We start from the raw sequence: 106,993 nt of genomic DNA on the forward strand, positions 1-106,993 counted from the left end.
TATTTTTTTAATATTTGCTTTTAAATTACGAAGGAAACAATATAAACTTTTTTACCTATATAAATTATTTTTGTCGCTGATAAACTTTTATGATTTATAGCAGATATACACAATGTTGTTAGGATCCTACGTAAGATTTTTTTCCTCCGAGTAGTATCGGATCATAACATCATGTCTTATCAGAATCGTATGTTCTTTTATCTCTGTAAGTCTAATTCAATATTTATATGAATTTTGTAGAGCCCTCCTATAAAAAATAGCAACAATAATATTAAACATATAATCATAAACAATATAAAGAAATCTGTCAAGAGAAAACGTGCAGAGCATTACTATAACTTCCTTTTGATATTTTCCTTTTATTTTCAAAATTTTATTAGCAATCCCAATACGACGGAGACGTAAATAAGAGAGGAGGAAGAGATTGACATGTGGACTCTATTTTTTTTGTGTGTGAGACCTACGTGTTAGGACCAAGTTTACGGTGATGCACCATGGCATGCTGCTCGGTTCACGTTGATTAGTACTACCAAGTGACGCCGTTGATTTTTTTATAAATGTTTGACTATTTGTTTTATTAAAAAATTTTGTCAAATATATAAAGCTATATATATGCGTAAAAGTATATTTTATAATAAATGAAATGATATAAAAATAATTAATAATTATGTAAATTTTTTGAATAAGACGGATAGTCAAACGTGTATAAAAAAGTTAACGGCGTCAAATATTTAGGGAAGGAGGGAGTAGTAATTAAGTGCATTTCTTTTTCAACACCGTAAAATCTTTAGTTGCACGTAATTAAATTCGATCATAAGATGTATGATCTCTTAGCATACACATTCGTTTCGGGTCGTTTAATTTGCTCCTTAGAGCATTACTTCATCAATCAGCAATTGTCTTCGAAGAACGAGATGATCAAAACTAAGCGATAATATATCAAGTTAAAGAGAAAAACGATAATACTATATCATAGCTGGAGATCAAATGGTCATGCGAATTGCAGCTTCATGTTGGACGGTATTAAGTAGAAATGATCAAAGATGTTGTTTTTAATGGTTGCAAAACTATAACTTGTTTATACGGCCGATAATCACTGGGTACGTGCAGAAATGGTATTTGTTGCTTAATTAAAAATGAAGAAGGCCACAAGATGCGGTGTTGGAAGTAAGGGTCATGCACTTCTATGAAAGGTTCAGCTGTCATTTTAGAAGAAGATTGGAAGGTTAGTGTTATATTAATTTGTCTGTTTATCGATCAGAGACAAAATACAGTATCTTAAGCACTCTGTTACCCAGCTTTTTTTGGCCCGAGAAAGCCAAGGGCTCAGGTCGCACCCAGCTTTTTTTTTTCTTTTTGCAGATTGCTGAGTTGGGGCCTAGGATTGTTTGGCCGAGCTTTTTTTAAGGCCTAGCCCAAAACCCAACTCACCCTGATGTTTGAACATGTCTATTTCATTGTAATTCTCCTAACCATAAGAAGCATGTGCAAAAGATGGACGTGCAACAACTAGAAACAAAGTGATGCGGGCGACAACGGGAGGAGGGAAGGCGTGGAGGTGGCTAGGGACGGGGAGAAAAGGTATGGCAGCAGATGACGGGCTAACCATGCGTGGGAACATGGAAGATTGCTCTTTCATTATTGACTGATGATGTCTATGGGCGTAAATGCAAATTCACCTTATTTTTTTTTGTTCAAAATAAATTGGAAAACTGAAAATAGGTAACAGATTTGAAACCTCTGAATGTCATATAACAAATTTTATTCTAGGGCCAGAGGGCACGAAAAAGCATGTAGAAAGCCTAGACAACAATTCTATTTTAGATTGAGGCCAGCCCAACACCTGTATGAGGAAGAATTAAAATAGAAGAGGAGTGTTTCCAAAAGTGGCAGCTAGCCTGACAAAACTGGCGCTCCCTCACTCACCATGCATTGTTCCATTCCATGCATCCCCGATCGCCGCCCTTTCAACCACACGCGACCAAACCGGCACTCCGTCCATCCTCCTCTCGCCACCGTCCATAAATACCACCCACCATGGCCTCGACCTCACTCATCGATCTCACCAATATACAACAATGGCCTCTTCCTCCCTCCTGCTCGCTTGTGTCGTCGCGGCGGCAATGGTCTCCGCCGTGTCGTGCCACCCGCCCAAGGTGCCACCTGGCCCAAACATCACGGCGACCTACGGTGACAAGTGGCTAGAAGCCAGGGGCACCTGGTACGGCAAGGCCACGGGTGCCGGCCCCGACGACAATGGCGGCGCCTGCGGCTACAAGGACGTTGACAAGGCGCCCTACCTCGGCATGAACTCCTGCGGCAACGACCCCATCTTCAAGGACGGGAGGGGCTGTGGATCCTGCTACGAGGTCAAGTGCTCCAAGCCAGAGGCTTGCTCCGACAAGCCTGTCATCGTCCACATCACCGACATGAACACCGAGCCCATCGCCGCCTACCATTTCGACCTCTCCGGCCATGCATTTGGTGCCATGGCTAAGGAAGGCAAAGAGGAGGAGCTCCGCAAGGCCGGCATCATCGATATGCAGTTCCGCCGCGTCCGGTGCAAGTACCCCGCCGACACAAAGATCACCTTCCATGTCGAGAAGGGCTCCAACCCCAACTACTTCGCGCTGCTCGTCAAGTACGTCGCCGGTGATGGTGACGTCGTGGGGGTGGACCTGAAGGAGAAGGGCTCTGAGGAGTATAAGCCGCTAAAGGAGTCGTGGGGTGCTATCTGGAGGCTAGACACCCCAAAGCCGATAAAGGGCCCCTTCACCATCCGCGTGACCACCGAGTCTGGGGAAAAGCTCGTCGCCGAGGATGTCATCCCCGACGACTGGAAGGCCAACTCCGTCTACAAGTCTAACCTCCAGGCCAAGTAATTAAGCATGTCGGCATGCATATATGGATCGAGAGTCAAATTAACACGTGCACCATCGATCATCTGAGCCGAGCCAACATCTGGAGAAACGCTAATTACATTTTTGTATCCAATAATCAATCAATAATTTGCTGAGCTAGGATCGCAGAGTACATGCCACCAATATATATAATGGTGTCTGCTCGCTCTCCCAGCTTGCTGGACCTATGAAGATTGGGTCTTTTGTTTTCCCCTTGAATTTAATTGATCATAATCATATTTTCTGCTAAATTCATCGTGTCTTTGCAATTTGCATGCGACTACGATAAGAAGTTACTAAATTATTGTATTTGTCTTCATCTTCAAGAGAGCGCTAATACTTAGCTCCTCAGATGTTTGCATTGGGTCCATCTAAAAAAATTGGGCCAAAGAATTACCACCTGCTCCAAAGAAGGCTAAAACTAAATTATACTATCCCCGTTTTATATTATAAGACTTTCTAACATACCCTACATTCATCAATTAATGAATGTATATAATTTATATATATGTCTAGATTCATTAGCATCTATATGAATCTCGGAAAGACTAGAAAGTCTTACATTGTGAAAAGGAGGGAGTACTATATTTGTATCAACACTAAAATTTGGTAAGATTATTTAATGGATTTGGATAAGGAAATAGCACAATTAGCCAATGAAAGTCTTAGCAAGAAGAGTCTGAGTTCAATAAGAAATCATGAAGACCATGAGATGTCACATGTCATTTTCATTGTATCTATTAATTAGACAGGGTTTCGTAATTTTTCTTTAGAAAGTTTTGTCTCGTGTCCGATCAGGACTTGTATGTTTTCTTTTGTCTTTAGGAAACATGTAACATGTTCGATACGGACTAAGTCTAGTGTCTAATTAGGAGTTGTATGTTTTATCCAATAATCAATCAATAATTTGCTGAGCTAGGATCGCAGAGTACATGCCACCAATATATATAATGGTGTCTGCTCGCTCTCCCAGCTTGCTGGACCTATGAAGATTGGGTCTTTTGTTTTCCCCTTGAATTTAATTGATCATAATCATATTTTCTGCTAAATTCATCGTGTCTTTGCAATTTGCATGCGACTACGATAAGAAGTTACTAAATTATTGTATTTGTCTTCATCTTCAAGAGAGCGCTAATACTTAGCTCCTCAGATGTTTGCATTGGGTCCATCTAAAAAAATTGGGCCAAAGAATTACCACCTGCTCCAAAGAAGGCTAAAACTAAATTATACTATCCCCGTTTTATATTATAAGACTTTCTAACATACCCTACATTCATCAATTGATGAATGTATATAATTTATATATATGTCTAGATTCATTAGCATCCATATGAATCTCGGAAAGACTAGAAAGTCTTACATTGTGAAAAGGAGGGAGTACTATATTTGTATCAACACTAAAATTTGGTAAGATTATTTAATGGATTTGGATAAGGAAATAGCACAATTAGCCAATGAAAGTCTTAGCAAGAAGAGTCTGAGTTCAATAAGAAATCATGAAGACCATGAGATGTCACATGTCATTTTCATTGTATCTATTAATTAGACAGGGTTTCGTAATTTTTCTTTAGAAAGTTTTGTCTCGTGTCCGATCAGGACTTGTATGTTTTCTTTTGTCTTTAGGAAACATGTAACATGTTCGATACGGACTAAGTCTAGTGTCTAATTAGGAGTTGTATGTTTTCTTTTATCTGTAGGAAACATGTGTCGTGTCCGATATGGATTAAGTCTAGTGTTTGAACAGCAGTTGTATCTTTCGTTTTGTCTTAAAACATGTGTCGTGTCCAATATGGACTAGTATTTACTCGTGAGTACAAATATATACACCTAGGGTCCCTGTAAAAGAGGACACGAATCAATACAATTGTTCTTGGTGCATCGCCACCCTCTTCTCCAAAGCTTTTTTTTAATCACTTAGAGAACATGGCACCTAGCCTGGGGCTACATTGGCTTCGATATCCGACGAAAGGGTAAGTCCTATGTTCCGCATGCTTTGCTAATTGTATCGACTACATTAGTTCTGTTCAACAATGCAGTGCTTTGATCTCTTGGATTGCTCTGGTTCGATTGGTATATTTTACCAGATATTTCAATTCTCTTTAATAGCATTGTATTTAGAGATGGATCGGTTGGGTCGGAAATGTCTCGGTTAGGCCTAATCTTCTGTCTTAGCCAATATATCTCTACAATCACAATGATTTTTTAGATAGATTGTTACATCCAGCACATTAGGTAGAATTATTGGCTCATTGAGATCAGATTATCATATACAATCCCGTGCTACATCAGTTAGGTCAGACCTACTAGATTGTTGTTAATAATCTAAAACTTTTAAGACAATAGGTCCATGTTAATATTTCATCGGAGGGTTAGCTGATCTTATCTAATGTGTTAAATTTCTCTTTGATAGTTATAATGTATTTGTTAAATTAATTGCATGACCCCTTTCATCGGCGTCATATCGGCTAGCTTAAATCAATAGGACAATTATCAACATCATGCAACATTTGTTAGGTTTGACCTATAAGGTTGTGGTTGTAAGTTAGATTTATTTAAGTCAGTAGGCACCAATCATCGTTTCATCGGGATTTTTGCGGTTTAGTTATGTAAGTGTTACATAAGATTAAAAGGGTTATATACAAATTGGTTTTTGGCTAGTGTAGCAAATGTTTCATTGTTTATCTAACTATTCGAGTCTATTTGTATCAGACTTTCATCCGATCCAAATCTCTGTATCAGACTTTCATCCGATCCAAATCTCCAATGGTCGACTGATCAACCTATTGGCTAATAGCTGCCACATCGTCATCTTGTATGTCGTAGGATCAAACTGAGTGGCACGCACAACTCATCACGATCTAGGACCTACGTTGGAGCTAAGTAGATCTCCCAAGCCTTCACATGTATCTAGTGTACCAGATCAACATATTTGGTGTCAACACTTGGTCCTGCATATGTTTGCCCCGGATTTGAGATACAAGATAACTAATATTGGACATGCGTAAATATTGAAAATAGATTTGAGGACCTGTTGGATGAATGTTTTTTGGCATAATTCCCAAAACTTAATTTTTGGGGATAAATTTTTGACACCTATTCGAGATGCTCTATTCGCGTTAGTATATGGTTTGTGTATGTTTTTTACAAAGCATAATAGGAGAGGCCTCTCTCTAGGTTTTTTATTAATATAATATTTAAATAGAACAAAAAGGAAAAATATAAATTCAAATTCAAGATCCAGTATGTGAATCACTATAAATTTCTCTCTCGTTTAAGATAAATAACAGAAAAATGACATATCCCTTAAAAAGGTTTCTCCAAGAGGTAAACGACACTGGCTTATGGTTATTAGGTCATTTCTGACATTGCAAATGTTCCAAGTAACTAGCGATGACTTTTTTATGAAGCAGCCTCCATGATGTTGTGGCATAATTTGTTTCCATGAACATTATATCGAAACCGCAAGTTGTGTTCCAAGAGACTCTAGCAATAGCCCAACAGATGACCGTAAAAGGGCACTCAAAAATTAGGTGCAACATAATATCCACAGCATTTTGATTGCACTGTTCACATGCTAAACCATAATCTGGCGGGGCACATTTTTTGGATGCAACATATACCGAGTATTCAGCCTTTTACCTCGGGCATACATTCACTTTTTCATAGCCATTTAAATTATCTTCGGGGTTGCAAGACCACATGTGTCATTGTAACAGATATGAGATACCGTGGATGTGAAAAGAAAGCACATACTATTAGTGTTATGGATATAGAATACCATATATACCCGCACTACACCCAACAAGAGCACCACATACCTAATTCTATATGGGAGAGGAAAGAAATTGTACTTGGATAAGTATACGAGCGAGGAAAGAAATTGTACATGGATAAATAAACATAGTTAGTTCGATCCAAGGATGGTTCTACCTACTTGGTTGTTTACCCCTAACGACTCCTCAGAGTCCTACTCAGTTCGTATCAAGATTGTTTGTATAGTATCTATACTTGTCTCTCTAGTTTTACTTAGGCAAAGGGGCAACTGTGGATATAAATTCGTGACCCTCAGAAAGTAGAGAACAAACAAATCCAAGCCAGCATACATGTCACGCCCAGAAATTTACACCAAATTTCTGAACAATAGCATGTATTAAATCTCGGTCCAGGCATCAGCCCGAGTACACACTATGACAAATTAATACACAGTTCCACGTCTTAAAAACAAATAAAAACAATTATCTATCGAAATGCAGCGGAAAAAGAAAACAAACTAAACCATCTAATCTTCAGCTTCAGCTGGCGATGACGGCTCCACACCACAGGCATTCTCGACGGCGGACTGAACCTCACTTCAACCTTTCGGAACAACCTTCTGACTCTGGCTCTGGCACTTGCTCTGGTGGGGGAAAATTAAGCAAGGCTGAGTACAAACCACCGTACTCAACAAGTAACACCCAAGAGAGGGAGAATAATGAATGCAATAGGGTAACAAGGATAGGCTAAGGTTAAATTGCACAAAGCTGCAGTAATTTAGCAAAAAAGTAGATAAAAATAGACTGAAATAAAAGTAAAGTAACATTTAAAATAAACATCCACTGTCCAACGTTACACCACGTTGCAACAGGCCCGAACCGCTGTCGAACGTTACACCACGTTGCAACAGGGTCAACCCTTTGTCCAACTTTAAACCACGTTGCGACAGACCCAAACCACTGCCAACGTTACACCATATTGCGCAGGGTCAAACCAGTTCCAAGATTAATAAAATTATTAAGGAGGTTTAACTAATCCCAGTGAGTCTGTCAGTTCGCCCAATAACCACGGGCACGGCTATTCGAATAGTTTTACTCTGTAGAGGTGTACAACTTTATCCACAAGACATGGCTCCCAAGCATGTTACCATGCCCCAACGTATCACCACGATACCTCAGTACGGAAACCATGATAAGACCTTTCACCTAACCCTCCCTAGACAATCGCACCACACTTCAGGTTTCACCCTCTCCTTTACACCAAGTCGGGCAGTCCCCTCTTGTGCCTTGGTAGATCCGGAAGCAGCAGAGGCTTTCGTTACACCACGATTGCCCGTCCATACTCCATCACGCCTACCCTTGCCTCGGTACGTCGAATAGGGACAAGCTAGATTACGAGTCTCACCGTTGCCCATTCTGGCTTGTGGCTAGTACGTGTAAGACCTTCAGGGTTTCCTGAGAACCGGTCCTTAGTTGCCATGGGCACGACTCTCAAAACCATGCACCCACAGCCCACCATAAGCAATATTTTAGTTGTATTAATCCTCAACGGGATATTAATAATGATTACAACCATTAAAGGTCTATTATAGTGTAACAGTAATTAAATAATAATTGATGAGCTAGTTGAACTAAGCATGGCTAAGCATTGCCTAACCCTAAGTCTAGTCAAATTAACCATGGGATGACAATAATAATAAATGGGGATCAACTGGTATAAAGGTAAATGCCCAATAGATAAATAAAGTAAATACATTTGAATACAATGCATGTTTGAATGTCAAGCGAGAAATTTTATAAACATAGGTTCAATATGATCAAAGAAGGGTGCCACTTGCCTTGCTTAGACCCACGAGGAACTTCGGCGACGACTTCGAGAACAAACGGCGCTACGACGGGGTCAAAACCTACGACAAACAAGGCAAAGCAAACAAAACAGGCTATAAAACTACTGAAACAGAGAAAGAAACTATTTTTAATGGATTCTTGGCATTTTTCTGGATTTAATGAAACTTGAATGGACCTAAACGGAGACTAGATGAATTACTTATGAATTTTAGAAGTTTTCTGGGTTTTTAAACTAAACAGAAAAGTCCTAAATCAATTATTGTGCAATTAATGGGGCTGCTGACGTCAGCGAGGAGAGAGGAGGCTGACGGCTGACAGGTGGGGACCACCTGTCGGTGAGGGAGAGGGGGAGGGAGAGACTGACACGCGGGCCCGGGGAGGAGAGAGAGAAAGGGAGGCGCGGGGCGACTGACGAGTGGGGCCCGCTCGTTAGCGAGAGGGGAACAGAGAGGGAAGCGGGGAACGGCTCGGGCGGACGGCAGCAGCCGGCGGCGGGAGCTACGGGCGGCGCGGCGGCGCACGGCGACGGCGACGACGGCGCGACGGCGACGACCGGCGTCCGGTGACAGCGCGTGGCGCGGGACCTAGCGCGGCGCACGGCGACGACGGCGGGCGGGCGCGGGAAGCGACCACGCACGAGCGCGGTGGCGGCAGCTAGACGACGGCGTCGCGAAGGCGACGACGACCGCAGTGGGCGGCGGGGAGGACGAGCTCCGCACGCGTCCGGCGACGGCGTGCGGCTCGGCGGCGGTCGGCCAGGAAGGGAGAGAGAGAGGGGAGGAGGATGGAGACGCTCACCGGCGGCGGCGAGAGCGCGGACGGGTCGGCGAGATCGAGGCGAAGGTGGCGACGCGGGTAGGAGCGGGGGATCGGCGACGACCGGCGTCCGGTGACAGCGCGCGGCGCGGGACCTAGCGCGGCGCACGGCGACGACGGCACGGCGGCACGGCGACGGCGGGCGGGCGCGGGAAGCGACCACGCACGAGCGCGGTGGCGGCGGCTAGACGACGGCGTCGCGAAGGCGACGACGACCGCAGTGGGCGGCGGGGAGGACGAGCTCCGCACGCGTGCGGCGACGGCGTGCGGCTCGGCGGCGGTCGGCCGGGAAGGGAGAGAGAGAGGGGAGGAGGAATGAGACGCTCACCGGCGGCGGCGAGAGCGTGGACGGGTCGGCGAGATCGAGGCGAAGGTGGCGACGCGGGTAGGAGCGGGGGATCGGCAACGGCGGCGGAGATCGACGAGCGACGGCGAGGCGATGAGGCGCTGCAGCGACCGGGCGGAGAGGGAACACGCGGCGCTGGGGATGTCCACCGGCGACGACGGGGGCGACAATCCGACGGCGACGGCGGCGCGAAGGTGGTGACGCAGCTGGACGACGACGACCGGCGGCTGGCGGCGAGATTGAACGGTGGCGGCGAACGGCGACAGTGCGGCGGCGACGCGAGCGAAGACGGAAAGTGGGCGACGGCGCGCGGCGGCTCGGGATTTAAAGGGCGGCGGCACCGGCTAGGGCGGGCGGAGGATGGAGACCGAGTCGGGCACGACGCGGTCTCGGCGGCGGCAGTTGCGGCGGCGGCGGTTGCAGCGGCGGCGCGGAGGCGGGCGCTGGCGGGGGAACGGTCACTGACAGGTGGGCCCTACCTATCAGTGGCGCGAGGGAGGAGGTAGGCGGCGCGGACTCGCGGGCGCGGGCGACGCGGCGAGCTGGGCCGAGCGGCGGCCCAGGCGGGGGCGCGCGGGGCAAGGGAGCGGCCGGTCGGCTGGGCCGGCCGAGGGGGAGTGGTGGTGGGCCGGCCCGGGAAGGAGGAGAGGAAAAAGAAAAAGGAAAAAGAAAAGGGAGGGAGGAAAATTGGACTTCGGCCCAATTTGAGAAGGAAGGGAAAAAGAAAGGAAAAAGGAGGGAAAAAGGAAAACCCCACTTTGCCGAGTTTTAAATTAATTTGTTTGGCCAAATTTTATACTTCTGCAATTTGAATTTAAATCCAGTTAGTCGATTTGCGAGCCTCGATTTAACTAAATTAAGTTCTTTTAGAGGGATTTTTCCTGAGTTAATTAAGCCAATTGTTTGTATAGTATCTATACTTGGTTGTTTACCCCTAACGACTCCTTAGAGTTCTACTCAGTTCGTATCAAGATTGTTTGTATAGTATCTATACTTGTCTCTCTAGTTTTACTTGGGCAAAGGGACAACTCTGGATATAAATACGTGACCCTCAGAAAGTAGAGAACAAACAAATCCAAGCCAACATACACTAAGGGACAAAAATAGATTCACAAACCACATTACTTCAAGACTCCAAGATTCACAAACCACATTACTTCAGGACTCCAGGAGCGTACTCATTGAGATCAATTCCATACAACTACATTGCTTCATTGATATATAGTCGAGTAAACAGTTCCAAGTTTTGTATTTGTGTACATCTCGCCAACATCATATAAGAGCAAAACATATTTCGACTAACAGGAATAGGGCTATTACCCAATTATGCTTGAACCTGTATACAAATCCATGTGTCTCCTTCTCGTTGCTACAAGTCTCGCATATACCTTTCATCGGCTAAACCCTATTTCATCGGATGTCGTAGTCATATCCCTGTCCAATGACAAATAAGTATGAATATGTCCCGACAGAACAACAAAGGATTTTTCAATAAGGAAACAAATATAGACTTCATTATAAACCTATCCAAACTAGCCCAACTCGACTATGTAGTGAACTAGGCCTGAGCCTAGCCATTGAAGCCCGAAAGCCCAAATAAATATAAAAATGTTTGGCCCGGCCCGAGAAAGCCTAGGATTGTTTGGCCGAGCTTTTTTTAAGGCCTAGCCCAAAACCCAACTCACCCTGATGTTTGAACATGTCTATTTCATTGTAATTATCCTAACCATAAGAAGCATGTGCAAAAGATGGACGTGCAACAACTAGAAACAAAGTGATGCGGGCGACAACGGGAGGAGGGAAGGCGTGGAGGTGGCTAGGGACGGGGAGAAAAGGTATGGCAGCAGATGACGGGCTAACCATGCGTGGGAACATGGAAGATTGCTCTTTCATTATTGACTGATGATGTCTATGGGCGTAAATGCAAATTCACCTTATTTTTTTTGTTCAAAATAAATTGGAAAACTGAAAATAGGTAACAGATTTGAAACCTCTGAATGTCATATAACAAATTTTATTCTAGGGCCAGAGGGCACGAAAAAGCATGTAGAAAGCCTAGACAACAATTCTATTTTAGATTGAGGCCAGCCCAACACCTGTATGAGGAAGAATTAAAATAGAAGAGGAGTGTTTCCAAAAGTGGCAGCTAGCCTGACAAAACTGGCGCTCCCTCACTCACCATGCATTGTTCCATTCCATGCATCCCCGATCGCCGCCCTTTCAACCACACGCGACCAAACCGGCACTCCGTCCATCCTCCTCTCGCCACCGTCCATAAATACCACCCACCATGGCCTCGACCTCACTCATCGATCTCACCAATATACAACAATGGCCTCTTCCTCCCTCCTGCTCGCTTGTGTCGTCGCGGCGGCAATGGTCTCCGCCGTGTCGTGCCACCCGCCCAAGGTGCCACCTGGCCCAAACATCACGGCGACCTACGGTGACAAGTGGCTAGAAGCCAGGGGCACCTGGTACGGCAAGGCCACGGGTGCCGGCCCCGACGACAATGGCGGCGCCTGCGGCTACAAGGACGTTGACAAGGCGCCCTACCTCGGCATGAACTCCTGCGGCAACGACCCCATCTTCAAGGACGGGAGGGGCTGTGGATCCTGCTACGAGGTCAAGTGCTCCAAGCCAGAGGCTTGCTCCGACAAGCCTGTCATCGTCCACATCACCGACATGAACACCGAGCCCATCGCCGCCTACCATTTCGACCTCTCCGGCCATGCATTTGGTGCCATGGCTAAGGAAGGCAAAGAGGAGGAGCTCCGCAAGGCCGGCATCATCGATATGCAGTTCCGCCGCGTCCGGTGCAAGTACCCCGCCGACACAAAGATCACCTTCCATGTCGAGAAGGGCTCCAACCCCAACTACTTCGCGCTGCTCGTCAAGTACGTCGCCGGTGATGGTGACGTCGTGGGGGTGGACCTGAAGGAGAAGGGCTCTGAGGAGTATAAGCCGCTAAAGGAGTCGTGGGGTGCTATCTGGAGGCTAGACACCCCAAAGCCGATAAAGGGCCCCTTCACCATCCGCGTGACCACCGAGTCTGGGGAAAAGCTCGTCGCCGAGGATGTCATCCCCGACGACTGGAAGGCCAACTCCGTCTACAAGTCTAACCTCCAGGCCAAGTAATTAAGCATGTCGGCATGCATATATGGATCGAGAGTCAAATTAACACGTGCACCATCGATCATCTGAGCCGAGCCAACATCTGGAGAAACGCTAATTACATTTTTGTATCCAATAATCAATCAATAATTTGCTGAGCTAGGATCGCAGAGTACATGCCACCAATATATATAATGGTGTCTGCTCGCTCTCCCAGCTTGCTGGACCTATGAAGATTGGGTCTTTTGTTTTCCCCTTGAATTTAATTGATAATAATCATATTTTCTGCTAAATTCATCGTGTCTTTGCAATTTGCATGCGACTACGATAAGAAGTTACTAAATTATTGTATTTGTCTTCATCTTCAAGAGAGCGCTAATACTTAGCTCCTCAGATGTTTGCATTGGGTCCATCTAAAAAAATTGGGCCAAAGAATTACCACCTGCTCCAAAGAAGGCTAAAACTAAATTATACTATCCCCGTTTTATATTATAAGACTTTCTAACATACCCTACATTCATCAATTAATGAATGTATATAATTTATATATATGTCTAGATTCATTAGCATCTATATGAATCTCGGAAAGACTAGAAAGTCTTACATTGTGAAAAGGAGGGAGTACTATATTTGTATCAACACTAAAATTTGGTAAGATTATTTAATGGATTTGGATAAGGAAATAGCACAATTAGCCAATGAAAGTCTTAGCAAGAAGAGTCTGAGTTCAATAAGAAATCATGAAGACCATGAGATGTCACATGTCATTTTCATTGTATCTATTAATTAGACAGGGTTTCGTAATTTTTCTTTAGAAAGTTTTGTCTCGTGTCCGATCAGGACTTGTATGTTTTCTTTTGTCTTTAGGAAACATGTAACATGTTCGATACGGACTAAGTCTAGTGTCTAATTAGGAGTTGTATGTTTTATCCAATAATCAATCAATAATTTGCTGAGCTAGGATCGCAGAGTACATGCCACCAATATATATAATGGTGTCTGCTCGCTCTCCCAGCTTGCTGGACCTATGAAGATTGGGTCTTTTGTTTTCCCCTTGAATTTAATTGATCATAATCATATTTTCTGCTAAATTCATCGTGTCTTTGCAATTTGCATGCGACTACGATAAGAAGTTACTAAATTATTGTATTTGTCTTCATCTTCAAGAGAGCGCTAATACTTAGCTCCTCAGATGTTTGCATTGGGTCCATCTAAAAAAATTGGGCCAAAGAATTACCACCTGCTCCAAAGAAGGCTAAAACTAAATTATACTATCCCCGTTTTATATTATAAGACTTTCTAACATACCCTACATTCATCAATTGATGAATGTATATAATTTATATATATGTCTAGATTCATTAGCATCCATATGAATCTCGGAAAGACTAGAAAGTCTTACATTGTGAAAAGGAGGGAGTACTATATTTGTATCAACACTAAAATTTGGTAAGATTATTTAATGGATTTGGATAAGGAAATAGCACAATTAGCCAATGAAAGTCTTAGCAAGAAGAGTCTGAGTTCAATAAGAAATCATGAAGACCATGAGATGTCACATGTCATTTTCATTGTATCTATTAATTAGACAGGGTTTCGTAATTTTTCTTTAGAAAGTTTTGTCTCGTGTCCGATCAGGACTTGTATGTTTTCTTTTGTCTTTAGGAAACATGTAACATGTTCGATACGGACTAAGTCTAGTGTCTAATTAGGAGTTGTATGTTTTCTTTTATCTGTAGGAAACATGTGTCGTGTCCGATATGGATTAAGTCTAGTGTTTGAACAGCAGTTGTATCTTTCGTTTTGTCTTAAAACATGTGTCGTGTCCAATATGGACTAGTATTTACTCGTGAGTACAAATATATACACCTAGGGTCCCTGTAAAAGAGGACACGAATCAATACAATTGTTCTTGGTGCATCGCCACCCTCTTCTCCAAAGCTTTTTTTTAATCACTTAGAGAACATGGCACCTAGCCTGGGGCTACATTGGCTTCGATATCCGACGAAAGGGTAAGTCCTATGTTCCGCATGCTTTGCTAATTGTATCGACTACATTAGTTCTGTTCAACAATGCAGTGCTTTGATCTCTTGGATTGCTCTGGTTCGATTGGTATATTTTACCAGATATTTCAATTCTCTTTAATAGCATTGTATTTAGAGATGGATCGGTTGGGTCGGAAATGTCTCGGTTAGGCCTAATCTTCTGTCTTAGCCAATATATCTCTACAATCACAATGATTTTTTAGATAGATTGTTACATCCAGCACATTAGGTAGAATTATTGGCTCATTGAGATCAGATTATCATATACAATCCCGTGCTACATCAGTTAGGTCAGACCTACTAGATTGTTGTTAATAATCTAAAACTTTTAAGACAATAGGTCCATGTTAATATTTCATCGGAGGGTTAGCTGATCTTATCTAATGTGTTAAATTTCTCTTTGATAGTTATAATGTATTTGTTAAATTAATTGCATGACCCCTTTCATCGGCGTCATATCGGCTAGCTTAAATCAATAGGACAATTATCAACATCATGCAACATTTGTTAGGTTTGACCTATAAGGTTGTGGTTGTAAGTTAGATTTATTTAAGTCAGTAGGCACCAATCATCGTTTCATCGGGATTTTTGCGGTTTAGTTATGTAAGTGTTACATAAGATTAAAAGGGTTATATACAAATTGGTTTTTGGCTAGTGTAGCAAATGTTTCATTGTTTATCTAACTATTCGAGTCTATTTGTATCAGACTTTCATCCGATCCAAATCTCTGTATCAGACTTTCATCCGATCCAAATCTCCAATGGTCGACTGATCAACCTATTGGCTAATAGCTGCCACATCGTCATCTTGTATGTCGTAGGATCAAACTGGGTGGCACGCACAACTCATCACGATCTAGGACCTACGTTGGAGCTAAGTAGATCTCCCAAGCCTTCACATGTATCTAGTGTACCAGATCAACATATTTGGTGTCAACACTTGGTCCTGCATATGTTTGCCCCGGATTTGAGATACAAGATAACTAATATTGGACATGCGTAAATATTGAAAATAGATTTGAGGACCTGTTGGATGAATGTTTTTTGGCATAATTCCCAAAACTTAATTTTTGGGGATAAATTTTTGACACCTATTCGAGATGCTCTATTCGCGTTAGTATATGGTTTGTGTATGTTTTTTACAAAGCATAATAGGAGAGGCCTCTCTCTAGGTTTTTTATTAATATAATATTTAAATAGAACAAAAAGGAAAAATATAAATTCAAATTCAAGATCCAGTATGTGAATCACTATAAATTTCTCTCTCGTTTAAGATAAATAACAGAAAAATGACATATCCCTTAAAAAGGTTTCTCCAAGAGGTAAACGACACTGGCTTATGGTTATTAGGTCATTTCTGACATTGCAAATGTTCCAAGTAACTAGCGATGACTTTTTTATGAAGCAGCCTCCATGATGTTGTGGCATAATTTGTTTCCATGAACATTATATCGAAACCGCAAGTTGTGTTCCAAGAGACTCTAGCAATAGCCCAACAGATGACCGTAAAAGGGCACTCAAAAATTAGGTGCAACATAATATCCACAGCATTTTGATTGCACTGTTCACATGCTAAACCATAATCTGGCGGGGCACATTTTTTGGATGCAACATATACCGAGTATTCAGCCTTTTACCTCGGGCATACATTCACTTTTTCATAGCCATTTAAATTATCTTCGGGGTTGCAAGACCACATGTGTCATTGTAACAGATATGAGATACCGTGGATGTGAAAAGAAAGCACATACTATTAGTGTTATGGATATAGAATACCATATATACCCGCACTACACCCAACAAGAGCACCACATACCTAATTCTATATGGGAGAGGAAAGAAATTGTACTTGGATAAGTATACGAGCGAGGAAAGAAATTGTACATGGATAAATAAACATAGTTAGTTCGATCCAAGGATGGTTCTACCTACTTGGTTGTTTACCCCTAACGACTCCTCAGAGTCCTACTCAGTTCGTATCAAGATTGTTTGTATAGTATCTATACTTGTCTCTCTAGTTTTACTTAGGCAAAGGGGCAACTGTGGATATAAATTCGTGACCCTCAGAAAGTAGAGAACAAACAAATCCAAGCCAGCATACATGTCACGCCCAGAAATTTACACCAAATTTCTGAACAATAGCATGTATTAAATCTCGGTCCAGGCATCAGCCCGAGTACACACTATGACAAATTAATACACAGTTCCACGTCTTAAAAACAAATAAAAACAATTATCTATCGAAATGCAGCGGAAAAAGAAAACAAACTAAACCATCTAATCTTCAGCTTCAGCTGGCGATGACGGCTCCACACCACAGGCATTCTCGACGGCGGACTGAACCTCACTTCAACCTTCGGAACAACCTTCTGACTCTGGCTCTGGCACTTGCTCTGGTGGGGGAAAATTAAGCAAGGCTGAGTACAAACCACCGTACTCAACAAGTAACACCCAAGAGAGGGAGAATAATGAATGCAATAGGGTAACAAGGATAGGCTAAGGTTAAATTGCACAAAGCTGCAGTAATTTAGCAAAAAAGTAGATAAAAATAGACTGAAATAAAAGTAAAGTAACATTTAAAATAAACATCCACTGTCCAACGTTACACCACGTTGCAACAGGCCCGAACCGCTGTCGAACGTTACACCACGTTGCAACAGGGTCAACCCTTTGTCCAACTTTAAACCACGTTGCGACAGACCCAAACCACTGCCAACGTTACACCATATTGCGCAGGGTCAAACCAGTTCCAAGATTAATAAAATTATTAAGGAGGTTTAACTAATCCCAGTGAGTCTGTCAGTTCGCCCAATAACCACGGGCACGGCTATTCGAATAGTTTTACTCTGTAGAGGTGTACAACTTTATCCACAAGACATGGCTCCCAAGCATGTTACCATGCCCCAACGTATCACCACGATACCTCAGTACGGAAACCATGATAAGACCTTTCACCTAACCCTCCCTAGACAATCGCACCACACTTCAGGTTTCACCCTCTCCTTTACACCAAGTCGGGCAGTCCCCTCTTGTGCCTTGGTAGATCCGGAAGCAGCAGAGGCTTTCGTTACACCACGATTGCCCGTCCATACTCCATCACGCCTACCCTTGCCTCGGTACGTCGAATAGGGACAAGCTAGATTACGAGTCTCACCGTTGCCCATTCTGGCTTGTGGCTAGTACGTGTAAGACCTTCAGGGTTTCCTGAGAACCGGTCCTTAGTTGCCATGGGCACGACTCTCAAAACCATGCACCCACAGCCCACCATAAGCAATATTTTAGTTGTATTAATCCTCAACGGGATATTAATAATGATTACAACCATTAAAGGTCTATTATAGTGTAACAGTAATTAAATAATAATTGATGAGCTAGTTGAACTAAGCATGGCTAAGCATTGCCTAACCCTAAGTCTAGTCAAATTAACCATGGGATGACAATAATAATAAATGGGGATCAACTGGTATAAAGGTAAATGCCCAATAGATAAATAAAGTAAATACATTTGAATACAATGCATGTTTGAATGTCAAGCGAGAAATTTTATAAACATAGGTTCAATATGATCAAAGAAGGGTGCCACTTGCCTTGCTTAGACCCACGAGGAACTTCGGCGACGACTTCGAGAACAAACGGCGCTACGACGGGGTCAAAACCTACGACAAACAAGGCAAAGCAAACAAAACAGGCTATAAAACTACTGAAACAGAGAAAGAAACTATTTTTAATGGATTCTTGGCATTTTTCTGGATTTAATGAAACTTGAATGGACCTAAACGGAGACTAGATGAATTACTTATGAATTTTAGAAGTTTTCTGGGTTTTTAAACTAAACAGAAAAGTCCTAAATCAATTATTGTGCAATTAATGGGGCTGCTGACGTCAGCGAGGAGAGAGGAGGCTGACGGCTGACAGGTGGGGACCACCTGTCGGTGAGGGAGAGGGGGAGGGAGAGACTGACACGCGGGCCCGGGGAGGAGAGAGAGAAAGGGAGGCGCGGGGCGACTGACGAGTGGGGCCCGCTCGTTAGCGAGAGGGGAACAGAGAGGGAAGCGGGGAACGGCTCGGGCGGACGGCAGCAGCCGGCGGCGGGAGCTACGGGCGGCGCGGCGGCGGCGGCGCACGGCGACGGCGACGACGGCGCGACGGCGACGACCGGCGTCCGGTGACAGCGCGTGGCGCGGGACCTAGCGCGGCGCACGGCGACGACGGCGGGCGGGCGCGGGAAGCGACCACGCACGAGCGCGGTGGCGGCAGCTAGACGACGGCGTCGCGAAGGCGACGACGACCGCAGTGGGCGGCGGGGAGGACGAGCTCCGCACGCGTCCGGCGACGGCGTGCGGCTCGGCGGCGGTCGGCCAGGAAGGGAGAGAGAGAGGGGAGGAGGATGGAGACGCTCACCGGCGGCGGCGAGAGCGCGGACGGGTCGGCGAGATCGAGGCGAAGGTGGCGACGCGGGTAGGAGCGGGGGATCGGCGACGACCGGCGTCCGGTGACAGCGCGCGGCGCGGGACCTAGCGCGGCGCACGGCGACGACGGCACGGCGGCACGGCGACGGCGGGCGGGCGCGGGAAGCGACCACGCACGAGCGCGGTGGCGGCGGCTAGACGACGGCGTCGCGAAGGCGACGACGACCGCAGTGGGCGGCGGGGAGGACGAGCTCCGCACGCGTGCGGCGACGGCGTGCGGCTCGGCGGCGGTCGGCCGGGAAGGGAGAGAGAGAGGGGAGGAGGAATGAGACGCTCACCGGCGGCGGCGAGAGCGTGGACGGGTCGGCGAGATCGAGGCGAAGGTGGCGACGCGGGTAGGAGCGGGGGATCGGCAACGGCGGCGGAGATCGACGAGCGACGGCGAGGCGATGAGGCGCTGCAGCGACCGGGCGGAGAGGGAACACGCGGCGCTGGGGATGTCCACCGGCGACGACGGGGGCGACAATCCGACGGCGACGGCGGCGCGAAGGTGGTGACGCAGCTGGACGACGACGACCGGCGGCTGGCGGCGAGATTGAACGGTGGCGGCGAACGGCGACAGTGCGGCGGCGACGCGAGCGAAGACGGAAAGTGGGCGACGGCGCGCGGCGGCTCGGGATTTAAAGGGCGGCGGCACCGGCTAGGGCGGGCGGAGGATGGAGACCGAGTCGGGCACGACGCGGTCTCGGCGGCGGCAGTTGCGGCGGCGGCGGTTGCAGCGGCGGCGCGGAGGCGGGCGCTGGCGGGGGAACGGTCACTGACAGGTGGGCCCTACCTATCAGTGGCGCGAGGGAGGAGGTAGGCGGCGCGGACTCGCGGGCGCGGGCGACGCGGCGAGCTGGGCCGAGCGGCGGCCCAGGCGGGGGCGCGCGGGGCAAGGGAGCGGCCGGTCGGCTGGGCCGGCCGAGGGGGAGTGGTGGTGGGCCGGCCCGGGAAGCTTTTTTTAAGGCCTAGCCCAAAACCCAACTCACCCTGATGTTTGAACATGTCTATTTCATTGTAATTCTCCTAACCATAAGAAGCATGTGCAAAAGATGGACGTGCAACAACTAGAAACAAAGTGATGCGGGCGACAACGGGAGGAGGGAAGGCGTGGAGGTGGCTAGGGACGGGGAGAAAAGGTATGGCAGCAGATGACGGGCTAACCATGCGTGGGAACATGGAAGATTGCTCTTTCATTATTGACTGATGATGTCTATGGGCGTAAATGCAAATTCACCTTATTTTTTTTGTTCAAAATAAATTGGAAAACTGAAAATAGGTAACAGATTTGAAACCTCTGAATGTCATATAACAAATTTTATTCTAGGGCCAGAGGGCACGAAAAAGCATGTAGAAAGCCTAGACAACAATTCTATTTTAGATTGAGGCCAGCCCAACACCTGTATGAGGAAGAATTAAAATAGAAGAGGAGTGTTTCCAAAAGTGGCAGCTAGCCTGACAAAACTGGCGCTCCCTCACTCACCATGCATTGTTCCATTCCATGCATCCCCGATCGCCGCCCTTTCAACCACACGCGACCAAACCGGCACTCCGTCCATCCTCCTCTCGCCACCGTCCATAAATACCACCCACCATGGCCTCGACCTCACTCATCGATCTCACCAATATACAACAATGGCCTCTTCCTCCCTCCTGCTCGCTTGTGTCGTCGCGGCGGCAATGGTCTCCGCCGTGTCGTGCCACCCGCCCAAGGTGCCACCTGGCCCAAACATCACGGCGACCTACGGTGACAGGTGGCTAGAAGCCAGGGGCACCTGGTACGGCAAGGCCACGGGTGCCGGCCCCGACGACAATGGCGGCGCCTGCGGCTACAAGGACGTTGACAAGGCGCCCTACCTCGGCATGAACTCCTGCGGCAACGACCCCATCTTCAAGGACGGGAGGGGCTGTGGATCCTGCTACGAGGTCAAGTGCTCCAAGCCAGAGGCTTGCTCCGACAAGCCTGTCATCGTCCACATCACCGACATGAACACCGAGCCCATCGCCGCCTACCATTTCGACCTCTCCGGCCATGCATTTGGTGCCATGGCTAAGGAAGGCAAAGAGGAGGAGCTCCGCAAGGCCGGCATCATCGATATGCAGTTCCGCCGCGTCCGGTGCAAGTACCCCGCCGACACAAAGATCACCTTCCATGTCGAGAAGGGCTCCAACCCCAACTACTTCGCGCTGCTCGTCAAGTACGTCGCCGGTGATGGTGACGTCGTGGGGGTGGACCTGAAGGAGAAGGGCTCTGAGGAGTATAAGCCGCTAAAGGAGTCGTGGGGTGCTATCTGGAGGCTAGACACCCCAAAGCCGATAAAGGGCCCCTTCACCATCCGCGTGACCACCGAGTCTGGGGAAAAGCTCGTCGCCGAGGATGTCATCCCCGACGACTGGAAGGCCAACTCCGTCTACAAGTCTAACCTCCAGGCCAAGTAATTAAGCATGTCGGCATGCATATATGGATCGAGAGTCAAATTAACACGTGCACCATCGATCATCTGAGCCGAGCCAACATCTGGAGAAACGCTAATTACATTTTTGTATCCAATAATCAATCAATAATTTGCTGAGCTAGGATCGCAGAGTACATGCCACCAATATATATAATGGTGTCTGCTCGCTCTCCCAGCTTGCTGGACCTATGAAGATTGGGTCTTTTGTTTTCCCCTTGAATTTAATTGATCATAATCATATTTTCTGCTAAATTCATCGTGTCTTTGCAATTTGCATGCGACTACGATAAGAAGTTACTAAATTATTGTATTTGTCTTCATCTTCAAGAGAGCGCTAATACTTAGCTCCTCAGATGTTTGCATTGGGTCCATCTAAAAAAATTGGGCCAAAGAATTACCACCTGCTCCAAAGAAGGCTAAAACTAAATTATACTATCCCCGTTTTATATTATAAGACTTTCTAACATACCCTACATTCATCAATTAATGAATGTATATAATTTATATATATGTCTAGATTCATTAGCATCTATATGAATCTCGGAAAGACTAGAAAGTCTTACATTGTGAAAAGGAGGGAGTACTATATTTGTATCAACACTAAAATTTGGTAAGATTATTTAATGGATTTGGATAAGGAAATAGCACAATTAGCCAATGAAAGTCTTAGCAAGAAGAGTCTGAGTTCAATAAGAAATCATGAAGACCATGAGATGTCACATGTCATTTTCATTGTATCTATTAATTAGACAGGGTTTCGTAATTTTTCTTTAGAAAGTTTTGTCTCGTGTCCGATCAGGACTTGTATGTTTTCTTTTGTCTTTAGGAAACATGTAACATGTTCGATACGGACTAAGTCTAGTGTCTAATTAGGAGTTGTATGTTTTATCCAATAATCAATCAATAATTTGCTGAGCTAGGATCGCAGAGTACATGCCACCAATATATATAATGGTGTCTGCTCGCTCTCCCAGCTTGCTGGACCTATGAAGATTGGGTCTTTTGTTTTCCCCTTGAATTTAATTGATCATAATCATATTTTCTGCTAAATTCATCGTGTCTTTGCAATTTGCATGCGACTACGATAAGAAGTTACTAAATTATTGTATTTGTCTTCATCTTCAAGAGAGCGCTAATACTTAGCTCCTCAGATGTTTGCATTGGGTCCATCTAAAAAAATTGGGCCAAAGAATTACCACCTGCTCCAAAGAAGGCTAAAACTAAATTATACTATCCCCGTTTTATATTATAAGACTTTCTAACATACCCTACATTCATCAATTGATGAATGTATATAATTTATATATATGTCTAGATTCATTAGCATCTATATGAATCTCGGAAAGACTAGAAAGTCTTACATTGTGAAAAGGAGGGAGTACTATATTTGTATCAACACTAAAATTTGGTAAGATTATTTAATGGATTTGGATAAGGAAATAGCACAATTAGCCAATGAAAGTCTTAGCAAGAAGAGTCTGAGTTCAATAAGAAATCATGAAGACCATGAGATGTCACATGTCATTTTCATTGTATCTATTAATTAGACAGGGTTTCGTAATTTTTCTTTAGAAAGTTTTGTCTCGTGTCCGATCAGGACTTGTATGTTTTCTTTTGTCTTTAGGAAACATGTAACATGTTCGATACGGACTAAGTCTAGTGTCTAATTAGGAGTTGTATGTTTTATCCAATAATCAATCAATAATTTGCTGAGCTAGGATCGCAGAGTACATGCCACCAATATATATAATGGTGTCTGCTCGCTCTCCCAGCTAGCTGGACCTTTGAAGATCGGGCCTTTTGTTTTTGCCCAGAATTTAATTGATCATAATCATATTTTTGCTAAATTCACTGTGTCTTTGCAATTTGCATGCCACTGCGAGAAGAAGTAAGCTAGATGGAGGCCAACCAGAGGATGACGGTTTTAAAAAGTTTTGGCCAAACCAAGTTTCATATGCAAAAGCGTAAATCAAAACGGATTTACAATCAAGACAAATATCTCGTACACGAATGAAACAAAAATTTCATCAAGTATATATGATACAAAATAGCGAATGGACTCTCCGTTGGAGCGAATTTTCTAGGATTCTAACGGCTTTGTGTTTTCAGTGAGAGACGACGTGCCTGTCGACAACGAGGCGCCCGTGGCGACTTCGGGGTTTCTCTAGATTTGCCGGCCAGTCTTCGGAGGTGCTCATAGGGGAGTTTGTGTGCGTGCGTTCTTAAGGAAGAGTGTGCGTGCGCTGTGAGCATCTGCGTTGTACTGTGTTCTCATCAAAAAAATATTTTGTATCCATAAAAGAGATCAAAATGAGAACAAAATTAAATGATTCTAGTATATTCCTCTCGTTGTTTTCATTTTCATATTTAAATAAGACTAGTCAACGAGAAGCCCATATAGAGCTACTATTAATCACCAAAACAAAATTAATTATACTTGAACTTACGCCTATGTACACAATGACACATGAGGTCTACTCTCGGCCTATGCCCTAGGTGTGTTTTGAACAGATCAAAAATGAAGACTTAGAATATTTGTATTAATAATCTTGTCAAGGGACCAAGATCTGATTACGTTATTTGTTCGGCTTAAAGTTCGTCGTATGCCAAATTATTCGCAAAATCGTAGCAATGATAAATAATATTGTGTGGTATGTTAACTCAGTACTAAAACATTAATTTATGGTCTTCATTGCATTTGTTCTTTGTTCGGTTGTCCTTCTTACTATATTTATAAATAAATATAGCCTTTTTTCTATCCTCGAGGAGGTAGTATGAAGTATCACTGTTTTCTATGTAAAATTTTCTAGTATCTAAGGTAAAAAAGATACCAAATTTTATATAGAAAACAGTGGTATCTCCTGGTACTTCTCAAGGATGATAAAATTGTTCTTATAAATAAAGTAGTTTTTTTTTGAACGTACAGATACTTCACTGATAGTATAAGGTAGAGAGAAGAGATGGAGATTGAATTTCACATGGACAATCCCTTGAAACTGAAAGTGCCAAATATTATTATATCGAAATTTTCTGATCGAGAGAGTTCAAGTCTCTATCGTGGGGTCATTGGAGAGTACTCCACAAACCTAGCTAGCTCTAAACATTATTTATTGTATGTTTAAAAAATGCATAAGAATATATATGCAGCCAGCTGGACGTAGGACGGATTTGATTTGTTGAATGGTTAGTCGACCTGGAGTTGAGACTTGTAGAGGGCATCAGGCTTCCAGTCGTTAGGGATGACATCGTCGGCGACGAGCTTTTCATCACCCTCGGTGATGAGACGGATTGAGAAGGGTCCCTTGAGCGGCTTGGGGGTGTCCATCCTCCAGATAGCACCCCACGACTCCTTAAGCGGCTTCCACTCCTCAGAGCCCTTCTCCTTCAGGTCCACCCCGAAAATGTCACCGTCGCCACCAACATACTTGACGAGCAGCGCGAAATAGTTGGGGTTGGAGCCCTTCTCGATGTGGAAGGTGATCTTGGTGTCATCGGGGTACTTGCATCGGACGCGGCGAAACTGCATGTCGATGATGCCAGCCTTGCGGAGCTCCTCCTCCTTGCCTTCCTTAGCCATGGCGCCGAAGGCATGGCCGGAGAGGTCAAAGTGGTAGGCGGCGATGGGCTCGGTGTTCATGTCGGTGATGTGGACAATGACGGGCTTGTCGGAGCAGGCCTCGGGCTTGGAGCACTTGACCTCAAAGCAGGAGCCGCAGCCCTTGCCGTCCTTGAAGATGGGGTCATTGCCGCAGGAGTTCATGCCGAGGAAGGGCGCCTTGTCGACGTCCTTGTAGCCGCAGGCGCCCCCGTTGTCGTCGGGGCCGGCACCCGTGGCCTTGCCGTACCAGGTGCCTCTCGCTTCCAGCCACTTCTCGCCGTAGCTCGCCGTGATGTTTGGGCCAGGCGGCACCTTGGGCGGGTGGCACGACACGACGGACACCATCGCCGCCACGACGACACAGGCGAGCAGGAGGGAGGAGGAGGCCATATTGCTGCTGATGGGTGATTGATGTCGTGGCTCGGCGGCATGGTGCATGGGTGGTATTTATCGGCGGCGGAGGGACACGACGCAGGGATTGCGGTGACCGCATGCATGTCCGGCCGGCTAGCATGGGGAAGAAGACATCTTCTTTCTTATTATATCAGTGGTTGAGACGCCCTCCGTTGCAAAATCCTACTATGTTAGTAAATCAGTACTATACTACGTACTAACTAACAATAGCATGCACGTTAAGTGTGCTGTGTGCTTGCCAGTATCACGTACTCTCTCGGATTAGTTTCAAAATATAAGTATTTATAGGATTTGAATTTATAGTAAATTATAATTATTTCTGAGAGTACTGCTTCCATCCATCACTTCTTATTTAAAAATTTTCTTATTTTATCCCGTGTACCCTTTCAACCTCACACATTCGCCGTTTATTAAGAGGGGCGTTGTAATATTTTTTGTCAACCTTAATCTTTACTAAACAACTTTAAAATTTTGGCACAGCGAATGTATATTGAAATGATCCATGACTCTATATCAAATTCTAATAATTATATTGAAAAATTGATCTCCAAGAAGCTACTCATATGACTTATCATGCTAACTGAATGGCTAAATTTGTCTCACTAAGTTGGATGACTAACCATAGGTTCTAAGGAAATTTGTACATATTTAATAGAGTACATATGGAGAGTGGACATGGATAGTCTGTTAGAGATGTTAAGAGTTTATAAAATTTGGATAGTCTTAACCAGTTAAAATTTGAAGAGAGGATGGAGTTTGGTAGAGTGTACATCAATTTAAAAAGAGTACTTTTTTCATTCAAAGGGCTAAATTGATATTTAGAGAGGTAAATGGAGATCGGTGATGCTCTTAACAGGCAGAAGTCCATGTTCAACTCCTTTTTTTTAACATGAGTACGCTCGCCTGAGACCTTGGATTTGTGGGTGGCGACCAAATTTTATATTTGATTTGTGTTGCTTCTAGAACAATTAGTGATAATTTTATGTTATTAATTATATTACTCTTATTAAATTACCTACAGTATATGGCTATATCATTCACATGAGACTCTAATAGTGTATACCGTCAGGCAACAGGTTGAGCATTGATTTGCCCTACCCCGTACTCAACCCGGCCTATTGGCATACCTCCTCTTGGAGTAATTTACAGGTAGCTCATGACCACTGCATCGGAAGGAAACGCTACCTGCAAGAAGGCAGCACTCACCGGTCACCGGAGCAAATGGCCCTATGGATTGCCGTATAAAAAAAGAACAGTTAGTTGATCAGCTGCAGATTGAAACATTACGATGGTCCCAAAGAACCAAACGGCAACTCGATATTTAGGCACGCATGCAGTTGATCAACGGAATTTCTTTCACAACAGCTCATATCATCATCGGTTACACAGTTGCAACTATCATCAACACACTCGCTCTATTCAGGAAAATTGGCAACACAGCAGAAAAAACCGAGTCAACAGACCTCCAACGCTCCAATGAAATAACACGACTGAAAACTTCCCTGTTTCTTGATCTAAACCTCGCTATACCTCATCGTCCCAACTAGAGGGGCCCCTGCACCGAAAATGGCCAAGGCTAACAAATCTACATCGTCTGCAAGCTGGGAGCCGAGTTATCAAGCCTTTTCGGCGAGCAGTTACTCCAGTAACAGGTGGCCAGTTCGGTCTCTAGCTCTCTTTGAAGCTGTATGTGCACAAATTTCCTGTGCTTCTGCCTGTTGATCTTGGCTCTTGACATTCTCACCTGTGATTGAACCCTGCACATATGCAGATCAAATTAAACGATGGTGCATGATAAATGCAAATGTCTGAACCAACCATTGTTATCTCTTTAATGCTTGCATAGAGAAAACCATATATTCTTTGGCATTTAGCCTAGCCACCTAGAGAATACAAATCACCATCAAGAAAATTTCCAATGCAGAAATTACCAGAAAATCTTTGCAGAGAACCATTGCCACCAATCATATGTGACTCGATCCTTCTTTCTTGGCCTAGATGCATTCTTTCAGGCCAAACAGAATTCAACCTCCTTGCGAAGTCCTCCACTTCTCTGCATGTTAAAAGTAAAGCTTGTCAGGCATGTCAGTAGTAAATAATGTAGATTGCACTCAGGAACTTTCTTGAACAGACTTAGGAGTAATGAACTTGAACAGAGGAAACTGCAACTATAAGTAGAAATTGAGTTAATGACCAATGTTACAACTGAATTATATCATGCTGTTTTCAGCTGTGAATTTTAAACCAACACACTTATAATGCAGCACAAATGACTAAGAATGTTTTCTAGGGTTTTGATACTTGGAAAGAAGAAAAGAAGGATGCAGAAAAAAGAAAACAAAAACTGCACAAAGAAAATCTCATGTCCTCACCTGTCAAGTTCTTCCTGCATTGCAGGATCAAGTCCATCATCAAGATCAGCATCCTCAAAGGGGTACTCAACATCATCTTGCACGTTTGAGCTTTGGCAAGGTGTTCTAGAAATATTACCACTACCCACAAATGAAACTCCACGAGCAGCTTCCTCCTAAAAGCAATACATAAGAACTTGGACTGTTCACATAATTACACAACAAAAAACAGTGAGGAAACCTAACCTTGTTTACAGGTTCGGGATTAGCTTTCGGGGGATTCTTAGCATGGTCCTTCCTTCTCTTGTTCTTTTTCTTACTCTTAGAAGCTTTCCCACCTCCAGAACCTATCAAATGTATAAACCTTTACTAACTTTTTTTCTATAATACATACTCTTGGAGCAAGCTCATTTGTTACATGTTTCAGTCTTGGCTAAATATTGTATCTGATTAGTGAACATTTAAAATAAAGCAGCTTTGACCCAGGACGACAAGTTTGTAGTTTTCTGATTGCCTAGCTTTATGCAGCAGAACAGTATAATCATTGGTTGATTGAGACAAGGGAAACAACGAAGTTATATAGTCAATATAACTCACTGTAGTTATACCTCCATCCCCATTTATAAAACATAGTATTTCATCAAGTGACCGCTCATCTTTTTGCTCTTCTTGTACTTGAACATCCTGAAACAAAATCATCATGAGATTGTAAAATGCTACATTCAAATTTCAAAATCATTTCACATGATCTACAGACCTAATATCTGAAAGATGATAATACAACAAGCTGAATCAATCATAATCACCTTTAGTTTCTGGCGCTCCTGTAGTTCTTTCCGCTTCTTTGCATATAATCGATTCAACAAACGAATCCTAGGGTCATCATTTATATTTTTCAGGGGTTCCAATTTCTCTTCCTGGACGAATGCAAGTTCATAGTAAGAATCATAAACGCTGATAACAATTAAGCACCCATGAGATTTGTACCTCTGTTAAGTCATCTGGCAAATGGAAAATATCACGAATTTCCTCAGGTGTCTTTCCTTCAATTATTCGAGCAAGTGCTCGACTGGTAAGGTCAACCAATGGCTTTAATTGGAGACTATCAGCTGCAGATGTCAGCTCACACAGTCTTTCTGTATCTATTCTGACAAATTTTTCATCGAATGATTTTCGCTCCTACACAACAAATCTGACCATAATAAGATAACTGGGCAATATAAATTCATCAAATGATAAATGTCTGCTTATAATATTAAGTAAAGGCCTACTCGCTTACAAGAATTAATATCCTATACAGAAGGTTTCCTTTAGCACATAAGCTAAATCATGCCTACGATAAAATAAAACTATTACAGGAAGCAGTTTTGCAATACTATTACTTGTGAAAAAACTAATTGCAGAATAACACGGCTGTTACAGGAAGCAACATGAACGCCTGAAAGAAGCAGAAGAGAGAAAGCAGTAAAAAGGGAGTTGCCACAGAACAAAACTTGAATCACAGAATACCTTGTTTGAGCGCCCTGGGACTTGATGAAACCGACAATAATCAAGAATCAAACTCAAACTTGCGGGGTTAACTCTCTCTGGGAGAGCAATTGCATGATTTTTTGACGATCCTGTTCCATTTTTTACTATTTCTCGACATATCATAGGGCAAAACATGGCAACCTCTTCCTCCACTTGTTGTATGGAACCATCAAAGCACTGAAGCCAAATATAACTCTTCAGCGCCTGTGAATTCACAACAAGATTAAATATTAGGGACAAATGAATAGCTGATAAGACTGGAGGATAATTACCCTCCCCCCCCCCCCCCCCCAAAAAAAAAAAAAGGAAAAAGTAGTTATGATTCAGAAATGGACAGGGGTCATACCTCTGGCTTTATTACTGCCAATTCACTTTCTGACATTATTGCCAATGCCAGGGGAATAACAAAGTCACAAATACAATACACCAGAAAATTTACAAGAAACTCCTTTCGGGGTATAACACCAACTAGTACTCCAATGGGCAGAAACTATCCCAGCAAACCTTTATCCTGTACAACAAATCAGAGTGCCCTGTTTTTGGTCTTCAATTGGAGAGCGACCTTATTTCTCTTTTGATTCAACAATGATCTTGTTTATAACTAATGGAATGAATGAACTTGTTTGACCTACAGTACAGAAAGAGAAATGCAAGATGATGTATAAGTTTTAGCATTTAGAAAACGATAGAATATCCCGCTTAAAATAGAGAAATAATGGTGTTCTACTTAAGGTAGTAGCAATTAAATGACATGGCCAAATGGAGCGAAGTTCATTATCACCCATTATAATGTACTGATAAGTTGCTAGGGTAATACTGTTACCCAGACCCAATTGTTACATATTCATGCTGGGTTCCATATGGCAGTATGCAAAACATAACTAATTCATATTTGAGGTCCACAGGTTGAGTTCATTCAAAGAACTAATCCTCTTTTCATCATAAATGCAGAGAAGTGAAGGCACTAGTCTATACACCTAAGTGTGGCAAAAAATGGTCCCAAACATGCATGGGCAATCCAGTTCAAAAAAACAGACATCCAGCAACCAAATACGGTGATCTCAGAATTAAGTAATGAAATGGATACTAGGTGATCAAACATACAACAATTTGCATCCGACATCATGTTCCCCTGTCTAATCGGCCGGAATTGGTCTGCGAGGAGGCCCCATTTGGCCCTGTAAACCAAACAGCTAAGAAACAAAGAAGGCCGCGGCTTGAGGTACCTATTCACATCCAGCCTCGGCAAGAAACACAAGAAACTTATCTATCCAGTTCCAGCCCCGCCAAGAAACACAAGGAACTAGGTACGAAACACGGGAATCACAGCCCAGAGCAGCGAAATGGGGTTAAACCCTAAACGAGGATTGGCGCCGCGGAGGCAAACGGCAGGCGTATCGCGGAAGCCACCAATCCAAGAACCCCCAGTCGAAGGAGACGGCGCCGGCCGTCGCCCCGGCCAAAACCCTAGCCCCGGACGCCCCACCCGACGCACGAACGCAGAGGAGGAAGGTGAGGGATTGGCCGTGGCGCAGGGGCGGGGCGGGGCGGCACCTCGTTCCGAAGAGAAGGGGAAGGGGCGGAGGGAAGAGACCGGAGAAGAAGGCGGTGGTGGCCGGCGGCGAGGAGAGGTGTGGTTTTTTGGTTGGTGAGGGTGCGCCGCAGCCTGCGGTTTGGGGGAAGGAAGAAATGGGGGCACCCACCCGGCCGGTGGAGTCCTTATCTATCCCGCTACCATTCTTGGGCTTGGGCCCTCCAGCCCACTGGGCCGTGGGCCTCCCTTCGTTTCCTTGTCCCTATTTCTGTTCCTTTTTGTTTTGTTATATTGGTAACAATAACAACAATAATACGGAGTAATAATAATTACCGCTCAAATCTCCAAACGCCTCCATGACGATGTCAACTGCGAATGATGCAGCTGCAATTGCCAATAATATACTGAATTTTCCAGTGATCTCAACTTACAACAAAAGATCACAATTCACAACCGTTGGGGAAAAAATAAAGCTAAGATTAAAACGAAAATTACATCGATCAAGCTCTGAAAGGCTTATTCTACTCATTCGTCGTACCGAGGGTGGCAAGTACAGATCAAAACCGTAGGTTAGTCCACAAGTCATCATCCATGGACCATGCCAGATGGATATGCAATAGCAGCTCAGCGCAAAATGTACAAGATTCTTCCAAAGCCAGTATAGATATCTACAACTCCGTCTTCACATTCTGAGCACTAGCACGGTACCCTTTCCGCGAGAACAAATCTAGGAAGAAATTCAACATCCTCTCTTACCACCGGCCTTTTCTTGAATAGGGCATCGAAGTCGTTCTTCAGGTGGGGTTCAACTATCTTTTCCTGTACATGTAGACTGCGTCGATGAGAGATTTCAACGGACAACGGTCGACGGAAATGCAGTTCGTTTCATGAATACAATGCCCCAACAGTAGCACTAGTTCATTTCATTTACCTTCAATTCCTCGAATGCGCAGAGATCGTTGTTCCTGCAACCCTGGGGGAAAAAAATTAGCCTCATTAGGGATTTGCCTAAATTAGCTCACAAACTCACTCTGGTATCATGCTTATACTAGTTAGGAGTGTATGCAGAAACTGTGCACACTTTTTTTAAAAGTGATTGTTAATGGAAATTATTATGTGATTCCATCAGCTTGTTTTGTGTTGTTATATAGATTGCTACATCAAAATGGACAGTTACATTTGCTGGATTGAAGTTACTAAAGCCTACTGGATGCAAAAGGACAGTACTAGATGTGAATTCTCCTTGAGCCATTTATTCTCACATTCTGCTCCCTGCCATTAACTGGCAAAATACTGAAGCAAAAATTTTGAGCAGACATGAGCTGGCTTGAAAGAGGAAAGTAGCACACAGGAGCATTTTGATAAAAATATGTATCATTAACTACAAGTCTTGTAATTTAGGTCATAATACAAGTCCAACAATTTTAGATTGAAAAAGGGGTATAATAATGTGGTGTACTGGCCAAGTGACCGTCCCCAGAAACTGGGAAAGAACAGATACCAAACAAACCACAAATTAGAAAGCTATAGTCTTACCGGCATTGAAACTGGAACTTCGTTGTGTAGAACCTGCACAAAGTATGAGTGGGCTCTTCTGATCCTGAAAGATCTTAGTGCCATCAGTTTATCCTGGGCGGGTACAAAGCTAACATATTATTACCAGCAAAAGGTGCTACAACAATGCGCTTCCAATGTCTTCTCTGTACGTCCAACAATTCCTCCTGTTGTATCTTCTCAAAATCTATGCATGAAAGAAAAGATATTTCAAGGCAGTTAGTTTGGAGAATAATCATGTGTGAATATCATTCTCAGTAAGTAAGGATACCTGATCCTTCAAGAAAAAGACCAAGAAGACATGAGAAAGGCACAACAGTTTCTGCACGTGCGAATCGGAGCCTTGCCTTCTTATACATACCATCAGGGTGGTTTTTACAATTTCAAGAATTGGAAATTTCAATTTGACAGTTTAGTAGTTTACACCTCAATGTTACTTGTAATATCTTCAGTAATGATTATCATAGAAGATCGCATGTTGTCGTTATACATTCAATAAAACTGCTGTAAAGAACTCATCATCTGATACTATACGAATGCCAAGACCAATGGCAAGATGAAGGCATAAACCATAGAAGGCAGACTTGGAGGCATCAGTACCTTCTTTAGGTATGATTGCTTCTTCCATTGCATGGATAACATCCTTGAGAAAAGGAAGTCCCATCCGATAGTTTATTGACTCACCATAACATTTTAGCACAAAGCTCTCCAGATCATCTGTCAACTCTAGAAAATAAACCTGACCAAATAAATTTGTTAGTCCTCAATAAAAGGAAGTCAAGGGCTCAAGGCCCACCAACATTTTCAAAACTTGCTTTGCAGTTACCAAAAAATATTGTGCATACTACACCCTCTTTTCCATATTATAAAATGTTTTGGCCCTAACTGGACTCAGATCAATGAACTTGTTTTGTATACGTGTCCATATTCATTAGCGTCCATAAAAATCTAGAAAGGGCCATAACATCTTATAATGTGAAACAAAGATAATACATAGCTACATACTTAATTGATTTTAGTTCCAGAAGCATTCATATCCAGTGTACATAATTTCCAGATGTCTATTTTTCTGCACATCTTGAGCTGATATCTTGCTGAATGGAGAACAGTGCATTGTTTTTATAATGGTACTGGCTGGTGGCAGCTGAAAGTTCCACACTCTTAAATTTATGTAGTAGCAAGACCACAATATCCATACAAGAATATAACACCACATCTTCACAACAGATACCAAGAATATTGAGTAGTCTGCAGTCATTGTATGATGTATCAAACTTGACTATCCAAAACTGAGCTCAATGAATATTAAACCCAAAAGCAACCTACATCACCTTTATTAAAAGATTCACAAAGGAACCAGATGCTTCCCGCAAGCTTGGCTATTTATATTCCGTAAAGATGCTTTCTGCAAATGGAACCATTAACTTACTGAATATCCATAGGTATCATTGTATCAAACTCTAGTGTCCTCAGGTAAGTTGTTACCTGCTTACAAAGGAACCTGAGCGAAGAAACATCGTGTGTTGTAAAATTGAGATGATAACAGTTCACTAATGCTGATGTGACATGTTCCAAAATTGGTTTCTTTTGATTTTTCAACATCAGGCTCCTTTTCTTTTTCTGTAGTCCTAAACAAGTAAACAGGGTACAATAATTATAATCCTTTATCAAAACAAACAAGTCAATAGTGATGCCACAGCTCTATGAACAAAGGAAAGTTATCTTCTACAGCATATCAAACTAATAGTAGCAGTTTACTAGCATTGACTGAATAGAGAGTAAAAATCACACACCAAAACAAGAACTCCAAATAGAATTGCCAAAAACACATGCCAATAGGCAGAAGCAAAAGTATGAATGCACCAAGCAAGAAACAGTACATGCAAAACCTGTCAAAATAACATGTACAGACTGATCACACGAATGCATATAGCAGTACTTGGTGAAACGTAAGGACGCCATTATAATCACGTACAACATTGCTTGTTCTTCTGAACAGGCCCTGCTCATTCAACATTTTGCTTGTCTTGCAAATATAAAATGCCAGCACCCAAAGAGAAGAGGATTAATAAGACTCATCCAAGTCAAGATAGACGGCACGGAGGCCACGCTATGGGATCCCCTCGCCACATCGTACCTGCAAAATCACAAGGGATTAAACCCTTCTCCATCCATCACCGCAAAACCCTAGCCCCGGTCTCACACTCTCAGTAGCAGGACGCAAGCACCACCACCATCCAAAAGCAACTAAAATCCCATCCACCCCAGCACCCCACCATAGGACAAATGCTCACATCAGCGATCGTAGCATGGAGCAGCATCTGGTAGTAACGGTGGAGAGGTGGCGGCGAACGCGCCGGTCTCGGCCGCCGCCGAGAGGAGCGCCGCGACGACGAGCCGACGACGACGACGACGAGGGGAAGAGCTGTGTGTTGGGCCTTGCAGCCCAGCCCATTAGGCCGTGGGCCTCGCGTCGTTTTTTTTATTTTTGAGGTATAATAAATAAATTAAGAAGAAGAAAAAAAAAAACTCATGTAGGGAGAAGCGGAGCGTGAGGACGAGAAGGGACGGGGAGGGAGGGATGGCGTCGCCGGAGGACAGCGCAATGGCGGAGCTGGTGAGGGTCGCCGATTTCTTGCCGGCGATTGCCTGGTCCGGTCGGCGATGTGACTGACGATGCTGTGGGGGGGTTAACTTGCAGGAGACGGTGGTGGAGGAGGAGGTGCTGCGGCGGCTCGGCACGGGGGAGGAGGCCGGCCTCACCGACAAGGAGGCGGCGCGGCGCCTCCGCCTCCACGGGCCCAACGTCGTCGTCCGCTCCCACCAAGTGCGTCGGTGCCTCTCTTTCTCCCCCCTACTACTATTGATGATTGAAGATTCTGAATGTTGTTGCCTCAGGCCGCACTATCTATGACAGTAAGGGTTGTTGTGTTAGCATAAGCATTTTTATACTTATTTTGGTATCGAATCGAAATCAGCATTCTAGATGGTCTGTTTATACCTGCATTCAAGAATCAGGATGAGTCAATACACTGTGCATCACAATTCAATGTGTTCAAAAACCTCCAATATTATTAGAGGGACAAATTGCCATTCCCCTGAGACAAACGTTATAATTTCTCTTTGGTGTGATTTGGTTGAAAATCACTTGTGTGCCAACTACCAATAGTGGATGAGTCCTCTTTTGCCAGCTCATATTGCCCAGCAAGCACCATCACTACTCCTGAACAACCTTTTCTGATTGGTACCTCAAGCAAATTGTCTCGCTAACTTGAATCCTCCTTCTGCTTCTTGATTCTTTGTGAACTACACCATTCTCCTTGGTGGACCATGAAATTGTGATTTATTGTAATTGCAACTGTTTGTACTCTCGTGTGTAAAATGGCAAATAGCAATTAGTCATGCTTCTTGAGAACTGAGGGTAGCCAGAGTGCTGAGAAATAACCCACATTGAGGATTAGCCACGTGTGAATATATGTTATAAATTATAATGTGGCTCCCAAAAATTATAGATGCAGCTCAATTTGGGAACAAATATCCTATTTCCGTTCTCAAAGAGTATCTGAGAAATTTCCTATTGGTCAGTACTACAGAGCTCGTGCCTTCCCCCTCATTGTGTTTGTTCTGAACAGGAGATACAATTATAAGCGATACGAAGACAAATTTGGAATTACTAGTTTTTTCAATTTACTATTCATTTATTAAAAAATGCTTCCGAAAATGTGTGTTTACCAATATTTTTAGTTCTACAGTTGGTTTCTAGCTAGAAAAACACCATCTCGATTATCTTTTTTTGTTGGGGTAACACCATCTCGATTATCTAGGTCATATTGCTCATGTACCAGTCACTTTTCTAACTAAAATCGATCTTGATAAGATCATTTTATTTTAAGAAAATAGCTTCATAAGGTCAAATTTATTTATGGTTGCTGCAGGAGGACAGCATCCTTCGAAAATTCCTGATGAATCTCTTCTCACTCTGGGGATGGAATCATGCCTTCCCCAAGTACAGGAACATGGTCCGTGTCATACTTAACTCCATGTCATGGGTTACAGTATTAACTACAATTGTGTCCCTCACCATTGCCTCAGCTAGCCAGAGATCTTACATGTTGTCCATCACTATATATTTACTAGCTACAAGCTTGATAGTATGCTTGACCGTGAGGCTTGTTGAGGAGTATGCGAAAGCTCCATTGGAGGAAAAGGCATATACACCAAGGGCGAAGGTTCTGAGGGATGGGATGTGGATAAATATGCATGCAGCGAATCTGGTACCTGGGGATATCATATTTCTCAAGGTTGGGGACATTGTCCCTGCCAATGCTCGTATCCTCCGGTTTCAAAAAATTGACACAATGACTTGCTGGGCCAAAAGGTCTGTTGATTGTGTGCATGCTTCCTCATATATTATGCTTGGACTGTGTCCTGTGGCCAAGGGACTGCTGTTGTTATTGCAACTGGTCGTGCCATTCCTCGAAGCACACTGCAACTCTACCCACAACGTTACACTTGGCCTGGACAACTTAAAGAGGGAATCATGCTTGCTGGCTGCTTCTGCTTTTCTCTTATGATTTTTGGTACCATTGCGGAGGTAGTCTTAAGATTGTTCTTTCAGAAACCCTCCTCTGGAGCTATCCTGCAGGGTGGCCATTTTATGCCATTAATTGGGGTGGTTCCAATGGCAATGCCTGTTGTCCTATACCTTGCATTGGCATTTGGATCTCTAAGGCTTTGTTTGCTGGGAATTGCTAGCAGAGGGACAGTTGCCCTTGAAGATCTGGCAAGCATGGATATTATGCTCTTTAACATGATGGGTACCATAACATGTAATAAACCCTTTTTTGCCAGGGATAAGATTGAGCTGTTTGCAAACGGTGTTAATAAAGATCAAGCTATTGTTTTAGCATCACGGGCATCAAGATCCCATTACGAATTGTACATGGAACAAATTGATGCAGCTATTCTGAGCCTCTTGGATGATCCAGAACAGGTTCCTTTTATCGTTCTATGTTGCGTTTTAATCCTCCTCTTTGTGTCCATGTGGCTGTTATAAATTAACTTAAAAGGCATACCATATCTGTAGGCAAGGGCTGGTGTTCAGGTCATAGAGCACCATGCACGTTTCTTTGTTGCATTGAAAATGGCTCTAAGTGCTGTGTATTCAAAGGCGATCCTGTAAAGGTAAGTTGCTCATACAATATCCACACAGAGACAGAAGTGCGTGAGTCCTTACGCCGTCACTAAACATACAATTGCATGTATTGTGTTAGTACAGGCATATTTGTCAGTAGTCTTCTGTTTTCATGCTATAGGTTGCTCATCAATGCGGCTGTAGCAAAGCAATCAAGGAGAGAATAAGCATAATAATGGATAAACTTGCTGTCGGTGGGTATCAGGCCTTAGCTGTAGGACATCAGGTAGGCAATTCAACTCCATATTAACACCCTGAAACTTGCAAACTTATGATGAGTACCATAATTGTCATTTAATTTCTGTTATTTTTCGCCAGGTAGACTCATGTTGGGAGTTTGTTGCCCTACTGCCTTTCAAAGATGACCTTAGACATGATAGCGCGGATGCTGTCAATAGCCTCATTGGTCTGGGTTTGTATACAATAGTCCTCACAGGTGATGCAGAAATTCAGCTATCTTCTTGTTTCGATCTCAATCAATTCTTCATCAAATGATATTTCCTTGCCTCTCCTCAGAAAACCCATTGTTAGTTACAAGGCAAATGTGTGGACGTCTTGGAAAACTAGGCATCAATGTGTTACCTGCCCATGCAGTGTTTGAGTTAGCTCGTACCAACAAAGAAGTTCACTTAAACATCAATGGGATTTCAGATCTCTTTCCAGGTCGATCTTTATCTTCCAAGTAGTGCCATGCTTCATGCTTCTTGTTTGACAGTGGCAAACACCCCTGCTACTACACTACAAACAGTGATGCTTTAAGATTTACTTACCATTTTGCTCGCTCTATTTGTTGGTGCAGAGGACAACAGTGACGTAGTGAGAAGACTCAGAAACTTTGGATGTCGCTGTGCAATGGTTGGGTGTGGATTTCTTGATCATGATGCCATAGGTGAAAGTCATATTGGAATATCAGTAGCTGATGCCATTGATTACACCAAAAGCGAGTCTGATCTTGTTTTGACTCAGCCTGCCCTGGTACCTATTTCTGCAGCCGTTCTAATCAGTAGGGAGATTTGTCAGATGATGAAGGGCTATATGGTAAGTCCATTTTGATGCAGCTCAAGAGTTTTTGTTGATGGCAAGGCATTTGATGTCTAGATGATGATAAATTGGTTGTCAGTTGAGATATGTTTCTTGCGTTGCAGATCTTGACTGTCTCATCAACTGTCCATCTTGTGAGTACAAACAGTGATTATGTTTTCGAAACTACAGCACTATGCAATGCTAACATTAATAATTATATTGATTGAAGTTTGGTGTCCATGTTATTTTACTTTTATGGAACTTCGGCTTACCAAGTTTCTTGACTCTGGTGATTGCTGCTTTTAATTACTGTGAGTTTCAGTACAAAAGACTGTAACCTTACTTTACAATATGTATTGCGTGTGCCCTTGTTTCTTTTCATGATTAGTAAGTATTACTAGTTGCTTTTATATGATTTCAGGTACGTCCTTTGCAATGTTATTCGAAAGGATGAAACTGACTAAGTCACGAGATACACTGAGAGTTAAGGAAATCATTGCTAGAGGTGCTGCTTTTGGTAGCTACATTGTTCTGAGTACAGCCATTTTTTTCAGGGCTGCAACGACAACAGACTTCTTTTCAGTAAGCACCTTTTCTTCTTATTAAAGATACTTTATTTTGCTGAAAAATTGAATGAGCTGATTATTTAGGACATGGGCAGTGCAAAATTGAAGGTAATTCACTGATGTGCACCGATGAGGAAATTAAAGCTGCTTTGTTCCTTCAGATGTGCATAGTGAATCAGGCTGTTGCACTGTTTGCTCATTCAGATGATTGTTACCCTATCAGATGTCCTGGACCTGTTGTCACATTTGCTTTTATTTTTACCCAGGTGGTGAGCTCTTTAACTTTTCTCTTTCTGTTTTGGCTGAGTCTGTCCTTCGTTTGCTGCTTGTTGATTGCACGGAAATTCTACCTACTGGACAGAACCATAATTCAGCAATTGGCCACTGTGGTTGTGGATAGGATTCTAGGAATGATTGCTGAACTGCTCTTACTTTTACCAGTATTGTCTAATGGTTATTTACATTCAGGAGCTAAACCATTTCTATCAACTAAAATTTTACAAATTATTGATTGTTCAGTTAGCTCGCTGCTTACCATAATTTCTTCCAAGAAAACCCTATCCATAATTCATCCTCTCAAAAGATTATTACATAATCGTGAAGATTCTAGATACTTGGTGTTTATATTCTAGATACCAATTATATAGACTGATGTTTCCTGTCAGGTGGCAACCCGTAAAGCTGTACAAGGTGACTTGGATTTTGCTATGGCAAAGGGTGTTGGTTGCCTCAAGGCTGGATTGATATGGCTGTACAACTTTGTCCTGCTCTTGGTCCCTGTTTTAATTTGTATGTTGATGGGTTGAAAAATTGACAGTGTAAATTACCAAATTTTATTTTCTTCATTCCTCTATTGTAACCATTAGTTTCCTGTTCTTTGGCAGGTCACAGATGGAAGTATGCAAAGATGACTGGTGAAAAGTTGTTGACAACATGCATGCGCTCAATCATCCTACGTACAGTTTTACTATGGTTACTGTACATAATACTTGATATCAGGCTACAGAATCCTTTCTCCAGTTAAAGAACGTTTGTGTAGCCTGTCATTTTACAGTGTATCACCTTAAATGATTAAGTAAATATATCTCGTTGCAAATTATACCTCTGATTGATCCATCTTGATTTTACCAAACCAATTATGCATTAGAAGGATTCTGCAGGGGACAGCAGTTAATAGCAAGGTGGCCAGTTATAACAATTTCCAAGCTATCCTTTTTCTTTTCATTTCATTTTATTTAGCCTATGTTGCAAGAGCAACAGAGTATATTTGCGTAAAAATCTTTAGCAGTTAAAAACGTTTGTCAGAATATAAGCATCATTTGGTCTTCCCATTCCAAAAAGAATTGGGCTCCATCTTGTGTCAGGGTTGAAGATTTTACCATTTTTATGTCCAGCATTTCAATTATTGAACTTATTTTACATACTAATTTTATCTTGTTTATTTAATATATATATATATATTAAAGTAATTTGTTTTGTTTTATCATCTTATGGAAAATCAATTTGTGGATTCTGTTGTTCCAAAACAAAATGTTGTGAATTCTAGGCCCTTCCAAATATATTCGCCAGTACGCATACTGTCAGCTGAAAAGAGTTCGTTACCAACATTGAAAAATATTGAAAGCACCATGCAGAAAAGGTTGGTCTTTTAAGTACGGATGGATTATAATTGGACTGACAATCTTCCATTCTCATTTTGGTACAGTATCGTTTATCTGTTGATCTACTGTAAAATATAGTGCATGCCTCATCATGTTAAGGAATACACAGCTTTCTTACCCTCTGAGTCTTGTCATCCAGGCAATCTCATACATTTCTTCTATCAGGATGACTCAACTTCTGACCCCCTTTATGGATATTTTCAACTTTATGTGATCCGTATGGATACATTATCTTGATAAATTAGGGGTTAATTTACTGATTACATTGCCAATTGTGCAAGCATGTATGACCTAGTTGGCTGGGAGAGACTATCCAAGCAGAAGCAGATGCATCAACTGGCGTGTGCCTGACTGCCTCAATAGTTTTCTGGTGGTGCAGTTAGCATGTCTGATGATGGCATTGGCAGGTGAGTTTCCAGCGTCACTCCTATACAATTATTATCGTTATACAAAAATTTATACACTGGCAAAAATGTGTTGTCGGATGCAGAACGCCAGTAGTGAGGTACTAGCATCGTTGCATGCGTCATCCTTAAAAATGCCATGTGAATTTAAAATGCAACGCGAATTTTTACACAGTGGAGAAATGTGTTGTCGGATGTACAGCATGTCTCTTGCAATAGAAAGACTGCGTCACCTTAAAAAATATAGCCCAAATTTTAAAATGTGTTGTCGGATGTCCATTGGAGTAGAAAGAGCAAGGTTTGCATCATCCTGTGAATCATAGAAGAGGGGTAGTTAGGAAGATATCACGTTATATAGGAGAAAATAGGTTATTGTTGCCTGGCAGTTTCCTATCGATCGAGAAATGTTGTTAATTAAATGTCGCTTTATGTTGACCCTTTTTTTTCTAGAGTAATTCCGATGAGAAGAATATGCTCGATATATAGTAAGATATTTTCTCATGTGCTGTACACATTTCGTTTTGGAATATCCTATCATGCGAAAGATAAAACTTCTGAATTACAGATCCTAACACCATTTAAAAAAAATTACAAGTCCAAAAGCATATACTAGACTAAAGCTCACAGGCATATCTCTCTCACCAACCTAAGAGATGCAATTCCTTTTCTCTCTTTTTTTTCTTTGTTTAAAATTTGAACGAAGTAGCTGTCTTTCGTTGAATTTAGATAAAAATGACATTATTATTTTTATTTTTATTAGAAAAAGCACTGTGCTGTTGGTGACAATGGGATCCCCAGGCCCCAGCCCTGTTATTAATGCAGTTTTGGTTTCATGAATTCGGGTTCATAACATAAGGCCAGTCTCAATGCATATTTCGTAGGGGTGTCATGCACATTAAATAGGGTGTCACTTCAATAAAATTATTGACTTGGCAGGGTCATTAAATGAGGTAGTTTCATGAGATGAGAGAAGAGTTTCATCCCCATGAAACTCATCTGACTCGGTTACCTAGTTTACAGTTTTGTTAACTATGTCATGAAACAATCCATTGAGACTGGCCTAAAGCTGTTTGGACTTTGGAACACAAAAAAAATGCTTTTGTGAGGTGAGGAAATAAATATTTTAGATATTTCCCTCATTGCTCTAACCTCTGATCATCAAAAGCAAAAAGCCTGATGTTGGTTTTGTCATGAGTCATATAGAGAGCAATGAGATGTCAGTAATTTCACAACCTAAAAATTTATATACTACTCAGTACTCATTTTAGAGCCTTCAAATCCTCATAAATTAGTAGTTAGTCGGTGCTGGGAAAATCAACATACACTCCAAAATCATCTTCTTGTTCTGACGGATGAAAGTACAAGTGGGCAATATTCTGCAGTTCTGCTGGCTAGTGGATCTGCTATTTGTGTGACTTGATTTAATTTATATTCAGAAGAAGCGTCAGGTTCGTTGCCTTTCATATATGAAGAGAAGTGAGATTTGCCTCTGGAAAGCAACACTTGTGATTAAGGAGGGGGACTTCTAATTTGTCTTTAATTTGGACCTGATTCCGTGATTGTGGGAGTGCCACCTGCCTCACAATGTTCTTTTTTGTTCTTTCTGGAATGGCAACAAGAGCATGCTGGTATTTTAAGCCACAACTCTACATGCATGGCCCAGTAGCATATCTTTGAACTGAGATGACAGGGAACAAATTAATTGATTAACTTAGAGCAAGTATAATAAGTAGACTATAAGTTGGCTATAAGATGATGTGGAGGAAAGAGGTAATGAAAAAGAAGTGGAGTTGTCTCTCATGCAAGAGCCATCTATACACAACTCTAAAAAAAATGTATTAAATACAAAGGTAAGAGAAAGAGATAAGAGATAAAAATTATAGCCAATCTTATAGCCGATCTATTATATGTGTTGACTATAATATAAACTTATAGCTAGTAAGTTGGCTTTAAACTTGCTCATAGAAAGAAGAGAGAGAAGCCAACAAAGATTTGTTTCAAAAGCAGCCCGTGCTACATAGATGTATAGAAAAATTTCCATGTATCTTTATCGACATGCACACATCAACATACATGTAATATGATGTTGAAATTAAGCGGATTTAAGCATGCAGTGCAGTGCTTAATTAGCACACTCTGCATGTGCAACTAGCAAGCAAGCAAGCTCCCTTGTAATTCCCTCGCCTCATCATGATTAACACTTGATATAATTAAGCAAGAGCTATAGCTAGCTGAGCTGAGATCACCATGCATGCAAGCAAGGCCAAATTAAATTCAATCGCAAGCTCGCCGGCCATACACTACAACACATACACGTGAAAAAAGAAAAAGGAAAACGAAAATCATACACAACATTGATCATTCATTCTCTTAAGTAATTGAACACTTGAGCATATATATCTGCATGCATTGTCCATCATTGGCTTGGATTAATTAATGAGGTTGAGGATTGCATGATTAGATCTTGCCGATGAGCGGTATGCCGATGGCGGTGACGATGAGGGTGGAGGGGACGCCGAAGACGATGTGTTGCCAGAAGGTGAGGTCGTAGGCATTCCTCGGCGCCCGGCGCGCCTGCTCGCACACGATCAGGTTCGCCGCCGACCCCAGCAGCGACAGGTTCCCCGCCACCGTGCTCACCCACGCCAGCAGCAGCCACGACCGAGTCACCGCCGCCGGCGATATCAGCGCCGCCGCCTTCGCCACCTCGTCGCCCATCAGCAGCACTGCCACATGTACGTGCGTGCATGCAATTAATAACTTACGTAGTCATGCATGCATGCATATATGCATATATATAGTTATGGTTAATTACCCGTTGGGACGTTGGAGGCGAGGTTGGAGAGGAGGAGGATGATGATGGAGAGGACGGAGATGCCGCCGACGCTGTTGACCTTGGAGTAGGGCGCCATGAAGTCCCAGATGGCGCCCGGGAGGCCCGTCTTGTTGAACCCGCTCACCGTGATGAACATGCCGGAGAAGAAGACCAGCAGCGAGTAGGAGACGGTGTCCAGGCACGGCTCGGCGTCGCGGAAGTCGACGACGACGAGGGCGAGCGCGGTGGTGATGGCGGTCCACGACATGTTGAGCCCCACCATGTAGGCCACCACCATGCCCACCGTCACCACGTACGCGAAGCTCTTGAGGAACAGCTTCCGCCGCTCCTCCGTGCACTGCATGAACCACGGGTGCTTCGTCGTGATGTTCTCCGACATCTCCAGCGACAGCGCGTTGCCGTTGCCGTTCAGCTGCGGGCTCTTGAGCGACGCCACCGACGGCGACCGCCCCTCCTCCGCGGCCTCCATCTGCTGCTTCCCGTCCACGGAGAGCTCGGCGCCGCCGCCCAGCTCCCTCCAGTACATGCAGAGCAGCATGACCATGTTGACGGCCATGCCGACGAGCATGGCGGGGAGGATCCCGATGAGGAACTTGGGGAAGGGGATCTTGCTGTTGAAGGCGATGACCAGGTTCTGCGGGTTCCCGATGGGCGTGGTGGCGGAGCCGATGTTGGCGCTGGAGGCGAGCGCCAGGAGGAAGGGCTTGGCGGGGAGGTTGCGGTCGGCGGCGAGCTCCAGCACGAACTCGGTGAGGACGACGCAGCAGGTGTCGTTGGTGAAGAGGGCGCTGGCGAGCGCGGTGACGATGCAGACGCGGCAGAGCAGGTCGCGGCCGCCCTGGCTCTTCCAGGCCAGCAGCCGCCCCAGGTGCTTGAACATGCCGGCGTTCTTCAGGTAGCTGCCCACCACCATGGTGGCGAAGAGGAGGCCCAGGATGGGGAGGTCGATGGAGGCGTACGCGTCGTCGGGGCTGATCACGTGGAAGATGATCATCAGCACCGCGCTCAGCAGCGACCCCGCCGTCCGCCCGATCGGCAGGAACGGCACCGACGGGAACACCGCCATCATCCAGAACACCGCGAACGCGATCGATCCCAGCGCCACCTTGGGCGCCGACGCAAGCTGACTCATCTTCTCCGACGAGGTACGTAGCGACCTACTACTCCAGCGATTCTCCGACCACCAGCTGATCGATTTATCGAGCTAACGTACTAGCTTAGCTGCTTCAACTGATAGATTTCTGCGCAGTAGCTAAGCTAGTTATTAGTGCATGCATGCGCTGCTGGTGCTTCGTCTCGCTTGCTCGCCGGCGACTATAAATACAAGTCGCTCGATCGCTCTCGCCCGTCAAGCTGATGTCATGGATAACTAATACGCATTAATTCATGTCAGCTAGGGTTTTGATTTCCTAATTGGTAATGATCATGTCGTCTGTCGTGCGTCTGAGATAGGTGGTAGCGTACAAACCCTAAGAGTCAAAGCCATGAGATCAAAAGGGTAATGTAAACTAATTAGGCTGCTCCGTCATCCCACCACTCGATCGTCACAATGCAACCACCTGCATTCGCTTATATTAACTCTGCCTAGTTAATTAGGGACAAATTAATTAATAACCATAACTATATATGAATATATAGTTAATGCAAATGCATTTTTGCACATTTTAAGGGAATATATATATCGCATACACATTTACCTAGCTCGCTAGTTCGATCGATCGAATAGTTAGCACTTACTATTTCTTAATACAAAAGATATATATGCGATTGCATATTCTCAAAAAAAAATAGTTATTAGGACCCAGCTGTCCAGTGCATTTATACGTCACAGCCGTACAGGTAAGTGCAATATTATCATTTCAAATGAAATTTCAGCAAATTAAGCTCTGTATTCTGTAAGAAGTATGTACGAGTATATATATATATCAGAATCTATCTATGCATGTTTGCCTGCATGGCAAGTTGTTCGTCTAATTGTGGCACAGCTGGCACACTAGCTCAAAAAAGGTCAGACTTAAAACGCAGAGCATATACTATATTAATTTATATATCGTCGTCTTCCAAATTAAGTATGATTAGCGAGAGGGATTAAGCTGGCACACGCGCCAGTGAGAAGCGTCGGCCGGTATAAATGTACTGCATGTCTGACTGTGTTAATCGCAGACGACGTACGCTGATCGATCCCCATCTCATCTCAGTGTTAATTACTCCAGTACGTATGCACCTGTGGCCTACCTGCAGTAGGATTAGATGGATAATTTGATGGAGCAGTTAAGGTTTCAATTGTTAATTCAACTCACCAATTAAAACTAACATACAGTACGTCAGCTTGCAGACTGCCGCTTTCAGATCATGCATCATCACCGCCCTTAATATCATGTGCTATATATATAGTATCTGTCTATCTATCTCCATGCTTTCTTAATTTATTTCTACATGTGCATATATATATATATCAAAAAGAAAATTAATGAGACTACTTCAGGTTAAGAGGACACTATCAGAGTTTCATGACTGTCTTAATTTTTTTCATGGCTAGCCTTCCATGCATCTAATTGGTATACATATATACCAAGTACACAGTGCTGCATGAGCTAGCTAGCTTATATATTCGGTATATCTTGGTGGCCGGATTAATTACTAGCTAACGATCGACCATTGGGCGGATTAGTTTACTCCCATGATTAGCAAGTAGTTAGCAAGGCAGGTATTGATGACCACATCATATTAACCGGTAGTAGTAAATAATCATCAAATTGCCGGTCAAGGGAATATAATGCATATACACAATAAGCTAATTAATATATATCAACCTCGAGTGAAAAAATATCTACAGGTGCAACACATGCAGCATAGATCTATATATATTCGTATGCCTTAATAAACTCGATGGAAATGCATATGACTATATATATTGTACTAATATCAAATTAATTAACTTCCCTGCAGCTGCAGGGGGGCATTTGATACACATGCGACAACTAGTAGTTCGTTTAGCTATCAACTAACACAAATCGCCATACACATACGACACTGGATAAAAGCTAAGGAATTGTTTCATCAAAAGTTCAAATCATAAAGGCTAGCTATTAGCTAAGACCGACGAGTCAGAAGCCATTACTAGTATTAGATCACTGATCTCAGCTGCAGGAGGTTGCTACTAGAATGAGCCAGGCCAGCTGATGAGATTCCATAAATTCTTAACTATTATTATTATTCTGTAATTTTAGCATCAACGGCGACATGCATGATCGACACGTCACTAACTACTTAACCAAAAGAATGCATGACAAGACATTCTTCTTTTAACCCGATCGGGATGCATATGTGGTTGGATTGATCGGATGCTTAATGTTCCTCATAAACACGCACAGTTCTTCGGCTTGATCAATCCCATCTGTCTATGGCATCATATGTAGTATATATATCATAGCTAGCTACTGCATGGGGTGATATTGTGTGGACAATATTGCCAGACAAATTAAGCTACCTATAGCTATGTATCTGTCTAATGCAAATAACAGCTAGCTGTGTTGGTGATTGAACATGTCCAACGATCAGAGCCACTGATATATATATTGTTGGAATAATTTATTATATATCTGCGAGTAATTTGCCACATAATTAGTTGATCGATCGATCGTATCATGCATGATGCATGTAACACGATTGATCTCCATCGCCATTGTAGATCAGTCTGGCCTGGAATGCATGTCCTCCACACATACGGTCTCGCATGCAACAAGTTAAGCTACTCCATTTTGTTTATTTGTCAGCAAATTAACTAGCTAGCTATCTAGCTGCGACGACAAATTAAGATTCAGAGTTTCAGACGACGAATTCATTCGTTCTTTCTCGATCTCAAACTTTTTTCTCTGTTTTCTAAAGCCTATCTACATGAATCATGATCAATTTACCAACCTAGCTCGATCACACAAACACTCTCGATCGATCGTCGATCGGGTGTACATGTGGTGGCCATAGATCATGATGGAATTCTCACCACACTTAGTGAAAAATTAATGCACACGCACGCATATATATTCAGATCGCTTAGTAATATGCATTTGGACTGAGAAAGACAGAGAGAGACGACATAGATAGATTCAGACTTATTATGATCGGTTCTAAAGCCTATATCTAATTAGATTAGCTTCTCTTGCAGCAACCTACGTAATAGAGCTGCACGCGCGTCGTCAGGTCAGGCCATGTAGCTGGTGATGGTCTCTAATTAATTCTCTCCCTGTCTGTCCCACTTTTAACCTTATTATTGCCTACTACTGCATTTGCCATGTATATAGACAGGTGCAGGCAGAGAATATATATGATAGCAGATCAATTAATTCGTGCATGAATTAATATAGATAAATCATGTGATATATATATTTTTTAGATTTGCTCCCTTCCATCGGTTTTACTTGTAATACTGAGTACTATTCTATTATGTATATAGTATATTGTTATTGTTTGCTTGCTGGGTTATTAGTTTCAAATTATTCATTTCTTTCACCGTTTTTATCTTCAGTCTCCAACCATTGAGTATGACATGCATGAAAGTCCCACCCTAAATTATTTTGCATGCTTTTTTTTTTGGTTTGTTTGCATCGATCAAGATCAATATGGACCTCATCCACTTTAATTTAGACCCTTTATCCCCTTAGTAATTGCTATGCTTAGGTGATTTTAGTGCGGATGGTTAGGTAAAAAGTTGATGAATTGGTAGCGAATGGAGAATCTCTATAAGTCGGATTGAGTTTGAGATGGGCCGTGTGTGTGTGGGCCTTATCTTTTCTTTATGGGCCCTATTCTTGTTAACGTTAGTTTGCTCCGCCGGCCCGCAAGAGGATCAAATGTCGGCCCATATACAGATGGGCCCTAAACTCTGAAACAGCCCCATGCATTTGTTTGTTTCCTCATATTCATGCAGAGTCATCGCTTGCCTTTTTTTTAAGAAATAGTAAAATGGTATATTTTAAATAAAAAATAATTTGAAAATTTTTATATACATTTTATTAGTGATCTAAAGGCAAAGTATGAAAAATAAACTATAATAAAAACACCAAAACAACTTTAAATTTAAGGTTAAAAATTCAAATTTTATGTTATAGTCATAAACAATAGCAAAATGATGAGGGCCATATTGTTTGTTTGTTTGTTTGTTTTATGGGACGTATGTATTATGATTAGCAATTGCATACTTGTATCTGAATTTTGTTTTCTTCCGTATTATACACTCTATTGTTATACGATCTGTATGGGTCATGGATCTGGTCTGTTTTGCTTTTGGTGATCTGATCACATGACGGAACATGTAGCTAATGACGACGACGAAGAAAACAGAGCAAGACAAGCCAATCAGGCATGCATGCTGTGCAGGACAATCTGTTAATCAATTTAATTAATCAGCATCAACTGGTAGACTACGTGTAGCCTGTACTAACTAACAAGCATAAATATGTGCAGGCACAGCACAGATCGATGCACGCACGCACGTACGTAGTACGAACTACTGTTGGTGGATGGAAACATATATACATAACCATGTGTCTTAGTTCCCAAAATTTTATACATTCACTTATCACATAAAATCTTTGACACATGTATAGAATATTAAATATAGTCTGAAAATAATTTACGAGACGAACATTTTAAACCTAATTAGTTCATAATTAGCCATAGTTGTCACAATAACTTATATGTGATAATGACGGATTAATTAGGCTTAAAATTTGTCTAATAGTTCTGACACCCTGTGTAATTAGTTTTTTTTAATTAGGTGCCGAAATATTCTTTTGGCATCGAGTCAAACATCCAATGTGATATCTAACCCAAAAATTTTCGTGAACCCCATATTACAGTGGGTAGTAGTGTTAGTGTACAGTTAATTAATTAGTGTAGCCGTTCCTAGTGGAGCCCCTTCTAGTTGCCTTTTACTCATGGCACAGCTTCATTAGTTGTTAATCATTGAGGCAGCAAGCAATTAATTAAGCAAGGGAAATAATTCATACTACTACTCCTTACATATAGGACCAGCAATGCACTAATGCTTTGGTTTTGCTTTCATTAGTTTCTTCTTGAGAGAATCACAAGAGCAGCAAGAATAATGCAAATATGCATCTATGTGTATGTAAGCATGTAATGCTACCTGAAATGCCTGCAAAAGACAGTCACATGTGACAACAAATTAATTAAAAGTTGCATCGTACACTCACCAACGGCTCAAACCGTACGTGGTCCATGCATCACCAACAGATGATATATATTGATCTTATGCAGCTAATTACTACTTTCATTACTGAATTTCTATTATCACGAGCCTACCAATTAAAGTATAATTAAACACATTGGCTCCCACGGTTGCAACAACTTATAAACCAAAATTTAATTTAAAACTTAATTTTTAACTGGATTTTATGTTTTTCCTTTATGGTATATTTTATAGCCTTTTTACTTTTAAGTTGCTATGATCACGTATATAAAAGATTTATCTGTAAATTATATTGTATTTGTAAAACATGATTTTTCTTTTAAAAAAACGAATCGATGGGAGCCGATCGTCAAATTAACAGCAGCTCCATCGATTGTGATAGTTAGTACTACTACAGTCTTAGGAGCATGGTTTCAGTTAAAAAAAAAAGGTCCTAAAAAAATCTGCAAAACTGCAACTTTATTGTTAGACTTTGAAGGCGGATTAAATATATATCCACCTGATTCATGCTCAACATGTGATCCGCTAAGTAGTTGTGGTGAGTCACAGTAAGCTAATTAACCACTTGTAGTTCCAAAAGCCTGAAAGTCTCTCTGATGGGAGATGGAATCCTTAAACACGCACAGGTTGAGAAAGTGGCAGGTCCGGTCATTTGCAGCCGAATATTCCATCTGCTGCAATGCAGTGCATCAGGCAAATCAATGCTGCTAATTGAGTGAGTATTACGAAGCAGCTGATGGAAGTCTGCAGACAGTAAAGATAGCTATGGCTGTTTAATGCATAATTAGTCGATCAGTTGAGACAGAATTGTTTTGCATTATGCATGAATGTGGTAACAAGACATGAATTGTTTTGTATAATTGAAAACTGTACCTACGATCGATCGATTGATGATGGATGCGTTCGACGTGCATGCGTCCATCCACTAATAAAGTGTTGCTGTCAGGCGAGTGACGTTGTAACTACCAGTGCTTGCTGCCTGCCTATGCCTAAAGAAAGAAAAGGGGCAGAAAGAAAACAATTATTGGTAAGTTCCAGGAGACGAGAGTGAGGACAGCACCAAAGCTGACGTAGAAGATCGATCGAAGCTTTGGTACGTTCAAGTTGATCAAGTGTATAGTAACCCCAACAACCATGCATCCATGTGTTTTATTGGGAAGAAAAACCTGAGATTCCAAGCAAGCGTACGTTTGATTAAATTTTCAGCTAACGGTTACTGTACTCTGTACATTTGTCTGATGTAATGTTCACTGGACAAATGATGTAATGTTCAATGGACTGGATGATCATCGTTTGGCTTGTTTAGAAATAACATATTTGCAAATCAGAAATACTTCTTAAATAAAAATTTACACATACGCTTTTAGCAATTTAGAAACAAAGAACGAAAAGTAGACTACATTTTAATTAGTCCTCCTCCTCCTACATAGGTAATTAATCAAAGCAGGAAGGCCGGCCAGCCGGCCGGTGAGGTTGTCTGTTGTGGTGCGTCGCCGGCCATGGCGGAGGTGGCCAGGTGGGAGGTGGGGGCGGACAATCCAATCCCACCCATGGCGCGCGTGGACGACACGACAAACGGAGAAAAAAGCTTCAAGCTTTAGCTTAGCTTGGCTTGGCTACAGTAGCGAGGGGCGCCACTGTTACTTGTATTAATTAATTAATTGGATAGTTACGGCGTTAATTATACTCAACCGATTGAAAGGGAGGAGAAGGAAGGAAGGAAAGGGGAATCCTTTTCCACCCCCCGACCTTTCCATCTCTTCTTCCCGGCGAGCGATGGCGCGCCAGGGGATCCATGAGTAGCTTACGGGGAGGGTTCCCCATGCCCACCAGCCACCACCTTTTCCTGTGCCACGCAATGATTTCTTCCTCCTCCTCTTCTTGTACCCTGCTGCTGCTGCTGCCGACGCCGCCGCCGACGCCAGCAACCCTCAGTCCCAATCTCGCCTGACTGCTCCCCGCCTCGCCGCCGACAGACAGAGATGTTCAAGCTGCACCGCCACCGCTCGTCGGACCGCGTCGGCCAGCGCTTTGACTTCCGCTTCTTCAACTTCCGCGCCGTCCAGGTATCGCCGCTCGACTCCCGGCCTCTCGATCCGCTCCTGCTGACGTTGTTGGGGCTTGGGATTCCTCGCACGCGGACTCAATCCCCTAATAATCGCTCTGCTTGCTCGATTCGTCTGGAGCATAACCCACTTCGCTAGCATCGAAAGTTTAGCCTTTCCTGCATCTGGTACCTAAACAGCCCTGCTGATACCTCATTGCTCCAATTCAGTCATTCGGTCAATAAAAAAGATGCCTTTTTTTTACCCCGCCCAGGATACCATTCACATGAGGTTTCAGAGAGCACAGCATTTATGCTCTTCTTGTGACCGGCATGTGCATTTCGTCAAAAATAGCACACAATCACACTCCACAGGGGGCAAGGCGCGAATGCCGCACCAATTATAGTGTGCATCTAGTTGTTACACTGGTAAATGAATAGAGAAGCCTGCAAAATGCGCTATGATTCGAGGTGCATTTCCTGCGGTACCTCTGGTACACATATTCCTCCATCTTTATACCTTACTGATCTGTGTTCAACAGGTCCCTGCAGTATCAGACAGGTTGTTCCTTTCGATTGTCTCAGTGGATACTGGAAAAACAGTTGCCAAGTCCAGTAAAGCAGCTGCACACATCGGAATTTGCCAATGGCCTGACAACATATTGGAAACAATATGGTTTTCTCAAGATGAAGTGTCAAAAAAATTTGATGAGTGCCAGTACAAGATTGTTGTTTCTGTGGTATGGATATTGCTTTGCATGTTTATGCCTTTTGGATTTGGCCATATGTAATCTGGACCGGCCTATCCTATAGATGTTGCTGAACTTTAACGTTTATGTGTCGCTACTAACAATTCTCATTTCTCATATTGCAGGGATCTATAAAAAGTGGTGTTCTTGGGGAGATCTTCCTAAATCTGACTAACTTTCTGAATTTGGTGGACCCAACTGCTATCTCTTTGCCATTGAAGAAATGCAACTCTGGAACAGTTTTACAGGTAACTTTAGTGATTTTATACGTTTTCCTTTAAAATCTAATTTTCTTCCTCAACACATTGACTCAATCCGTAGTGCCATTTATTGCTTTCCAAAAATAAATAAAACATATGAAAAAAAATCTGCTTATAGTGCCATTTATTCTTCCTTTGCAGCTTAAGGTTCAGTATCTTGGCACCAAGTCTAAGTTGAGGTAACTAATTCTCAAGCTTCAGTTTGTTCCCCTTAATTTTATCCTACATCACAGCCTTTTAGTCTCACTATACTGTTTTCCCACTATATTTCCCCTTTTCATGTTCCCATTTCTATATAGTGGTGTGAGAGCCTGGAAGGATTTGTCTCCTCGTCTCGATGACCGCAGTCCAACCAACGATGATATTGACAGCAAGTCAGATGGCTCTGATAGTATTGCAAACAAGAGTGTTCGCTCTTCATCAGGAAATCCTTTAGGTGGTACTACTCAAGATGAACCTGGACACAGGGTATGCCAATGTTTAGAACGGTTTGCTCCATCTAAGTTCATTTGTCTACTCTATAATGTTTGAATGTAATTTTCGTTTGCCTGAACTTATATCTCCAATATTAATCATGTCAGTCTTGTTGGGGGTTTTCGAGTTGACTACTATTGGTTATTGCTACCTAATATTTTGAAATCTCATTCGAAATGCTAATTTATTTGGTTGCAGATGTAGACTCTTCTGATGCTGCATTTGCATCATTTCCTATGCCATCTGCTACCTTAGTATAGTTAAATTTCCTTAAATATATATATATAGTTATGCTCTTTTGGAGCACCCTGGTTTCTATGTTCTGATATGCAATCCTGATACCTTTTCTTGGAAACTGACTCTTGACTCTGAAGTCGATTGCCTTTGTTCATTAGTACATATTGTTAATTTCCTTTTCATGTTTCTTGTATGCTAAATATTCATCTATTTTTTGGTACCTCTGACTCCATGAATGTCTATATTTTTTGTTTTTATGTGGGCCTATGGGCTTTCACAAGCAAAAAATACCACTTCTGTTTTTCTAGATGTTTTTTATCAGGGCATTGTGCATGCATGATTAATCCTTGTCTTTTTTCTAGGAAACGAGTTTCTCAGCATCTGGGTCCCACCGGAGTTCTAATTCTGGAGATAGTACCGCAGATAGAACAAACTTTTCCCCTAGAGACAGCTCTAATGGGGGTGTGCATGTGGGAAGGCAGGATTCTGCCAGCTCGTATGTGAGCTACGTTAGTGCCAGTCGTGGTGATGAAGAATTTAGATCAAACAATTCATCTTTCAGTTCCCGTGCATCAGGTCCTAATGTGTTGCAAGGAAATACTCCAAAATCATTTGGGAATGGGTTTGGTCAGGTATCATTAGGGACGTCTGATTCATCCAAAGAGCTTCTTGAAGCGGCTGAAGAAACAATTGAGGAACTCCGTGATGAGGCAAAAATGTGGGAACGACACTCTCGCAAGTTGAAGGCTGATCTAGAGATGTTGAAGAAGGAATGTTCTGAGAAATCCAAGCAACAGGCTGAGCTAGAAGTTGAACTGTCTGCTGCACATGCTGAACGGGATTCCTATAGGCAAGAAATTGATGAGTTGAAGTCATCTATGCAAGAGGTAACCACACGACAAAAAGTTGGAGGAACCTCCAAATATGGGGACTGGATAGATTTGCAGAAGGAACTTGAAGATGATATAAAGTTTCTGAAAGAATCAAATGCAAACTTATCCATACAACTGAAAAATACTCAAGAAGCAAATATAGAGCTTGTTTCTATTCTTCAGGAGTTGGAAGAGACCATAGAAGAGCAGAAAACAGAAATATCTAAGCTCTCTAAAGTCAGGAATGTCACTGACCTTGATGCCTTAAATAAGGATTCTTTAGTCAAACAGGACACAGAATGGGCTAAGCAACTATCAATTAAAGAGGATGAAATCACAATGCTGAGGGAGAAATTAAATCGTGTACTCAATATTGAAAATGCAGGTGTTGCAGCTTCTGGTGCTGTTTATCTTGAACTGGAGAAAGAAAATGAACTTTTAAGGGTTAAAATACAAGAGCTCGAGAAAGATTGTTCAGAACTAACAGATGAAAATTTGGAGCTTATATACAAGCTGAAAGAAGTAGGTGGGGTTACAAAAGGTCAGGGCAATTGCATTCCAAACAAGAGCAATTTGGAAATTGAAGAGCTTACATCAAAGATATGTCAACTAGAAGAGGAGCTTAGAAACAAGGAATTGTTGCACACTGGCCGTTTTGCTGATGCATCAATATCTAGCTCAAAAGAATTACAGGAAAAATGTGCTAACCTTGAGCTGAAGCTTCTGAATTTTAGGTCTCAAGCCTATGATCTAGAAGAGAAGTTCCAAAAAAGCCAAGAGGAGCTAGAACAAAGAAATCTCGAGTTATCTGAGCTGAGGCAGAAGCTTGACAGTTCCCATTCCACCACATTGGAAGATGTTCAAACTAATGGCACAAGAGGATACCAATTTAGAGGAGAAAGTATTGATAATGAACCTGACACAGATATGTTGAAGGCCAAAATTCAGCTGCAGCAGCAGGAAAATGATGATTTGCGATGCTCGAAAGTTGAAATGGAGACCGTTATTTCTAAAATTCAGGCAGAGAAGAGTCGGTTGGAGGAACGCCTGGAAGCATCACTTAAAGAAAGTAGTATTTCTTCAAAATGCTTGGATGAGGTGCGGCAAGATATCCTCGTGCTTTCAAGCAGCATAGATTCCCATGTTTCTGCTAATAAGGTTCTGGAAAGAAAGGTAGCTGAACTGGAGAGTTGTAAAGCTGAACTAGAATTACATATATCGAACCTGGAACAGGAAAACGTAGAGCTATCGGAGCGCATCTCTGGACTTGAAGCTCAGTTGACATACATGACGAATGAAAAGGACTCAAGTGAGCTGCAGATTCATGATTCTAAATCACTTATTGTTAATCTCAAAGATAAGTTAGAGCGCCAGCAATCAGAGATGGAATCTCAAAGGCTTGAATTTAAGCAAAAGCAACAAGAAGCTCAGAGAAAATTGTCTGAAGCACAAGATGATTCAGAAGTTCAGAGGAGATCTAACACTAAATTACAATCTACAGTTGAGAGCCTTATTGAAGAGTGCAGTTCTCTGCAAAATCAAATTGCAGATCTGAAGAGGCAGAAATTGGAGTTGCATGGCCATCTCACTCAACAAGAGCAGGAATTGGATAACTCGAAAAAGAGGAACTTTGATTTTGGCAAGACAGTTGAATTCTTAGAGGCGAAGCTTTCTTCACTTCAGAAAGACATATCTTCCAAAGAGCAGTCTTTACTATCAGAACTTGAGAGTATATTCCAGGAGCACACCGAGCAAGAAGAAAGAATAAACCGTGCACATTTCATGCTAAACAAGATTGAGAAAGAAAAGACTCTTGAGGTAGAGAATCTTGAGAGGGAGGTAATGAGTCTCACTGCACAGACCTCCTCCACACAAGAGGAGCGAGAAAATGCCACAGTGGAGGCTATTCGAGAGGTCTCTGTTCTACGAGCAGACAAGGTCAAACTTGAGGCGAGTCTCCAGGATGTCAGTGCACAGCTGAGGCATTACGAGTCTCAGTTGGAAGACCTTCGTAAGGAGTCTAAAAGCAAGATTAAAGGTTTGGTTGACTCCCTTAATGCATCCAAACAAAGTGAGGAAATGTTGACAGCAGATGCTGAACATATGAAAAAATTGATGGAAGTTGCTAAATCCAATGAAGATGAGTTAAGGAAATCTTCTGGTGAACTAGAATTGAAGCTTAAAGCCAGTGATTATGAGAAACAGCAAATGATGGAAGAAATATCTGGTCTGAAACTTCAAGTGCAGAAAATAATGGGTCTTCAAGACGAAGTGCTCAAGCTGAAAAGTTCCCTTGATGAGGCTAAGTTTGAAAAAGGAAAAGTGGAGGAGTTACTTCATTCTGCTACTGAGGAATGCGAAGAATTGAAGGCACAGAAGGCTATGCTAACAGATAAAGTTTCTAATATGCAGGAGTCTTTGGACAATGGTGAAGAAAAAAAACGAAGCAGAGTAGCCATGCAGGCAAAGCTTGTAAGGCTGGAGAGTGATCTATCTGCACTGGAAGCATCGCATGTACATGAAGCAGAGTTAAAGAATGAAATTAATAGAATCAAGAGATCAAATAGCGAGTACCAGAGAAAGATACAATCTCTTGAGCAGGAAAATGAGGATCTCACAAGGAGAACTCAGCTCGAGCAGATGTCCCACATCAAAGAAGAGGACCTTGGAAAGCAGGTTAGCCTAAAATGACTACTTATCATGATTATTTTTTTTGTTGACTTTATTGGTGTTCTTAATGTCTATCTGTGCCGTGTATTTCCTTGCAACTGCAGGAGATTGGGGGTTCTCCAGTTGATGAGGAGGCCAGTATTCATTTGAAGATCCAATTATTGGAAGCTAAGCTTGCAGAGGCTTTAGAGGAAAACAAGATGTACAGAGCTCAACATAAGAGGTATTCCTTCTGTTACAAACCTAATGTTCTCGGTACGGTTGTATCTCCTTGATGTCATTGACTGAGTTCAATAAAGCTTCCATTATCTGAAAAAAAATCAGCAGAGCATCAAAACACATTTCTTTCCTTTGTAACAGTTATCCATTTAACCTTTAAAAATTGGTATTCTTTCAATGGCAATTGCATTCTGCTATATATCATTTAACCTTTGTAACAGCTCATTAGTTTTGAACTAGACGATGTGTTGAATTGCCGGTGAAATTTAAGTTTAAGCTGAAATACGCATTGTTAATGAACATAAATCTCGAAGTGTTTCCACTATTTTAAAACATTTCATTTTGTTGGTTTGATATCATCAATACTGTTGACCTTGGAAAATGTGTCTCCTTTGGTGAATTTTTGTCATGGCTAGTTTGATAACCTCTGCTGCCTTCCACTTAGAAGATCATGATATCTTGTTTTCATATATATATTTTTTCGTTTTCTATGCAGTCCTATGCCTGATGGGCAATCTGCTGCTGGGGATGGCAAGGAGAGTAGCAACGACAGGGTTTTGCAACTAGAAGGAGAGCTAAGAGATATGAAGGAGCGGTTACTCAACATGAGCTTGCAGTATGCAGAGGTAGAGGCTCAGCGGGAACGATTAGTGATGGAACTGAAAGCTGCCAAGAAAGGGCGGTGGTTCTAGCTTGCTGGAGAACTATTGCCTGCAATAACAGACTGATATCACAGGTAACTGCGTATGCATTCTCGTCCCGTAGGCTACTTCCAATTATCAACACGTAGTTTCGATGCCAAAATTCCGTGTGATCCTGATTCGAGCTCGTGACAAATGGGATCGTATTGTGTACCTTGGTGCACAGAATGCTCTTGTTGCTCCGGCCGTTATAGGCTCATAGCTAGTGCCTAGTGTAAAATCCTTTTACTTTTGCAGATAGACATCATGAACCACGGCCATAACCGCACCATGACAGTATGGCACGCATGTCATGTTATCATGTGAGAGCAAAAGCAACTGCTGAGGCAGATGTGATGTACACCAGACTTTGTGACTGGAGCATGAGCAGCAAAGAGGTCTTCGTGATGGGGTGAACTGTGAGTCTGTGACTTCTCCGTGGAGAAAAAGGCCACCACTAAAACCTTATCAAGATTATCCCCTTTTAACCGATTGATTATTATTTGTGTAATATCTTATCTATTTTTGTCCGGTATACTGGTTTCTCAATTGACTGAGGGTGAACGTTATTTGTTAATATGGTTACTCGGATCACCCGAAGATTACATCTATTCCAACAAGAGTGAGCTTAACTGTTGATAAAATGTAGCTCTTTTTTTCCTCTCCCTGAGGCCAGTGTGATTGTGTTTGTGTCAAGAGATTTAGTTAGTAGTATAGTCACCACACTCTCCTACATTATTATTTATTGTAATAATGAAAAAGCAATATGTACAATATCAAGGGGTGTCCCTTTTCTGTTCCGTAACATGCATCCAATTATTTGTTGTATAAACGATTTGTAGTGTCTTATTCTTCGAGTTGCATTTGAGTGTGTGTGTGCCTTTCAATTCATAGCTAAAGAGCAGAAGAATCCTGAACATGTAATGTAAGCCACTCGGGTAGAAGTGACACTGAGCCACTGATCTCTCTCATTTGGTTCTTCAGAAGTTAAAAGAATTGGCATGATGATTACGTCCACTTGTAACTGCATGTTGAGGTGAGATCGATCGATGATCTTCATAGATCATTGTGCAGTTACAGTGTTATCTGTTTGGTGACATGTGTCCGGCTTCTTAACCACATGATCACCGACTTGAGTAGCATTGCCAGAAAGTGCAACGCAGTAGTAGACAGACAAGAGGTAGGTCAGGTCATGGTTCTTGTTCCCAGTTCCCACTGGTGGTCCAGAACCAGAAACCTGACTGAATGAAGAGCAGCTGACGTGCATCTCTTGGATCACTAAACTCCACTTTACAAGGTCCAAGCAAAAGGAAAGAAAGATGAGATAAGAAGATCATGGCAATGAACAATGGCCGGCTTGTTGTGGAGTGTCACTGAAACAGAGGAGTAAAAGCAGGCAGTGGATGATATGGCCCTGAATTTTTCTGTCCTTGGAACTTGAGATCATCACTGAAACCGTAGGGCATGTAAGGTGGTCAGGGAGACAACACCACCATTCCTTTTCATATATGCTCCCACCATGCATCATGGGCATGGCCAACTTCTCTTCATCCTATGGATCTGCAGACTGCAAATTCTTTTCTGCAAGCAACGATTTTCGTTCCGGTGTTCCCTCCTCCTTGTCTCCAAGAAGTTGCACCTTCTTCCTCCACGGAAACCTGATTTAATTTTCAGATCATGAGCACGAAGTAATATTAACATGCAGAAACCAACATTGGATACCACTGTTTCCTTCCTTTTTTTAAAAAGAAAGACATTGGATGCCACTAATTAATAATGATGCAAATGATATACTGAATCCAGAAAAGGACAGCAGCTGAAGAAGCTGACAAAGAAAAATGGATACGATTAGCTGGACCCTGAAGATATATAATTGTGGGTTCATTGTAACAATAAGCTAGCCTACTGGGAGGTAAACATGTAGTACCCTGTACTGAACAGTACGTGCTATCTAGATTGATCGCGTCTAACAAAAGGGAGGCACGTTGATTCTGACATATATAGAAGAGAAACATGCCATATGAGTAGGACAAGACAGCAAATTGCAGAAGCAGGCAGCTACAAGAAACCGATCGAATTCATCTCGTTTTCTCTTTAATTTTCTTTTATGTATAGAGAAAATCTGAGGTTCAAGTAAGATTTATATTAACCACATGCAGTTAATATATCAATGGAATTAAGCAGATGGAACACATGATCGATCAGGCAAAAGCGTGCAAGCAGAAAAGGATCGAACTATGAATGTTCTGAAGAACTAAAAGAAAGAGAGGATATGCAAATGCAGCAACAGCACGCACTACATATGCATGGATGCTGTCATGCTGCAGACAGAGGAGATTGGCCCGGCCGTACGCCATTGTCAGTACACCGATCGCCATGGATGCATGGCCTACTAGCTTAGCCTACAGGGAGCTTGATCCCCATGGAATCCAGCCATGGCAGTAGGCAACAAGCAGGCAATGCCTCTCGAGATTACTCGTGGATTTGGCAGCTAGGGGCTTAGAAGCTAGCAACCCTGCAGCTCGATCAGTACACAGACATGGGTCATGCAGATGGAGATCGATCGATCGCTTGCTACATCGTCTGCCGACCCATCTCTGCCTCTTGATCGATCGAGACGACGGACGCGTGCATCATATATGCAGATACTGATTGATGATTAATTTGCAACCCATGGCATCGCCCCGGCCATGCAATATATGCAGACAATCACACATGTATGGCTGCATGCCAAGGATAAGCTTTTGCTTGCTACAAACCATGCATCGATCATGTTCATGCTAGCTCTGGCTACAATTCTCTTCTTGGCTCATCCAAGTGGCCGTACTTGCAGTTGCATGCCTGCCTGGACAAGTCGTACTGCTGATGATCTGATCGATATATAATTGATTCATTTGGTTCTGTAGTCATTCAGCTGCTCATGCCTCCAATTCTGCAGTCAAGTCAGGAATTCTGAACTTTTTACCATCCTCTCGTATACTATAATACTTTTACTGACTCGGAAGAACAAACCCAGCATATACGGTAATTGAGCAATTTAAAGTACCAGAAGATACTAAAATTTTAGTATAAAATTTGATATCTCTCGATAACTACTCAAGAACCATAAAATTACTCACGGTAATTAAGCTTAATTAGCTAAACTACGGAAGCAATTACAGTTGTCTAGATGTTCTTGTTAGCTACAGTAGGAGCCATGCTAGGATAGTGTGCATAGGATATGAGGATTGAGGACGAACTAGAGGCTGCCATTTGTCAGTAGATTCGACTTTGATCAGTGACCGACGTCAGATCAGATCGATGAATTACCCAGCTGGACAGCTGTCTAGCTAGCATATAACCCTCTGTCCAATAATATAAAATTTCTAAGGTTGTTTGAAAACTTAAAATTTTATGGTAAGTAATGGTCAAGACAAGAAGGTAGGTAAATATCCTTATCTTTTTGGATAAATTTCAAACTCTAGATATATACTTATATATCTGGATGAAGTCAATATATAGCAAGGCTAATTTTGAGTGTCTTGTTTTGTTGAGGTATTCATATTAATTTCCTAGGATTAAGGTTGCGGTTAGATGCATGCTGGAATTATTAGGAATGATTTTGATGGGAAAGCCCGTACATCCTAATCATAGATCAGTACTAGTCACACTGATCATCATTGTCCAAGAGAAAAACAATGCAAACCATTGAATTTTCCTCTCTTTTTGGATGAGCAACCAAAGGAAGTCCTTGGCCGTCAGATCATCCATTATTAGATCGGACGGATAAGAAAATATCATCACAAGGTGGCGTAGCTCGAAAAGGCGGCATGGAAAATTCCACATAAATTTAAAAAAATACTACTCATTAGATTGCAGTAAGAATCAAATGATAATGGTGTAGATTAATGGCAACATTTATAAATAAAATATAACCATATATCTATATTTTATTGTATATATGGAACAGAACAAAAAGTTTAGATTATGTGATATTAAATCCAACTATACTTTTCAATATCTATTGTATTATATACATTCTCAAACAAACACCTTTTTATTAGTTTATTCCCCTACCATCACCTATTGTACTTACTTCGTTCCAAAATAAATGACCAATTTGATTAATTTTAGACAAATTAGTACTCAATAAAATGACCTTTATATGCTTATCCTTTTAGTGATAGAAGGATGTGCAATAATTGTGCATGGTGTTGTTTATACTCTGAAATCTTTCATTTTTAGCCTCAAAATAGTTGCTTATTTTGGGACAGAATTTTAGACTAAAATGATCACTTATTTTGGTATGGAGTAACTAGTTGTTTATTTCTTAAATCATCATCTTTTATACCATAATTTTTTCTTCTGTTATTTTCTTAATTTTTACAAAGAAAATTACAATAATCCTTTATATATTTAGACGGAAGGAGTATGTAAATATAGGAGCAAAGAATTGTACGTGAAATTCAAATCTGCCGTCGTTACAAAATCGCGCGCAGAAAAAAGAAATCCCTGATTAGTTTGATAATGTCCATCAAAATCGATTACCATCAATTAATCACATCATTCATATATCTGTGTGCTCGTATAATCACTTATTCAGACTTCATATTTAATCTAACTCGTATAAACATATACAAATACTCGAAGACCTAAATGTTCTTTATACTTTCCAAATCCCAATATATATATCCTATCTCTTCGAATTTCAATATATTTGTCTTTTAATAAACGAAATGTTCATACACTTACTTAAAAATAATATCTCTGCTGGATAAATACGCGAAGCTTAAATTTATTCATTTTAAGACGGAGACCGTAGTAATTATAAATCGCCTTGTCGCTGCCACTGCGCGCGTACGCAACGCAACTGCCCTTCTCGTTCTATCATCTTCTTCCTCGGGATTGCTCCCCCACCTCGATCCATCGTCTGCGCCGCAACTCCACCTCTGCTCCCCCTGTCTAAGCTCAAAATGCCACCTCCTCCATCTTCCCTTGTCGTCCTCCACTACTTATACCGGCGGCCCCTCCACCTCCCGCCCTAGCCTCTCTGCCTCGGCTACTACTTCATCATGCAGCATTCACCTGCCATGGAGACGAGGGACCTCCGCGCCAAGGACCACGCGTGCTCCGCCGCCGAGACGTCGTCGTCCTCGGTCGCCGCGGCATCCAGGATCATCGTGCAGTGGGCGGCGCGCCACCGCCAGCAGCTGCCGCTGCCGTGCGACCGGATGGTGGTGGACCGCCGCGACCGCGACTCCGAGCTGCTCGCGCTCGCCCGCCTCCACGCCGTCTCCATGCTCGACGCCTCCTTCCTCCGCGCGCACGACGCCGGCGCCCGCCGCGCGGCGCGGTCGCCCGAGCGCGCGCTCGTGCGGAGGATCGCGCGGGAGTGGACGGCGTCGTCCACGCGCGCCGCCCAGGGGGATCGGCGCGGCGAGGAGCTGCTCGGCGAGACGGAGCGGGAGCGGGTGCGCGCCGTGCGGGAGCGCGTCCGCATGGCCAGCCAGGGGGCCGCGCACACGCCCAGGCTGCGTGGCCGCAGCCGGCAGGACGTGGTGGCGCGCATGGCCATGGAGCGGCAGCGCGAGCTGCAGGGCCTCTCCGACCACCGCGCCGTCTCCACCTTCGCTCACCGCGGACGCATTCAGGTCAGCTCACTCAGTGCCTAAACCTCCATCTTTTTAGATAAGATATTTTTTCCTAATGGAAATCTGAATCATCTGATGAAATTGACAAGTGGATAATAGCTGCATTTCAGTTGCATTTTCAGTTGACAGAACTGAGAAGAAATCACTGCGAGACTTCAATATTCTCACCTAAACCAACTGCTAAAACGTAGTAGTAGCAGCAGTTAGCACTTACCACAGAGAGAGTACAGATGAGTTGATGCTGTTGCACTCTTGTCCAGCAACTTCATGAGCTAATTGCACGCCTTGTCTAGCTGCAGCTTAGTTAAAAGGAGCATCATGAAAAATAGTACATATTTCTTTCAACCATTTTGATCAAGGAATTTAGTTGGCATGTTTGCAATGTAGATAAATCAAACACCTGGGGTCCTCTGTACATTCTGATGGACCTGTCAAACAAACAACTCAAAGGGCACCTTTCTTGCCAAGTCCCCATTTGTACTTGCTTCATGCTTGTCCCTCTTCTGTACTGGCTGCATTGACATAGTTAAAAGGATACTAACTATCAACTCTGTGAAGTTTTATTTTCAAAAATAAAACATTTGAAGTTTAATCCTTCAATGACTATCAGATAGATTCAGAAAAAAGTATCGCACCATGAATTGTTTCAGTATTACTTTCTGGAAAATAGCTAGCTGTATTGACAGAAAAATTCAAGTGCTAATGACAGATTTTTTTCCCCCTTAGAACAATTGGCAAAACGATGTTTTCTTTCATGGATTGATAATAGTTGTTTTACAGTCTTTTCTACGAGGTAGATTCTTCCATATTGGAAGGTCTGTGCATGATGAGAGACCACTTTCTATGGCTGCCAGAGAATTAGGACAGCTTAGACAGAGTCATCCAGTCTCTAGATTGAGGTATGGTTTCCCTTGCCTGGCATGATCTGCTAGCTCTAATGTTGGTCTTCTTGGCCGTCAAACACTGGGCCTTGCTTAATAGCTTTTCAGTGACTTAGTTAGCTTCAAAACTACTGTTTTCTCTCTACAAGAAAGGACCTCTTTTTGGTAGTTGTTTTGGAATCTGTTCCTTGATCTTATATATCTACTTCCAGCATCATGGTGACACGATATTGTTGTTGACTAGGGAAGAAGTTCGCTCAAGAACAGATGTTGCCACAAATGGCCGGGCAACAAACCATAATGGACCCATAGATACTCGAAGCAGTTCCGTCAGTGATCAACAAGGCACTATTGCAGATTTGGTTTTACGCGGTAATGATCATCACCAAGAGAATGCTACCCACAATGAATTCCAGACACTTCAATCAATTGAAGATGAATCCATAGATATCCAAAGCAGTATACCGACTAGTAGTTATGTTGGGCAAAATGACTTTGATGAAGAACAGCTTCACCGGTATGAAGAATATTCAGATTCAGGGTCCTCAGAAGAGGCTAGTGAGCAATCTGATTCTTCCTCTTCTAGTCCATCTGACAACAGCGCTCAACAAGAAGCTGAAACTTACGAGCAACAGACTGATCTGCAATGGTCAAGGGAGACATCTAGCAATGAGGATGCAGAAGACAGTACCTTCCTACACAGAGATGCCGAATGGCATGCTATGAATTCTCAAGAATCTGAACCACAATGGGGGTCAAATCGAAGTTTTTCTTCCAACCGAAATATTAACAGGTTCAGTCCACCAGATGATGATGTGTATGGAGTGGAGCTCAGAGAACTCCTAAGCAGGTACTTATTTTTTCAAGAAAAAATAACATGAAATGTTATTTACACCTTTCTGTTGAATAAGCACAAACCAGTATATTCTACTATTTTGCAGGCGTAGCGTCTCTAATCTTCTTAGCAGTGGCTTTCGAGAAAGTCTGGACCAGCTGATACAATCTTATGTTCGAAGACAAGAACTTGATGATCCTCTTGATTGGGATTATGAAAGGCAGGAAACGACCACTGGTTTACTCAGCGGTCATCGTGCTGAAGGCAGCATTGATGAAGCAGCACATCGGCAGGATGTTTCTGACGCCACAAACCAGCCTTCTATTCCACCACAGCAACGACATTGGCAGATCGAATTGCCTCACCATAACTGGAGTCGACAAGCCATGCGTCACTCTGAATTTGTGAGCCCCATTGCATCCTTCTTAAAAAGTTTCATACCAAAGAGTTTCAGTATGGTTCAGTATACTATACAGCATATATATAATATATCATTAGTAACTGGAAGGAATGGGTTTGGCAGGACTTGGATGCCATCCATGTTCTGCGAGATGACCTGACTGCACTGCAGCGAGGGATGACCAGCATGCAGCAGATGCTAGAAGCATGCATGGAAATGCAGATGGAGTTGCAGCGCTCCATCAAACAGGAAGTTTCTGCTGCTCTGAACCGCTCACTAGCCGTTCCTGCAGGTCTTCCCTTGTTTGTGGTCTCTCTTGGTACAGCTGACCAATTCACATGTCTGACCAAAAAAAAAACTCCTTGAAAACTTGACAGATGAAGGGATGTTGGAGGATGGATCAGAGTGGAAGCAAGCAAGGAAAGGAACATGCTGCATCTGCTGTGACAGGCAAATCGACTCACTACTTTACAGGTCGGTGCTTCCCCTTTTCAGAAACAGTAAAAATGATCAATGATGTGTTGCTAACCATGGCAAATTAACATCTTGCTCTGCTTGGTGATGCAATCAATCATAGGTGTGGGCATATGTGCACCTGCTCAAAGTGCGCGAGCGAGCTGCTTCGCGGGGTCGGCAAGTGCCCACTGTGCCGTGCGCCCATCGTCGAGGTAGTTCGAGCTTACTGCATAATGTGACAGTCAGTTACTGCAGGCCTAATGTAGAAGAAGATGAGTAGCTTGTCGGACTGAAGACTTTCAGTTTTGGATGCCGGAGTTGTACCTCACATTAGGGGTTTAATTTGGATGCTAGTACTATAGTTGTGAAACTGAAACCAGCTGTGTTTAAATTCTTGTGCCTGAGCCTGACAGAGCCTCCATGCTAATGTGCTCTTGTAGGAATAACTTTTTAATGATCCAGTAAGTAGCCTTACAATAATGGAATAAGTGATCCGCGAGATCGATCATTAGCAGTACCCATCTCTTGTTCATTGTACTAGCTAGTATTTCTCATGACTCATGAATGCCTCCAGTTAATTATTATTTTTCCTGTCTTCTTATGAAATTCAGATAGCATGGCGTGATCCAAAAGGTCTATATGCAACGAATGTATATCGAATCAACTACAGTAGCAGTACAAGATAGATGTTGATCCTAAATCAAGAAAAGCAGTATTCCAAAATATAAGCACGTTGTTTAGAGAAATGGCTACGCGTACGATCTTTTCGTGGCATACGCACACGTTGGATCATCATCGTACAACTGTAGTACCAAAAGTATCGTACGTGTAGCATCGCTAGCATCTCTATGTGTGTATATATGCTCAATATTGACCAAACTAACCCCATAAGAATCATCTGCACAGATCAAGCACATCAACCACTTGGGTGTACTATCTTTGCAGTGCTTCCACCAACAATATCATTCTGACCTCTTGTGATAAAATGAAGCTGGCTGAAGATTTTTTTGTGAAGAAAAACTTGGAAGAGCAATTTTATCATTCTTAATAAAGTATTAAGAGGTATCACTGTTTTCTATATAAAATTTGGTACCTCTTGATATCTTACGTATCAAATTTTACATAAAAAAGAATAATACATCTTTAAGGATGAGAAAAAAAGCTCAACTTGGAATGAACTGGACCTTGGAATAAGCTTGTTAAGTTACAGCAAATAGATGAGTTATCACTCCTGGAGCTTGGAATGAACTTGGGAAAAAAAACATAACAGTGTTACTATCAGGTATTTGTAGTTATGTGTGCAATGAATTTTTTAAAGCAAAAACAAAAGAATTTGAGCTCATAATTTAGTAAATAGATTTGGCACAAAATAAATAAATTGAACTGTTTAAACCATGTACACCATTTGGGTCCACGGTTAGAAATACTGATTCCTCAAAAGAAAAATATCGAGGACCTCTATTTATTGATTGGGTGTTGAATTTATAATTTTGAATGAAAAAACCTATTATAGGTAGTAATTGTGTTGGTACCGTCAGAAAGCATGTTTAAAATGAAAGGGAATATTACTTTTCCCCCTATATATTCACGAGAAGGGGTAAGGGTCATTTTGCAATTTTTTTATTTGTTTAGGGCTTGTTAGTAAACGATGGTGCGTTGACACCTTCAATGTTCATCCATGGGATAGATTGGCTGAGGCTTCAGAAAGAACAGAAAAAGAAGAAGAAGATAGACAGATAGCGTCTCCTCTCCTCTCCAACCATATTTCTCCCGCTCCGCCGGCTCTACATGCCGCGGGCTAGCAATGGCGGCGGCGCATGATGTCTGTGCTGTCTACTACTCTACCGTCTCGTCTTCATCTAGCAGTGGAGGCCTAGCCTGAACACAGCAAGAGAAATCAGGTACTTACCCCAATTCCCCAAACACCAGAAGGAGATGGATCTGAGGCGTCGCCGGTGGGGGCGGAGATGGCTTGGGGCGGCGTCGCCGGCGGGAGGTGGATTAGAGGGAAAAGAAGTGTGCGGCGGCGGCGGCACCACCATTATCATATATTTTGTCTTATATACTCTATTCAATGGAGATGTCATCACTCATCAGTACTTGCTATGTTTTGCGAAATAGAATGCATCTTACTACCATTTTTCATTGCCCAACATAAATAATTTTTAATTTTGAAAAGGAAGGCATTGCAGGAGCAAGAATCCATGGCATGGGGAGGCCTCTTCTTGAGCTTCAGCCGCCCCTCGCAGGAGCAGCAAAAGTCATGCCTTGCGGCTGCTGGTGGCTTCAACTATGATGCACCTCTCCATGGTGCCTCAAAACCAAGATCTGCAACTGATTTGACACCTGGAGCTGCTGGAGCAAGTGACAAAGCGCTTGTCGAGCGCGGCTTCTTTGTGAACCGCTCGCGTGTTCTGCTTGGCTCGGGTGCTGCCACCTTCAGCCATGCCAAATCTGCACTTCTCTCCTGGAAGTAAGCTGAAGCTCTTTCATCCCCACTACAGAGAGTATTATGTTATCCATCTGGTCTCACTAACCACCGAAATTTAGACTCTTTTTAAGAAATAATTATGAAAATAGACCGGTTTTAAAACTTATTTTAGAAATAGACCGTTTTGCTCTGCGTTACCTCCAAGGCGCAGGTCCTTCGTCTCCGCTAAGTGTGGCATACCCAGGGGATAGGTACCTCAGCGCCAATCCCTTGGCGCGAATATGAAAGCGCGGAGCAAATAATCTATTTTCAAAAATAATTTTTAAACCGGTCTATTTTCAAAAAGGATGCAAAAATCGGCAGTAACCAAGCAAATTTTGCTGTTTATCTAGGCACTTGGCACTAGGGTGGGCAAGTGTGGAGCCCGACACACCGGTGAAGACTGGAACAAAATTCTGCATCTGTTACAAGGAGCTGATCCCTTGGGTCATGTTGCCCCTCCAGATTGCCTATGTGATGACCGAGGGCAGCTCCTCGGGCCATGGAAAAGGTGGCATTTTTGCGTTCGGTAGCGGCACTCTACAAGGCCATCTACTGGTACGCCTCCTACTCCCGACATGAGTCTATATGCAAATTGTTCAGAATGTACATCCTTCGTCCCAGAATAAACCAATTCCTGTGTTTTTTGATTGAATTTTTGACTCTTTATTTTATTTAAAATTTTTTATGATTAATATTTTTATTGTTATTACATGATGAAATATGAATAGTACTTTGCATGTGGCTATTTTTTTAATTTTTTAATAAATTTTTCAAATAAGATAGATGGTCAAACGTTCTATAGGCAAAACCCACGAATCTGTTTTTGGGACAGAGTAGTAGTGCAGAGTTTCAGGTGGTTTTTTGCTGCATGAGTGTTAGATTGATGTGCAGGCAGGGGAGGAGAGGTTCTCGGTGCAGCTGGACGAAGAGGATCAGGTGTGGTACGAGGTGATGTCCTTCTCGAAGCCAGCCCACATCCTGTCCAGCCTTTGCTACCCGTACGTGCAGCTCAGGCAGAGGCATTTCGCGCATCACTCAGGCCAGGCGCTGCTCCGGCATGTTGCCAGCCGCTCCACAGACAAACCACGCTGACTTCTTTCGTCTGCTGATAACATGATTCTACTAGTATCTTTATCTCTTCAGGACTCAGGACTTGATTTGAACCTGCTTCTGTGTTCCTCTTTGTACCTATGGCCAAATCTGCTCCTGAAAGCATAAGCTTGTCTTCTGAATTTTGAGCTCAGGATATTTAACCAGTACTACAATATTTGGCATTTGTGCTTTCCTGTCAAGTTCCAGGGTGCCTATCTTTTAGCTTTTCCAAGGAAAAAGCGAAATGGTATATTTACAAATAAAAAATAATTTATAAATAAAACTATATATATATATATATTCTCTTAGTAATCTAAAGCAGATAAAAAAATTTCCATGAAAAATTTTAAAATTAACTCTAAAGTTAAGTTTAGATATTTAAATTGTGGCTTTAAGCATAAGCGAAGAGTCGAGTGGGTAGATCAAAAGAATTTTTATGGTGTTGTAAATTCAGGCATGTTGTAAATAAAGAGGAGGAAGTAAGCACAAGAGAGCACTTGCTGACATGTCCAGACCAAAAAAAGGAGGTGTCTCCCACGCTCGCTGCTATCCCGTTCCGGGATTCCCTCCATTATGCACGTTTTTATTATTGCTACATTTTTCTTTCCTTTTCTTTTTCTCTTACACGCACGCCCCGGTTATCCCGTTCCGGGATTTTCTTGTGTTTTATATATGATGTGCACGGTGGCTGCCTGTAATTCCGTTCCGTTTTTTCTTCTTTTTTGATTTCTTTTTTCGAATAACCTCTCGCGTCCCACTTGGTGTCTCTCCAATCCCGTTCCGTTTCCCAGTCGACCGGCGAAGCACAGGAACGGCACAACCCAATTGGAGGCACAAGAGGAATAGAACCCAATTAGGCTCGTATTTTTCTCCAGTATTCTTGTATTTTTCATTGACTTTTGCACGGACGTTTTTCCAACAACTAAACGGTGTTTTATAAAACAAAAAATATCTTATCATCTCATATTTCTAAAATAGATTTTTAAATTTGTAATAGCTAATTTCATCATTTACACCATTAAACAACTATTACGAAATCAGATCATCTTCTTATGGCTTAAATTTCTATAAGCCGAATAAGCCCTATTGCAACATTGACTATTTTAATTGGCTTAACTTGCCAGTTGCCGTGAATTTTCTAAGAGAATCCAATGTTGCAGGCGAGTATGAGACAGCAAAATATGCAGGCCTGTATAGCATTATCACACATCATCGTTATACCAGGTTGCTGCAGTATTCTGTAATTCCTCTATTTTAAAATAAGTTTATTTTTTCAGTATATATATATAAATATAAAATATGTTTAAAGTATATTTATTAATAAAAACGAACCACAATCAAATAAATAATAATGATTGTATATTAAATAACATGAACGATTAGACAAAGTACGTGCACGTCTTATACCAAGCAACGAAACGAGGGGTGGTCCTGGCCGCGGATTAAGCCAAACAGAGCGTAATGGGTGAGAAAAACAAAGTGGCCGCCCTTGTAGAGGGTGTGGGTTAGGGCTACTCATGATTGCCGTCCCCGCACTTGAATCAATTAATTAAATAACTAACCACGGATCGGTGTGCTAAACTGTATTGCACTGTTGTCTCCATTACATATCACAAGTCACTTTAGATTTATTCTAAATTAAATATATCTTTACGTTTTTATCAAGTTTATATAAAAAATAAGGTAATAACTTTAATACATAATGAATATACATACTATAACAATATATTCCGATCCAACTGTGGATTTTGTGGTAAATTTAATCAAACTTAAAAATATTATACAATGGATATTTAAACGGACCGATGGAACAAGGGTGCGTTTATATTCTAAAAATTTTTAGAACAAATGTCACGTCAGACATTTGATCAAATGTCGAAAGGAGTTTTTGGACACAAATAAGAAAATAAATTACAGATTTCGTTGAGAAAACACGAGACGAATATTTTGAGTCTATTAATCTGTTATTAGCATATGTTTGTTACTATAGCACTTATGACTAATCATGGCCTAATTAGGCTAAAAAATTCGTCTCACGATTTTTTACGTAACTGTACAATTAGTTTTTTATTTATCTTTATTTAATGGTCTATTTATGTCTCCAAAGATTCGGTGCGGTGTTTTTGAAAAAAAAATTGGTGGGCTCAATGTGTAAAGCAGGAGACATATCTTAAACGTGTTTCCGTCCAATCATGAATAGCTGACGAGGGAAGGCAGGCAGCTTCGTGGTACAGGAAATCAGACGGACGCTCTGCCCAGTTTACAGGGCAAAACACAGGACGCTGGCCGATTGGATTGATAAGGATTTCTGCGAGCCTTATCTTCCTTGTCCAGCACGAGAAGTGCGCCCAACCCAACAACACCAAAGCACACCTCTCCCTCTTTTTTCAAGAGAAAGATGGGGCAGAGGACAAGTCATGTTGGTAGTACACGGCCGAAACCGAAAGGTAATAAAATAATCCTCTCACGAAGAAAGAAAGGAGAAAAAAAATTAGCATGTCTGCTACTACTACTAGTTATAAACTCAGGGCTCCATGTTTTGTACTATGACATACGGAGTATATACCGCTATTACAATTTAAATTCCAAAAGCTAATTTAGAAAAGTTTTGAGATTTTTTGAACATTATGGGGTTATTCATTTAGCTTTTATATGAAAAAAAGCTAAATAGCATAATTTGCAAATAATAGCATATTTTTTGTGGAAAATATTGGATAGGAGAGAGATCATATGATCTATTATGATCTGTTGTATTCTGTTGTGACCCTCGTGGGTATATTTATAGGGTACATACGAGATAGAAACTTAGAGTACAAGATAAATATTCTATCGTATCTCTCTAGGACTTTATCTTTTATCTCTATAGTTTCAATTGAACTCTGTTATCTCTAACCGTATCTATATATATCTCTAACTTTGTAACTATACATTACTATCTTTTTACTACTAATACAGTATTCGGCGAAATGCACTAGCTCCGTCTTTCCCTCTGCATCCTTGTTCCCATGATAATGCAAACTTTATATCTGCGTGTTTAATGTTTGGTTGCCATCTTATCTAAAATATTTATAAGATATTTAAAAAAGTTATAATTATATATAAAGTATTATTTATAATTTATTATCTAATAAAAATAAAAATATTAATTATAAAATATTTTTAAATAAAACAAAGAATCAAATATTATGAATAAAAGATAAAGATTAATTTATCTTAGGACGGAGGGAGTACCAGCGGGAGGAAAGCGGTGCGTGTGCTCTTTGCTCTTCTTCTTCGCTTGCGAGGTTTCCTTCCGCTGCACGCGTCTTCTCCGTTTCACACGCACCGCCATTTCCTTCCTCCTCTCTGCATATATGTGCCCATCCCCACCTTCCTTTTCACGCTCTCCTCCCTCCTTCCCTCCATTCTCTCCTCTCTAGCCAGCCGCCACCCACCATCATGTCCGCTTCGCCCGAGTTCTACAGGCCTTCGCCGGCGGCCTTCTCGCCCCCCTGCACCGCCGCCGGCGCCGGAGCGGCGGAGGAGAACGAGTACAGCTGCCGGACGCCCACCCCAAGCCTCAAGGCGAAGGAGCCCGCCACGTGCCCGCCGGCGCCACGGAAGCCGAGGGCCGCCGCCTGCAGGAAGCTCCGGTTCGACCCCGGCCACGCCCAGGCCCAGGTCATCACCCTGCGCCTCGACGAGCTGGAGCGCCTCTTCCGCCCCATCAGTTCCAATGCCGTTCACGCGCGCTCGCCGCCCAACAACTAGGGCTATACCACACTACTTCAATCTATCCATCCATGCTTGCTCTGCCGCTGCTTGCATCTTGGATAAATTAATATGGAGTATAATTTCCAGTTAATTAGGGTTTTATTAGTCTACTACACTAGTCTAGTTAGTTGATCATCACAACAATTTACACTCTTGTATGTATGTATGTATCATCAACGACAAAGCCTACTGTATCTGCATGCAGTGGGATCGATGTGTAATGTACACTAGATTTAGTTGTACAATCAAAGCTTAATTTGCTTACACTCCTGTCTAATTAATCGAGCTTAATCTTCTTTTATTCGATTTCGTGGATAAACAGAACATTTCTCATCTTGTGAGCTTTCTGGGTCTCCGTTCCAAATTTCCAGTTGATTTACACTTCAAATTTTCAGTTCGGTCAACATACAACAGCCTGCCTGCTTTGACTTCAACCCAGGAGAGGAACCAGCCAAGAACAAGAGCTGACGGCTTTGAAAGTTGACTTGCCCAGAAATCTCTGCCCTTCTTCAGATATGGAGTAGGTTGCGGGGGACGACCTAACAAAGCAAAAATGAAGGTCATCAACCATCATGGGATGCAACTGTCAGGACCAACCCCATTGTATGCATCTGGCCAAAAAAGAAAAAGAAAAAATAAAGACAAAAAATGGATTCCATTCAGGATTATTCACCAACATATGTTACACGGCCTGTAACCTGTTAATAGCCCTTATTACATACAGTCTAATAGTAACATTATTTCTACTGTTTTAGTTATACGGCCAAAGTGTTACTAGTATAAGCAACACATATTGCTCGTTTTATGCAGCATCTGTTTACAATGACGACTCGTGAATTAGTCATGAGCGAACCATTTGCAGGGTTAAGCTAAATATTGACATGACATGGCGACCCAAGCATGAATTCCGAAGCTCCGTCTTGTCTGTTCATTGCGAAGCTCCGTGTGGCCTGTTCATCAGCAGGCCTTCCCTGTTCCATAGCGAGCCCAAAGCGAGTCGATCACATCTAATATGTCAATCCTGCAGTTTGAGTTATCTCAGTGCAGTACAATCGGAATATTATGTTTATGCAAGTCTGAAACATTTCAGCTAACCTCTTATCGTTCAACATATTGTTCCAAATATTCTCTAATCATCAATCTTTCCTCTTTCGTGAGATCGGGGTTTTGACCAGTCAAACGCTCCCTTAATTCCTTCTCTTCAACGCTGGTACCATCCCTGGAGACCTGCAATGAAGATGTTAAGTTACGTTATCCTATCCAAGAAACAATACGTACACAGATACAAGGGAAGTATCTCACTTGGATGTAGTTATTCACATGGCCATCAGCATTTGCTTTGGTCTTCTTCTCATTTTCATTGCACACCCATTTGCCGTCCACTATATATTTGTATTCATACCTTCCTTCCTTCAGGAAACACAACGCAAACGTATAAGGAACAGTGAGTGTGGAGCTAGCTGCTGTAAAATCAAGTGCAGGTGTGTGCCAGATATATCAAATCAATCAACTGTTAATAAAAGGACCAAAACTAGGCTTTAGGGGGTGTTTATTAGTTGGTGAAATGAAAATTTTTGCGTATCACATCAGACGTTTGACCAAATGTCAGAAGGGATTTTCGGATAAGAATGAAAAAACAAATTTCACGGCTGGCATGGAAACCGCAAGACGAATCTTGAGCCTAATTAATTCGTCATTAGCGCATGTAGGTTACTGTGGCACTTATGGCTAATCATGTACTAATTAGGCTCAAAAGATTCATCTCATGATTTCTCACATAACTGTGCAATTAGTTTTTCGATTTATCTATATTTAATACTCTATTTAGGTATCTAAAGATTTGATGTGATGTTTTGGGATGAAAGTTTTTGGGAACTAAACAGGGCCTTATAGGTAAAATGTTTCAGGGGTTGTTTAGATGAGGCTAAACTTTTTAGCCCCATGTCACATCGGATGTTTAGACACTAATTTGAAGTATTAAACATAGACTAAACTTTTAAGTCTAATTAATCCATAATTAAAGCATATTTACTGTAGCATCACATAGACTAATCATGGATTAATTAGGCTCAATAGATTCGTCTTGCGAATTAGTCCAAAATTATGGATGAGTTTTATAATAAGCGTCCAAATATTCGATGGGACAAGGGACTTATTTTAAGTCCCTTGTCCCAAACAAAACCTCAGAGCTCTCAGTTCAAATCCTAAAGATTCTTCCAGGGTAAAGATTTACAATCAAGCGAGAAATTACACGCTGGTGGTATCCACATCAACTATGCAAGGCACAAAATGATAAGTGATTAAAAAGAGTTTAGAAATCACAATGTATTGCTTATTTTGATACTCACAGGCAATTCCCTCTCAAGAAACCAACTTCCTTTCTCCTTATTGTATGTCAAAGGAATTATCTGAATAAGAACAGAAATGCAAATGAAATCAATTAAGAATGCCTTCTGCATATCAAATGCGCTAACACATTAGTTAGCTGTACACTGCAAAGCAAGCTTAAATAGTTAATAGTTGGCGGAAGAATATACCTGTCCCCACCCAACATCAAGCCCCGAGATTTCAACAGAAGAACAATTATCGCTTTCCCACTTTAATGTAATGGAATTTTTCGATAAGCCTGTCAGCTAAATAATAAGAAAGATCACTTAGCACAAAGATGTGCAAGCAGTATCTTTTATCTTAACCATCATAACTACACGATGAGAAACAAAAAATACTGCTAAGTGTTCACTTACAATGTCAGCAGTAGCCAATTTAATGGCTTCCAACTTTGGAAAGCAAGTTCGTTTACTCTGCCAAAAAAAAAAAATGTTCAGGACAAAAAGTAACATAGCAAGATAACCAGCAATGTGGTAACAGAACACCAGCCAACCAACAGACTTTACTGTAGAAGACAGTTGTGAGAGATGTACACACAGGCAACCTGTTGGTTTCCACGGGTATTGCCAGTACACGCATATTGTAACAACAAAATTATTTCCCCATAAACACTAATATAGTCCAAAAGGTGAATAAAGAAGTTCTGAGACTACCTGTAGTAGCTGATGCCCTTCGTTAAGACTGTATCCAAGAATCCAGAACATATATGATAACTGAACATTAATAAAATTGTATCAGGATTAGAATATCACTGCTACCAACATTGTGGACACCGTAAAAACGTAGAAGACTGTGATCCTATAACCATCGTGTTATAATCCAGTGGTGTAACTTGGTATCAGCAATGTCACGAGAGGTGAGAATCAGTTTCAAAACTATAGGGTTATTAAAGTACTATAACATTCTGCAAACAGTAAATTTTACAGACTATACCTCTGTTGATCTCATGATCATGTTGTAGTCCAAGAATCACTAGACACTAGTTAGTGTTAATTATTTGGGAAAACATACATATATTTGACATTTTCCTTCCCATTTTTGTCTATAAGCCAACAATTAACTGGACAAGGGAGAAGAAAAAAATATTCTAATGTAAACCTAAACCTATTATACGAATCATGGGAAAACAAAAAGGAAAAGACTATGGAAACCTACTGCCACAGCAGGAGCTCTTCCAAGTCCAGCAGTACAATGTATATATGTTACACCACCATTATGGTTGACAAGCTTGTGCAGTTTGCTAACCACAGCAGGAAGCCTCAATCGCAAATCAAAAGCATCAAAATCCCTGGTGTGATTAAACATTATACCATTTTAAGACTTTGAAAATATGGAGAAAACAGATGATGGAAGAAAATATGGACAAAACAGAAAATGGGAAATGCATTTAAGTCAATACAGAAAAAAACTGCATTTGACATATAAATGCTGATTCGAGTAAAGATGAATCATCTAACTCCAGAATAGAATAGCGTAAGAATTGTAATTGGAAAGAGAAGGGGAAAAAGGAAGGCGTTCAAGTCGCATTTGAGATAGACTACACCAGATTACCAGAGTTCTTATTTCTAAAAAGTAAAATGAAGTTATTGAACATTGTGTACCTAATTTCTGCACGGCAGTGCTCTATATCCTTACACTGTAGACAATATTCTTGAATGGCACAAATGTCTACTCCAAAATATCTGAGCAACTGGTTAAGGATGGAACACCACTAATTCACTGAAAGAAAGCATTGGGCAGCAATGGAAACAACAAACAACTATGCTATCAGTATAAAATAGAGTTGTTCTATGAGATGTTCAATATGCATTGTGCAGAATATCATAGCTGCAGAAGAATTTACACAGAAGCAGGAAAAGGGGGAGCAGACATAATTGTTCGATAGACTTATAGTTCTTGTCCAATAGCCCAGAAACATAATTAAAGGGAACGTAGATTGACATAAGGCACCCTCTATTCCAATAGTTATCTAGATAAAAAGCTGTCACCAGAACTTTATAATTCTCCTGCATATAGTTAAGCTGTTTCACGGCAAGTAACTGAATGTGTTTCAAGAATCAAGAAGTTCAAATTTTGTCAACCAGGCAATATAATTGGCATACTCCTTTTTCATAAGCATGATGATGACAAAAAGACTGATAATAGGGATACTCAAGATCCGGATCTTGCTGCAGGCAGAATACTGTTTTTACACCAATGTCCCTAAGCTTATCAACATCAAGTGGGCTCTGCACATGAATGCAGCTAATCAGACAGAGTTAAGACGTGATTTTTTCAGTAAATTGGTTGTGTTGATATTGTGAGAACCTGTAAGCAGGAGCCCACGATCAAGTCTGGGCGTATGAAATTGTAGTTCATTCCAAGCTCATGTCTATACGTCAACACTAGAAATGGTTTAGACAAAGAGAAGTGGTCTCAGGAGTGAGCAGTGATAGACAGTATAATCCAGTAAAAGCTTAGTTTTAGATGCATAGCCTGTTCCATAAATATGCGCACAACCATTGTTCTCAAATAACTCAAATTTGAATTGGTTGGTGTAAACTATGAAATTCTATCAAAATCTTGCTGGGCCAGCCGACCAAGTTCATTAATATTTATAAGGGATAAAGGTTACAGATACAATATATCGACGAGAAGTTGCCGAGGCAGGAGTAAGAATGACCCAGAGAGTAATCTTACTTAAAAGGAACAGCTAGTACAATGTTATAGCCATCCTGTGTTTTGAAGAAAAGTTCTATCAAAATCTTATCAAGACAAAATAACGATGAAAGTGGTCAGGGATAGGACAAGCACGATGTAATAGGAGCTATAAAGAACAGGAATACTGTAAGAGTTCAAATTCAGTGGCAGAACAATCTTTCTACATGACTAACGCACCCTCTGCAAGGTCAACTGTTGACACACTGAAAGAAGGGAAAGGCAAGAGTGAGATAAAAAATGTGAAGCGGGCGAGCGGTTTCTTGTTCATGAGGAATGAAGAAAATACCACATAAATGTTATAACTAGAACAGACACGTGAGTTTGCTCCGGTAGACACTAAACAGACCGGTAGCATAGCACTTTGATGATGTGTTAGTCCATTGCTCAATTTCCATCTTACAAAGGATTCATTAAACTCTGTAACCAACAATCTGACACAGCTAACATCGATCATTGCAAGTAACACTGAATCAGTTTTTACCTGCTCCCATAGCCTGTGTCATGTTGGTGCTGTACGTATCGGACTTCTCCGTGCCTGCTTCCACTGCGCCACTCTCCGCGCTCGAAGTAGACGCCCCAGATGCCTGAAATGGTTACTCCGCAAGGTTTACAGGGGTCGCAATGAGGATTCTATCATAGCATAATTGTTACCGGGGATTCAACGAGTTATCTGCCTCTGATCCCGGTTAGACCAGTATACATAATCCGTCGAGAGAGAGTCAAAAACATCACACAGAGATGGAGGGAATGCTTACAGTTTTGACAGTGTTTGATCGGCGACTCCCGCCACGAACCATGGTCTAGTAATCGACAGTAAAAACGAGCCAGTAAGGAATCCCGATCCATCAAGGAGGGGAAGAGGAAGAACGCAAAGGAACGAACGGGAAACGAGAGCTCACCAGATTGAGCGGCGAGGGCCGCCTCATCGACCTGGATCCCACGATCGGAGGCTCCCTGAGGGGGCGGAGCGAGACGAAATCGATCAGGAAAACAAGTGGCGAATCGAACCGAGAGGACGTCCTCGCGCAAACGAAACCGCACTCACTTACTTGAGCAGGTTCTGGAGGCAGTTCATGGCTTTCCCCCCCCTCCTCCTTCCCTGCCCGCGACGGCGACGAGGACGCGGTGGCGAGCTGATGCGGAGGAGCGAACGCCTCCCTCCCAAAAATATCTTTCCCTCGAGCACTCGCCGCGAGGAGGAAGAGGAAGAGGAGGCGTGGATTTGCGTGGGCCCGGTCTATGAGCCTCGCGTGTTGCCTTTCTGGTTCGCTTGGACGCGACGGTTTATAGGCTGCGTCCACGGAGAAGTGCGTGGACGTGGACCGCGGTGGTTTGGCGCTTGGCTATATCGGGTGGGGCCCCAGTTTTAGTGTTTTTTGACCCGTTCTACCGGGGGCCGCGAAAGCGATCGGACGGCGACGAGTCATGCACGCCACGGCGGATCGGACGGCTCCCGCGGGGGACAGCTGGCGCGAGGTGGGCCGTTGGTTGGGGATCACAGCTTCTTCGACTTCGCTGCATCGCCAAGGTGGTTTTCATGGAACACCGCCGTGACGCCAATACTTGTGTCACGTCCTACGATTCTCCTAAACGAAAAAGGGAAATAGTGATAGTGTGAGATCGTTTTGTGCACTTCTTTCTTAAAAAAGTTTATTTTTTTAGCATGTCAATGATTACATAAACATGTAATTATGACGTATAAATAAGTAACATAGGTATTTTGTAGTAGAATAATATGGGTTAATATTCTAAACCAAAATTTAGGCTTTATGTATATCTTCAACACAGTAGAATAAAATGTTCTAAATATAGACCAACTATGTATCTAACACTTTGATGTTGTACAGCTTCTTAGCCTAAAGTATAATATTGTACTAACAAAAGTTGAGAAGTTTAAAGAGAATAGAAAGAGGGTTGAGGACAGGCAAATACCAAGGCTATAGTAGTTAGTGTGGTAATATAAAGTTATGCAAAGTCCTATATGCTCATCAATTAATCGTAGAACATGTTTCGTAAAGCTTTTAACTCCTAGATCTCACTCATCTGATTAAGTGTGGAGTGATCCTAATCCTATTGTTTCTTGTTTTCCAAATCACTCTAGTTGAGTCCACTTTATTTTCTAGTGGAGCTAAATTATTTGGCTAAACTCTAGCTTGAAAATTATGGGTTCGGGAGCTACAGACGTGACAAACATATCTACATACCAATAGCCTACAAATATCCATAAAGAGTAACTACGCCTAAAATAACTGGGTTGGTTGGTTGATGACCATACTTTGTTACTCGTAAGGTTAGATTTGTTTGATGAACTTAATAGTTATTTGGGTAGTAGAAAAATTTTATTTCAACAGACTAGGTACCATATATTAATAACTTAGAAAGGTCTGACTATATCCGCTTAAGCATGTTATAGTGTGGCAAAAAAAATATTTTTATTGACACACAGTGACAGAGTGTGACTAATAATAAAATATTCCAGATGTCAAACACTGAAAGGTTATGCTCAGACCATTGAGAACTTTTCTCCTGTGTACATAAAACAAATCAACTCATTATTGCATAATTAATCAATTATGAGTTAAAAGCTTGAAAAAACTATTAATATAATTTTTAAAAGCAACTTTTATGTATTTCTTTAAAAACAAACTGTTTTACCGTTCAAGAAACGTGTGTGCGCAAACCAGTCTAACTCGTATTGGAAATCGATATCAATCATGACCATCGTTCGATCGAAATTAGCTATGTGCATCCGTAAATTGCAAGCTTGTTTAGGCAGCATTCGAAGTTAACTTACTTGCATAAAAACAAAAAAACGTTGTAATAGATTAGTATATAATTAATTAATTATTATTATTTAAAAATATAAAATAGATTAATATGTTTTTTAAAATAACTTTTCTATAGAAAATTTTTATAAAAAATATACCATTTATCAATTCGAAAAAACTTAGCTGGGTGGGGAACACGGCCTTAGTTGTACCCGTAACATAAATCACAGTACGAGTGACCAAAATAACGACGCAGATAAAAGTGCATTGACGAATTACCATTACTTGTTACTCCATCGGTTTAAAAATACAGCTACTTAGGATAGAAATACAGCGCCCTCATCTTTATCTGAAAAACCCAAAAATATATTTGTAAAATAAAAATTAATTTATGTATAAATTTTTTATATTCATATTTTTAACAATTTAAAAGCAAATATTGATAAATACACTACGATGAAAAATTTTAAAACTAACTCTAAATTAAAATATGAGAATTTAAATTTTGACTTATAGATATAGGTGGAAAGTAAAAGATAACGACGATAGATTTATATAGTTTTAATATGTTAAATCTAATATCATAGTTAAATATATTTTGGGACGGATGGAGAAGCGTAATTTTAACTGAGATCACGCCTAGGATCCAAGTTGATTAATAACTGAGATCATGATGTTTAAGCACATAATTTTAATTACGTCAAGTTAATTAATTACCAACAAGAAGGGAAAGCCAGCCGGAAAGTCAAGGAGAAAGAAAAAGAAGAGAAGAGAAGAGAACAGCATCGCCGCAACAACCGGCCGGCCCGCGCGGAGGAGGAAGCGAACCCAGCTCCGCCTCCGCCTCCGCCATGAGAGATCCCAAGCTACCCAAGCAGCGGCGAGCTTCCCACGCCCACCACCTCGCCGACAAGCTCAGGAAGCACTCCACCTGGCTCCTCCTCCTCTGGTTCGCCCTCTCCGTCTACCTCTTCCTCTCCGCCACGCCGCCGCCCGCCGCCCCCCCGCTCCGCCCCGCCTTCCTACTCCCTTCCACCCCCCGCGCCGCCCGGATCTACGTCTACGACCTCCCCGCCCGCTTCAACCGCGACTGGCTGGCCGCCGACCCGCGGTGCGCGCGCCACCTCTTCGCCGCCGAGGTGGCGCTGCACCAGGCGCTGCTGGGGTACCACGCCCGCGCCGCGCGCCCCGAGGACGCCGACCTCTTCTTCGTCCCGGTTTACGTCTCCTGCAACTTCTCCACCGCCAACGGCTTCCCCTCGCTGTCGCACGCCCGCGGCCTGCTCGCCGACGCGGTGGACCTCGTCCGGGCCCAGATGCCGTACTGGAACCGCTCCGGCGGGGCGGACCACGTGTTCGTCGCGTCGCACGACTTCGGCGCCTGCTTCCATCCCATGGTGAGCTCCGACTTCTTCTCGACTGCTTCTGGTTGCGTGCGCATTAGGTACTTCCTCGTGATAAGGAAAATAGTCAATACATAGTCCAACCTAGTTCTAGTTCTAGAGAACGTGATCCTGTTCTGGATCCCAAATATAGGCCAATCGAAGATTGATAATCATATTCTTGCCCTAATTGACCTTGGTGAACAAATTTCTCGAACCAAAGCATCACATTCCTATTCTGCTTCCCCACAACAACAAAAAAAATGTCATCTTTTGCTGTCAGAAACTCACAATGGAGCTTGGTTTGTTAGAATTAAATTATGTGCAATTCACCATCCTTGGATGTGGCATGCCTAAGAATCAACCGTGGGAATTCTTCCTCTGTATTCTCACTTGTCACAACTCACAATGCAACTTAGTTACTCTAAGATTCACAGTTTTGCTAACCACTTTCAGATTAAGGAAAACACCTGCACCGCAATAAAATTTCCTTTTGTTTGATCAGGAGGATGTAGCTATTGCAGATGGCATACCTGAATTCCTTAAGAGGTCAATCCTGCTACAAACATTCGGTGTACAGGGCACTCATGTGTGTCAGGAGGTGGACCATGTGGTAATCCCGCCTCATGTGCCTCCAGAGGTGACCTTTGAGCTACCTGAGCCAGAGAAGGCACAAAGGGATATTTTTGCCTTCTTCCGGGGAAAGATGGAGGTCCACCCCAAGAACATTAGTGGCCGCTTCTACAGCAAGTAAGCACATACTGCAAACCCTCATTTTAGTTGCTTCATCTAGGAATTATCCCAAATGGACTAGCAAGGAGAACAACAATTGCGATTTGCTGATTTTGGATTTTCAGATATGTCCACAACATATAGCTGAAAATCAGTTATTATTATACACGGGGGGGCGAGGCTAATATAAATATCATGTTAAGGATAGTTCTGTAATATAAAGTGTTATTTCTTTAGTTGATTTGCAAAATTGAAAGACAAATACCTTTAGGTTGAGGCATCATTCATAACTACTATACTTTCATCAATTACATATGGATAGCAGAATCCTGAACAGCAAATCAAACTTCATTGGTCACAGTTACTAGCCCTTACCTTTTACATTCAACAGGAAGGTGAGGACTGAGCTGCTACAAAATTATGGTCGGAATCGCAAGTTCTACCTTAAGCGAAAGCGGTACGGTAACTATCGATCAGAGATGGCTCGCTCCTTGTTCTGCCTCTGCCCACTAGGATGGGCTCCATGGAGCCCACGTCTCGTGGAGTCGGTTCTCCTTGGCTGCATTCCTGTCATAATTGCCGATAATATACGCCTGCCATTCCCTTCCGTACTACAGTGGTCAGACATCTCATTGCAAGTTGCCGAGAAGGATGTTGCCAGCCTTGAGATGGTGCTAGACCATGTTGTGGCAACCAACTTGACTGTAATACAGAAGAACTTGTGGGACCCTGTGAAACGTAAAGCACTGGTTTTTAACCGTCCAATGCAAGAGGGAGATGCCACATGGCAAGTGCTGAGGGAGCTTGAGATTTTGCTAGACCGTTCTCAGAGGAGGTATGCTGGACCGTGGAGGAGTTAAAAACAGAGTGGATCAAGCAGGTCTGGTAAGGATATTTCCTTAGCTGCTGAAATGTGGCATCTCAGTTGCAGCTGGGACAACAGTGGCGTGCAGCTTGTACGTCCTACTCAACTGACAAAACAAATCGGTAACATCTATTGCATGGACCTGAATGGTCAACTGTATAGTTCACAATTGCTGTACTAATTTGTGTCCAATCAGAGAACGACATTCTGGGCTAACAAGTTGGCAAGCTGTGTACAGGGAATTACTTTATTCATTTATTCTTGGGAGAAATGTGAATCTCCTTTTTTTTTTCCTCTTGAGAGAGGAAGATTTAAGATTGAGTTATAGAAGTATAGAACGATGATCTTTGAAGGTCTTCGGATTTGTTTGCAATGTCGCACTATTGTATATATAATTATGTTGCTAAGCAATGTCACACTGTTGTATATCAGATTCTGTAGCAAAAGAAAGGTATTCTGATTTTGGTGAGAAACTGAGAATACATGGGTCAGAAAACATGGCATGGCATTCAGCAGGTCATCTGAATTCTGAACTCTCATTGTTCTTTTCCCTGAAGAATAAATTCTCAACTCTGATTCAACACATGGTCTCGACGACTGTTGCCTGAACGTTTTGTTTGCACGGTACCTGGCCAAAAAGTTGATTGGGGTCAGGGAAAAAAAAGGTAGATAAGCACGCACTTCGGATCTCATGTTCGAGCTTTTTATCATTCGCTAATTCCAATGGAAATAACAACAGAAAGAGAAAAAAGACATGCATCTCACTCAGCGTAGACAATAACCTAAAAAAAAGATAAACCGGTAATCTGGGTCGCTCGCTATCCTCAGTCTTTCCTCTCCCAACCTTTATACAGTCACAGTTCTGAATTGAGTCACAACAAATGAAGCTTCAGATTGCAACTTCATTGAACACCACTGAAATTGGATGCTTTTGTTGTATGTGTTCTTCTGTTTCAACACAATATTGGATTCTATAAAATTTCTTCCTGGGCGGCCTTATCAGGGAAAAGTACAATAAAACGTTGCTGCTTGAACGCCTCGCTGAATTTTGAGCAAGACAACTCTTAATAACGACAGTAACAAACGGTCTTACGCAATAACAGTGCATAAAAGTATTCTCAAGTAGCGAGAAAACCCCTCAAAAGTCATGACTTAATATGAGCGATATCTAGATCTGAGCATGAACTTGCCTGATTTAAGCAAGCAAAGTTGTGGCAAAAATAAAATGAAGTAGGGAATGCAATAGCACTAGCCTGAATTCCGAATGAACATTTTGTCCATTATAACAAGAAAAAAGGAATTCAAGTAGTAAACGAAGCAGCAAGTATACTGTAGAGAACATAAAAGTCAGCTAATCTGCCCATAAAATGATTCTTTGGAAGAAGCAGAATATTTTCAATAATGACCAATGTGTTTTTCAGTTTACATGCCTTGAAGTGACATTAACAGGTATTCAATGGCTGGAGGCATATAGAACAAATTGCCAATCCACCAAAGCGAGATACACAATTTTAATGAGCTGTAGTAACCATAAAATATAAATGGCCAGCTTGCAGATAGCAACCGAATTTCAATCGTGCAGTTATGCATAGTTCGTTATGGATGCTCAAGAGCACACACGCTTGCAAGGAGCATCCTTGCAGCGGCAAACAGGTCTCCCTGAGAGTTCCCATCCATTAAATCCACGTTCAAGGACCATGATGTTCTTTATGCCTGAATCTTCCTTAGCCTCTGACAAATAGTCCAGATACATTTGTGCACAAGATGGACCCCTCACCTGCAGGTTGTTGATAAGTCACAAGAGAAATCAATGGCAATGCCCTCACTTCGGAAAAGAATTTGCGATGAAAGAACAAAAGTGATAACAATTGAAATATAGGAGGAAACATAACACATATAGTTTGATCCAGATTTTGCATTGTGATTACCGATTAACGATGCCATCGCTGGACCACCAGAAATACAAAGCTAAGTGTATTTACCAAGAAGCATAGCAAATAATATAACTTTCTGGTTCTATGAAGAAAATTTCCTTCTTAATACAATGATACACTATTCTTTGCATACTGGAATACCTGTGGAACAGATTGAGAATGTTGTCCAGTAGCGCAAACACTATTTGCATTTTCAGAGAAAAGTTCCAGATTATAAAAAATGCTAGAATATTTTGTATAATACATTTCGCAGGACGGTAGTAGAGGACTTAAAAACGGCAAGCAAGCAACAAAAGATAACTTAGGTCTTGAATCATATCAAGTCCGTTAATGTCTAATCCAGCCAACTCATAATAGTAGATGAACATAACTACGGCGCTGATTGCTTACAAGTGATTCGGAAATAAGTTGAATAAATGAAGGGGAAAAAAAAAGGAAGAAGAGAAGATTTGAGACCTTGCTGAGGGCACAGTGGAAGACGAGGGTTTCCTTGTCCGTGGTGGCCTGTGCCAGCTCCGGCAGCCGCTCCGCGAAGCTGTCGCTGGCGAAGTGGTGCGACCCGGCGATGTGCGCGTCGTACATCCTCTCCTCGTCCCTTCCGCCCCCCAAACCGACGGAAAGGAATTGCCCCCAAAATCAGATCAGGTCAGCATCTACCGGTGTAAACTGTAAAAGCAAGCGCACAGCGATCGATCGGGCATGGGTACCTGACGTCGACGACGGCGATGCGGGAGTCCCGGAGCATGGGGACGAGCTGCGCCGCCGACACGTAGGAGACGCCCCTCGCCATCGCCGCCGCCGCCGCCGTCGGACTCCGGGTATTGTGGTGGGTTTGATGGGCCTCGGCTCTATCTCGGCCCGTTTAGTACACTTTTCTCTCGTTCTTTCTTTGATGGGCCTCCACTCTATCCCAGCCCGTTTAGTATTAGATACTATCTTACCAATTATAGAGTTTCCATGGTTAGAAAATATCTTTTCAATTATAAACTCTTTCTATATATACTATATTTTATATATACAGATAACTATATAAAATTTTGATCATAAATATCTACAAATATGCATGTATATCTTTTGAATCAAAGTTCAATCATAATTTTCAATCATGTCATTAGAACACCAACAATCATAGCAATACGATGTTCATGATAACGCCATACGATAGTTACGCTAAACATAGCATCGATAAAGGCTTTAGACCACTATTATCGGATGCTCAAATAGTCAAATCAATAACAATAATATCATATATAAATCTTTGATAAAATATGAATGAGTATATAGTGTTCTAGAAGTATTTTGTTAGCACCATGTTTTTATGTGAAATAAGTAAATTTCTTTATTTGTTAAATGACGCATTATTGTAGAATATTTTTTTAAATCATGAAAAAATATGTGCATCTACTGATAATAATGATCTAGGAACACAACTAATGAAAAATATCATTAGTAATTTCACTTTGCTAAAAACTATCATATATTTTTTAAACTACCAAGAACTCGCGCGATAAATATTTGTTATGAACTATATCATTACTTAATATTTGATTTAAATATTTTTTAATGTAATATAATAAGACACAAAGAAATTTGTTTTTAAACATATAATAAATTAATTTAGACTTGAGAGTCGCATTGTTTTGTACTTTTCATATATACAATGTCAACAAAATTTTGTTTATTATACGAAGACGGAAAGCTGTATGTGATACAGATGCAACCCAAAAGTTTTATTGATAAATTATTTTTTGTTAGTAAATATATTATTTAGATTTTTTCACGATGAACCTGCATATGTATGTACTACTCGTAATCCGTACCCTATTTTGATTCGTACCCGGTATATACCTGCAGCTTCGATGATATTGCCATACATATGCCGATATATACCCGTCCGTCGATGGACGAGACGACGGCGGTAGCGACGATGGAGGAGGGAGATTGCGGTCACAAGCGGCGAGGTTACGCTAGGTTCGCCGCCGGCGACGGCGGCGGTGGAGCGAGGGGGCATCGTCGACGGAAGAGGAGGCGATGATGAGGCGGCGTCGACGTGCAGCATCTGCATGGAGCCCTGGATCCGCAACGGCGAGCATCGCATCTGGTACATACGTGAGAGATCATGCTTCTCGATCGATTGCTCGCTTGCAAAGTTGCCACCGATTACTCTCTCCGGTTTTTATCGGTTGACACAGTTCGCTTCGGGAAGACATTTTATCTTGTTTAAAAAATTTATATAATTATTTATTATTTTGTTATGGTTTGATTTTACTATAAAATAATTTTAATTAGTATAAATCTATAATTTTATATATTCGAACAAAAATTTTAGATAAAACGAATGCTAAATGTAAATTTAAAAATTAACAACGTCAACTAAAGAAAAGTCAGAGAGAGTATATACATATGCTCCTTAATATGCGCACATATATTGATTGACTGCATTATATTTTAATTTGTTTCAGCTGCATACCCTGTGGACATGTGTACGGCAGATCGTGCCTGGAGAAGTGGCTGAACCATAGCATAGTATTGCTGCAGATGAAAGCATCGGCAATGGAGAAGGAGCAAATGTACGTAGTGCATGTACGCATTTATAAATTTTGTGCCAATTTAATCACAAACTCCAATGTTTATAACTCAAGAAAAACAGTGGTGGACGGATTTAATTAGTCTCTAAAAATCTATAGCTTCATGATAATTTATCGTTTAAATCTGTAGTTGTGTGATAATTCATCGTGAAATTATAGTTTGTGACAAATTAGTGTTAGATCTGTAATTTTATGATGCAACACCTTAAACGTATAGCTGTACGGAATTTTCTCTTTTGTTTAATTTGATCTGATCCTGCAGTGCCCTCAATGCGGTGAAAGGTTCGAGCGAGACCACATTATTAACCTCTACGCACCGGGAATTAATATATGGGACGGTTGCTGCAAAAACCATGCAAATGTCAGTGACAATTAATTACTTTATTTATCATTTTTTCTCCAATTAATTAACAGTATAAATAAAACGAATTCCCATGTCCATATCCAATCTCATAAAAATCATTTTTTTTTCTGAAACGGAGTCAGTAGCAATGATCAATTAATTGATGTTGTGTGTGTGCAGGAGGCAGGAGAGTATTATAGGTGTGCATACGAGGAGCTGGAAAGGAAAGTGGAGTCGAAAACTGCCCAACTATCCAAAGAGCTCGAAGAATTGCATGCGTTTCTACGATCGATCAAGGCTGTTCATGGTTGAAACCTTCCAGTTAATTTTCTATAGAATTTTTCGTTCATCTTTGGTCTATTCATTGTGTTTATCCCAAATTACGAGTGATTGAAGATTTGTTATAAAAGAAATAATATATATGCGTCAAGTATATATACTATATAGAACGTACTCCTCCCGATTTTCTTTGGAATTGACACCTTTAACTTTTGTATCTATTGTTGACAATTCATCTTATTCAAGTTATTTGTTTAAATATACAAAATTACAAGTTATTATTAAAGTTTCTTTAGTAATAAATCGAAATCATAACAAAATAATTAATAATTATATATTTTTAATAAGACGAATGATCAAACATACACTTACAAGTCAACGACTTTGAATAAAAAAACGAAGGGACTAGTAAAACTTTTCAGCTAAATGACACCATTTTTTATAATGACTCTTTGGAACGGAACGGTGATTGTTTGATTTTTTTATGAAAAAACCAAAAAACATATAAAAAATAATTTATGAATAAAACCTAAAAGCTAGGCTGAAAAATAAACTTCGATAAGAAACTCTAAAATTCTAATTTTAGCCTATAAGCATAAAACATGAGGCAGAAGGCTCTCAGTTATGACTTTTCAGTTTACATGCCGTAAAGTGACATTTGGCTGCTATTGAGTGTAGATGGAGCAATATAGTACAAATGCCGATCCATACAGCGAGACCCAAAGTTTTAATAATGTGCTTGAGTATGATATTCTTTACACCTGAATCTTCCTTAGCCTCTGACAAATAGTCCAGATAGATAGATATATTTGCGCACAAGATGGACTATGCACCTGCAGTATGTGGCGATAATTCAGAAAGAAAAATCACTGCACCTCATTTTGGAAGCTAAACGATGTAAGAGCACAAGGTGGTGAAATGGTCATATTTATAAACACAAATTAATTTATGAATAAAATTCTTATACGTGTATTTTTAGCGATTTAAAAGAAAACCTGAAAATAAACTACAATGAAGAAAAAACTAAAATTAACTTTAAATTTAAGATTAAAAATTTAAATTTTAGCTTATAAGTATAAGTAAAAACGGATAAGACAACAGGTGATCATAATCCAAACACCGAGGAACATAGCGCATATGGCTTGATTTAGATTTCGATCATATTGCTGATTTTAAGGTTGCAGCATATATGCTAATCCATCATAAGTACTGAATCAAGAGTAGATACCAAGAATAATAGTGAAGAGTATAATTTGTTGGTTATATGGTGAAAAAAATGTAGTTTGTTTTCTGCATATATAGTGATATGCAAGTGTTTTATACTTATAATTTAGAAAAGGAAAATAAAGTGCACCAACTCTGAAAATATATTCCGGATTTACAACAGCAGTTTCTTCGAATCTAAGCGATGTTTTAAAAGAGTTTTTAATTTCTAAAGATCACAACAGAAGTTGTAGTCAATCGTGTCATTACAGAACTAGTGTTTCGTTTCAAAGTGCTTTTTGTATATCTAATTATCTACTACCTCCATCCTAAAATTAGTCAGCATAAAAAAAACTATTCATATTTTGTTATCTATAATAATAACAAAAATATTAATAATAAAAGAATTCAAATAGTACGAAGAGTCATTGTACTACGATTATCCCTCGGCCCAGGAGGCTTTTGTGATCGTATTCACACGCGGCCCACTAACCTTCTCGATCTCTCTTTCCCTCGGGAAGAAAACGGAAGAAAAAAAAAAAAAGGAAAGAAGAGGAAAAAAAAAGTGTACTCCTACTCACTTGCGGTTTTGCCCGCTCTCCCTCCCTCTTTCTCTCCGGTGAGGTCTCGATTCGATACGGCTTCTCCCCTCCGCCGCCATTCCCATGCCGTCGCGCTCCCGGCGAAGGCGCCTGCTCCCCCCTCCTGCCCCGCCGCTCATCCAGGAACTCCACGAAGGCATCGACTTCGATGTACAGGTTGACTATAGCGACGACGACGACGAAGAAGAAGAAGAAGAGGGAGAGGAAAGCGATGAGGATGAGGAGGAGGAGGGACAGGGGGAGCCGGGGGAGGAGAGTATCGGGGAGGGATGCGGGCCGTCCGAGCAGGCTAGGGTTCCCGGCGGCGCGGCGGAGAAGCACACCTGCCCCGTTTGTATGGAGGCCTGGACCTCCCAAGGCGCTCATCGCATCTGGTGACTCCCCCAAAATTTCCCTCCTAACTCCTCACGACATATTTATTCGATTCGATTCGTGTTACCTGCCTGGCATTATCCATGAAAGCTTTCACTTTGCTATTCTTGCGATGATTGAGGTGCATTCTATATGTGCAGTTGTATTAATCCTTGTGGGCATGTCTATGGGAGATCTTGCCTGGAGAAGTGGTTGGCTAGGCAGAAAAGGAACACCGCTGCACCAGTACGTATGCCAATGGATCTTAGGGGCTGTTTGGGACAAGAGGCTAAAGTTTAGCCCCTTGTCCCATCGAATGTTTGGACATTTATTATAAATAGTAAACGTAGACTATTAATTAAACCCATCCATAATCTTGGACTAATTCACGAGACGAATCTATTCAGCCTAATTAATCCATGATTAGCCTATGTGATGCTACAGTAAATATACTCTAATTATGGATTAATTAGGCTTAAAAAATTCGTCTCGTGGATTAGCACTCATTTATGAAATTAGTTCTTTTATTAGTCTATGTTTAATACTTTAAATTAGTGTCCAAACATTCGATGTGACATGACACTAAAAAGTTTAGCACTACCTAAACACCCCCTTAGTACTACTACTTTGGAATAACATCTATGAGAATTTTGTCGTTCAGTGACCGAATTGTATATTGGTATATTGTTGCATAGTGCCCTCAATGTGGGAGAAGGTTCAAACATAAGGACATCATCAATCTCTATGCGCCGGAGGTTGCAGTTCCAAATAATGATCTGGAAAAGGTTCGAGTTTGTTCTGTTACTACTACCCTTGGACATTTGTTTTGTTGTGGACCAAGAAGTCTGTTTCATTTCTGCAGGAAGTATTGTATTTAAGGGGAAAATCTGAATCCCTCGAGGAAAAGGTATAGTTTTCTTTCTGTCATCTGCGTGTTCATTTAGGTCCCTGCCATATACTCTTTCAGTTACCATGTATGCAAAAGAAGTATCATTTCTATTTAAAGTTGGAATCAGCAACTATTATATCCCTAGTTTGATTATTTTTTTAATTGAGTAAAGGTGATGAAACATGAGAAATTGCTAGATGAGATGAATGAGAGATTGCTTGAACTTACAAGTGCTCAGAAGGTATGCTGTCTCCTGTTGCCATTTTAACTGCATATTGTGTTGTTCAAACTATAAATGATGACAGTCATGCCAATGTTTGTTCACAGACTGTTCCTGTGTCAGATAATATATGTAGTATTTTTTTATTTCACTAGGATTATGCACATATATTTACTTATTGCATGTGCCTTGCAGAGGCAGATTGCATCAGAGCAGAGATTAATCAACGATGGTAGCTCAAAGAGACAGGTAATGCCATTTAATTTAAATTTCCAATGGTCAATACCTGGAACCATATCTGGAGTATCCGTGTGAAACTATTTTTTTCTACTGAAGAAAATGGGAGAGCATTCGGTTGGAACTACATATCTGAAGCCATCAACCTCAGCCACAGCAGATTTTAGCTCTAGCAACAGTTGCCAATTTGTCTTCCAGGTTGTTTTTTTTTTAAAAAAAATGTCATATGTTATACTAATTCAATATGCTCTTATTCTTATGTTTTAGTTTCCGTTGGCATGCTTCCCTGCTTTTGACATCTTGTGTACACTGAGTATTGTACTCATCCATATTATGCTAACTTTAAACATATTGTACGTGTAGTAATTACTACACCAAAGCAACCACTACCAGACAGTACTAGTAGGGACTTCATGATTCATTTTTTTTTTTTTGGAAAGGAATCACTACCAGGCAGTGCTCATCAGTTTAAATTTATAAATAAATGGGGAGGTTTCAAAGAAACAGCACAGTCAGAACACTTGTGTTAGGCTATAAGAGTTTAATCCTTTATAATGCCTGCCCAGCTTCCATGACATATAAAATGGACAATATGTGTCAATGTTGGTTACTCTGGAGGAAGTAGTACCTGTAAATCTACATCTTATGCAGTTATGCTTTTGGAATTTTGCCAAAAATCTGATATTCATAGCAAGATGACTTAATGTTGCCGGCTTGCTGCCATAGCTATTAATCTGAGCTTTTAAGAAAATCAGACAATAGTGACAGAACGGGCAGTTATATTTTCACCTGTTAGATAGTTACAATAGTTTGTTGTAAGTAATAAAACAGATGATTATGTTTTATCCTTGCATCTTTGTAGTGTCAATTATTTGACAAAAAATATTGTGCGGTGCGACTGAATCCTGCATGCATTTATTTTCATACTAAAGTGACCCATGTCATTCTTTTCAATTGATAACCATGTTTTGTAGAAAGAATTCATCATGGATGGACTTCGAGTCATGGCCATAGATGCATGCAACCAAACAATTCTTGCATCTGGAAAGGCACCAGGTGTAGGACAGGAACATATTCTTTCTAAGGTATATAAATTTAAACTGGTTTCTTTGCTAAAATGAATACATGCTATTTATCCTTATCACCACTAACTCTTATAATATTCACCTTATTATATTTTCTCAACAGTTTAGCATCTTTTCCCATTACGAAGCTCGGAACATACAACTTCCTGCTGATACTAAAGCTGTCAGGGATATATGTATCTTACCTAGTGGCTTTGCTGTTTTTACATCACTGGGCAGGAAGCTATCATCGTTTAGGTTTGTCTTCAGTTCAGTAGTCTGTTACTTTGTATTAACACTATTTATTATAACACTGCATTATGTTCTTAATCCAGCATGGCGACTGATCGTGTCATCCTTCAGTGTGACTTGCCGGTAATTACTTAACCGTGCTCAATCTACTGCCCTTGGATATGTTTGCGAATCCTTTTACTCCAGAGAAGTTTGCAGGGAAAATGTTTGTTTTGTCATTAATTGGTTAGCCTGTTTGGTTGACGCATCTTTTGATTAAATAATTCAAATTGTCCGTAGGCAAATTGTTCAGAGCACCTCGGATTATGCTTCCTTGTTAATATTGCTTTCTCTATTATAATGCCATGCAGTCTCCTGGCTGGTCGTGCTCTGCGGATGAAACTTCGCATCAGATTTGTGCTGGATTGCAGGTTAATCTTTCAGTATCTCCTGATCTGAAGATTGTTCGTGTAATTGCAAAGTTTGATGTGACCTGTTTTGTTGTGTACTGCAGAATGGCAATCTTATTATCTTCGATATCCGTCAAACCTCAAGACCGTTGCATTACATGGTGGGGTTATCTACACACCCGGTTCATACTCTCCATACAGTCCTTGATAACAACAGCTCGAAGTTTCTCTCTGCCTCTTCTATAGGCCCCTGCATGTGGGATACTGATGGCAATCAAGGCAGGTATGTGAAAAAGTAACAGTTTAAAAGCAGTACTACATTGTGTAACTCTAATTACTTATGCCTTGATGCTTTGCTAATCCACGAACATCTGTGGAAACATGTAGTTTGGTGTACTATGGATCTCATGTTTGCCTTTGTGTTCGGTTGCAGGCCGAAGCTGCTATTAGGGGCAGATAATCAACGGGTGTGCATCTCTCTTGCGTGTGCCCCTCCATCAAGTGATCTCTTAGTAGCTTCCTTTCGGCCAAAGGTTGATCCGTCAGAGGATGCTACATCGTCTCAAGTGTATATATCACAAACGCCGACACCCTCTGGTAGAGGAAAACTGGGTAGTCATGCCCTCATCCGGAGGGCAGGGAACTCATCATCCTTCACCGAAGACAGGACATGCAGCGCATTCGTGAGCGAAATTCGCATGTCGAAATCGGCAATCATACCTTATGGAAACAACCAGCAGCTGTTTGCATATGGGGACGAGTCGTTGCGTGGGGTCCGGACCTGGCGACTGCCTTCGTTTGAGATGCATTCTGATATCAGCACCCTCCAGCAACCGGTCATGGATTTAAGGTATGCAGAAAGTTCAACCGGAGGGAGGTTTCTGGGGTACCTGAGCACGGAAAAGTTGCAGGTTTTCAGAATTAGGTAGCATGTCAAGGATGGAAAACCTTGATTTTAGGGTAGCTTTTGCTTTTCCCTGACCCTTTTTTGTAGCTCTGATAGACACGCTGACGAACATAAATAGTTTGTACATATGAAAGCTAGAAACAATGCCTTTTGCTATGTACAGTACGGTCTTCCTGAAAGCAGAGCAGTTCTGCGACCATTGCTGCCGCTGTGTTCTGAAAACTTCAGTAATGTCACGGATGTGCAATGCATACTTATCACTTGCTACTACTTCCGTGCTCTCAAACTGCAAATTTGCAATGACAGTTGTGACAGTTGATGCCTGTAATAGTTAAGCAGAGTGTTGCATCTGACCTACCAATTAAGAGTACTCCAAACACCATGAAACTTTTCAGAGGTTTAATTTGTAACATGGTTGCAGGATGAACTGAAATTTGGGTGACACAGCTGCACACCTCAATCCAATCATACATGAAATGCAGAATCCATATAACACATGAGAGGGGCATGCATCAACCACACTGGCTAGCACTCTGGGTAGTTGGCGTGATTCCTCGAGTAGTCCTGGCAGTAGTAGTAGACCATGGACCTCTTCTGCGCCCAGCTCATGGCGGCGTTCTGCTGGGCGCTGAGCCCGGTGGCGCCCGACGGCGAGGCCGGCACGGGGCGGCAGGTCGCCGGCGCGTCGGCCTCGCAGCCGGCGATCTTGAGGTCCCGGTAGCTGGAGACGAATGGCTGGTAGCGGTAGTCGGACTTGAAGCGGCCGCCGTCGGTGGCCCAGTCGGAGGCGTCCCAGATGGAGCCGTAGACCCACATCTGGCGGTCCGGGTAGGTGAGCCCGCCGGCGCCGGCGGCGCGCGGGTAGCGGCGGACGGGCACGTCGTCGACGAGGAAGACGATCTGGTCGGGGTTCCAGAGGATGGCGTAGTGGTGGAAGTCAGCGGTGGGGTCGAACCACAGGTGGAACCGCATCTCCCTCCCGATGATGGTGCCGTCGCCGGTGCCGTGCACGTACACGTTCGTCTGCAGCGTCCATGGCTCCCCCGGCACCGTCCCCAGCAGCTCCACGTCGATCTCGTCGTGCTGCCCCGGGTACAGCTCGTTGTTCGACAGCTACATACATATACTTCCAATTGATACATGCATATATACATATGGACGCCGCCGCCGCCGACGACGACGACGACGAGGACGAGGATATAGATAGATAGCTTACGTAGAAGGCGGTGTTGACGCCGGCGGTGTAGCCGGAGGGGACCTTGATGGAGGCGCCGAAGTAGCCATTGCGGTAGGAGCGCTTGGACTTGAAGCCGCTGCCGGAGCTCCGGTCCATCCAGACGGTGAGCGCCCTGTGGTCCGGCGACAGCGTCTGGTGCTGCGCGCCCCACAGGTTGCTGTACCCTTCGCCGAACTCCATGGACCTCGTCGCCCTGCTCGGGTAGTATCCCGGCGACGGCTGCGCTCCTGCACCGCCGCCGCTGCACGCCACCACCATTACCACCACCACCACCAGATTACAACCAACAAACCTGCTGCCACCATGGTTAGCGGCAGCTTGCTTCTTCTTGATCTCCATGACCATATCGATCGATCCTTAATCAATTTCTTCTACTGGATCGGATCTGGCCTAGCTTGCTGCAGCATCACTGGCATGAGGCCGGCTATATATATAGGATCGATTGGGCTGGGCTGCTCATGCATGCATGGACATTACGTGGTTAATTAGGCATGCACAGGTGGAGACACGAAATGAATGATCAGTCTACTACCACCTGCGTACGTACCGTGGGCCTGGGCTAGCTTAATTAGCCCTTAATTTCCAGAAATTTCGCAGATTAGTTATATATGTATTGTAGTACTCGATCCCCAATCATTGACATAAATATATCATTTGTTGGTATACATCAACTTCAAGGAATTAATTTGATTTTAAAAAATGAAAGTATTTATACATACTGTGACCAGTTTTAATTTGATTTTCTACGTTGCTGAATCTTTTAGAACTATTTAGATGATGTGAAAAAAGAAGAAGAGAGTGTTTTGTGCATGCAGTAACACACAAACACGCACACTTTTTCTAGAAGTAGCAAAAGCTGATCGCTGTGACCTAACACTGTCTGCTGGGCGGTTAATTAGTGCATTCCCTCCCGATCATCTGCTTTCGGTTGCTTCTCCTGTTAATGTACTATACCAACCAGACCTGAACCTTAAGCACACGACGTACACTGAATTAAAGAAGCTAGTCTAAACATTGGACTTTGCAACATCGATCCAATAAATTAACGTCTAGCTTCCTCCCTTTCATCCATCGTGCCTACAATTGCAAGTTAATTAATAATTAGTATCATATGGATCGATAAATATATATAATCGCAGCCATGCATGTAAGATTAACTTTTAATTTACTATATATAGAACTAATTGTTGAAGCTAGTGAAGCAGGAGACACACATGTTTGCCGTCGTACGTGCATGCAAACTCTGAAGAATTAATTGAATTTAGCTTCACCTGCAAGTTTAGTTAAGCTAGGAGCTGGTAGTTGCGTCAATAATCGTGCGGCCTGACCGGTGTCCATGCAATGCATGCATATATGCATGTGTGAATATGAATGATTGAGCTTGTTGCGTTTGCTCGATTGATATGATGGATCACTTTGTTGACAAATCGATCGAAGAAAAGAAAAAAGAGACGATGGAGACTGAAACAGTTGAGAGCGGTTACTAGCTTGTACGCGCGTACGGCCCCGTTTCGAAAGAATCATACTCCGTATCTACCGACTAACCAGTAACTCTGTTTCAAAATATAATAAATTATTTTTAAGTTGTTGGCAGGTATTAAGATTGAGAAAAAATATTAATTATAGTGTCCTCCAGTAATAAGAAATGAATATAGGTAGAAAGATATATAGGTTGTGATAAAATGAGAAGAAATTTTAATACGAAGTGATTGATATGATAAGACCACGTTTTTTCTCCCATTACTAACCAATTTTTTCTCGTTTTTCGTGCATATACTTCTCGAATTGTTCAAATTGCTCCATCCCAACTACGTTTAAGTACCGAGAGAAGCTAACTTCTCACTGCAACAGATTATTCAGAAAAAAGATAGATCCATACCAACAAAGTTGCATACAAGCCCATCGAATATGCAGATGATACACACATATATAAGCATACGTATATACATATGGTTATGTTCAATTATAAGATCGAGGTGGGGCTCTTGACCGAATTAATGCAAATTAATCATGTACGAGACAACATATATGTATATGGCACCAAGTAGCTAGTGTGTGTGGAATAGCAAGCATGGCGTTAGACCGACCATGCATGTGCCAATGTGCAATGGCCCTAGCTAACCACATTTGTCAACTTATGCATGTTTTGTAACGACCGGTATGATCCCATCCTTTTCCTTGCTCAACGACTCGATCTATTAATTACAGCTTAATTAATTAGCTCAAAGAAAATTTAACATATATACCCACTACAACAGATCTGACGTTCAATGACAAAAGGAGGGTGACAAATAATGGTTTCGTCATTGAACAGTATAATCTGTGACGATACTTAGTGCCGTGTCACAAGACCTGGCTGGAGGCTAATTTTTGTGACGATCTATCAAAATTGTCACTAAATATAGACTATGTTTCGTCATAGATGTTCTATGGGGGGTGGTGCGGGCAATTAAAAATAATCTATGACGATTATTATGACGATAGATCTTTTGTCACAGTGTATATACTTTATGACGATTTATATTGGAAAAGAAACTTCTGTTTGTGACAAAATAATGCATCGTCATGTATATAGTGCCGATTAGATAAGGTGGCCAGACCACCTCCTCTTCCTATACCAACAAGATAAGAATGGGGGAGAAGACCTTTTGATGAATAGTCACAAAATTGGCACTCAGATACCTCTTTTCTGTTTTTCTTTTTTGGATTTACTTCTTCGATGCCTTATTCTGGTTCATGTGTTGGAAGAAGAGGCATTCCATTCCCTTTCTATGAGGAAGTGTTGAAAGCACATCGAGTTATTGATCTTGTTTTATTAGTTCTCCAACAATTTTAAATATAATTGATTGTTCTTGTGTGATTCCCTGCTACTTGTTTTCTTCTAAACTAGACACACCTATTGGCTTAGTGATTTTGGGAGAAAACTATGTTGTTTGCTCTCTGTGCGGTCAAACTGTTTGATGAAATGCCCACATGCAAGTAATTTCAATAGTAATAAACTGGTGTGTGTACTTTCCTCAAAAGACAACCTTACAACTTTTGTTTGTCCATGTAAGGTATATATATTATCATGTTAAGTTTGTCTTCCCTATTAAAAATTTGGCATAATATATTTTTGTTTTAGGATAAAATGGATCGAAGCTGGATAAAAGCACGACGTTTCAGTGCTACATACATAGACGGTGTTGAGCAAATTTAGACAGTTTGTTCAAGATCATTTTAATGAAAACGATATTATGTCCATGTCGCCGGTGTCTTAATTTGAAAAATCACACCCAAGAAGATGTGATGGAACACCTACATGTGAATGGTATGTCAGTTACATACACAAGGTGGATTTTTCATGGAGAATCATGGTGAAGAAAATGATGAGGAGGCTCCCTATGACTTTGATGTGGATAATGATGATTTTGATATGTCTGGAGAAAATGCTGATATCGACCAGGATGACGACGATGATATTTCGAGTTTAGTACAAGATCTGTACGTAGCTGGAAATCAAGGGGGTGGAAATCAAGGTGGTGGTCACCCAAATATATTTGCAAATTTAATTGATGAGTCCAAGAGAGAGATTTACCCCGGATGTAAAAAAATCACAAGATTGTCACTTTTGATTAAGTTGCTCCATATCAAATCTTACAACAGAATTTCAAATTCTGCATTTAATTCCTTGCTTCAATTGTTGAGTATGGTACTCCCAGAAAACCATAGCCTACCAAAGTCATACAATGAAGCTAAAAGTGTTCTTCGTACAATTGGTCTTGCTTACGAGTCGATTCCTGCTTGCAAGTATGATTGTGCACTGTTTTGGAAAGAGCATGCCAACAAAAATCATTGCCCAATCTGTGGTACATCACGATGGAAAGACATGGAAGGAAAGAAAAGAATTCCCCACAAGGTACTTAGATATTTCCCAATAATCCCAAGGCTTCAAAGAATATTTGTATCAAATGCAACATCTGAATATGCACGATGGCACAAGGAGAAGAGGTGCGAAGAAGAAAATATTATGAGACATCCGGCTGATGGTGAAGCATGGAAAGACTTTGATAGAAATTATGGATGGTTTGCCAACGATCCTCGCAATATAAAATTAGGTATTGCCACAGATGGATTTAATCCATTTGGAAACATGAGCAACTCTTATAGTGTGTGGCCAGTGTTTGTCATGCCATACAATTTCCCACCATGGATGTGTATGGATCAATCAAATTTCCTAATGGCATTACTTATTCCTGCACCAAGATCACCAGGAAAGGATTTCCATGTATATATGCAACCTTTAATGGAAGATATGGAACTTTTGTGGAAAGGTATTCCTACCTATGACGCATATAAAGATGAAACATTTTCCTTGCATGCTTCTATAATTTGGGGTATTCACGATTATCCTGGACTAGGCACTATGTCAATGAGGTGCACAAGGGGTTATTTTGCATGTGTGCACTGTGATGAGAACCCATGCTCTGTGTCACTTCGAAATAAAATTGGATATGTTGGGCATCGGCGATTTCTTCCTACTGACCATCCTTGGAGAAAAAGCAAAGTTTTTAATGGGAAGCATGAGAATAGAGAAAAACTGAGAAAGTTTTCCAATCATGAATTGCTAGAGAAGTTAGGGAACCTCACAGACTTTGTTCCTGGGAAACATCCAAAAAAACAAGAAGAGAAAGCGTCCTGATAAGGATCATCCAAGTTGGAGTCAAAAGGCCAGTTTTTTTGATTTACCATATTGGTCTCAATTGAAATTACACCATAACCTTGATGTAATGCACATCGAAAAAATATTTGTGACAACATTGTAGGGACATTGCTTGACATAGAGGGTAAGTCCAAGGATACTGTGAGTGCTAGACTTGATTTGCAAGATCAAAATATTCGGAAAGAGTTACACTTGATAAATAATGGGACTTCGTATCTCAAGTCACCAGCATGCTATACACTTAATAAGGAGCAAAAAAATAAGTTTTGGCAATTTTTGGCCAGTGTGAAATTCCCAGATGGATACGCTTCGAACTAAGCAAGATGTGTGGATCTTGAAAAATGTAAATTGCATGGATTAAAAACTCATGACTGTCATATTCTACTACAGAGAATTCTACCAGTTAGTATTAGAGGAATTGTGCGAAAGGATATATACGAAGCAATTGCTGAGTTAGGGAACTTTTTCAAGGAGTTGTGTTTTAAGACTCTTAAAATTGATGTCTTGCTCCGATTAAAGGCTGAAATTCCTGTGATTCTGTGCAAGTTAGAGAAGATTTATCCACCTGCTTTCTTTGATGTAATGGTGCATTTAGCTGTTCACTTGCCCGATGAAGCAATTCTTAGAGGACCAGTCTAGTACGGATGGATGTTTCCCATTGAAAGACGGTTGGGTAAGCTTAAGCAGTATGTGAGAAACAGAGAAAGGCCGGAAGGATCAATAGCTGAGACCTATATTGTTGATGAGTGTCTGACCTTTTGCTCAAGATATTTCAATGATATACAAACAAGATTTAACAAGGAAGAGAGGAACAAGGATGGTAAAAAAAATGTATCACCCGATATACTGCCAATTTTTTCACATGGTACCCATGCACTTGGTCCTTCCAAACTAAAATATTTTCATACTGAATATGAAAAAAATGGTTTGGTATGTGCTTAATAATTCTCCTGAAATAGATGAATATAAAAGGTAAGCACCGTTCTTTTAAATCTATGCATTAATTTGCTACTGTTGAATTATAATAATGTTTTAAATACCTATTTATGTTTTGTCTAGTATATTCAGAGAAGAACTAGAGAAGAACAGTGTGAATGATATTGACACAAGACTTGAGAGAGAATTTCCAAAATGGTTCAAGAATTATGTAAGTGATTCAATTATCCAGATCTTAAAAAACTATTAGAGCATATCTAATGTGCAAACCTTGTAATAGATTGAGGAGCTACATTACAATAGAGCACCAGAAGTTTCAAATGATTTGTACTCTCTAGCAAATGGTCCAGATAGGCGTCTCAGAGTGTACTCAGCTTGCAATGAGAATGGGGTTCGGTACCACACCATTGATCGTGAAAAGAACCGAAAGACTCAAAACAGTGGCATCAAGGTTGAGGGTGCACATAAAAATTTAATCATTGATTTTTATGGTGTTCTTACAAAAATTCTCGAGTTGCGGTACACAACAAATAAAAATGGGGACAGATCAGTTTTTTGTTCCGATGTGATTGGTTTGATCTTGATGGACGGAAGACACGGATGAGGAACGATGGGTACTTCACAAGCATTAATATTCGTGGTCGTTGGTACAAGAAAGATCCTTTCATTTTGGCACCCCAAGCAAAACAAGTATTTTACTTGGATGACACAAGATTTGGTAAGGATTGGAAAGTAGTGCAGAATTTTGAACATAGGCATGTATATGATGTCCTTGAAAAAGAAAGAACAGAGACCAACGAAAATGATGATTTTCAAATGAATAATCAAGATGCGTACCAACAAGAGAGTTCTTCTATTGAATTCATCGTAAGTGATATCAATCCTCTCCTAGACACACTTCACTGTGATGATGAAGATGTTTTGGACCTTCAGATTGAAATGGTTGAAAATATTCGAGACCAAAAAGGCAAAAATATTGCTCATGAACTTTATAGTAGTGACAGCGAAGAAGAATGTGAAGACGATACCCGGGACTATCCATATGACAATGGAGTTGATGGTCCACTTAGTGAGACTGATGATGAGTAGCTTTCTTTTAATAAGTAATCTGGGAATATGTTTGTAATATTTGAAACAATTACTTACTGCATTACTATTATCCAAGTACAGATGTGTGCATTTTATATTTTTAATGAACATCGTGAACTATCGATTGCTCAGCATCTTTTTAGCTTTAAAACAGGTTTTTTTTTGCCAACTAGTATATGAGTATCCAATGGACATATTGTCACGCCCGGAGTTTTGTCCTAAGCCTAAAATCGTAAAAAGAAATTCGTAAATAACAATTGGTTTAATTAACTCAGGAAGAATCCCTCTAAAAGGAATTAATTCAATTAAATCGAGGCTCGCAAATCAATTAACTGGATTTAAATTCAAATTGTAGAAGTATAAAATTTGGCCAAACAAATTAATTTAAAACTCGGCAAAAGTGGGGTTTTCCTTTTTCCCTCCTTTTTCCTTTCTTTTTCCCTTCCTTCTCTAATTGGGCCGAAGTCCAATTTTCCTCCCTTCCTTTTCTTTTTCCTTTTTCTTTTTCCTCTCCTCCTTCCCGGGCCGGCCCAGCCGAGCCGGCCTACCTTTCCCCGCCCGGCCGGCCCAGCCGAGCCGGCCTTCCGCTCCGTCCCCGCGCACGCGCGCGCCTCCTCCCGGCCGGGCCGCCTCGGCCCAGCTCGCCCACTCGCGCGTCCGCGCCCGCGCCGCCGCGAAGTCCGCCTCGCCTCCCTTGCGCCACTGACAGGCGGGCCCCGCCTGTCAGCGACCAAGCTTCGTCCGCGCCAGCCCGCGCCCGCGCCGCGCCGCGCCGCGCCAGCCGCCTCCGCCCGACTCCTCCGGACGCCGCGCCGCCGCTGCAACCACCGCCGCAACCGCCGCCGCCGAGTCCGCCGCGTCGTCGACTCGGTCTCCACCGGCCGCTCCACCCTAGCCGGCGCTGCCACCTATAAAATCCCCGTGCCGCTGCCCCGCCGCCACTTTCCCCCTCCGCCCGAAGCTTCCCGCCGCGTCGTCAGCCGCCGATCTTCTCGTCGGCCGTCGGACGTCGCCGCCCACCCGCGTCACCACCGTCGCCTCGTCTTCGCCAACCTTCCGCCGGCCTTCGTCGCCACCGGTGGTCGCCGAGCTTCATCGCCGCCCCTTCGTCCCTCCCGCCGCCGTGCCCCGTCGTCTCGACGCCGTTGGCCGGTCTCGCCACCAAACGTCGCAAGTCGCCGCTCGTCCGCGTCTCCACCTCCGCCTCTTCCTCGCCGACGTGCTGTCGCCTTCCGTCGCCGCTGGTGAGCTCTCCTCTCCTCTCTCCCTCTTTCTTCCCTCTTCGCCGCCTCCGCCGCCGTCGCCGCGATGCGCCATCACCGCCTCCCCACCATACGCGCGGTAGCCGCCACCTCTAAATTCCCCTCTCCCTCGCGTCGCCGACGCTGCTCCGCCGCCGGGTCTGCCGCGCCACCGTCGCCCAGCGCCGATCGATCTCGTCGCATCGGCCGTCGTCGCCGCGCCACCCCGGTGAGCCCGCTCTCCTCCCTTCCTCTGTTTCTTCGTGCCACCGCGAGTGCGCCCGCCGCTCGCCGTCGGCCAACGTCCTCCGCCGCCACCTGATCCCACCGACTCGTCGTCGCCGTTCTTGTCGCCGGTGAGCCACCGCCATCCTTTTCCCCTCTTTCTCCCCCTGCGGGCACCACTGCCAAGCTAACGCAGCCGCCACGCGCGTGCGCGCTCTTGTTGTTGTCGTAGTCCCTTCGCCGTCACTACCTTCTCCGTCGCCACCGTCCGTCCCGGTGTCGTCTCCCTCGCCTCACCATCGCCGACGCGACCCCGCCGTTGCCAGGGTGCACCCGCGTTCGCCGTGTCGTCGCTGTTTCCGCCCCGCGCCGTCGGCCGATGTCCTCCCCTCCGCGCCGCCCATCGGTCGTCGCCCTCCGTGCGCCGCCGCCCGCTGGTCGCCGCCCACCGTGCGCCACCGTCGCCATCTAGTCGCTGCCACCGGGGCCCGTTGCCGCCGACGCCGGCTGCCGCCCACCGCCGCCCACTCCCCGCGCCGTCGGCCGAGCTCTCCACCCCTCTCCTCTGCTCTGCCTCCCCTCTGGCTGGCAGGGCCCACTAACCAGCCACCACCTCTCTCCGCCAGGTGGGGCCCGCTCCACCAGCTCCCTCCATCTCTCCCTTTCTCTCTCCCCCTGGGCCCCCTTGTCAGCCCCTCTCCTCCTTTGGTCTCACTGTCCAGTGGGACCCGGATGTCAGCTCTCCCTTCCTCTCTCCTCGCTGACGTCAGCAGCCCCATTAATTGCGCAATAATTGATTTAGGACTTTTCTGTTTAGCTAAAAAAACCCAGAAAACTTCTAAAATTCATAAGTAATTCATCTAGTCTCCGTTTAGGTCCAGTCAAGTTTCATTAAATCCAGAAAAATGCCAAGAATCCATTAAAAATAGTTTCTTTCCCTGTTTCAGTAGTTTTATAGCCTGTTTTTCTTGTTTTGCCTTGTTTGTCGTAGGTTTTGACCCCGTCGCAGCGCCGTTCGTTCTCGAAGTCGTCGCCGAAGTTCCTCGTGGATCTAAGCAAGGCAAGTGGCACCCTTCTTTGATCATATTGAACCTATGTTTATAAAATCCCCCGCTTTTACATTCAAACATGCATTGTATTCAAATGTA

The 106,993-nt window shown here is 42.2% G+C and overlaps 14 protein-coding genes, 1 long non-coding RNA gene and 1 pseudogene across 27 annotated transcripts; 9 read left to right on the plus strand and 7 right to left on the minus strand.

Annotated features, from left to right (window-relative positions):
* Window positions 1-2,053: 2,053 nt before the first annotated feature.
* On the plus strand, window positions 2,054-3,151 carry LOC102702347 (expansin-B10-like). The gene has a single exon (XM_006665097.3). It carries the CDS (start codon window positions 2,079-2,081, stop codon window positions 2,880-2,882), a length of 804 nt encoding a protein of 267 aa, XP_006665160.1. The 5' UTR covers window positions 2,054-2,078; the 3' UTR covers window positions 2,883-3,151.
* Window positions 3,152-11,968: 8,817 nt separating this feature from the next.
* Window positions 11,969-13,066, plus strand: LOC121053878 (expansin-B10-like). The gene has a single exon (XM_040522238.1). The coding sequence runs from the start codon at window positions 11,994-11,996 to the stop codon at window positions 12,795-12,797; it is 804 nt and encodes a 267-aa protein (XP_040378172.1). The 5' UTR covers window positions 11,969-11,993; the 3' UTR covers window positions 12,798-13,066.
* A 7,812-nt stretch (window positions 13,067-20,878) lies between these two features.
* LOC102701617 (expansin-B10-like) lies at window positions 20,879-21,976 on the plus strand. Its single transcript, XM_006649170.3, has one exon. The coding sequence runs from the start codon at window positions 20,904-20,906 to the stop codon at window positions 21,705-21,707; it is 804 nt and encodes a 267-aa protein (XP_006649233.2). The 5' UTR covers window positions 20,879-20,903; the 3' UTR covers window positions 21,708-21,976.
* A 2,738-nt stretch (window positions 21,977-24,714) lies between these two features.
* Window positions 24,715-25,752, minus strand: LOC102701896 (expansin-B10). Its single transcript, XM_006649171.3, has one exon. The coding sequence runs from the start codon at window positions 25,710-25,712 to the stop codon at window positions 24,909-24,911; it is 804 nt and encodes a 267-aa protein (XP_006649234.1). The 5' UTR covers window positions 25,713-25,752; the 3' UTR covers window positions 24,715-24,908.
* A 1,321-nt stretch (window positions 25,753-27,073) lies between these two features.
* On the minus strand, window positions 27,074-31,289 carry LOC102702170 (SKP1-like protein 21). 4 transcript variants are annotated; one of them, XM_006649173.2, is made up of 10 exons: window positions 31,172-31,289; window positions 29,964-30,245; window positions 29,597-29,821; window positions 29,075-29,266; window positions 28,894-29,004; window positions 28,696-28,771; window positions 28,334-28,434; window positions 28,109-28,263; window positions 27,668-27,789; window positions 27,074-27,493 (listed from the first exon to the last, which is right to left on the minus strand). In XM_006649173.2, the coding sequence occupies exons 2-10, from the start codon at window positions 29,997-29,999 to the stop codon at window positions 27,477-27,479; spliced, it is 1,035 nt and encodes a 344-aa protein (XP_006649236.1). In that variant the 5' UTR covers window positions 30,000-30,245; window positions 31,172-31,289; the 3' UTR covers window positions 27,074-27,476. The 4 variants fall into 4 exon arrangements, with proteins under 4 accessions (XP_006649236.1, XP_015691213.1, XP_006649235.1 ...); XM_015835727.2 differs by lacking the exon at window positions 31,172-31,289 and adding an exon at window positions 30,844-31,135; XM_006649172.3 differs by lacking the exon at window positions 31,172-31,289 and adding an exon at window positions 30,722-31,135.
* A 222-nt stretch (window positions 31,290-31,511) lies between these two features.
* Window positions 31,512-35,118, minus strand: LOC102702638. 5 transcript variants are annotated; one of them, XR_001549797.2, is made up of 10 exons: window positions 35,000-35,118; window positions 34,681-34,842; window positions 34,191-34,333; window positions 34,037-34,110; window positions 33,711-33,953; window positions 32,977-33,444; window positions 32,812-32,892; window positions 32,688-32,751; window positions 32,083-32,124; window positions 31,512-31,970 (listed from the first exon to the last, which is right to left on the minus strand). It is a non-coding gene; the product is annotated as an uncharacterized LOC102702638 (long non-coding RNA). The 5 variants fall into 5 exon arrangements; XR_001549796.2 differs by having other exon boundaries at window positions 32,688-32,892; window positions 33,306-33,444; XR_001549793.2 differs by having other exon boundaries at window positions 32,688-32,892.
* A 91-nt stretch (window positions 35,119-35,209) lies between these two features.
* Window positions 35,210-40,637, plus strand: LOC102707200 (annotated as a pseudogene).
* A 3,081-nt stretch (window positions 40,638-43,718) lies between these two features.
* On the minus strand, window positions 43,719-45,614 carry LOC102702918 (silicon efflux transporter LSI2). The gene is made up of 2 exons (XM_040522202.1): window positions 44,369-45,614; window positions 43,719-44,279 (listed from the first exon to the last, which is right to left on the minus strand). The coding sequence occupies exons 1-2, from the start codon at window positions 45,519-45,521 to the stop codon at window positions 44,011-44,013; spliced, it is 1,422 nt and encodes a 473-aa protein (XP_040378136.1). The 5' UTR covers window positions 45,522-45,614; the 3' UTR covers window positions 43,719-44,010.
* Window positions 45,615-52,315: 6,701 nt separating this feature from the next.
* On the plus strand, window positions 52,316-59,603 carry LOC102703192 (sporulation-specific protein 15-like). Its single transcript, XM_006649175.3, has 9 exons — window positions 52,316-52,663; window positions 53,184-53,381; window positions 53,516-53,638; window positions 53,792-53,829; window positions 53,950-54,118; window positions 54,724-57,909; window positions 58,008-58,126; window positions 58,619-58,858; window positions 59,061-59,603. The coding sequence occupies exons 1-8, from the start codon at window positions 52,580-52,582 to the stop codon at window positions 58,812-58,814; spliced, it is 4,113 nt and encodes a 1,370-aa protein (XP_006649238.1). The 5' UTR covers window positions 52,316-52,579; the 3' UTR covers window positions 58,815-58,858; window positions 59,061-59,603.
* A 3,954-nt stretch (window positions 59,604-63,557) lies between these two features.
* On the plus strand, window positions 63,558-67,360 carry LOC102707477. Its single transcript, XM_040522814.1, has 7 exons — window positions 63,558-64,432; window positions 65,213-65,331; window positions 65,558-66,163; window positions 66,255-66,552; window positions 66,672-66,840; window positions 66,926-67,022; window positions 67,126-67,360. The coding sequence occupies exons 1-7, from the start codon at window positions 63,854-63,856 to the stop codon at window positions 67,241-67,243; spliced, it is 1,986 nt and encodes a 661-aa protein (XP_040378748.1). The 5' UTR covers window positions 63,558-63,853; the 3' UTR covers window positions 67,244-67,360.
* A 1,316-nt stretch (window positions 67,361-68,676) lies between these two features.
* Window positions 68,677-70,771, plus strand: LOC102703467 (UPF0548 protein At2g17695). Of its 4 annotated transcripts, none has more exons than XM_015834983.2 (4): window positions 68,677-68,905; window positions 69,184-69,477; window positions 69,828-70,032; window positions 70,357-70,771. In XM_015834983.2, exons 2-4 carry the CDS (start codon window positions 69,209-69,211, stop codon window positions 70,567-70,569), a joined length of 687 nt encoding a protein of 228 aa, XP_015690469.1. In that variant the 5' UTR covers window positions 68,677-68,905; window positions 69,184-69,208; the 3' UTR covers window positions 70,570-70,771. The 4 variants fall into 4 exon arrangements, with proteins under 4 accessions (XP_015690469.1, XP_015690466.1, XP_015690468.1 ...); XM_015834980.2 differs by having other exon boundaries at window positions 69,188-69,477; XM_015834982.2 differs by having other exon boundaries at window positions 68,678-68,905; window positions 69,197-69,477.
* Window positions 70,772-74,958: 4,187 nt separating this feature from the next.
* Window positions 74,959-80,655, minus strand: LOC102703942 (phosphoglucan phosphatase DSP4, amyloplastic). Of its 3 annotated transcripts, none has more exons than XM_006649178.3 (15): window positions 80,460-80,652; window positions 80,310-80,364; window positions 80,166-80,210; window positions 79,892-79,994; window positions 79,018-79,094; window positions 78,862-78,938; window positions 78,312-78,392; window positions 77,866-77,998; window positions 77,364-77,423; window positions 77,067-77,123; window positions 76,860-76,955; window positions 76,671-76,730; window positions 75,625-75,732; window positions 75,418-75,549; window positions 74,959-75,343 (listed from the first exon to the last, which is right to left on the minus strand). In XM_006649178.3, the coding sequence occupies exons 1-14, from the start codon at window positions 80,483-80,485 to the stop codon at window positions 75,421-75,423; spliced, it is 1,107 nt and encodes a 368-aa protein (XP_006649241.2). In that variant the 5' UTR covers window positions 80,486-80,652; the 3' UTR covers window positions 74,959-75,343; window positions 75,418-75,420. The 3 variants fall into 3 exon arrangements, 2 of the variants coding, with proteins under 2 accessions (XP_006649241.2, XP_015690941.1); XM_015835455.2 differs by having other exon boundaries at window positions 80,456-80,652; XR_001549934.1 differs by lacking the exon at window positions 74,959-75,343 and having other exon boundaries at window positions 75,458-75,549; window positions 75,625-75,728; window positions 80,460-80,655.
* A 2,284-nt stretch (window positions 80,656-82,939) lies between these two features.
* LOC102707757 (probable glucuronosyltransferase Os03g0107900) lies at window positions 82,940-85,703 on the plus strand. Its single transcript, XM_015834923.2, has 3 exons — window positions 82,940-83,575; window positions 84,066-84,310; window positions 84,684-85,703. Exons 1-3 carry the CDS (start codon window positions 83,030-83,032, stop codon window positions 85,150-85,152), a joined length of 1,260 nt encoding a protein of 419 aa, XP_015690409.2. The 5' UTR covers window positions 82,940-83,029; the 3' UTR covers window positions 85,153-85,703.
* An 828-nt stretch (window positions 85,704-86,531) lies between these two features.
* On the minus strand, window positions 86,532-87,944 carry LOC102704221 (arsenate reductase 2.2). Its single transcript, XM_006649179.3, has 3 exons — window positions 87,799-87,944; window positions 87,548-87,686; window positions 86,532-86,934 (listed from the first exon to the last, which is right to left on the minus strand). Exons 1-3 carry the CDS (start codon window positions 87,879-87,881, stop codon window positions 86,764-86,766), a joined length of 393 nt encoding a protein of 130 aa, XP_006649242.2. The 5' UTR covers window positions 87,882-87,944; the 3' UTR covers window positions 86,532-86,763.
* Window positions 87,945-92,056: 4,112 nt separating this feature from the next.
* Window positions 92,057-96,449, plus strand: LOC102704496 (E3 ubiquitin-protein ligase RFWD3-like). The gene is made up of 13 exons (XM_015835722.2): window positions 92,057-92,480; window positions 92,619-92,703; window positions 93,153-93,242; window positions 93,320-93,364; window positions 93,519-93,587; window positions 93,762-93,815; window positions 93,903-94,001; window positions 94,778-94,888; window positions 94,992-95,125; window positions 95,203-95,242; window positions 95,470-95,529; window positions 95,613-95,791; window positions 95,942-96,449. Exons 1-13 carry the CDS (start codon window positions 92,170-92,172, stop codon window positions 96,435-96,437), a joined length of 1,773 nt encoding a protein of 590 aa, XP_015691208.1. The 5' UTR covers window positions 92,057-92,169; the 3' UTR covers window positions 96,438-96,449.
* Window positions 96,450-96,917: 468 nt separating this feature from the next.
* On the minus strand, window positions 96,918-98,045 carry LOC102708043 (xyloglucan endotransglucosylase/hydrolase protein 31-like). The gene is made up of 2 exons (XM_040522330.1): window positions 97,632-98,045; window positions 96,918-97,528 (listed from the first exon to the last, which is right to left on the minus strand). Exons 1-2 carry the CDS (start codon window positions 97,995-97,997, stop codon window positions 96,941-96,943), a joined length of 954 nt encoding a protein of 317 aa, XP_040378264.1. The 5' UTR covers window positions 97,998-98,045; the 3' UTR covers window positions 96,918-96,940.
* Between the last annotated feature and the right edge of the window lie 8,948 nt (window positions 98,046-106,993).

Source organism: Oryza brachyantha, chromosome 3 (genome assembly GCF_000231095.2).
Source record: "Oryza brachyantha chromosome 3, ObraRS2, whole genome shotgun sequence".
Taxonomy (NCBI): Eukaryota; Viridiplantae; Streptophyta; class Magnoliopsida; order Poales; family Poaceae; genus Oryza; species Oryza brachyantha.

Coding starts and splice junctions, on each gene's coding strand:
- LOC102701896 (XM_006649171.3), bottom strand. CDS start 25,712: ATGGCCTCCTCCTCCCTCCTGCTCGCCTGTGTCGTCGTGGCGGCGATG.
- LOC102707477 (XM_040522814.1), top strand. CDS start 63,854: ATGCAGCATTCACCTGCCATGGAGACGAGGGACCTCCGCGCCAAGGAC. Junction 66,164..66,254: donor CTCAGAGAACTCCTAAGCAG/GTACTTATTTTT, acceptor ACTATTTTGCAG/GCGTAGCGTCTCTAATCTTC. Junction 66,553..66,671: donor CCATGCGTCACTCTGAATTT/GTGAGCCCCATT, acceptor TGGGTTTGGCAG/GACTTGGATGCCATCCATGT.
- LOC102703467 (XM_015834983.2), top strand. CDS start 69,209: ATGGCATGGGGAGGCCTCTTCTTGAGCTTCAGCCGCCCCTCGCAGGAG. Junction 69,478..69,827: donor TCTGCACTTCTCTCCTGGAA/GTAAGCTGAAGC, acceptor CTGTTTATCTAG/GCACTTGGCACTAGGGTGGG. Junction 70,033..70,356: donor CTCTACAAGGCCATCTACTG/GTACGCCTCCTA, acceptor CATGAGTGTTAG/ATTGATGTGCAGGCAGGGGA.
- LOC102701617 (XM_006649170.3), top strand. CDS start 20,904: ATGGCCTCTTCCTCCCTCCTGCTCGCTTGTGTCGTCGCGGCGGCAATG.
- LOC102707757 (XM_015834923.2), top strand. CDS start 83,030: ATGAGAGATCCCAAGCTACCCAAGCAGCGGCGAGCTTCCCACGCCCAC. Junction 83,576..84,065: donor GCGCCTGCTTCCATCCCATG/GTGAGCTCCGAC, acceptor TTGTTTGATCAG/GAGGATGTAGCTATTGCAGA. Junction 84,311..84,683: donor AGTGGCCGCTTCTACAGCAA/GTAAGCACATAC, acceptor TACATTCAACAG/GAAGGTGAGGACTGAGCTGC.
- LOC102708043 (XM_040522330.1), bottom strand. CDS start 97,997: ATGGTCATGGAGATCAAGAAGAAGCAAGCTGCCGCTAACCATGGTGGC. Junction 97,529..97,631: donor GCGTCAACACCGCCTTCTAC/GTAAGCTATCTA, acceptor ATATGTATGTAG/CTGTCGAACAACGAGCTGTA.
- LOC102703942 (XM_006649178.3), bottom strand. CDS start 80,485: ATGAACTGCCTCCAGAACCTGCTCAA. Junction 78,393..78,861: donor CAGCAAGATCCGGATCTTGA/GTATCCCTATTA, acceptor CCAGTTGCTCAG/ATATTTTGGAGTAGACATTT. Junction 75,733..76,670: donor TTCTTGAGAGGGAATTGCCT/GTGAGTATCAAA, acceptor TGTTTCCTGAAG/GAAGGAAGGTATGAATACAA.
- LOC102702918 (XM_040522202.1), bottom strand. CDS start 45,521: ATGAGTCAGCTTGCGTCGGCGCCCAAGGTGGCGCTGGGATCGATCGCG. Junction 44,280..44,368: donor CGCCTCCAACGTCCCAACGG/GTAATTAACCAT, acceptor TACATGTGGCAG/TGCTGCTGATGGGCGACGAG.
- LOC102702170 (XM_006649173.2), bottom strand. CDS start 29,999: ATGTCAGAAAGTGAATTGGCAGTAATAAAGCCAGAG. Junction 28,772..28,893: donor AGGAGCGCCAGAAACTAAAG/GTGATTATGATT, acceptor ATTTTGTTTCAG/GATGTTCAAGTACAAGAAGA. Junction 28,264..28,333: donor ATCCCGAACCTGTAAACAAG/GTTAGGTTTCCT, acceptor TATTGCTTTTAG/GAGGAAGCTGCTCGTGGAGT.
- LOC102702347 (XM_006665097.3), top strand. CDS start 2,079: ATGGCCTCTTCCTCCCTCCTGCTCGCTTGTGTCGTCGCGGCGGCAATG.
- LOC102704221 (XM_006649179.3), bottom strand. CDS start 87,881: ATGGCGAGGGGCGTCTCCTACGTGTCGGCGGCGCAGCTCGTCCCCATG. Junction 87,687..87,798: donor ATCGCCGTCGTCGACGTCAG/GTACCCATGCCC, acceptor GGGGGGCGGAAG/GGACGAGGAGAGGATGTACG. Junction 86,935..87,547: donor TCCACTGTGCCCTCAGCAAG/GTCTCAAATCTT, acceptor AACAACCTGCAG/GTGAGGGGTCCATCTTGTGC.
- LOC102704496 (XM_015835722.2), top strand. CDS start 92,170: ATGCCGTCGCGCTCCCGGCGAAGGCGCCTGCTCCCCCCTCCTGCCCCG. Junction 93,243..93,319: donor CAAATAATGATCTGGAAAAG/GTTCGAGTTTGT, acceptor TCATTTCTGCAG/GAAGTATTGTATTTAAGGGG. Junction 94,889..94,991: donor AGGAACATATTCTTTCTAAG/GTATATAAATTT, acceptor TTTTCTCAACAG/TTTAGCATCTTTTCCCATTA.
- LOC121053878 (XM_040522238.1), top strand. CDS start 11,994: ATGGCCTCTTCCTCCCTCCTGCTCGCTTGTGTCGTCGCGGCGGCAATG.
- LOC102703192 (XM_006649175.3), top strand. CDS start 52,580: ATGTTCAAGCTGCACCGCCACCGCTCGTCGGACCGCGTCGGCCAGCGC. Junction 53,382..53,515: donor ACAAGATTGTTGTTTCTGTG/GTATGGATATTG, acceptor CTCATATTGCAG/GGATCTATAAAAAGTGGTGT. Junction 53,830..53,949: donor GGCACCAAGTCTAAGTTGAG/GTAACTAATTCT, acceptor ATTTCTATATAG/TGGTGTGAGAGCCTGGAAGG.